General features: G+C 33.1%; 2 protein-coding genes across 3 annotated transcripts; both read left to right on the top strand.

Moving 5' to 3' along the window:
- Nucleotides 1–60,210: 60,210 nt before the first annotated feature.
- Nucleotides 60,211–98,554, top strand: LOC118261849 (elongation of very long chain fatty acids protein AAEL008004). 2 transcript variants are annotated; one of them, XM_035572847.2, is made up of 7 exons: nt 60,211–60,531; nt 86,122–86,181; nt 94,897–95,087; nt 95,371–95,451; nt 95,697–95,859; nt 96,087–96,223; nt 97,010–98,554. In XM_035572847.2, exons 1-7 carry the CDS (start codon nt 60,525–60,527, stop codon nt 97,211–97,213), a joined length of 843 nt encoding a protein of 280 aa, XP_035428740.1. In that variant the 5' UTR covers nt 60,211–60,524; the 3' UTR covers nt 97,214–98,554. The 2 variants fall into 2 exon arrangements, with proteins under 2 accessions (XP_035428740.1, XP_050557416.1); XM_050701459.1 differs by lacking the exon at nt 60,211–60,531 and adding an exon at nt 85,476–85,600.
- A 2,711-nt stretch (nt 98,555–101,265) lies between these two features.
- LOC118262067 (uncharacterized) lies at nt 101,266–118,448 on the top strand. The gene is made up of 12 exons (XM_035573175.2): nt 101,266–101,455; nt 102,749–102,933; nt 103,363–103,443; nt 103,923–104,085; nt 104,380–104,516; nt 105,109–105,317; nt 111,475–111,548; nt 112,039–112,229; nt 115,585–115,665; nt 116,660–116,822; nt 117,214–117,350; nt 117,920–118,448. The coding sequence occupies exons 1-12, from the start codon at nt 101,398–101,400 to the stop codon at nt 118,172–118,174; spliced, it is 1,734 nt and encodes a 577-aa protein (XP_035429068.2). The 5' UTR covers nt 101,266–101,397; the 3' UTR covers nt 118,175–118,448.
- Nucleotides 118,449–118,825: the final 377 nt, after the last annotated feature.

Here is a 118,825-nt window from a genome sequence, read left to right as displayed (position 1 = left end):
TTTCTTTGACTTGCCGTATTTCGAGTTCTGCGGCCTAAGCTTGTACGTCTGGTTGGTACCATTGTTAAAAACGAAATTCCAACTGAAAATAAAAAGCTCTCATACATTTTCTGCATAACCATGTATACCAAATTGTAGTATTGTGTAGTCACCAAAAGTTACTAAAAATCAATATGAAGATGTGAACTTACCTTGATTAACAAACACTTATTAGCAAATAAAAATCTTCTTAGTCTTTAAAACTCGAAAAAATATTAAGATAATCTCTCAGAAATATTGAAAAATATACATTTAATTTTGCATATATTTTAAAAATCGCGCAATACGAATGTCAATGTCATTCACATCAATAGACTGAAAGACACATATTGAAAGTATCGTTTGTTCGAAAACGTGAATAGAAACTTTAATTAACACAAAATAAATTTCTAAACACACGAATGACTGTTGATAATTTGTCATTATTTCTGAATGCACGCATCAATATTTGAGGAATTTCTATTAATGCTTAATGCACTTTTCAACATTTTCAATAGATTTTAAAAAAATACAGACAATTGTTTATTCAACCTTTTCAAATAGTTTATGCATAAATGTCAATCATTATTTACAGAATTTGAATTTAGAAACAACAAATATTTGACATGTACAAATGTACATTTATTGAAAACATCTAGCTTTTGCCCGCGACTTCGTCCGCGTAGTTGTGTTAGTGGTCAAAATGCTGCCGTATGTCATCTAAAATGTGAATTACTTGAGAATATGTTACTGTTAGCATTTTTAAAGATATGTATTCCATAGAAACCACGACCGCCGATTCATCATTTTATAATCATGATGAAAAGTAGCCAAGGTTAAAAATAAGTATATGTGTATTTAAATAAGAATCGAACGCGAGTGAAGCCACAGGCAATGTATTAACGAAAATGACGAATTTTTAAACAAACATTAATCTCCTCTATCGAGCATTCTACGCCTTCTACCCTTTTTATTAAAAAATAGCCTATATTCTTTCGCTCCTCATTAAGTGTCTAAATACAAAATTTCACTGTTACAGCTTTTAAAATGACGAATTTACATATGAACAGTCATCCCCTCTTTTTACCCATTTTCTCCAATTAGTATTAGTGCTGGGTACTTCGGTGCCCAGCTCATACTGAGGTGGCAACCCTTTTGGATTGGGCACGTTGCCACCTTGTTTTTTGTTTTAGTTGTTTTTAGTTTTACTTTTATGTTATTTTTTTTCTTTTTTTCTTATTTTCTCATATTGTGTAGTACTTTTCTTTTTTTTCCTGTGTTTTTTTTTAGATTAGAATAATTTGTGAATGTTTTTATTACTTTTATATTTGTTTAAATTTCGCTTTGGTTTTTTTTTTTGGTGCATCGTGCCCGGTGCAAAATATTTTTTTTTTCTTTCTTTTCTTTTTCTATTTTTTTTTTTTGCTATAAAAAGTAGCCCATGTTCTTTCGTTCCTCATTAAGTATCTAAATACAAAGTTTTACTGTTACAGCTTTTAAAATGACTAATTTCCATATGACCATTTATCCCCTATTTTTACCCATTCTCCGCAATTTTTTGCAATAAAAAGTATCAAGTAAGGTCTAATCTATCTCAGTACCAAATTTCATCAAAATCGGTTCACTGGTTTAGGCGTGAAAGCGTAATTACAGACAGACAGAGTTACTTTCGCATTTATAATATTAGTAGGGATTTTGTGCTCCAAGTCTCCAACGCACACTTATCCAATAGCATTTGTTTTTTAGTATCCAATAGCATTTATCCAATATGAACTTTATCCAATAGCAATAAAGCTCAAATTGACTCTACGTATTAGTTAGAAAACGTTTGTATGGGATAAAGAAAAGGGCTGTTTTTAGGGCTTTCCCCTCAATTATTTGATATTTTCTCGCCGTAAAAACCATCCTTGAACTTCGACGAATATTACAAAAAAAGAATTGGCCAAATTGGTCCAGGCGTTCTCGAGTTATGCGCTTACCAACACTTTTAGCGATTCATTTTTATATATAAGAAGATTATCAATGCATCATCATCATCATCAATATCAGCTGTAAGACTGCTGAACAAAAGCCTCCCGCGAAATTTACCTTACAATTATTAGGAAATATAATGTGTATTATGTGGTATAAAGGTAAGAGCTGTTCCGTGACTATCAATTGAAAACTTTAACTAAATAACTCCAATAACGTGAACTAACTGACTCAACACTCTCCGCATGTCTAAATGTCTAAACATTTTCTTATCCCACATCTGTCCTACGTTAGGTGCCATAAATTGTCCCACAAATACTTGAATGCAGGCTCCCAATAATATTCCTTCCAATATTGAACTATTGTTTCTGCAAATATCCAAGAATTTGCTATGAGAAATGTACTAGACTTCATTGTATGTCCAAGTTCTGGGAATCGATTACGAACCACAATTGTACCTGTATTCGATTGTTAGGGCATCTAATGGATTCCAGGTTCAGCTTGAAGATAATTCAATTTCTCATTTGATTGGAATCCCAATCTAAATTAATTTTGATTGGTTTTTGAAGGGATTTGTATCGAATCAAAAGTTTTAGCAATAGTTTTTAAACCCGACTTTTGGCCCAGTTATTTTCAGCAGCCTGGAACATCATTGACTATTTTCCAATAGCAAAAACGTGGCTACCATCCTTCTTTGAACAAGATTATAACTTTGGTTCATGTTTTAAAAATGATATTTTTTAATGCATCTACATTCTTCATCGCCAAGAAACTATAATGTTTGATGTGTGTAAATGTATAATCATAATTATAGCATTCTTGCATCGTATTCATTGATAACACTGTAGATAGCACATAGATAAAGTTGATTCAGAGAGAATCTGAACACACAACTGTTTGACTCGCCTATAATCGGGTAAAGACCTTGATTACACTACGAACAGAGAAAGACAAACTAGCTAAAGACAACCAATCTCTGTAATACACGCTTTTGAACAAAGCCAAACACTATCTAGTAAACAATTCTAAAAGATAATTAACTGCTGAACAAGACAACAGAGCGCCAATAAGAGTAGCGAATTTGCATTCCTAGTCTGTTGTATGCACGATGATAAGAAACTCCCCTACTATTTACGATGCTTGTGTATTTAGTTTGTATGTACGCAGAGAATACGAGGTGGCTTTGTAATTTAAAGTTTATTATTACCTTAATGGTATTAAGTATGAAGTTAAAGGATTTTTGCACTTGTTAAATGGTTTTATTCAGCTTGACCTGTTTGTTTGTTTGGGTCAAATTTAGTAATTGGCTTTTAACCCCCTTTCTGACGTGTCTGTGAAAAATGATGACTATAAATAAAACATATATTTCTGTACAGACCTATTACTTGCAGTTCTTGAAATTTTCAGTTATAGCGACTATAGTGTTTTTAGTCTTAATTTCTTTATAGAAAGCTGGACAATGCAATGGGATGGTTAAGACAATTAATGATAGATAATATGATTGCTGCTACTGCTGCTTTAAAAATAATCCATATCTTGACTTAAAATGGCTGTCTCTTAAAAACTTCCACTATAATAGACGTTTTTCCAATTTCAAGCTTACCTATAACAATATCACCTTAACTAATTATATCCAAACCCAACTCAAGAACATCAGCAAGCAATCACAAAATTCACCAGCATCAATTCAACAGCATAGTTCGTTGCAGTTTGACAACAGTTCCCAAGTAGACAACCCTCTGGAACTATTGAACAATAATTCAACTGCAACCAAGTATGCCAATATCCTGATCGAATAACTAGGACGGAACACTGAACTTACTGCACCCCTGCTTACCAAGCCATGAAGTTTAAATAAATACTGGTAAATAGCTGGAAGTTCTATTGCCAATTTCTGGTTTAAATTTATTTTGGAATATTGAGGAGTTGTAGAATTGTGTTTTGGGGTTCTTTTTAATTGAGAAAAGAGTGTTATGTTAGCCAAGTTAAGGTCTCTGACTCGATTCCTGAGTCGGGAAAGTTATTGAATAAGTCCAATCTGCTAATATTTGAAAACCACAAGCCTATACACATCAATAGACAGATATTTTTACTGCTAATATATTCATCATTTCGAACCATGATTAAATTCATCAAGTCGTCTTGCACAGTTATTCAGTAACGATATGTTGTTTAACCTAAGCGCAAGGTTTTTATTTACAGTGGACATTTTCCAGTTTATAATAACACTTTTTTTTAATGGCCAAATTATCCAATGACTTATCCCGTCTTAGGCGAGGCGAGAGGAAGTGTCACACTCTTACTGACTAAAAACCACCCTGTTCCTACTGTTCGGACTGGAGCCCCAATAAATCAGCTAGGCAGTCTGAAGCTTATAATAACACTTGCAAAACCTATCTGATATAACGCCATAAACACATCCAGCACTTAACACATAATATAACTAATCAAATAGTTCCCAGCATATCACTGGTGACTTCACTTCGAGTTTGTCCTGAACTAAAGCAGTAGTTATCGCGAACACTCTCTGTTATGCAGATTCTATTAGACAGCTCTACAGACATGTTCCAGAACAGGGTGTTTACACGCTGTATGGGAAATTGTGGCGTTACGTCATTGTTTTAGACTTGAATTTACAATGGACGGTTTTGGAAAATTTGTGGGAATGAAATTTGTTGATGTGGAAAATTTAATGCAAAGAATTTAATTATTGATTGACGGTTAAGTAGAATTAATGTTGTTCTTCTAAGTTAAGAGAACTACTTAGATACTAACTACTAAGGCTGGTTAGCTACTGGCTACTAAGACAATGCCTACTGGTTACAAGGACGCCAACACAATGGGTTGATGAAAATATCGGTTAGTCGGGAGATCTGGCGGAACATTGTGAGATAGACTAGAGTAACTGATTCGGACTCATCATTCGGATTCAAATATTGAGACTTGCAATAGTTATATAGGCCTAAAGGCCCTTTTAATATATTTATATCGCAATGATGGTAGATATAAAATATTACTTTGTAAATGTCAAAAAGTCAATTTCTGCTGAAACTTTATGTTTAAGTTTATGTTAAACTAAAACATAATGGTATGTAAGATAAATTAAATATTTCTGTCTAAAATATTGTATTACAAAACTGTTTATTAGTGCTTAAAGTTAAACCACTTTGTTTTTATTAAGAGTGTGAGAGTTCGCTAGAGATAATATACTTTATTTACTCCACCGGTAATTAAAAACTATATTTTAGTATTATGATATTATAAACTTCTTAACTGCTCTTTAGATAATGATAACTTTGGTATAATTTTCGGTTAATTTGCAATCATAAATATCTGTAATAATAAAGACAACACAGTAAAACATACGTCACGTTTTTATGCAAGGGTAGGCAGAGGTGCACGTTACGGCATATAATGCTGCTATACAATGTACACCCACTTTTCACCATTTGTGTTAAAGTCCCATCTAGTAGTTCACAAGCCTATTGCCATAATACTGTGCACAATTTCAGTCTCCGTGCTATCACTGAGAAATTTTCGAAAAACCGTAAAAAGTCCAGTAATATTTTACCCGACCCAGAAATCGAACCCTGAACCACTGGTTCGGCAGTCGCACTTCCGACCACTCGACCAACGAGGCAGTAATAATAGTAAAGAATAATTAAAAAAAAAAACTTACAAGAAAGAGACTTTTTAATAATACTCAAAGAAATTAAAGAACAAAAATCTTTAATGCTAATAAAGTAATAAATAAAGAAAACTTTACAATTCTTTTACAAAACTTTGAAAGTTAGCCTTTACAAAATGCACTTAGCGACGTAAAATATTCTACTTTAGTGAATATGAAAATTTTGTAGACAACCATATTTTAACGGGCGGGCCACAAAACTAAAGATTTAATTGTTACTTTTTAGTTCAGTTTCTTGAAAACTCCTGATAAGTTGCAGTAAAATATTCCCAAAAAAAAAATCTATCAGTGTGTGATTTCTAAATGTTGGTGAAACTGCTAGATAAAAACCAATCAATGAAGAAATTCTCGATTGATTCTGAACACTTTAACTTTATACTATATTTGCAGTCGATGTTATCAATCGTAGAAGGGTTCAATCGCAAAACCCTCAAAAAGTCTGTAAGAGAATGGTTAAATCTAACAAACCATTTAAACACTTACTTTCCCAAAAAAACTTCCAAACAAATTGCACACAACAAAAAACACGGCTTCATCCGAACTTTTTTTCGAAAACACGAAACTCAATAATTGAATACACGAAGTAAATCCCCATGCGAAAATCAATCTTATGGACGTCTATTCCCATACGTTTAGAGTGACGCTTTTCGTTTGAAAGTTCCTTGTTTTATGGCCCAAAATCACAAGTAAGAGACAAAATGTAGGGCAAACGAGCCTAAGTTAGTAGTGGGGAAAGTTTCTGAGTCCCGAGTGTTACTGCAACGGATACTGCCGCCTGCTCTGTATCGTGTACTGTGACTCAAACATGGAGTTTTCAGTCAAAGTGTGTTCTATCATATAGTTTTCTCATATTCCTGTTTGGATACGATATCTATTAAGTATGTAAATAGTACTACATGATAAGTAACTGATAGCCACGAATACATTTGTTTAATATTATGTTCTTGACATAACGTAGGTACCTGTATTTTCATTTTTTTATGTATAACAAGTTATGTTACTTATTAGGTTCGCCAGATCCGGAGCTGCGGACTATCTAGTGGGTTCACCAAGGATCCGGATCGAAAAGCAGGAGTATCGGAGATCGGGGTGTTTTTAGTCAGTATGACACTGACACTTTCCCTCGCTTCGTCCAAGGCCGGAGAAGTCATTAAATGATTAACCCGCCTCAAAAAGAAAAAAAGTTCCGGTTACCAGATATAGTAGTATTTTACAATGAAATTGTCGAAATGTGGTATGCAGTTCTGGCAAACTAGGAAAAAGTTTACAAAAAGTTTCACAATCACAGAATTTAATCACCAACCGAAAAGAGAATTTCATTCATTCAAAAATACATTAAAATGGTCGAGTTTCGTAAAACCGCGACATTAATTCTGCGTTCTGCTCCTACATTCTCCGGATCATTACTATCACCGATATCGTACCGCAACACTAAAACGTTTTATGCGAACATTTTTCGGTTAATAACCTTTATACCTATGAATATTTTATATCGCCTTGTTTTCTTTGTAAAATATATGTACGTTGACGATCATAAATCGCTTTTGGTGATAAAATCTCATGCTTACGCTTCGTGATATTGGTATTGATGGTATTTTTTTTAATGTGTAACTCATCTCTGGTGGAAAAACACTCTTAAAGGGATGACAATGCGGTTCGATTAAGAAAAAATGTAATAAGCCGCAATAGATTTATCATAAATATCAATTTACTTGAAAATAAATGCTTTTTTTTTCAACCCACATAAGACATAAAGTCTGACAAAAAAGATCTGACTAGACAGCTCACACATAGTTATTAAAGAGGGATATTAAAAACACTAATTAAAACACTAGATTTTAAAATCAAAAAATGCAATAACTCAGACCCTTAAGTTCACTCTGGTCACAAGCGATGCATTCATAAAAATTCAAATTTTTAGAATAAAATCAATCCAAAAGCGTTCTTTGAGATAGTAAGGAAAAATTGGATTTAATTTCCATGTCTTAATGAAACTCAACGGGTTCCATATTCCGTAGAACAGAGAGCACTGAGCATCTAAATCATAATCTACCGTTTTTTCTCTAAAGGTGGACGCGAAAAATCCAATAAAGTTCTTTGTGAGCCCATCGGACGTATAGAAGTAAATTAAACGGCGCTCTGGGTGGCCAGATGAAGGAGTTCCGATTTCAATGCTTAAAATTGCTGATTTTTCACGAATGTTCTGTTCCCTTTGGAAGATTTTTAGTAAAGCGTTATTCGATTATCAAGAAATTAAAATAATTTATGACGGGACAAAATTTTAATGTGGTTTGTGAATTGATTGAGATAATATGTAATTTATTTTCTTCAATCGTAGGCATCAATTACAAAGTTTTTTCAGACTGTAATTAAAACGTCGTTGAATAATTCAATTGAATAGTGACCGACGCGACTATTGAAGTAAATTAAAAAAACAATTGAGGTTTGAAAAGGTTTTCTTCTGTAGAACAATTTTTTCCTTTATGGTAGGGAATTTGGGTGTAAAATTAAATTATGAACCAATTAGGAATTAGAAGAAATATCCGTAATATCGTAAACAAGGTAAGAGTTCATGTAATTCAAGAAACATAACTTCTAAACTTGTCATACCAGTTCCGACTTTTGAGAGGCCATACTGACTATCACAGACATCACAATTATCTCATTATCCATCCCAGACAAATAGCCAATCAAGCCAATTTTATATGCTCTAATATCCACAACTAAAATTCCCTAGTGGTTTACTTCAAAAATAACTCCGGACAAAATTGGTAAATAAAAATGTAGGTACTATTCTACTGACTTCATTTCCCTCAATCCCTCTGGGGCAAGAGATCGAACCGATCTAAACGAAGTTTAAAATATTTAAGAAGTTTTCAAAGGAAAGTGTCGAGTCAGATATCAATTCTGAGAAAGATTCTCTTTCATCCGACTCTGGCTTCTTGCTTTCAACTTAAATCAAGCGATCGGTGGGAAACGTTTTATTTAATTCATGTATTTATCTTATTGGGTAACAATATTATCACATCAGCCGTTATTTCTGGATGTTAATTCTATTTTATTTTATTGAACTTTCAATACACTACTACATAATATTTAGAACTAAACTAGAAAAACATAAAAAGTAAAAAAAAAACTAAACAGTATTTACTATTTACAAACCATCAAAAAATTCGTCCGCATCGACGTCAATGGGAAAAGTGCCCAGAAGACTGACAGCATTTCTACGTTGTATGGCCTTATCTTCTGATCGAGGAACAGACCGTTGTTACTTGAAGTATAATTAATATTAAAGCGTATTTACCAGGCCTATGTTTGAAAATAGTAATAAATGTTTTTGATAAAAGAAAAGACGATCTCAGTACCCATACACGTATCTACTATAGACCTTCCAGACCAAATAAGGCTTTAGTAAAGTATTCCGACTTTATCTCACCGTTTAATCTACCTTTTAACATAAAGAAACGTCTAAACATTCACACAAGATCACTAGAAAAAATCCCAACGTAGTCACAAGATTCACTTTAACAAAAGTCGACTAGCTTTGGCTGAATTCTGGTCTAAATTTACACGACCACGTATCTAAGTAATCTTGTTTGTTCATTTAGTAAACGTAGTCTGTTGTAAACGTCGGTTTGTGCAAATAAAAGCAGCTTAGTTACCGGTTCGGCCTAAGCTTAGCCTGTTTGAGTTGGCCGATGACTTGGCAGCTAGCTGCTGCAGATTCCCCCATATTTATAGCTGTGTAATGTTGTGAATGTATCGTGTTACTTGTACGAGTATCTTGTGTTCTAGAATAAAATATATTAGTAAGCAGGGTTTTGGGTTAAGTGGTAGTTTTAGATCTTTTGCTTTATGTTATGCTCATTTATGTTTTCTTACAATTAGGGAACTTTGTTATTTAGATTGGCTATGCCCAAAAACTACAATTAGTCTAAGAGGCACATGCTTATCTAATAATTTTGGAGATTTAACTGTAATCCTGAAGAATAAACAAAAAGTCATTATTGATATATCGGTTATTTAAATAGAATCAAAAAGAGATTCAGAAAACTATTGAGAAAAATGTATTTCATTCCTTCCCGAAAAAAAAGGTTTATGTACAATTAATTTAAATAATGCAACAAAATGTCTGAACTGATCTTCAACAACAAAGAAAAATAACAAAAGGTACAAAGTTTTCTTTAAAATCATTGAAACAAAAGTATAACAGATAACATCTTTTTAAAAATGTTCATCTTTTTGCTAAGTTTTATTCAATTTAGCGCCGGCCAACGTTACTAAACCGATGTTTAAGTTAGGTGCAAGTTGCTGCTGTGAAACTAATTACCAAGTTCCTTGCTTCGTTTTTCTTGCTCGTTTCATAGTTTTCACTAGTAAGTGTTAGGTGATGATTAAAATTTATTAAAAGATTATAACTCAAAACTTTGGGTTTTATAGAGAAAAATAAATTATAATATGTGATAATCGTATGAAGAAATATATCTTTAGGTTGAAAATGTTTAAATTCGAGAGTTCAGAGAACAATGGTCTGTGCGTTTTTAGAATACGAAGAAATTTAGAGTGGTCGCAAGTACGACTGCGGGCCAAGCCGCGTTTGCGGACTCGGGTTCGTATATGGCAATAGGCCCCAGATATTACATGGGATTTACATATAACACAGATGTTAAAAAGTGGGTGTACATTGTACAGTAGCATTACGTGCCGTGATGTGCTCCTCTGCCATACCCTTCGGGGATAATAGGCGTGGTGTCACACGTTGCATCACATACTTACAGGGTCTTAATAAACAAAGTAAATACTAAGTAACTTTACTATCACTATGAAAGATATTAAATAATAGTTCAGATACCTTAAATCAGACTCTAAAATATAATAAAACGATTTTAGTACTTGAAAGTGAGGCTCCTGTTTTATTGACATCGAATAAAGTGAACTATAACATAAAAATCACATTAAATCAAAGTCAGGCGACGGTAATTTGATGTGATTTTAACAATCGTATTCGTAAACTCCTAGATTTGTCTGATGGTGTTATTAAAATTTTCTACCATTACTATGTTTCTGGGCAGTGGTCGGAGGTTCTTTTTTCTTCACGGAGAACAAAGTCGCCGACAAAGCGGAGCAGATTAGCAAGATGCAGTAGCATTGAGCAACATATGGCGTAGAGAACCGATGGCCGCTGGGGCAGAAAGGTTCTCGAGTGTAGGCTACTAAATTTATTTTTGCATAATAATATTTCATATAAATTATTTTACACAATTACCCTATTTATATTTCATGAGTCTCTTATCTCATATTTCATCTATCCATAAGCATCCTATATTGGCTCCGGCCTTCAAGACATCCAGATTTTCCTTTAGAAAACAGATTCTCGCAAAGAATTCCACTCTTTAGTAGTATGTAATTAGTTAGTTTTTACTAACGAGAAGCTAGTCTACATACAACCCTAATCTGAAAAAAAGGTATTCGATCAAACTAACATAAATGCAACGTCACGCCTTTTATCCCCGAAGGGATAGGCAGAGGTGCACAATACAGTAAACTAACATAAACTAATTTCTCATAATGTCATTCATGTCGGCTTTAAATTCAGACAATCATAAATCGTCAAGAAATTAAATATTTGACATGTGTAAGTTTGGTTTCGGAGTTCGCTGCAAAAAAAAAATGCATGAAAAACAAACGGAACATGTGGTTACGGGTAAGATGTTACTTTTGAGTAGGGTGACCATAAATAGTTTAGACATTTTGTTCATGGAACTACTATATACGTACGTAAAGAAGGAAGTTCGGCTAATTAAGTATAAAATGTTTAACTTATTATAAAGACTAATGACAGTTGATGGAGCAAAAGGGGTTTATTAGATTTGTAGCAATTGGCGTTCCATCGTCTCTGCCTACCCGCACACACCCCTACACAGGCGTAAGGTTATCTATGTGTGTGTGTATAAAATGTTTGCTTTTATGTGTAAAGATTAACCCGTTGTATGCCGGAACACAGATCTACGCGAGACACAATGTGTTTTCTATTGTTGTCATATATACGGCATACGAGGGGTTAATTAGTAACTACGAATTTTAAAGATAGCCTGACCAACGATTAGTATAATGACGACAGGAACAACTGTTCCTAATTTCAATAATGGAACAAATAATATAAGATTATAATATATCCAAGTTGCATTACTACTACATTATGTGTTTGCAGATAAACCTTTAACATTTATGTATTTATTTAGCACACAAAAATTAAAAAAAAAAACATTGTGTCCTTATATAAAATTATAGTCACCCTACGTCTAAATGAAGCTGGATTTAATATATTTTGAAACTAAACGTATCGTTAGTGTGAACGGCTAAATATTTGGATTTCAATCAACTCTTTTTCGTTTACTGTTTATTCAACCTCTGGAACAAAATCAAATAAATGTGGTGTTTTATGAAGTGCTACCATTGAAGATTAATATTAGAACTTATAGTAGAAATAAGGGCGCTGAATGTGAGATACTTAATGAGACCATGGTATTCACAAAATTCATAAATGTGGAAAATTTTGAACGTCGAAATGTCATTGAAAACATTAATGATTATGTAGATATACCAAATAACAAAATAACTTAAGAAAATCTTCCATATTGGCAAACACAGGGCCAAAGCTAAGGCTGATTACATTTAAAATGTGGAATTCATAAATAAAAAAAAAACACGCTTCTAAATTAACATAAACGTTACTGAATGGAGAATAGCTCTACTAGTTTCGAGTCACAGAGGGACTCTTCATCATTACCAGCGTGCGCAGACGCGACGACTTCACGTAGCCTACCCTTACCGTGATTTTTAGTTAATTTAGTATGTCTCACGATAGAACGTATCTAAGCACTAAAATAAGCAAAGTGAAGCAAAACACACACTGCGTTAATTTTTCTCCTCTCCAGAACAGTATTGGAGTCATACAATAATATCTGCACCTTGTATCCGGGTCATAAAGTTGCTAATGTATTCGTTTGTGGACGCACCATTTACTGTTATGAACGCGGTTTCCTTGCCTTACGCCGTATTTATACCGAATGGCATTGTACATACGGGAGCACCAAGTTACGATGCCGTCTTTGAAATATCGGTTTGTATTGAAGATTCTTTTGTTGAAGATTTAGAAAAGGAATAGCACAACTGAATTTTAGGAAGATTTTTGTCTTTTCTTTGTGGAAGTAATAAGATTGGCAAAACATATTATAGACCAATAATTATCGTACCTAGATCTAATTAGTCATATGTCTATTAGATGCAAAGAGCCAGCAAATTATGAGTATTTTAATGACCAACATTACACTCTTCTTTCTTCTTGGCTTTGCTTAATCAGTTGACTGAACGTTAATTATTCGGTAATGAAGAACTGTTTACAAATAGTTCATTCCAAACCTTGACTTCTCAAAGCCAAAACCCTTTCAAAATTCTGTTTATTGGATTGGTAGATCGTGATCCTCGCTTGACCGTCCTGGCAGTAAACGGGTTGGTGGCCACACGCAGACTTATCAATGCTTAAAAAAATTGTGGCATCTGCTAAAAGCTACTCGTGGCATAAACTACACACATTTTCTCAACCGCAAACGTAACGTTGTGATTCAGCTAAGAAATCACAGCGCAAGTTGAAATGCCCCGCGGAATGGTATCGCGTATTTTTGGCACAAAAACAAATGATTGCAGTAAAATTTTAAATGCGTTGTAAATTTTTGGTAAATGCACTTCCCACTTTTGCTATTGGTATCATCTTTATTGCATTTCTGAAGGGTTGTTATTTTAAGTTATTGATGGGCGTGTGTATATTTATTTGAACGCTTTTGGTCTGCAAAAAGAGTGTGCTCAATTTCGTTCGGGGCTCTGGTTCATTTTTGTTGGTTTTAAAACTGGCATTGCCACCGATACTGACTCTTTCTTTTTTATTTCACGTCTACGCTACTGTTGACAAAAGCCTGGAGCACTTGCACAAACAAACTGTAATATGAATAGATTGACGGTTGACGATTTTAAAAAGTGAAAAACGTTTCTGGACCATCGTACGAACGACGATTTAAACTAAAAGTTAACACTATATAGATCTAGATTTTTTTCTTAATTTCGGGCTTAAAGTCTAAACATAAGTTTGGTCGATAAAAAATCGCATCTAAAATCTTACACTTCACAATCAATGAATCACATAATTAACCAAACCAAAGCATCATTCTCTCTAAATTCCCTCTCAATTCAACCTCACACTCAACTCATACCATAAGCAAATATCGCATCCAACAACACTATATGCGAAGAATATTATTAATACTCATGCCTGTGATATAGTTCCCTTAATATTAAGGGTTCCACCCATAAAGGACAATTGCTATGTTCGGATCGTGCAAATTGTTACAAGCAAGGGACGGGTTGTGGGTATCATGTTCGATGGCCCTCGTTTATGGACTGTCCTGGTGTTTAATGCTATTGTCATGTGAATCAGGTGGGATATGATTCCTGCGTCATCACTTTTTAGACTGATCCCATTAGAGATATTATTCAGGAGCACGTTTCGGTCTATGTTTGAGTACTTTGCTGTGCAAATATTTGTGCGAAGTGCAGTTGTTTTGAGTCTAGTATAATGATGTGATTAGTTGTAAAAAAGTTAGTGTAATGTTTTAGAGGATGCGTGTTGTTTATAAGACGACTGATAATGTTCTGTGTGGATTATTGGTAAGCGCTACTTATACAATATTGTACAAATATACAACATCACAACAAACAATAGGTACATGCAAAGATTTACCAACTGAAACAACTTGGTGATGTCGGTACTTTTCAATAATTATGCCAAGATTCGAGACGCGGCTTATATAAATAGTGTCCGACTGGTCGACTGACCATCTACATTTTGGGGGCGCTCTTCCAGCGGTATGTATACTATGTCTGCGGACTGCCTAGCGGGTTACCGGGGCTCCGGCTCGAAAAGCAGGTGTAGGAACGGGGTGGTTTTTAGTCAGTAAGAGTCTGATACTCCCTCTTGCCTCGCCCAAGGCGAGAGAAGTCATTGAATGATTTTCTCCCCTCACAAAAAAGCTGTATGTATGTGATAGACTGCTATAATGCTATGAATCTTTAAATTCAATTTGCGCAGTAAAATTCCCAAAATTTACGATAAATCCACGTCCTCAATAACTGTTGAGTTTGAAAAGTTTACAACTCCGTTTAGCTGAGTCTGTAGTTTTACAATGTTGTCGCAAATTCATACAATGTAACATGTTACATGGAATGATTCCAACTGTTCAGTTATTGCCTTGTGAATTGTTTTCGTTTATAAAAGCTAAAGGTTTATGCTAAAACGTGAATAAATGGGAGTTTACTAACTTGAATAGCTTGGCTCAGCTTTGTTTTTTTTTTTTTTAATGAAAATGTTTAGTGATATTTCTTTGGTGGAATAATGCAAATATCTATAGATTAGTATTGTTTTAGAATTTTATTGTTGGCAAATATAATCCTACTGATATTATAAATGCGAAAGTCTATATGCATTTTTGTTCTTCACGTCAAAATGGCTGTAGAAATCGAGACGAAATTTAGAACAGGGGTAGATTATGTTCTTGAACAACACATACTTTTTATCCAAAAGAAAGGCGGAAGAAGCCGCTGGTAGAGGTTAGTATTATATAAAAGGTACTCATAGCATGCAGTAGCTGTATAAAATATGTTTACTATGCTGTAACATGCTAATACAAAGATAAGACAGGAACATAAGAATACATTTTTGTAACAACACTTATTTCATTTGAATATTTTGTAGACAATACTTAGCTCAGTCATCGATTTAGTATTCATATAAAGTTTATTTAGAAGCAGTACAACCCAGACGTGGCTTTGAACTTTAGAGCCTCAATAAATCTTATACGATTTCTAATATGAAGGTTCAATTCCAACTCCTAAATTCAAAAGGTACCCTTTTATCTTTGTGTACTTAATCGGAATACATTGAATTATCTGGATTTGAAACCAATCAATTGTTAAAGGGCATTTTATTGTAGAAACGTATATTAAGTTCATAAATCTCGACTCCTTACATCTGAAGCAAATTAAAGAACATTCAGAATTTAACAATCGTAAAAACATTACGATTTATTCGCACTTTATTTCATGGTTTGACTGATAGTGTTGGGTACATTGTGCAAATCCAGTCTTCTTATTTGCGTATCCAACAACATCTTGATATCCAAATCTCAGCCTTATGTGTTTGTGATAACAGTTTTAACGCCTCGGATTTGCAGTTTTGAGACCGCAAAACAAGGATTGCGTTGCAATAGTTGGTATTCAAACCACGTACGGTTGGCATAGCCCCTGAATAGATATCTACTAAAATGATACGGCCCTCTCGATGCCAATAAAGTCTGATTTATATAAAATACTTGCAAATCCAAGTGGATTTTTGAAAATTCTGTCTTTTATCTCTTATGACTTGTTTGTCATCATGTTGGTGACGAGTGAACTTGAAGGGGGTCAGAGCCCCTTAAGTTCAGATGTTCTGACATCTGAGGTCAGTCAACAAGTCTACCTAATATTGGTAGGGAGACCCCGAGGAGAACCAGGAGTTAGAACAGAAACGAAGTCAACGTGATATTTCAAATGTGCCTAATTAAGGATTAATTTTAATAAATGCTTTTACTTAGACTTTGACTTTTGCAGTCTGGCACTCTACCTCATTCTCGGCTGGAGGAGTCATTTGATGATTCCCACAACAACAACAACAACAACGTCACTCCTTTTATCCCCGAAGGGGCAGGCAGAGGTGCACATTAAGGTACGTAATGCCGCTATACAATGACCACCCACTTTTCACCATTTGTGTTATAAGTCCCATGTAAAAGGAGGTGAGCCTATTGCCACACACTGGGCACAATTTCACACTCCGTGCTACTACTGAGAAATATTCGAAAAGGCGAAAAAAAGCCTAGTAATACTTTTTGATTATTTCCACAAAAACAACAGAATATCCGTACGCTTCGTAGTTACATTTCAATAAAGATATTATTTCTGTTTAATTTCTATAAAATACATAGAAACACGCTAGACATCGGAGTTCATCACACCACGTTCCAGGAAAATGTTAATATGCTATGTCAATTTTATGGTAATTTCTGTGAACATGTGGGAATAATATTTCCATTAAGTGACGCGTGGCTTTTGACTTGATATAGCAACAGCACTTCATCCTATATTTCAAAGTTCTCCGTACTACTTATTATTATATGTACATTGTACATACATACGTTTGATGATGGAAATTGAAATTTTAGGTGGTAGTAATGGTTTGATTACGTCAATTTTCAGAATTATATAATGTTACTACAATATTAACAGTTCACTCTTTAAAATAATCACTGTGCGTATAATAAATTATTTAATCTTATTTTACACATTTTTCGAGAACTGATATAAAATGTACCTCCGGGATGATTTTCCAACAGAGATGTGCTACGTTGTTTGGGATGCGTTTGGCTTCCACCATTTCTATTGATTGGTACACATACCCTAGCACTGGTGGATACAGACTCAGCTAAGCTACTTATGTTTTTTTTTATATGGAAGGTTGCGTGCTATCGATGGCATCCCTACTATCGATACATCGCATACTCGAGCTGTGCATCTTCCTCACAGATACTTGCGGCGGCGCATCTTCATAGCATAGATACATAGCTCAGTATCGGTGGAAATGGTCACATAGTATCACAGCTTAGCTATTACATCTTCGTAGCATAGCAACATAGCACATCTCTAATGAAAAAGCACCCTCAGACTCGAATATGGACTCGGACTCATTTGTTGTGTAATGTTTTGTGAATTCTCATGTTTATAAACGCGTTTAAATACTTACATCAACAGATTTTCTTTCATGTATTCATGATAATTTTATTTTCATGTATTCATGAAACAAAATCTCTTCATGTATGGGGTAGTAACACATATTATCTGTCTGTTACTTCTTCAGTATTTAATTTTTAACATAAACATTTTTCTGTCTTTTAACACAATCATAACATGTTTTAAACTAGCTTCTGCTTTAATCGTACACGTTCTTGTGGGATAATAGGTATCCTATCACCCAACTCAGTGCATACCCTGTCTGTATACCAAATGCCATCAAAATCAGTCATTCACTAGTTTCAGCTTGATTAATCTAAGTCTAGATAGTCTAAATAAACAAAGTCTCACATTTATAATATTATAGTATGAAGTGTGATACTGAATAACTGTATGACCTACCTATTCAAGTGCTTCACTACATTTTACATGACCTACAAAAAGTATTGTCGTCTGCTCACTTTAAAGATTCTCGATCTCAATGCGTTATTGGTAGCATGGCGAGCGGCGCGACGTGCTTTATCTACTGTGAGTGAGACGTGCAGTTTTGATACTTGTGTACATTTCTGAAACAACATAAAGGACTAAATAAATGTATTAGGTACTATATAATTAAATGTATGTATTACTCAAACCAGTACTATAATTAATTATGTTTCTTTGAGAAAAATCGTACAATTTATGGTTGCAACATTTGTTTAACGCAGTGAGTATTTAAATATAATCATTAGCAATTAAAACACCGAAAAAAACTGTTTTATGACCAACACAAAGAGACGAGATGAGATGGACAGACTAAAAAATCCCGACGTCACTGTCCTGTCCTTGTGTCCAGAAAGACTTGCTGTGTAACAAAACGTGTCAAACTCTATCTTATTGTTGGTTTCAACAACTTTGTCAAGAGTGAAACAATGTAGGAGAACAATTAAAACTAGAAAGTATGTACTTACCATTATCTCTGAAAGTCTACAACACCATTGGTGCTGACTGACGAGTTGATAACCGACTGCATACCTGGAAAATAATTTTGTGTATAGTGCGAAAGTATCAAGATTGCATGATGCACATCCCTACAACGAACTCCTATTGTTAACCGCAAGGAAAAGACCAACTGAATATTGCAGATGTGCCATCCAATTACGTCAAAATAATTATTAAAACACACAACTTAAGCTGTGTATTAGAAACTTCAATAAACAAAAATTAAAAACAAATGGTTACAACCGTTTATTATTGTACCCTAATCGATAATTCATATTTTAGAGTTGTCAAACCCTAAAAGAAATTATCTAGAATATCTTAGAATATAAATTCAACGAAATCAATCTTTAAATTTATCAACAATTTATATTTTATTTAGGCTCCTGTTGTGGCTTGAAATGAGTCGAGTAGTCCCGACAAGCAGTTACGAAACTTAACCTTATTACAAAATGGTAAAAATTACCTAAAGAACAACATTATTTTCTACTGTACAATTTGCTATACCATTTATAACTAGTGACCTCGCACAAAATTCACCAGGTCACCAAGTTTTGAATAAATCACGTTATGCAATGCAGTGTCACATCTGCGCTGCAACTCTATGCGCCGGCTACATCCCTTTTCGATACAACGTTTATATTAAAACTCGATGCGTCCAGGAAATTGCTATCATACTTGATCTCAAACTGTCACTGCTATGTTGGTGCACTGTGTGCATAGGGGAGCGGATTTAATATATGGATTTATTTTGATATAAAAATGATTGTGGGGTGATAATTTAGGGAGGACATTAATCAGATTAGGTGATTGCTTATGACAATCAATGCGTCTATTGATGGATAGGAATTTAAAAGATGATCATGTAGTTGTTTGTCGTGTTATACATATTTTCTTCAAAATTATTTTGGAAAACACTACATTTTTTATGGTATAAGCCGGTTAACGAGCACATACAGACACACCTGATGGTAAGCAATCGCTGCCACCCATGGACACCTGAAACACTAGAGGCGTTACAAGTGCGTTGCCGGCGTTTTGGGGATTAGGAATTTAAGGGTTGTTGGGAGAATCGAAGATTGGGAAGATTAAGAAGGGGGTGGGAATTGGCCCATCAGTAACCTCACTTACACAACGAAACACAATGCAAGCATTATTTTACGTATTACTTCGGTCGACTCGCTCCATTCGTGCCGAAGCATGACTCTCCCACACTTGTTATTTGGTATAATGAATGTTTGAATAGAACTAATACATATTAGCAGGAGTGAGTATTATATGATGTGAAGTACAAAGCCAGAAACCTAAACGAGAAAACGTCACACCTTGTCAGAACAAATCTAGGTCGAAGTGAAATTTTTGAAATTTCATTTTTCAAAAATTTTAACTGTTTTATGTCAAACTGTTATTGGCTAATTTATGGGTAGTAAACTGAGTTTTATGCTGCAATGCCGTTGAATTGAAATAAACCGTATGGCTTTATATTTTTACGGTGCAATTTAACTCTTTGCGTTTACCCTATTGCTGTTATGAGTTTTCTATATTATTATCGTTCCTGCATTAGATAGATACAAAAATATGGCATTATTCTTGGTTACTACTTTAAACATAATAATTTTTACCTAACTTAAATACATCTTGCTTCTTACGAATATTATAAATGCGATAGTTTGTGTGTTTGCTAAGCCATCATGTAAAAACGGCTGATAGGATCGAGATGAAATCTGGAATAGTACATAGGTCATTATATACCTCATGGGAACGAGGGCAGAAGCTAGAAGTACCTTTATAAACAGGGATATGCAAAAGTGTGACAAAATGTATACATTTAGAGTTTTTAGCGTAAAATCAATCCATAATCCGCTACCGCTCAACAACAACGCTACACCCGAAAAGCTTTGTAACGCATTTCAAACTACACACAACACGATTCAATTGCAACCCTACAAGTCAACACAGAAGATTGCTTTTCGCAAAACGTATAAATATCAATGGGGGAGGTTCATAAAATAGAAACCGTAAGCCGTTGGACAGATCAGAAAGTGTTAAGCTTTGTATTGCACTGGAGTGAGGGTATCTGAGGTACCATGACTATAGCAACTGGTTGCTATTGGATCGCCATACATTTTGACAACTTAGAAAGTTTTGTATCAGATAGTTATGGTTGAGTTGGCAACTTGAACTTTATTTATATACATATGTATAGGTATAGACGACTCTATAGGTAAGTTTTAACTTTATTTATATACGTATAGAGTAGATAGACAATCTATCCGACTGTTAGGAATTCTATTGAATAGTTTAGAAGTTGTATTCAAAAGAAGAACAAAGTCATCTGAACTTAAAGAAATTTAAAACTTAGTTATAGTCGGGACATAATGCAGGTAATATGCAACTTCGGTCAAGTAGCTGTTAGCATACGATCACAGGATCACTCTCCAATACGTGCCGTGCCCACTCTATACATTATCAAAATTAATGCCTTTTACACTCTAACGTTGTCTTAGGTTGAACAGAGACAGCACTAGTGTCCTGTATTTGACCATAAAATACTCGTCACATTACAATGGGACAACATCAAGATTATGTAACTCACTAGCTTCTGCCAGAGGCTTCGCCCGCGTCCCGTGGGATAAAAATTCAATCAAAAGTATCCTATCACCCAAGTCAGCTCATACCCTGTCTGTATACCAAATTTCATGAAAATCCGTTCAGTAGTCTCAGCGTGATTGACGGATAAACATTAAACATCCAAATAAACAAACTTTCACATTTATAGCATATAGGATGTATGTTAAAATCCTTCATCTGCAAACATAAAAGGAAAGCCTATACTATCAATTTACATAGACACATGTATTAACGCGTGAAACTTTATTAATATTCGCGTGAAACTCTTTCAACTAAGTTTTAACACTTCGTATTCATTGTATAAGTTCCTCTGTTTGACTTCAAGATATTTTATATGCACGGGTAACTCTGCTTGTATTACTCAACTGTTTGATGTTATCGTTTTCGTTTATCCTGATATCTGCCTTAAAATCTGATCTAATAATTATAAGAAATGATTTTTCTAGTTTCCTTTATTTGGGTAAGTCGAGAGACTTTTTTATATATATAAGCTGGTAAACGAGCAGACTGATAAACTGATCAATCGCCGCCGCACATAAACAGCTGACACACCAGAGCCGTTAGAAGTGCGTTGCCAGCCTTTTGGGGGTTAGGAATTGAAGGGTTGTTGGGAAGCGGGTAATTGGGCCTGTCAGACTCTTACTGACTAAAAACCACATCGTTTCTACTTCTACTTTAAATCGGGGCCCCGGTAACCCGTTACTTACCGGATCATAATAAGGATAAGGTGTCTGCTCAACGTCTGACAATAGTGCAAAAACTAAATACATAGCTATGAGAAATTATGCTTCACATACACATAGGTCAATTACAATACCTGATTATAATTATGTATTTGCAAATTAATGAAGCTATTTACCAGCATCTGTAATGTAATGGCTAGATAGATACAATACTATAATATGATACATCTGAATCATCTCATGTGTTGTGCACGTAATAGCTTGGGGCATTAAATCTTACTGAATATCAATGGCATAAACGTGAGAGATATACAAACTACAAGATAGTGAATATTGGTAACAGACCCTTAAAGTCTGACTTCATTTTAGTACTAGGGGGTTGTCAAGGGCACCAAGGTGGTGGTGCTTTTCCACCAGAGATGTTCTATGCTACGTTGCTGTGGATGCATTTGGCTTCCACCAATCATATTCATTGGTATACAGAGTATATCATCTGCACAGAGAGGAGTGGAAGGAGGGTAGCGAGGCCTTGGCCCTGCAGTGGAACGACTACGGCTAAAAATAAAAAATAAAATAAACACGTAGCATAGCACTGGTGGAAACGGACTCGGCTATCGGACCTACATGACTGTTCATCTGTCGAATCTTTTAACATACATATATACCTTTTTTTGAGGGGGATACTCATCAAATGTCATTTCACGCCCTGGGCGAGGCGAGAGGGAGTGTCAGACTCTTACTGACTAAAAACCACCCCGTTCCTACTCCTGCTTTTCGAACTGGAGCCCCGGTAAAGGGAGCCTAGGTAGTCCGCAGCTCCATACATACATAACTATAAATGTACTCGTAACAACTAAGTAAATACCTGATGAGCCAAGGTATATAAAGTTAGGACATAGTTTTACAAAACTCTTAGTAATAATAATCTTCACGTATTTATCCCGGCCTTTTACACTTGTATTTCTATTAAACAACTAAATAACTAAATTGAGGGCAGGTTTTCAAATCCGTAAACAAAATTACGGGTCCAGTAACTCAGTTTAGAATTAGCGTCCAAGTTTTAAATTCAATATATTATTTCGTACGGACGGATTTTCAAAGTTTTTTTATTTAACCTCGTTATGTACTTCCCTTTATTAGGTGCTTGTGTAAATACTAAATAGGTTTTCGGACGCGGATTTTGTTATTTTTGGGAAGCAACCTTTTGATAAGGAAATAATTTATGCACAAGCCAATTTGGAAAAAGTATTGGGACATGCAAAAGAAATTAGATAGTTTCCGTCTATAGAAAGGTAAGGGGTATTGGGTTCGCTTGCCAGGTCGGGTTAAGTAATACTGGGCTGTTTTCGGTTTGTAGAAAATTTCTCGGTATATAGCAATAGGCTCACTCACCAAATGGTAAAAGTGGGTGTACATTGTACAGTGGCATTAGTGCCATTACGTGTAGGTGCCCCTCTGCCTAGCTCTTTGGGTTAATAGGTGTGATATTGCGTATATATTTTGGCCTTATTGCACTTTTCCGGTCTCTTAGCAACGACATAGGGAACACAGTCAGAGGATTTTTAACTTACATTTTCGATAACATCAACAATTATTATAAGAAAGAATAGACTAAACTTTCCACAATAAATGACACCCATGACGAAGCAAATTAGACTCACTTCACCTCCACCCCTGCTTACCCTACACGAGTAGTGAGTACCTATAGAAAGACATGCTAAACACAGTACACATACGTACAGGTGACTATAAATTATTCATTAAACATGTTTTACAAGTCAAATAGCAATAATTTATTCACGATTATTGCAAACACACTTAGTTCTGTGGGATGTTCCCGCTGTTTTGTATTTAATATTCGACTGGCTTTTGCTTCAGGCTCACCCATCTCTGTGAAAATCCCAATTACTGTTATATTTGGGGTTATCTTTAGTATTTTTGTATATGAAAGAAAGAAACAAAGAAAGAAAAACAGTTTATTAGCACCGATTAAAAAATAATAAACATAAATAATTTTATTAATATGAAAAAAGTATACGCTGCGCAAAAAGGCCAGTACTCAGCTGATATCTTTTTTTAGGAGAAAAATCATCCAATGACTTCTCCCGTCATGGGCAAGGCTAGTGAGAGTCTCAAACACTCACTGACTAAAATCCACCCCGTTCCTACTCCTATTTCGATCTGGAGTCCCAGTAGCCGGTAGCGTAAGTTATCCACGGCTTCAACTATGAAGAAATTGGCCGTGAAAAAGAAGAAATTGGCCTAGTGTCGCTGGCTTACGGTTTATTAGGTCCATGGTTTATTTAATGTATTTGTAAGTAAATAATGTTTACTTTATCCATTGATCTAGTATGATGATCTTTTCCAATTGAATGAATCGAAGTACATTCTTTTAATCCACCTTCCTGCACCTCAATAAAACATAATGGAACTCGACAAACTTGTCTAATAACGCGAAACAGTCTGGAATGAAATAAAAACTATAGTTAAACTGACATCAGCAGCATCTGTTCCTACAAGTCAGATGACATAATTTTTACAATCTTCCCCCTTTAAAGTTTTATGAGAAAATTTATAAAGAAAAATAATATATTACTGTATCTTTATTGCTTTTAAATCGACGTTTTTATTATTGTGTTAATTCCCGATGAGCTAGGTGCACATAACGCTATTTTTCGCCAGTTATATTGCGAATACCATTAATGTATCTCACCTTTGATTGTGCACCTAGCTTCATTGATATACGTGACAGACTATTATATAGTTCATTATTTGTTGTCATTTCAAAATGGTAACTGGCTTCTATCGGCTACTTCGTACGCATAAATTAGTGATATGCTTTCTCATGTGCATTTAATGAAATCCTCTCTTAGTGCTTCCCTATACTTCTTAAGGAACGTACATGCTAAGTTTTAGCTTCCTAGAACCAGAAACGAAAGAGTTTTATATACAGAATATAATTATATAGAATTCTTTGACTGTAACTTTGATTTGACTATAATAGAAAAAGCGTAAAATCAGTGAAACTGTAAGACATTGCAAGTTTATCTATCAACATAAGAAAATAACATATACACCCTAAGGTCACACACCTTAATGAAAGCTGCCAGCTTGACCCTTGTCACAGTATGACAAGTCATTGGCGACAGTGATCACTGATCACCTTTCATTACCTGCAAAAATATGATATGGGGGTTCAAAATGGTAAAGCAATATTTTTCTTTTTTTTTTACATAAAAAGTAAATTTGAGTTTATTAATCCAAAAAGGGCGAGATAGTTACTAACATTTTGGATTTCTCTTTGTAACTTACTTATAGCAGAATTATTGTGATGAACGCACAAAAAAAAACTAGGACCCTTTTTTGAACGAGCAAACGGATCACCTGATGGTAAGCAATCGCCGCCGCCCATTGACACTAGAAACATCAGTGGCGTTACAAGTGCGTTGCCGTACTTTGGGGGTTAGGTATTTAAGGGTTGATGAGGAATCGGGGCTTGGGAAGATTGGGAAGGGGGGTAATTGGGCCTCCAGTAACCTCACTCACACAACGCAAGCGTTGTTTCACGTTAGTTTTCTGTGAGGTCGTGGTATCACTCCGGTCGAGTCGGCCCATTCGTGCCGAAGCATAACTTTCCCACACTTTTGTTTAGTGAGGTTAATGTTGCAGGACATCTTATGATCTCCTACACTTTTGGTTAGTGAAATCAATGTTCTGCAGGACATCATATGACTGAAACGATGATGATGATAAATTAAATAGTACCAACCACATCTTTGTTTACAAGTGAAAATTTTACTGTAACTATAACATTTGAGATAAGTTACATTAATTTCAAAAGACGATTAATTAAAATTAACGATTACGCGTCAAGATAATGAATGATAGTGTGTTAAGAATTAATGTGATTTAAGTCAGTGATAAATTAAAATGATCCTTTAGTTAGTAGAGATTAATGAAACTTTGTAACTACTTGAATTTGGTGAAAAAAAATGTTTTATTGAACTTCAGTTTTACCGAACTAAGATCGATTGGTTCTTGAAAAGGTCGATTTAAAGTCACTGCGATTATAGTATTCCTTTGGGGTACATGTAATTAATGCTTCCAATTTCAAATATTACATTAATGTTTTGAGTTCCATTGTTACGTACCTATGCTTCGACTAATGCTATGCTATAAAATTATAATATAATAATTAAAAATTATATCCGGCTGAAGAGTTTGTTTGTTTGAACGCGCTAATCTCCGAGCCTACTCGTCTGATTTAAATAATATTTGTGTTGGACAGTCCATTTGTTAAAGAAGGTTATATATAGGCTATAAAACACCATGGATAGTCCATTTGTTGTGAAGCGTTATCTTTATATATATAATTCTTCTGTAAGTGTGTATGTCACTGAACTTCTCTTAAACGAGTGGACCGATTCTGATGAACTTTTTTGTGTGTGTTCAAGGGGATCTGAGAATGGTTTACATTCACAATTTTGTCCGCTGGACAATGTTTTTTTAATTAGTTTTTAATTTATTAGTAGTTGTTGATTTTGGAATGTTTTACATTGGATCCGACAGACGGCGCTACCATCGCAGTGTCAAATATTAATGACGTTAGATATTGTCATAACATTTGAATAACAATTTTCATCAAATAATAATTTTCATCATAATATAGTAGATTGGCTTTGTGAGCCAATCTTTACCTGAAAGTACCACAGAAGGAACATTACCATCTACACAGTCTTAATATACCCACCCAAGCACTTCAGCACCATTAATGCAGCCTTACTCACGCTGAGCTGGAAACTACTCAACCCTGGCTTTGTGCTACTACAGAGTATTGCACTAATTTACTTCTATGTGACTTGTTGTGGTGCCATAGAACTTGGTCCATCAAAGCTGGAACTAAGTAGTGTTATTAAACAAAGCCTGCTCGTAAGTTAGGAATTCGTGGTAGTGGAAATAGTATTGCACCTTGGCGAGATACTTAGGGGTATTAAGTGTTTAATATGCTTAGGGATATCAAGTTCTTGTCAGTTTTGTTTCACCTCTTTCTCTTAGAGTTATAATAATAGGGCGTTTGGATTTTGGAGCTGTTCAATTTGTAATCTGAAAGTCATCCAGTGACTTTTCCCGTCTTGGGCGAGGCGAGAGGAAGTGTATAAAACTCCTACTGACTAAAAACCACCACGTTCCTAATTCTGCTTTTTGAACCGGAGCCACGCTACGCAGTCCACAGTGCCGGGTCGAGGTGTTCAAAGTGTAGTGATCGAAAATGATTGAAGTTATGAAAATCAGTCTGGTCTTTATGTATGATTTGATGAATTTTCAAAGTGCTTTTGTATAAAACTAAACCTTTCAAACGGGAACTACATTTAAGTTAGTTCAGCAGTAGTCTTTTTACGAAATCTAGACTCCTTAAATACTGATAATTGAACTGTTACGTAAGTACGAGCGGTAAACATTTTCAGCTCTTTAAATAAAGTGTTTTTATCAAAGTACAAAGTACGCAAACAACCAAAAACTCGAATACGACACCAGAAATCACACAGAACAGCGAAACTTCGTCAATTTAAAAACTTTGCTGAACATTACTTGTTTTTTTCTTATCATAAGTTTGCATCAGGGAACACTTCCCGTAATGTAGTGGGCATTAAAGTTGTTTACTTACATTGTATGCTCGTTACAAACCGTTTATATGTGCAACTGCGTGAAGAAAAAACATTTTCAGTCTATGTTATAATGCCATTATGTGCCTTTGGTGTGAATTCTTTGGCCTCTGTTTTGTTTGAAATGGGGACAAACGACATGTATTTTTTTTTATTTGAAACCTTAATGTGGTAATTAAATAGTTTTATGAATCTTTTCTCTAGTTTTTGTCTGATTGAGATTTGCGCTATCTCAATCAGACAAGAAACTTGCATATAAGGAAAATAAATAAATAAAAAGAACGTAACAATTTTAGGGCGAGCTGCAGACTACCTAACGGGTTTACCTGGGCTCTGGCTCGAAAAGCAGGAGTAGGAACACGGTAGTTTTTAGTCAGTAAGAGTCTGATACTCCCTTTCGCCTCGCCTATGACGGCAAAAGTCATTGGATGACATTCCACGCATATTCCAAAATAAAACACACTTTTAGGGCCTACTAGGCACTAGTTTGGGCAAACAATAAAGAAAAGTACAATTTCATTTTTCCTGTTTAAAAATAACAATTACTCTGACAAACCTAAGTTATTACCTACATCATTACTTTTTTACCGAATCAAACAACCCAAATTGAATTGCCATAAAAAGAAACTGTAGATTTTTTATCTCCTGGCTAACAAACTGTCGGGTGCTTCTATAACTGATTAATAAAGCCGCTTGGACCTCTGCCCTAGCGGCCCATTTGTTAGTTTCTTGTTCAGAACACCATTTATTAGAGGATTCCATTATTCACTAAGTAATTTCGTATTTCTGTTCCTGGTTTATATGGTGTCGAATTTGTTTGGAATTCGCTTTGCAATTGGATTTTGGTTTTGAAAAATAATATTTATAGAAAAATCAACTTCCATTAACTAAAAATCAAAAAATAACTATTATTCATTGTACTGCCTGTGTCTACTCACTGCTAGTTTAGAAGTCGATGCCACAAGTACTAAACAATATTATACTAAAAACCTAAATAGGTAGAAAACTACAACCAATGTAGGTGTTGGTAGGATCGGTAAGCTATATCCTCCCTTTTGGGAAGTCGGTTAAAATGAATAAAATAACTACTTTAAAAAATACAAATTACATTTTGCATAAATGCTGATATTTAATACCATATATAAAATTAAAACAATGGAATTAAATTTCATAAGAGGCTTACATAAAAAGCCATAAAAATTACATATAAAGCCATAACAAAAAACGCATTAAACTGTTAACAATATCAGTTTTTGGTAAAGAACATTACCCAGTACCTACTGAACATGAAAATAAAAACCGTGAAATTTATTTTCATAAAATTGTTACAAAACCGTCGACAACAAAAACATTTTTGCGCCTGATAAAAATTTAACAATACCGCGTTTGCAACTAATTGCTCATCGTTTTATCAAAGGCACAATTCATATTTACGTTACTAAGCGACTTATAGCCTGGGGCCAGCAATATTGCGTTGTAAATTGCAAATATATTAAAAGTAATTGCCTGAATTAATATTTGCAGCATTATTTTAGTGAAATAAATAATCCAGAGTTTTGATACAGCGTTTGTTTATGAAAAGTTTTGTGTCAGCGACTTTATTTTGAGAAATGTTTTCAGTTTTCGGTCCAAGAAGGGTTGAAAACATACTGGAGATAAGGATGGTAGAAATGTTATCTTTTTTCATTACTTGTTTGACCAGACCCCTTAGTATGAGTTTGCTAAGGGTACGTTATGTTAGCAAACTCATACTAAGGGGCTACGTTTAAAGTAGGTAATCTAAACGAGAGCACGTTCGGCGCTGTGATTGGTTGGTTCAGAATCATCTTGCACGGTTCTCTCACATCTTTATTTGATTTGTCTGGACTTTAAAAGAGACTATGACCTCTGAGTTTGTTTCAGCATTTCTTCTTAGAGTAGTCCGATAGGAAATGCCGGCCTCATCTAGTTATTGTAACCTATTTGCAAAAATAAATATCATTTATCTTTTACGTAAAAATTTTTCAGCATTTGTCTGGACTGAAAAAGAGACCTCGGAGTTTGTTTCACCATTTCTTCTTAGAGTAGTCCGATAGGAAATGCCGGCCTCATCTAGTTATTGTAACCTATTTGTAAAAATAAATATCAGTTATATTACGTAGAATTTTTCAGCAAAAATTTTAACACATTTGTAACAATTGAATTCTCAGTAACCCTATCCGCCCCTGTGTTTTCTCGCTAAGTTAATTTCGTTCTAATGGGCTTCGGGTGTTACTCTGAATAAAAACTTTTCCCACAAAGTTAGCACTTAACGCTTTCCTGGTTAGTAATTTACAAATTAGCTGTATCTGTTATTTCAAAGAATTCTCGGAAGCTATTTTGTAATAATAAGTCCGTGGTTTTTGACGGTAAATTTACTTAATATCTTATTTGATTGAATTCCTAGAAAATTGTTGGGTAATTAGCTGGAATAACTTCGAGTAAACTGAAGCTAGAATATTAATTGAAATGTTTGTATTTTGTTTTCTATTTTTATATCGTTACCCATTGGAGAAGATTGCTTAGGTATCTACCAGCGATGTTCTATGTACCTATACTACAAACATGTAATAACTGATACTCAGCTATGTAGCTGTGCGAGGAAGATGCCCAGCTCGAGTATGTGATATTTTATTGATCGTAGGGAGGCCATACACACCATACATCCGTAACACGCATCCATAGCAAACACGTTTCCATATAAAAAACATAGCTTACCGGAGTCCGTATTCCACCAGAGCTAAGTTATATGTGTGCCAATGAGTAGGTATGATTGGTGGAAGCCACACGCATCCAAAGCAACGTAGCATAGCACTCCTCTGGTGGAAAAGCACCCTCAGTATCCTGGGTACCGAACTGCGGACTAACCTCTGTTTAGGTACTCATCATTGATTTCGTAAAATATTTTATCTACGCTTACATACCAAAAATATTACGGAACTTTACTGGGAAAGTTTGATTGAAGAAATTTGATTTTACTGCCATCTGTACAATATTATTGACACTAAGTAGTTTCAATGTGCAGTGTACCTCTGAACTTAACGATTTTCTCATTTTTTGTAGATGGCGCTGTTTTCTGATTCACGAAACGCAGCATACAGCGCCACAAGTTTGCTTTGAATTGTTATGTGAGTTTATCATAGATGGCACTAATGTTGTTTTTGTTAAAGTGGTACAACATACAACATAATTACTTGAAAATTTTAAATTTTATTATTATTTTAGTGATGATTTTCATATCCAATGCCAGTTAGAAGCGGTTTTTATCCAGTGGCATCATACGACATTTACCTATAAAGTCGTCTATCCGACTTGTCGGTGGATATCCTACGCTGCAGTAGCTGGTGCATACTTAGGTTTACTACAAAACATTGTATCTGCCCGCTTTCCTAACCACGAACTCAATGAAAGTATCTCACGCTGTCATTCAAGATTAATTAAATAAAACAGTACCCACAGAAGTTATTAATCAAATTGAACAATTGCAAATCTAATTTGACATCTATGATATTTCTTATGAGACATTGCTGTTATACGATACTAGACGGTTTTGTGTCGACTAGAATTTGATCAAACAAACGGTACTTTACTAAAAAACCTAGAACAAGTAACTGTTATAACGGCTAGAACATTAACGCTAATAGTATGGTATGTGGTCTATCCATCAATTAGACAACTTAGTCTTTAAGCTGACCACATAGCTGTATTCAAATGCTGTGGACTGCCTAGCGGGTTACCGGGGCTCCGGCTCAAAAAGCAGGAGTAGGAACGGGGTGGTTTTTAGTCAGTAAGAGTTTGACAGTGATAGCAGAAGCGGCAGTATCGGAATGACGTGGCGCGAAGTGAAACGGGAAGTTCAAGACCGATCGAAATGGGGGACCCCTGTGAACACCCTCTGCCCTATCTAGGAGACATAGAACTTTAAGTCAAGAGTTTGACACTCCTTCTCGCCTTACCCAAGGCGGGAGAGGAAATTGGATGACTTCATCGTATAAAAAAAAAAATTCTGATATTTCTACACGAGCATCTTCAAAACAGAGTAATCTACAAAACCGCTAAGTACTGAGATCATGTCAGAAAACGTAATGAATAGCTGTCAGCCATTGTTTAAGACTTGTAGCAACATCATTTAGTGTGTCAAGTATGAATGACCGCCTCGTTAATTGCTCTTCAACCACAGCTTTTAACTGCTTAAGATTGTGTTCGCACTTGGGAACTGTATAAATATTTACGAGAAGATATTTTCTGTTTTCAGAGTAGACTTAAGTATGGAACTATAGAAGAGCCATGCTTCGCCAGGAATGGGCCGGCTCAACCGGAGTGATGTGAACCCAATCTTTCCAATCCTCGATTTCTCAACAACCCTTAAATTCTTAACCCCAGAAAAGGCCGCCAACGCAGTTGTAACGCCTCTGGGATTTCGAGTGTCCATGAGCGGTGGAGAATGGAGATAGCTTACAATCAGGTGATCCGTCTGCTTGTTTACCGGCTTATACCATTAAAAAGGCATTTATTTCATATGGGCTATATGACTGAAGAAGACTGTTATATGTACTTTTACAAATCCAGCTCAATATCCCTTTTTGAAAGTGTGTATGTAGCAGTGTGCGTCCAGATCAATCGTGATCCAGTCCTCTGCAGCAAGGATTTTAACAACAGGGTTCTTAATGTGATTTCATTCGCAAGGTCGCAGTATGTCTGGTGATTTAAAGAGCTGTTTGTCAAGCACGAGAGATTAGATTGAAGTCAGGTAAGTATCAATGAGACGTTTTAAAAGGTATTTAAATTTTTAAGCTTCTTTAGATATCACTCATATATTAGACTATTAAGGAAGACATTGTGGGGAATCCTGAATCCACTTATATCATTATTTATGACTGCTCACAGTGGCAGTTGGTGTATTTTTATACGAATTACTCATACTTTTATTATCGAACACGATTAACATACAAAATATCGACAGGTTTATGTTATTCTAAAACCGATAAATACCTACAAGGAAAATCGAAGGAAGTGATTAAATCTAAAAACATAAAAATGTCCTACAGACGACAATTCAAAGGTGTAAAGGACAGACGTGTGAATCAATCGTAAAGGATTTTATTTTTGAAAAGAATAACTTCTTTAAATTCACTGCAGTCGTGCAGTCGTTCAACCTTTTTTCACACTTTTTAAGTGTGGGAGAGCCATGCTTCGGCACGAATGGGCCGGCTCGACCGGAGTGATACCACGGCGTCATAGAAAACCGACGTGAAACAACGCTTGCGTTCTGTTGCGTCGTGTGAATGAAGTTACTGGAGGCATAATAATTATCCCCCTTCCCAATCTCTGATTTCCCAACAACCTTTGAATTCCTAATCCTCAAAAGGCCACAAACTTTGGTGTGCTATGGACGGCGGCGATTACTTACCACCAAGCGATCTGTCTGCTCGTTTACCGGCTTGTACCATAAAAAATACATAAACACAAACTCACAAAGATTTTGAGATAACATTATTAAAATCTGCGCCTAACCTTATAGTTACTTTGTCAAGTGAAAGGCCTGTCCTTGTTATGTTTACAACCACCATTTTTACACCATAAATCTTGGCATCACCGGTAATACACGCTTTGTCTTTTAGTACAAACACCTGCAGGTCGACCTACTCCTATCCGTAATTTTTATTCATCAGATTTTGAACTTTATATCAAAATAATAAAGTGGATAATTGAATAAGAGTAAAGGGTAACTTGATCTGCTGCTCTGTTGTTTTGTCACTGCTTAAGCAAGAAAGTCATAGTAATTTGTTACTGGCAGCTAATTGAATGAATGACATTGTTTTTTACTGTTAGGAATATAATCGTGATATTTCAAAGAAAGAATTCTATTATTTAATTTGTTTGCCAGTTCTTTTATTCAAATTGTTTTCAAAACATGAACATTATGTTTTTTTTTATTTGACATACTTCTTTGTTCCGAAATTAAGCACAGTTATTTTGATTATGGAGCTATTTTTAACCGGGTTAAAACTTCAAGAGGCTTCAAATTAAAATCAAAATAACCATTTATTGGGTTTTTAATAGCTCCATTTTGTTGTTCGTAAATAAAAATAACCATGTTTGTTTTTCGTCCTTTGAAGAACTTTGTGGAAGGTGTATCGTATTACCTATTTTGAAAAATTTTTTGGTATACTTTTTATTCACAGCAGTTATTTTTAGTAGCGAACTCAGGCTGCGTATAAATACACTTTTTATGTACAGAAGTAAATTGCACTTTTGCAATTATAGTTGGCATAAAAAATATGACAAATTGTATGCACTTAATACTGTTTTCGACACTGGTAACTAATGTCTGTATACCCAAAAATAAAATGCCATGGTACGTCACGCCTTTTATCTCCGAAGATGTGGGCAGAAGTGTACATTACGAAAATAAAGTTAACATATAAAATTATTTTTAGCCCTGGTCGTCCCAATGCAGGGCAAAGCCCTCCCTACCCTCCTTCCACTCCTCTCTATAGGCACAAAAACATATTCAAAACGATTCATCGCGTTTGACTTCTTTTTATTTAGCGTCCTCTTACAAACAAATATTTATTTAAGTACAATTTTAATAACATAAATGAAATGTTTAATTGAATTTTAGACCATTTAGATATATTATAAGTAATATAACTTTGGGTATAAATTCATAAAAAATAGGAAATTAACATAATTATTTGAAGATAATTATTATTTAAAGCAACTTGCGTCATTACTGCACATATCTAATTATATTTGAATGATCATATAATTATAAAACCTTAAAAAAATTAAAACTTCGTTAAATCCATTATATCGCAAAAAGTGTTATTTTTAAACTTAGGTACTTTTTGCGCAGCTCTCCATTTAGATTCTAATTATATTATGTGCATTAATTTTCTAAAATGAATGAAAACAAAAAGTGCAATCATTGGAACATTTTCCTTAAACCAAGTTTTTTATTCATCTTTATTTATATAATCTTTCTCACCAGTACCTTTAACTAATAACCACGTGGAAAAGTCCACACCCATTCATGCATTATTCAACCTTATATTATAAAGCAGAACATTCAAAATCCAAACAAACAAATCACGCAGTTCATTAATGTTCAGGTATGCACTTACGAAATTTGACCATGAATCTGGATCGATCATTCTTTTTGCGCATAAATATTACAATGAGGCTGTATCATTTGGAAGTCTAACGTGTTTTGCAACATTTCATGGCAAACAGCTTATAGTAATCACATCTACTAGAATTAATGTAAAAGTTACGAAAAATTCAATTTGAACGAGGATGGTTTGTTTTGACGATCACGATCCTTGAGCTTGCATCTGCTTACTTGGGTGAAGGATTAAAAAGTATTGGTTATGTCGTGCATGTTTGTGTCTATCAATATTTTGATCAAACAACTGACCTGTCTGAAGTCTAGTATAATAGCCTCGACCTGAAATTCTCGTCTGTTATTCCCCGAGGGGATAATAAATTATAGTTTTAGGTACCTGGTTGGTAAGATATAATGTGTATAGAGATTATAGTAAAGCCTTCTAAGTAAAGGAGATCCGTAGTCCAAATTTTAGAAGTGGATGGACACAGACGGTTTGTAATGATAATAATATATTCTCTCACATTATCCTTTATTTGACTGTCTGGACTTTAAAAGAGCCTATGACCTCTGAGTTTGTTTCGGCATTTCTTCTCAGAGTAGTCGGATAGGAAATGCCGGCTTCATCTAGTTATTTCAAAGATTGACGTGTAAAAGTGTTATCTTGTAACAAACTTGCAGAAATAAATATCATTTATCATTTATTTTATTTAATAGTCTGAACTTTAATAGTATACTATTAAACTTCAGATGCAATTATACCAATCACGAATGGTAAAATTAATTATAATGTTGTGTAAAGGGGAATCCTCCTGCGAGCGTGTTCTCATCGTTGCAGTCAGATCATCTTATACAATGTGATAGGGGTGAGACTTCTAACCCGTTAAGGCTGAGTAATACATCTAATTTTATGGACAAAAGTCGGGGGTCGAAGGGGTCGAATACCCTCCCTCTAAAAATATGGCTATTTTAATATTTTTTTTTACTTTTTTTTGATATCAAAGGTTGTATGCGTCATAGAAACAAAAAAAAAACGACAAACGGTAGCTAATAACCTTGGCTAACTAATTCATTACTTTTTTCATATGTTTGATAATGTTTTGGTGAGAAAAAAAATCATTTGTGAATTATTTTTACCGAAAAAATCACTATATTTCAATATTTTCAATTAGGGGTTCAAACCCCCATATTATTTTTTTAACGATAAAATTAGATATAGTACTCAGCCTTAACCGGTTAGAAGTCCCGCCCCTATCACATTGTATATCAACTATAAGATACTCGACGCTGGTTTTGTGATTGCTTATCATCTGGTGATCCGTCTGCTTGTTTACCGGCTTATACTATAAAAAATAGGTTAGCTACCTGACCAATGGTTTAAATCTTGCAGCTTATAACCACACTTGTAACCATTCCACTAACGAGTCAGTGTAACCTCAAGGATAAAGTCTAAAGTACTGGGTGCAGACGTATAGGCGGGCAGTTAGGTTTGGTGGTCAACTGGTTATAACAGGTTTTATAGTTTACCAACAAAACGCGAAGGCGGTTGACGGTCAATGTTGTGTTGGACTTTGGTCTAGTCATCGCGAATGTAACGTGATATTAAAGCTAGGTTCAGTTATCAGAACATTTGCAGTTTTGAGCACTTAAGTAAATATAGGTACCAGAATTGTTTGCAGTGTAATAAAGTAAATGAATTTGGAGGAACGAATTAGTTACTGGCACTGACTTAACAAGTTAATGCTCGCAAGAGTTATGTTCGGTACCAATAAGGCAAAAGCTTGCAATATTTTTCATTTTTCAATCACGGTATTTCACGTAAATTCGTGGAGAAAAGCTCTACTACTTTCGAGTCACAGTGGGACTCTTCATCATGAGTCCCTCTGCGTGGGCAGACGTGGCGATGCGTAGCGTAACCTACTACTATACTAAGCTTGCTTCATAATTTTGATCCTTATATTAACATAACAAGGTTCTGCCAGTCCACGTTCCCATTGGACAAAGATGGCCTATGTGTTATTCCAGAACATAATCTAACCCCTATTTCAAATTTCATCTCAGCCCTTTCAGCCGTTTTGACATAAAGGAGTTAACAAACAAACATACATACAAACTTTGACATTTATGTTATCAATTATTAAATCTTAATGAGAAATAATGATAACAATATGATATAATAATACCTTAATATAATATTACGTGGTTTTTTTTATAAAAAATACACATAAGAACAGTATTATGCATACTTCAATGAATTGATTGATAGGTGGGCAGTTGAGTCCTTGGGTTTTGCCTGTTCCTCCATGGATGGACAGGCTAGATATTATTATGTATGTATGTTATCTAAACGCTAAGTCAACGAACTCACTTTTTTTAACTATGAGAAACAATCTTTTTTTGCAGTCTTCAGTACAAATCAAGTACAGGCCAATTACTTGCGCACACTTTTTGCGGATTACATAGAGTTGATGTATTATTTTATAAACGATTGAATTAATGTGTGTCCGTCTTCTCATACAAAGAAGTTGATGTAACTTTTATTTCGTATTGCGCTTTAAATATGTTTTGATTGTAGGTAGGTACGTATATCACGGTAAAGTCCTAATTATTCTCCCATTAAAACTACATTTGTTTATTTGCATCATGGGTTTTTTATGTTTTTTTTTTTTCGATATAATTGTTACCCATCGTAAAAGAAAATGTGCTAGATTTTTCTTGCGGTTTTGTTAGGTTTCATAACAGACATACACATAGTATATCGTCAATCTGGTCGATATATACCATAAGTTTCATAACATGTTATTATAATGTTACAGTGTTACTTCTAACATGAAGTAACATTATAATCGTTTAAATTATAAACGCTTGTCAATAAAGAATTGAAGCTGAAGAATACCTAATATTTCAAGAAGAGCTATTTTTAACGCCCTATAGAATAAATTTTCTAGACAACTAACCATAATTAAGCAATTGCGAAGCTTAAATGAACCTGACCTAGTACACCATTAGCGCTATCTACTGTGCGTAAAAACTATAGGTACTATACGTTTTTTTTTTCTATTTTCCTAAACATGTCACTATATTCCGTAGAACTTAAGCTCATGACTCTGAAGTATAGCAGTAAGTAACAATATTTATATTTAAAAAACATTAATTTATTCTAAAAACCCCAAACTGACCGAATCCGAAACCAAAAATATAGGTAAAGTACATACCCAACACGCTTTACAATAACGCGTATTATGGTAGTAAAGTTTAATCAAAACAAATACAAATACAAGTAGCACTTGGCTACCATCCGCTCATTGTATTGGTTGTGCAACGCTGCAGATGATGCGTGGGCGCACGTCGCACCCAAACGAAGGTCAGGGTCAATTATGGCCACGTAACAATAATTAAAATGTTAGATAAACATTCAATATTTATAGCAAGTCTTATTAATAGTAACGATAATTGCTGTTATCAAGGACGAACGTTTGTCGTAAAAGTGTTCTGGGTTTGATTTTTGGGGTCCAGTATGTGACCTAATGTCGATTGTATAGCACGGGTGTAAAAATAAGATGTAATACCAATTTCTTATTAAATACCTATGTTATTTTTGTGGTAAGATTTTAGCCTCCGGATAAAATATTGATTAATTTATTTACTCATTTCAAACAGGAAAGCTTTTCCTTCTATGGTACTTGTATGAATTCAAAATACCTAATGGAACAATTATGGCAATATAATATTGCTCCTTATTTCACGGGACTAACATATAACAACGTAAGAGTCAACGTCAACGTTACGCCTTCTACCTCTTAAGGGGTAGGCAGAGGTACCTGGCCTAGAAATCAAACCTGAGACCCCTTATCCGACAGTCGCACTTGCGACCACTAGACCAACGAGCCGGGGAGTAAGAGTGACTTACTATATGTTATTTCGGGAGTGTAAGGCATGTATCCTTATTTGTTACATGTTTATAGGCCCATTATATGAGTGTTATATAAGGCTAGAGGTCAATAGAACTATCAGCTGCACAACTATTTTGCGGGTAAAACAATCTGTCGTACAACCTTGTTGGTCTTTGTTTGCGAAAGTCACTGCTGATGGGTTTAATTGGTGCGTCGAGCAAAAATTGTAATTGAACATTAACTGACAGTGCTTCGAGCAAAATGTTTTGAACGACATTATAATAGGATGGATTATGAATAGGGAATGCAAGTGTTGTGAGATTGTGGCTCAAGTAAGATCTCACAAGACGATATAATTCAATCTCTCGAAATCTTAGCGAGATTTCGCGAGATTCTACGGGCTTTCCATTTTTGTGTTCCATGTTTAATTGCAAATGATCATACTATTTGAATAAATCAGGAAAACGTAATAATATTACAAGATAAACATTAATTCTCACGAACTTTTCCTCGAAAATTGGAACAAAAGAATTTCGGCTAAAGTTACGCGGATGAAATTGGACGCAGAATCTCGATCTCGCGAGATCGAGATTGCAATCTCTAACTATGAATCATTATCAGATACCACTGGGTAGAAAAAGTAAATCCTACATCGCAATAGTTATGTTATTGTTTATCATTTTATATTCAGCACTATATTGTGTAACGTAGAACAAATAATAGTAACTAGTGGTCGCCTAGTGGTCGAAATTCGACCATATACGATTTAATTTACAATACCACTTTCCATACGTTCAAGGATAATTTTTATTTAACAAATTGCAATTAGTTTTATGAAATTCAAATTAATATATTCCGGCGCATCATGAATAACCAAACCTCCTTCAATGAGAAACCTCTTTTCATATGAGACGTGAGAATATCATCGCAATGTCTGTCAATTTTGACATTTTGTCAAATACGTTGCTATGCATGGTAGTGTGTGTAATGTTTTATTTATTGATTTAATGTACTTTATAAGCATTATTTTTGAAAAATATTAGCATTTTTCACTTCTCCTACACATAAACTATAAGTGTACCAAATTTTATGCTCCTACGTCCGCGCAATTTTTGTAAAAAGGTTCCGAAAGTTTTTGCATCACGTATTAATATATAGATAATGTAACCAAGTAAATAATATTTTTTGTTTATTTTTTACCGTATACCAATAACAAAGTATTCCATGAGCAATAATGAATTAATGACCACTTTATGGGTTTTACGTGTCCATTCATGAAAAATGATGACTGTATCACCATTACCTTAACGGAATATATCAAATTACGTAGTGGTGGGAAAAAACTGAGATATAATACGATTTTTTACACACATGAGTCAATGTAATACAAGAATTTCCCGTGTTTTTTCTTGTTGATGTTGATAAAAACTTATATCCGATCTAAAGAATGTTGAACGCAGTTAAATTAAGTGCTTTAACCTCGCAGAACTTTGAACCCTGTCTTAAAGTTTAAAAGGTTTTTTAACTACGTAACGTAAATCTACTTTTTTACGATATTTTTGTTATAGATTTTGCTTCGTCATAATTTTTTTCTTTGTCCTCATTAGATCATGATTATACGTAATACAATTACTATTATTGATGTAATGTACTCATTAGGTACACATCAAATACGCCGCAACCACATTCAGGATTTCGATTATTCTTGTTCTAAGCTATTTCGAATTTGTTGCCGTCAAAGACAGCAAGTCGGGAAATTACTTCTGCATTGTTCTTATCGCTTTGCTGCAATTACTAGGAACTTATTTTTTGGTGAGATCTCTGAAGAGAGAAAATTGTGATTTCAATTTGATAATTTCTAGTCACCGTCGTTTCTTATGACATCGTATCATCCTTATTATTTTATATTGCAGTCGACAACCGTGTATTTTTCGAATAACGAGAGAGCGTTCGGCGCTCTGATTGGCCAGAGGGAATGAACTAACCAATCAAATCGCTGAACGCGCTCTCGCTAAACGTAAAACAAACTCGTATTAAGGCCTCTATTTCGTAGGTACTTTCTATCAAATGTCACAATAAGTATTTTTGAACCAATATGACCTTTAAAGCTTCAATTAAAATGCTAGCAATAGCACGTACTTCGTATGAAATGTCTTTGCGGAATTTTAAGACCAATATGTAACTCCTCTATTGAAAAATATTGTCTTTATTTTTTATTTTCATAATAACATATCTATACATATAATAAAATCGTAGAAAAGTGCTGTCTGTACATTGAAAATAAAAATAAAAAAAATAGCAGGGGTTATTGTTATGTCGATGTCGAACCCAAAAATGTAATTAACTTTTTTTTAGTCTGTTTGTCTGTTTGTCTGTTTGTCTGTTCGTCTGTGCGCGCTAATCTCAGAAACGGCTGATCCGAGTTGGATGCGGTTTTCACGAATATATTGTGGGATGCTTAAATTTACATTTATGTTTTTTCATGTCAATCGGTTCATAAATAAAAAAGTTATGTCAAATTAAAGAATCACGTCGAACATTCTATGCTCATACCATTAATCTCCGCAACTATTTGACGGATTTGGTTGAAATTTGGTACAGATATAGTTTAGAACCTTAGAAAGGACATAGATATATTTTTATTTCAAAAATCAAAAAATAAAATAAAAATAAAATAAAAATAAAATAAATATAAAATAAATATAAAATAAAAATAAAAATAAAATAAAAATAAAATAAAAATAAAATAAAAATAAAATAAAAAAAATAAAATAAAATAAAAATAAAATAAAAATAAAATAAAAATAAAATAAAAATAAAATAAAAATAAAAAAAATAAAATAAAAAAAAATAAATAAAAATAAAATAAATAAAAATAAAATAAAAATAAAATAAAATAAAATAAAAATAAAAATAAAAATAAAAATAAAAATAAAAATAGAAATAGAAATAAAAATAAAAATAAAAATAAAAATAAAAATAAAAATAAAAATAAAAATAAAAATAAAAATAAAAATAAAAATAAAAATAAAAATAAAAATAAAAATAAAAATAAAAATAAAAATAAAAATAAAAATAAAAATAAAAATAAAATTCCTATACTCCGTAGATAGATGGCGTTGATCGCGCAATGGTGTAATTACAATTGTTCAGTTCATGTTATTGTTTTAATTCATTGGAAATTTGTTTTTACAAAATAGTAAAAAGCAATGAAAAATATAACATAATACAACTTTTAGTACAAAGAAAACGCTCGAACGGAGTATAGATAATTCTATGTCGATCGTTACACGACTTCGGTTCATGTTATTGTTTTAATTCATCGAAAAAAAGTTAACAAATAGTAAAAAGGTATGAAAAAAATTATATCAATATAATTAAACTTTTAGTACAAAGAAAATGCCCGAACGGAGAATAAATAAATAATCCAAGTTGTCTTTATCCTCGATAGATGGCGTTGGGATCGAAATAGATTGCGCTATGGTTTTGTTACAATTATTTGGTTGGGTATCGGCCGAGCGCTTCGGTACTATTGTAGAAAATGTGTATTATCAGTCGTATGATTATTTGTCTGTAGTGGTCCTGCTGTTTCGTATATTCTAAATTGGTTTCGTTGTATTTGTCAATTAATAAGTTTATTTGTTGGGTTTTCCTGGTTTTCTGGTTAAACTTTTTAACGTAGGTTTAGTTTGATATCGATTATTAGTAGTTACTGTAGTTAGTTTTTTTAATAAAATTGTAAGTCTAATTTATAAATTAATTAGATTAGATTTAAGTCGTTTCTTTTAAATTATTTAGTTTAAGCTTGGTTATTATAGCATAAAGGATAGGTTCTAATATAATTTCTTTTTTAATTGTTATAAATTCGTAATTCGTAGCTTTCTTTAGTTTTAAGTTAGTTTTCATCTTAAGTTCGGAAAGATTATAATATTTCTTTAGTTAAAGTCCGTTTTTAAACTATTTTTTCAATGCCCTAAGTGAGTATACATCTATTAAAATCAAACGCAGAGCTGATTATGTTGACTTTTGAAGAGTTCCCTGGAATATCTTCCTCATCTCATTTTTGAAAAGATCCCGCGAGATCGGGAACTCATCATCATCATCATCAGCCTATAGCTATGGGAACTATGTGGTTAAAACCAAAAATTTGCCGGAAGTCACTATTCCACGCGAACGAAGTCGCGGGCAAAAGCTAGTTTAATAAATAAAATCCCAGTACAACTTCTTTTATTATGCATTTAATTATTAATATATGTATGTATAAGTATGTTCCTACTCATGATTAGAATATTAATAGGTAGTACTTATAATATAGGTACTCTATATTTTTATTTATTTTATGATCTAGGAAAATATAGTGAGAAATATAGCACATATTGTGTAATAGATTACTTGTTAAGATTTATAGATAATATCGTGTCAGATTGAACATGACATATATTATTGTAGTCAGTTGCTTGTGCCAAGATTTCTATATTCTATTTAATGTATGAATAAGGAAATAATGCATATTATATAGTTCATCTTAATGTAGCACCGATGAAAACTATATTTAAAACATTAGATTAATAAACTCTCCTATGAGAATAAAAGATTAAAGAATCCAATAAAGGATTCTAGGTTTCGTTAGCAGCGGAGCTGCGGACTACCTAGCGGGATAACCGGGGCTCCGGCTCGAAAAGCAGGAGCATGAACTGAGTGGTTTTTTGAAAGAAGTCAATGGCTTCTCCCGCCTTTGGCGAGGGTGTGAGGAAGTCAGACTCTTACTAACTATAAACCACCCCGTTGCTACTCCTGCTTGGCAGTCTACAGCTCCGAGTCAATGAGGTAGATATGTACATATCATTCATTTTCATCATCCCATCACCAAGGTGATTATTTCTGAACATAATAACCAGATCGATTTACTTACATTAAACACGTGACGTTAATCTCTAGCATAGTTGACCAAAAATTTGTTTCAAACTTGTTTACAAAAGTGTCAACAACACAGGATATTATTATGAGTTTTTGCTTGACCAGTTTTTTTGCTTTATCAATTTATACGGAAGTATAAATGTATGTAGATTAGGAGGAAACACTATTGGCAACTATATTTTGAATATGTTTATGGCGATCTTTGCTAATAATAGATACGGTAGTGACGATTACCGAGTTATTACCGTACCGTGCCGTTTTAGTATAATATTATTTTTACGCGTAATAAATCTCGATGATTGTTGAGTGGGATTCTGGACAATTATAGAGGTGTTGTGTTGTAGTGTGATTAGGCGGGCAAACGATAATTCTGTTCAAGATTGAATTTTGAAGTTTAGTTTATAAATCTTGATAAAATGAATTTTGAACGATCTTACAGTTAAAATTATTAAATTATCTTAATGTAAGGATCGATTATTGATATAATTTGTTACATAAAAAGTTTACCTTTTATATATTATTATTTATTGAAACACATAACTAATATATAAAAATGAATCACTCAATGTGTTGATAAACGCCTATCTCGAGAACAACTGAATGATTGCATTTTTTTGTAGGTTAATTATTATTAGGGAAAAGTTCTTACGTGAGATAAATAAACGAAAGAGGGAAGAAAATTGTAGTTACAAGACCCATCGTGGCCTTGGCTAGTACACACTTAATAACAAAAATAGCAATAACTGTTCAACCTAATTTAGTTCAAGCACTAAGTACCTAACAACCCTAAGTTGTAGAATACACATTTCTACTTGAAAGCCTAAGCGTGCCAAGGTATTTAGAAATGAATTCAGCCAAGTCACAGTGACTAAACAAAAAGTTTGATCTTTTGGTCTAGAAGTTCATGGTTAAAACTACAACTTATACCGATAAGTATTCTTCATCTTCGTGGCAAAAAAATACGTTAATTTGCCCCCAGGGCGTTATTCATTTCCTTATGATGAACTTAAGACATTTTGTAACGTTTAACCATGGGGTCCTGTAGAATAATGAAGAGATTAGTCTCGAGAGAGGAGAGATATAAAGTTGATTAGGAGCTTTAAAAGTATCTGTCACGACTTCAATGGGAGGTAGTGCGGTGTTTAGATATATAAATTATTGATTACAAACAAAACATATTTTAATCATACTTATAAACATTTGATGGCAATTGCTTTTATTGATGAAATGACAATATCAATTTATCTAACTTGTTCCCAAATTGAAGTTACTAGACCGGAGTACGAAATTTCACTATTGTAATCTTCAAACACAACACTACCTCCCATTAAAGCCATCATAACATTCCAAGTTTCTTGGAGAGCAAGTCATATTTGTTGGCACCCGTCCTTGTCAGTGTGCAAACATTTGTGAATTGTGATACTCGATTGTCTACATTAAATCTAAAAAAAAAATACAATATGTCTACTAATATTGTGTTCAATAAAAAAAACTGTTATTTACCATGGTAATATTGCTTTTTTATGGAACTCGAGCAGACGTATCACCTGATGGTAAACAATCGCCGCCGCCCATGGACACTTTAAACACCAGAGGCGTTACAAGTGCGTTGCCGGCCTTTTAGGGGTTAGCAATTTAAGGGTTGTTGGGGAATCGGGGATTAGGAAGATTGGGAAGGGGAGAATTGGGCCTCTGATAACCTCACTCACACAACGAAACACAACGCAAGCGCGTCGTTGTTTCACGTGCCGAAGCATGGCTCTCCCACACTTACATGGCTCTCTCACACTTGCATGGCTCTCCCACACTTACATTTCTATTAGATTTTAAATGTAAAAGTACATTGAACCACCAATTGGACGCGGCATTCTAATCTTTTTAAAACCTTTGTTGTACAATCTAGATAGTAATCTTATCGATAGCCTAGCTTAAAGATTAGACTTTGGACCTCATGTAATGACATCACGACTTAAACTAACGCCTAAACTGACCTTAACCCATTCGATTTTCAAACTGCGACACCCATATTACGATAATTGATGAAATCAAGGATGACTTGACGGTTTTTTTACCTTCTCATTTCTTTGAAGTTTATTGCAAAAATAATATCCTTATTAGTTACCCAGATGTGTCATTAATCCCGCCTAATTACATGAAAAAATCAATTCTTTGTTCAATAAGAATGTTTACGCACATCCATTGAATATTTTTTATTGACGTAAGTAAGTTATTTTTGTTTTTTTTTTTGCAATTATTAATCCTTTCATTGACTTGAATGAGGATGTTGAACAGTTTCTTTTTTGGTGTTTACAATTTATATAAATCCTTAAGCTTTTATGAAACGTTGTAATGCGTTTTTTCTTCTAAAATCACGGCTATTCAGTGGTTGAACTAATCATTTCTCGATTTCTCAAAACTTCTGGGAAAATTACACGGTAGTAATAATATGGCATTGCGACTCTTTGTTTAGAAATTAGCATCGTATTTAATTTGCGGTATCGGAAGATAAAAAACCTTGGAATAAATGTTTAGCGACTTTCGAAATATGGGTTTTGGTCTGAAGGTTGTTCTTAGCTTAATCATTCAATTTATATCGTACGTATGAACTATGTATGTACACAAAGCATGATGTTGGGATTCCCACTAAAGTGTTGGAGATATAACTTGACAAAGGGTTACCGTTTGAAAAGAATATAGTACAAAATTTTAATATCGTAAATATTATCAAGTAGATCACCACCAAGCGTGGTAATTAATTCTCAAATGACGTGGTAGCTCGGAGGTATAAGACAACCGTTTGTCAGGCATGAGGGTACAGAGTACGAACCTATCAACGGCAAGTACCAATGTGACATTTTCCAAGTTTATTTAGACACCACTGACAGACGGTGAACGGTGAAAGCAGAGCTTACCTATACCTAATCTCTAATTATAAGTTTGAAATTGCCAACCCGCATACAACAAGCGTGGTAATTAATGCTCAAATCTTCTTCGTGCTAATGGGGCCTTTGGTCAGCAGTAGCCTCTTAAAAACTGTTGATGTGATGGGGAGTGAAATATGATCTAAAGCCCGTTTCAGTCCACTGCTGGACTCTCCAATAGCATGCCACAGAGCTCGATCTTCCGCTTTTCTCACCGATCACGCCAACTATATTGTGGATATCATCAACATCAATAATGCAATATCCAAATCGAAAACCGATCTCAAACAAATTAGCCAAATTTTTAAGAACTTTATTTTTTCGCATCTCATCCTTCTTTGGGCTATTATGACTTTCGTTCCAAAATATTCTCACGCGAACATTTTCAAAGAAGATGACATTGTTAGCGTTAAGATGAAAGATAATCACTTCATTATTAACACTTTGGCTTCAGTTCACATGGTGGTAGGGATGGTAATGAGGTACAAATTGCCTTGTTAACATGCCGTCAATTTAGTACAAATTTGCGTTAATTTGGTTTTTAGGGTTATGTGTTTGAAAAATAGGGACGGTGATTTGGATAAAATGTATGTAATATTTTGTCTCAAAAGTAAGATATTACGAATACGAATTTTGGTTTAAAAAAAAAGTTTTTCATGGTATAAGCCGGTAAACGAGAAAACGAATCATCTGATGGTAAGCAATCACCGTCGTCAACGGAACCTGAAACACCAGAGGCGTTCAAAGTGTGAATGGGGGATTGGGAAGATTGAAAAGGGGGTAACCTCAATCACACAATAAAACGAAACACTACTCAAGCGTTTTTTCACGTCGGTTTTCTGTGAGGCAGTGGTCGAACCGGCCTATTCGTGCCGAAGCATGGTTCTCCCACACTTTTGACGATAAGCTAGCTAAGGTAATGAGGAAACAATTTACACAATACACTCATTTAGGAAGTGTTAATTTTTAGTATACTTAGTAACTGAGTTATTCTAAACTGTTATTTGATGTAAAAATTTTGATGACATACACATTATCTAAATATATGGGAAATAAATTATAGGTGCTAAAAATCGCACTTGTGACAGCAAGACTATAACATAATAATTTTACACCACAAGTATTATTAACCGAGAATATCATGATGTATATGATATATTGTAGATATATCTAATAAATATTATCCATACATGGACCTGGCATGGGTTATACTTCCAAACAACCGCAGGTAAAACCACTAACAAAATGACGTAAGGAACCATTTCCATATACCAAGTTTGAACACTCATCAATTCTGATGTTACGGAAGTCCAATTAGGAAATTCTTGTACAATGACTTTGTTTACCATCAATTGGTTCTTCTTAAAGATTTTTTTTAAGTAAATTAAAGTTTAAAGTGCTTGTTTATTGATTGTTACTTTGTCGGTATGATTAAGGGTGTTTTTCCACCATAAATGTGCTATGTAGCTATGCTACGAAGATGTAATAGCTAAGCTATGAAACTTTGTGATCTTTTTCACTGACACTAAGCTACCTGTGTAGCTGTGCTATGAAGATGCGCCGCCGAAAACTAGCTGTGCGAGTAAGATACCCATCTTATATACCTACTTAGAATTACTCATCCATTGCGTTTATTTTATATTATTAATGGAATAGAGAATGAAGGTATTAGATACCTGAGTATCTTTACACATTACTCCACATAATCCACATACCATTAGTATTACGATTTATTAGGTATAAGTCATTTACAATTATTATTATAATTCCACTGTACAATGTACACCCACTTTTCCAAGTTTATTGCCATTACCATATTGGTTACATTTCCAGACTTGGCGCTACTACTGAGAAATTTTCGAAAAACTGAAAAAAGCCCAGCAATACTTTGCCCGATCATCTTATGTTATTTAAGTATATCTAAGGAACTGCTGAACAGATTTTTGTGAGATTTAGTTGGACAGAATATTTTATTATCGCCATCCCAATGAACTGCATCACTGTAAAATATTAAAAATCTAAATATTGTAATTTTTCCCTAGAAATTGAATGGATTAATGCATTATGTATATGTGTACAAAGTAAAAAAAATAAAAAATAAATATAAATTTTGCAAGTCACTTCATTTAATAATGTTAATTAAATTGCAAACTAGCTATTACTTAAAGTTAAATAATTAAAATATTTTCAATGCTAACAATAGTATATAAAGTTTATTTTTGCATACCTATTTGAACATTTTTCTATTGTATTCATGAATACATTATTCAATTACAATTTGTGTAACTTATATTAACTTTATATTGTGTTACTCGCTCGATTTAAGGTGCTTTTCCACCAGAGATGTGCTTAGCTACGTTGCTGTGGATACGTTTGGCTTCCACCAATCATATTCATTGGTATACATAGCTAAGCATTGGTGGAAACGGACTCAGCTAAGCTATATTTTTATATGGAAAGATACATACTCTGGTCACGTGCTATGGATGCTTGCTACGGACGTGTGCAGGCTATGGAAGGCTTTCCTACTATCGATACATCGCACACTCGAGCTATAAATCTTTCTCGCACAGCTATTTTGCAATATTTAAGCGCATCTCATCATAGATTCACACCTTAGTTATTACATTTTCGTAGCATATCTAGCTGATGGCTATGCTACGAAAATATGCTATGCTACGAAGAAACTGGTGGAAAAACACCCTTAATTACGGACTTTAGGTGTTAAGTATAAAAAGTATAATTAGTCACTAATTAAAGTCCCTAGGTAGTGCATTATATGTATATTTGATTTAGGAGAATTACCTAATTTACGTAAATTCACTTTGAATCTACATTTCAAGAATAATGTGATTAGTTTAATTATTACACATAATTTATTTATATAAGTATATTAGTTTTTTGGTACTGTTACTTTTTTGTCCAATACATAAATGTAAAATTACTACACTGGCAGATTTATAGCACAATCGTGGTTATGGGTCACGATCAGTTCTTAGTAAAAATGTTAATCAAACTATAGTACCTATTATTTCCTTTTTAAAGTTGCCTAAGAAAAGGAGGATCTGCCGACCATGCAATGTGAACATGCCTTGCGGGCTTTCTGCCCAACTGTTGTGTACGTTGGGATTTTCAATCCATGTGCTATTCGCCAGTCAGTCGCTCGCAGGCCTCTCCTATGGAGGTCGCAGATCAGCTCACAAAAACATCATTAGCATAAACGAACAACCCTTATCAATATTTGAATTACTTAAAAAAATAATTGACATGTATACATATGCAACTACATATATTATTCAACATTTTTCATTTAATAATTTAAACATGATTTTCATTATTCATATTACAACTTGTAGGTACATTAATAATTCAATTATTTCAATAATTTTCATTTAATTTACATTTATTAATATAAAAGTACAATTTACAAAATCAGTATTTAATTTTAATTATACTACAAAAGGAAAATCAACAATAGTATGCAAATATGTTTGTTGGTATGTACTTTTACTTTAATATAACCACGAGTAGTTGAATATTAAAAATAAAAAACAAATAAGTACTCATTAAAGGTTCACTCATGATGCGGAAGAAAGAATATTTTTTCATAAAAAGCATGACATAACATTGCACTTAGTTTTTTTTATAGCAAAAGGAGGCAAAAAGGCACACGGGTCACCTGATAAGCAAGTACAGCCTATGAATACCCTTCGACCTTTTGAAAAAACATACCCTCTTTTGCGGGCTATATTGTAAAAATGATACAGTTTGTTCTTGCCTATAATATTAGACAGTCACTTCTTTCAGTCCCCGGAAAGGTTTTTGCCAGAGTATTGCTTAACCGCCTAAGAAAATTGTCTGAAAAGATCTTGCCAGAAACGCAGTTTGGCTTCCGTCCGGATAGAGGTACGTGCGAGGTAATTTTTGCGGTACGACATTTAGCTCCAGGAGAAGAGTAGAGAGCAAGGTAGACACTTGTACCTCTGCTTTGTCGACCTGGAGAAGGCGTTTGATAGCGTTCCTCGTGAGGCCCTTTGGATGGTTGTGCGGAAACAAGGATGTACGGATAAGTTTATACAGGCTTGTGCGTCTCCTGCATGACAACATGACGTATTGCGTACGGTGGAAAATGAGCAGTCGGAGTTTTTCTCTGTTACCTGTGGTGTAAAGCAGGGCTGTGTCTTGGCCCCCACGCTGTTTGCTCTTTATTTTGCAGTGGTCGTTCGCGAGGTCCTTGCTGTATCTTCGGAGGGTGTCAGGAGTTGCGTTTTCGAACAGATGGCGGTCTTTTCAATTTGTCGCGACTAAAAGCAAGCACTAAAGTGTCTTTGCACATATTGAAGAAATTATGTACGCAGATGACCTATGTTTTGTGGCAGAATCCCCGGAACGCCTTCAGCAGCTTGCCGCAAGTCTTCACGAGCAGTGTTCTAAATTCGGCCTGAAGATCAGCGTCAAAAAGACGGAAGTTATGTCTCCTTGATGTTCATGGTCGTGAGATGCTGAACATTAAGCTTTGAGGACGTGCTAAAGCAGGTTGATAAGTTTCGATATCTGGGGAGCACGTTAACATCGAAGTATGACTTTGACGCCGAAACTCAACAGCAGAATTAGTGCTGCTGCTGCAGCTTTCGGTATTAAATCCAGGGTCTTCTGCTCACCTACGACTTAAAGCTTGCCACAAAAATATCCGTGTATATGGTTTTCGTACTACCTAATATTTTCACTCTGCCGAGACATTGGACACCATACCGAAAAGCCACATACGACAATTAGATCGATTTCATACTTAAATGCCTTCGTACCATCTTAAACATTCATTGGTCTGATCGGGTGCGCAATACTGAAGTATTGAGACGAGCCAATGTGGGAGGCATTGAGTCGTACCTCATGAGAAGGCAATTCGATGGTGCGGCCATGTGGCGCGTATGTCAGAGCAGAAGTTTCAAAGCGCATCCTTTATTCAGAACTTCAAGAGGGCAAGCGAAAGCATGGCGGACAACTCTTAAGATTTAAGGATGTGCTTAAGCGAACATGAAGGCGTGTGACGTAGACCCATCTCAGTGGGAAGAGCTTGCATCGAAAAACGGAGAGTGGAGGTCACTGGTGCGGCAGAAGATATCTGATTTTGAAAAAAATTGGCACATTGCAAAGCTTAGAATGCTATAGAAAAGTGAGGCAAAAAAGCACACGTTGACCAGCGGTACATCAATTGACAATGATGGTAAGCGAATGGTACAGTCTATGAACACCTGCCGACCTATCAAAAAGGAATATCCTCTTTTCTTGAAGGGTTTTTAAATGTGTAGGTTGATGTGTACATAATCAGAGGGTTGACAGCTTTTGTCAGCCAAACTACGGCATGGAAGGAGGATTTTATTTAAAGTATTTTTTAAATAAAAGTTGAAGGCGAACCAATAATCATACAATTAGTTTCTGGTACAATTAGTAATTATCTTGTCTAGTATATCGACAGATTTAAAATACTTACAGTTATAAGTAAACCAATAATCTTTACTCACACGTTACAGATACTTTTTGCTACCATTTTAAGTATTAATAGATTGGGTAAGTTTCAGTTAGCCACGTATCTAAACCTCTAGTGCGATGCCAGAAAAAAGGTTCATCATTTTACACACTTTAAAAACCAGGAAACGAGGAAAAGGCTCATTATTTTCTATCCACAAAGAAAACCATTGTTTTTGCATACATAATTACCTCGTGTTCCATGTAAATAAGAACTTCCAATGTACGTAATTTTAAATAAATAGTCAACACATGACATTATTGTGTACTTAGGATTGTGTATATAGGTATTTACTCTACAGTGAGCTAAAACAAGTTAATGAATAATGTGTGCACACGGATCTAAAATTAATAAGTTCATGTTAAATTAATTATAAGCTATTACTAAAGAAATGTGAATAAGTCCATATTACTTTTACTGGTCATAAGTTTTTTGTCAATTTACCCAATCTACTACGAGATAAGTTATATTACGGTATATACATAATTATATATTTTTGGTGACCTAACTGAAATCCGCCTGTCATGTGTCTCTCTCTCTCAAGAAATAATCTTTGGTCAATAGTTTCATTACGTAACTGACGGACTATATACATTTTTAATTTTCATACTCCGTCATCATCCCTCTACAATGATTCTTTCAAAAACATCTACTTTTCTTACATACTTACATAGTAGCCTAAAAATTGTTTTAGATATTAAGAAAATAAAGTTAGAAAGGTTGATTAAAAATCTTTGTTACGCTCTAAAGTCTTGTTGACGTAATTTTTTTATTAAATATAAATTACAAGTGAGTAGTTCCCAGGTTAATTACTGGCATTTTGCAGTAAGACCTCAACCTAGTTGAGAAAGGCTAGGAGAAAGATCCGCCTGCTTACATTTGCTAACAATCAAAGCGTTAAAGGTTAATTTTTGTATGTGTCACGCTGATTATCTTTGACTGAGTAAGATTTGTATGACTGTATGCGGACTGCCTAGCGGGTTACCGGGGTTCCGGCTCGAAAAGCAAGAGTAGGAACGGGGTGGTTTTTAGTTGGGAGAAGTCATTGGATGATTTTCCCCTTTGAAAAAGAAAAAAAGAAAGGTAGAAATTCTTGTTGGTATGTATAGCCATCTGAGAGACGACTGTAGACTATGACAAGTATAGTTTTTTTTAAGGGGGTAAAATCATCCAATGACTTCTCCTGCCTTGACCGAGGCGAAAGGGACTGTCAGACTCTTACTGGCTAAAAACCAACCCGTTCCTACTTCTGCTCTTCGAGCCGTAGTCCCGGTGTACCCGCTATGTACCTATTCCTCAGTTCCGGAACACCTTACCTCACAGTTTATTTTAAGTCGTTATAACAGAGATTGTTACAGAAGATTATTTACAATGATACTTTTTTCCAACTTCGATTGACTGTCGATTTTGCTTCGTAATTTTGTGGCCATTTGTAACTGCGGTGAGACATAAACAAAACATACATTCATTTATATCGTTTTATCTGTATGGGATTTCCGTCCCATTAGCTTATGAACGATTAGTTATACCAGTTTTGGACTTAGGTTGGTATATCCTGCACAATTATTTAGTCTAGACGAAACTAGTAGCCATAATCAAACCAATCTACGCATCTACCAATATTTGTTCTTAGTTGCAGCAGTCTCCAAAAATTGTTCATATTTCTAGATGACTTTGCGCAATGTATTGATCATAGTATGAGACCAAACGTCGATCACAGCCTTGGCCACCCATATTTGAATCACCAACGGACTTTGATCGATGATAATTTATATAACAAACAAAATAACTAAGATTTTGGTAACCTTAAGTGGGAATAGGAATGTAAGAGATGTTTAGTATCAATATAAAACTTAATGATTCAGGAAGCAATGGAATAAATTGAAATTCAATGAAATTAGAGTCTTAAGTTTGATGGTTCAAGGTGTAGAATGAAATGAGTGATATTTATATGACTTCATGCTTAGGGATTTGATTTGATAGACCTTTAAGTGTCAGTCTATTCAATCATCACATCATCAATGCGATGTTATAAACTATTCTTAACATTTTAACACATTTGCGATTTTGCACAGTCGCTTTTATCTTTTTTACGTACAGTTTTTAAGAGCTTCCAAATCCAAAACATTTTTGATGTTAATTTTTATGATTTAACTAGCAAACCCGGCGAACTCCGTTTCGCCACTAATAATATGCCCGGTGTTCTTTCTTTTCTCTTGAAATTTTTCCTGATATTTTGCTATAAACCTCACGGAGCCCGAGACCTTTCCAACGAATGTAAAACCGTGGAAATCGGTTCGTGTGTTCTGGAGTTATAGCGTCAGGAAGGAAAACCCGACTTATTTTTATATTATAGATTATTTCTGTTGTTTGTGATCAAAATCAGTTATTTAAACAGAAACGCCACAATAGTCGTCTTCGTATTTGTTATGTCAGGATTCATCATCATTATTATCAGCCTGTTTTCGTTCATTACTGAGCATAAATGCCTCTCTATATGCACGTCGCTAATCCGGATCTTCAGTTCTCAGGATTAAATATTCATACCTAATATCTTTAGGTATGAAAATAATTAACATATTGTAGGAAAACATTGACTGATGAGACTAAGCTAGTTTTTAAGGAGATGTAGACAAATGACTGCGCGGTTAGCGTGGTGACTAGACAACTGGCTGCAGTGTAACGTGTAGTCGGGATTCCCGCACGAAACAACATTTTGTGTTTTTCACAAATTGTTATTTTGGGTCTGAGTGTGATATATATGTATATCTAATTGTATTTTTTTTATGACACGTAATCGAGCAGACGTGTTACCTGATGGTAAGCAATCGCCGCCGCCCATGGACACTTGAAACACCAGAGGCGTTGCAAGTGCGTTGCCGGCTTTTTGGGAGTTAGGAATTTAAGGGTAGTTGTTCGGGAATCGGGGATGGGGAAGATTGGGAAGGGGGGAATTGGGCCTCCGGTAACCTCACTCACACAACGAAACACAACGCAAGCGTTGTTTCACGTCGGTTTTCTGTGAGGCCGCGGTATTACTCCGGTCAAGCCGGCCCATTCGTGCCGAAGCATGGCTCTCCCACACGTATGTGTGTAAACGCATCCAGGTCACAGAAGAATATTCTAGTATAGGCCGACGTTATTTTAAAAAAAAGAGCGAATCCAAGTGTTTACATTGTAAGCAGGTAGTCTTTGTTAGTCACTCTCATTGGTTGACCAAATCACCTTCATTTTTGACTCATAGGATAGACTGCAAAGAGTATCCGCTTTAATAGGCAGTCTAAAAATATCCCAACTATTAACATTTTAAATAAATTATACGAATATTTATTGCAAGTATTTTATTGGTATCTGCCTACCGATGATATCATTATGAACTTTAGGCAAGTTTTTAAATTGTTTGATCTTTTCTAGAACATTATTATACCTAGTCTATAATTTTGAATTTGCTTCGGTATAAAACGGCGTAATTTATCAGACTGCTGTGTTGAAGATTACAAAACCGGATCATCAAACAAAAATTGTGGCCTAGTTTACTGATCGGCATTTGAGATTCTATTCAAAACGTTTATTAAAATCATCTAATGCCTTCTCTCGCCTTGGACGAGGCGAGAGGTAGTGAGACTCTTACTGACTAAAAACCACCCCGCTCCTAATCCTGCTTTTCGAACCGAAGCCCTGGTAAACCCTATAAGTAGTCCGCAGCTCCGGAGCAGGCATCAGCTTCCTGGTATCTCTGATGGTCTGATGGCTCTTTGAGGCGCGCACGGACGGCGACGCGCCTTACGCATGGGGCTTTACGCAATACTAAGTCAATAATTCCGTGTTGCATATTGAAAAATGGTAAAAGATTAACTTTTTAACTAAAAATGTGAAGGCTGACGATAAACCATTAATCTACACATAGACTGTATTGAATTTAACAATACTGTTGCAAATCACACTAATATTATATTTGATGTTTGGATGTTTTTCCGTCAATCACGCTGAAACTACTGGACGGATTTTGATAAAAATTTCGTAAACAGACAAGGTATGAGCTGAATTCGGCGATAGGGTACTTTTTAGCCCATGGGGACGCGGGCAAAGCCACTGGCAAAAACTACATTGAAAATATTTAGACATCAAATAAAATTTAACAGTGCACTTTAAAACTGCAAAGTTGCAACAAACGGCTGAAATATAGATTTCTTTATGATATTACGGTCATAAAATAATCTTTAGTTTCTAAACTTGCAGTTGCACTGTGCTAGATCTAAAATGTCAAATTGTAAAATAATTACATTTTTAATTGAAACTGCAAATAGATTGACTCGTGAGAAATTATTTCAAAATAATTTTGTAAAGACTATTAAATTAATTGTAATAGCATATGTAAATGCTAAATTTTCAATTGCAAAATAGGTTTGAAGTTCAGATTATTTACTTATTATTAGTTTCTCTTCTCTTAATAAAAAGATTAATTGTAATTCCCATTGTTATACGGCTACAAGAATCCATACAGTGTTACATACACACCTACTAGGTAAAATAATTGAATCTTTTTTATCATTAAATCTTTTTCTCAAGCATGTCGTAATCAGCTATTAATCTGAACTAAATACTGGATTATTTAATATTCTTCTAACAAAGAGTTTGACATTTAACCGTGGTACTTTAATTAGAGGTATTCAGAACATAAATAGTATCAGTTTTGGATCAATTCACACAGTTTCAACTAGACTAAGCATGGTGATGAAGGATTCTTTACCTTCTGTGTATTCACACCACATCAAACTCTACGAAACCAGTTTATCATGATCTCCCTTTGTATGATCTTGCGTTCATTCAAGGGTCAGTTTATAATGGTTCTGCATAGCTTGATGTGAACTCAGTACAATGCGTAATTAGATGAATATCATGCTTGTTCATGACAGGTGTAAAGGCTATGGGCAGTTGAATAATTTTGATGGGATTTTTGCCGAAGAAATCAAAACGCCTGTTTTATTCTCTTAGAAATAATGCAGGTACATCGAAGCATTCTTTACAATTTACTGTTTATCACTATAAGAATCGATATAAAACCTCTTTTCAAGTTTTACGACCAGAATAAACACGTTTACTGACATGACCTGTCCTATCACTTTTGTATTCGATGGGTTATCACTCAATTCTCATGGTGTTTACTTCGGTTTATCACTATATTTTATTTTTACTTTGATTTACCTGGTGAGAACTGGAGGACAGTAAACACGGTAGTCCACAGCCATCTTTTAAGCTTAGAAAATTACCATTCAATGAACAAATCAATTAGAAAAAAAAACAAAAGTATAGTATAATGATTGAATAGAAACAAAATACTCAGAAGTCATAGGTAGCAACCGCTAATTCAAAGAAATAAAATAAATTTTCAACTTTATACAATTTCACTCACGTATGCAAATTCTTAATTAACATTTCCGTCATTCATGTTAATAAAATCCAAAGAAAAGTTTTACATCCTGATAAGGTTCAGTGAGGTCAACATTCCTGAATTTTCACAAAAATAAGTGCATACTTAAATACGGTTAAGTAGTATAGTTTACTGTATTAAGTAAAGGAGGATGCCAGATGCCAGAGTCTTTATGAAATCTGGTCCCACTTCCAATAACTATGTGAGTTACATCATTGGATAGGTAATTTTGAGCTAAATAAAACACCGTTACTATAGCGCCAAGTTCCACATCTTAGTCCGTTCAAAGTTATTCTTCATAAAACCTGCTAGTTATATTAGTACCCAAGTAATGCTATTTTTGCGTCATACTTGCATTTGTGCTTTATACACGTAATGTCGATTCTAGGAAACTTAGGAATCGAAAAACACTTCAACTCTTTACTTTTCACACACTTCAGTTTCACCCGTTCAGTTCGGCTCTCTTAGACCGTAGCGTGATGTTTTGTAGCCTATATAAATGGAATATCCAACACTAAAAGCATTTTTCAAAACAGAACAGTAGTTCTTGGGATTTCCGCGTTCAAACAAACAAACTCTTTATCTTAATATAATCTTATTTTTTACTAATACTTATTATAAATGCTATGCTAATATTTATGAGTGTACGTATTTGTGTGTATGTTTGTGTAATTTAATCTTATTAAAATAGCTTAAGGGAACGGGGGTATATTATGCATATTTTATCCCACGGGACCGCGGGCGAAGTCGCTGGCAGAAACTAGTACCTAGTATATAAAGATACAAGATTAACATATCAATATTTGTAGCCAGGCAATGTTACTTTTCAGTTTGTCGAGATTTCTCAGATTTACGAAAGGAATATGGTACGAAAAGTGGTGTAATGTGGGTGTACATTTATACCGCACTAGCAAACCTGGCGAACTCCGTTTCGCCACCGATGGTTTCCCCGTTTTCTTGCTTTTCTCTTGAGTTTTCCCAAATTTCTTTAGTGTACACTTGATAGTGGCCCCTGCTGATAAAAGGCACTGTTGATGACAACGAACTTCACGTAGTTTGGAATTTTATTGTGCTTGGTATTTTGGCAATAAGTTTACCTGTACATGGCACTTATTACATAGCTGTGTTAATATTTATTATAGAACTCAGCTTACTATGTATTGTATCAAAAATCTTATAATTAATCGACTTAGGTGAGGATTTTAAGACGCAGTACATTTAATTCTTAACCGCTTGTCAAACGAGAATGTATTACGTATTTATATTTAAAATGCAATCTTCAATCTTCATGAACAATAGCTATAATACGGAATCACAATACAAGATATATTTGGTCAAGTAGGAAGTCATAAATACTATATTTTTTTACTATTTTAGAATACTAAGTGGACATAAATAAAATGAAGTATTGTTTATTAATCGACTTTAAAAAATAAAGGTTCTTAGTTTGACCAGCTAAAAATATTAATAAAACTGTAATGCATCCAAAATGTCGGTATGCACAAAAAATATGCCATTAATTTGAGTCAAAATGCATACGTATAATAATACTAATTTCTTTCTTTTTCCTGGTTTATTGATATACTAGCGGACCCGACAGACGTTGTCCTGTCTACACGTTAATTTGAAAATTTTAAACTTTTTTAATAAGCTAAAACATTCTGGACCTTTTTGATGAAAATTATTATTCAAATGTTATGACAATATCTAACGTCATTAATATTTGACACTGCGATGGTAGCGCCGTCCGTCGGATCCGATGTAAAACATTCCAAAATCAACAACTACTAATAAATTAAAATTTAATTAAAAAAACATTGTCCAGCGGTCAAAATTGTGAATCTAAACCATTCTCAGATCCCCTTGAACACACAAAAAATTTCATCAAAATCAGTCCAGTCGTTTAAGAGAAGTTCAGTGACATACACACTTCCAGAAGAATTATATATATAAAGATTGAATTTAAAAATTATACAACTGTTTTTTTTTGGTAATTAATGTGTTTATAATGTGCTTTATAATAAGGTAATAAATAACGCAAGCCATTTTTCATTTACTTATTGTTCTTATATTTGCTAAATATCAAAGTCTACCTAATCTATATTACATAAACTACATTATATAATAAAATAAATAAAAAAACGAAATAAGTAGGTGGCTATGACATTTTGTAAATTCGTCCTTCCATGTCCTTCTAGCCCCTTCCTTATGATTTCGATTTTGAATTAATTTGATCCTAACTTGGTTTTACCACATGTATTTTTTACATCTAAAATATGTACTGTAATTTTACCTACTATTTCTAGAATTAATGAAAATACGCTCTTATGATCAAGTATGTAAGACTTCAATTGAATTTATATACGTATGAGTAGTTATTGGTTTGTTCTTATTTGCATTAATATCAAAGTCTACCTAATCTATATTACATAAACTACATTATATAATAAAATAAATCAAAAAACTAAATCAGTAGGTGTATATGACATTTTATAAATTCGTCCTTCCATGTCTTTCTAGCCCCTTCCTTATAATTTCGATTTTGAATTAATTTGATCCTAACTTAGTTTTTACCACATGTAGTTTTTTTTACATCTAAAATATGTAGGTACCGTAATTTTACCTACTATTTTAAGAATTAATGAAAATACGCTCTAATGATCAAGTATGTAAGACTTCAATTGAATGTATATAGGTAGTTAATGGTAGTGGTCAAGTAATAAATACTGAATAAATATATGCTATTGTTATATTGTTTTATATAAGTGATGAATAGAGGCAATGATATAAAGTCGCTTTTGTAAATCTATACGTGTGTAATTACTATCACTTAAACAGATAACGCGTATCGTCACGTACGGTTTGATCTACCTACAAAACCTTTATCGGCGTGCGCGCACCGAATGTTTATTATACAGACGCCTGCGCAGCTCCCTTGCATTTTGTTCCGATCTAACGACACGCGCGCTTGCCCGCACGCAGCCTCCGGTGTAGCCGCATTTTCGAAAAATTAAATTACAATCCAAAAGGATTGTACTAAATAATTATTTTGAGAAAAATAATTATTTTAAGCAAACTTTTAATGTGTATTTTAAAAGTGTAGTGTATTTGACTGTAGTAATACAGAGTTATTCACTCGATCTAGTGCAATTAAGTTGGTGGTTTTGGACGCTTTTTTTTAGTTGGTGAAGGAATAAGCGAAAATGAACGGTAAGTTAATTATTTTAAAGTTGGAAATTTCTTCGTAAAAAAGACTATTATTTAAAATTGTACAACTTATTCTCATTATGGCAAACATATTCCAGTTTTTTCCACGATGTCCACATACCCTTTGTTTGAGACGGTAATTAATAACCGTATCGATACAATTTCTTCGTAAACTTTTTTTTAAAATTATACGAACCTTGCTACACTATTATTATCTCCTGTATTTTGAAATCGATAATCTCAAAACTATAAATGGGTTATTATAATCCATATTTGAATTGTAAATTATGTTTTGATAAAAATAAAGCTTTATTTTAAAATAGAATGGAAGTACCCGCTACATATAGTTTATCGATATTAAAATTAAGTTTTTTATATCACAATACTAGTTTTTTTGGTTTAATTTTAGTTTTGTTTTTTTGCGTGTTGAATGAATAATTTTCTGTTATTATCGGAAGTAAAATCAAGTTTTCCTTCTTTGGTCGTTATAGTTTCTAGAATATTTCCTTTTTTATTATTTAAACAATACGTATACTTAATATAGTTAACATAAAAAATATGTATTAATGTTTGTACTGTTTTTGTTTCTCTTTACCGATATATTTTGTTATAAAAAACATTTTTCTTTCTTTCTTAACAAAATATTTTTTTCAAAGTTATGTTTCTTTTCGGACGTCGTTTTGACATTTACTGAGGTTCTATAATGCTATGCATGGTTTTGAAATATGCGCAGATTTGCATCGATCGTGAGTTTCACACGTTACATTGTGTTCAAATAACAATTTGCATGGGCGTTAAGAATAGTTTTATATGACAGTGAAAGACAAGTTTATCTGTCATTCCGTAATAATGAATTCATTCCGTAATAATCACAAAAATCTGTGATTCCGTAATAGTAGGAGAATCAATTTAATTTAACGGAAAATAAACGTTTTGTTCGATAAGGTGAGAATAATAAATTCAGAAATACTTATATTCTACGTCTAAAATTAACAATGAAGCGTTTAAGGTATTATTCTGTTGTCTTTGTACCTAGAGTTTGTAAAATTTTTGAAGCTGGGGTTGGCTATGGCTTTATTTTTTCCCATACAACTAGAAGATAATATTTCGCAATCCATTCAAGTCATTTATACTGTACTATAGTGAACTATTGTTATATCAAGAAATCGTTAGAACTAGTCGTTATTACCTTCATTGTTCAGAAATAAAAATTGTCTACAGAATTTTCCATTGATGTTAAAGTTGAAACTACGATTCAAGAGTCTAGCTGTTGAATTTTTCTGTTTCTCATTTGTTGTTTTGTTGAAGTTTCTGAGATTCTGTAATATATTGTTTGTATACAATTTTCCATTAACCTTGAAAGTTGCAATTACGATTCCACAGCTAGATTAGAATGAGATCTTAGAGAATACGTTTGTGAGTGGAATAAAAAAAAATAGTTATTGAGAGCAGGAAAACAGTAATGAATATTTAAAAAAATAGTATTTAAACACTTATTTATAAAAACGGTGACATTAAATAACTTCACATGAAATAAAAATAACTTCATATACATATATACACATATAAAACCAAACGTCGGCCCATTAAACATAAAAAAAAACTTTGACTAAAATATTTACAAATTAAAAATACCAATCTTTAAAATTAAATACAAGACAAAATTGAAAACTGCGTCAAAAGCATTATATGGCGATTTAAGAGAGTCATACCCATACTTAATGGCTAATCTATCTTCCGTAAACTATTTTGACTATTTAAACTCATTTAATATATTAGGATGAATAAGCATAAGGTTAAACAATAATAGTTCGGTATGAAATGTGAATGACGATGACGATGACGTAATGTTTTTGATCTATCTAGATATATCATTTACCTAATGATGGTTTTGATTTTAGCGTGTCTGGAAAAAAATGTATGACTCTTATGGGTTTTCCCGCTTAGAAAATTACTAGTTTTTTCATCACGCTTGTAGGTACTTAGAATTGTATTGTTGTAGTTATAGTACTTTTAAAACTGCATCCTGTGAGTTTGTAGATTCGGTATGAGTCCGTGGAGAACAAATGTAAATAAACTTATAAAAAAGAAAAAAAATCGGTATAAAAAAAACGATTCAAATCCAAATCTATTATTGCATTCAACAATGTTTCACTTAGGTAATAACAAAGGTTAGTCTGACAATCACTTTTGTCCACCCCAGACGATAGGACTCCACGAGGATTTCCCATCTAGGGATAAAAAAGGTGGTAACATAGATTAATACAGATCATTGTGTACCCTGTCAAGCACAGCAAGTTATCAACATTAGGTATTATCAAAATCGTGCCTCTTGATTTACCACCTTTTCCTCTTACAATAAAGACTATTTAAAAATATTGCCCATTATTATAGGGTTACTACTCCACAATAGTACTGATTACTATACCAGATGATTACAAGACTCCAAGGCAATCACAATTAAAACTATCAATGAAATACACGTAATCATAACCCATAGCTTGGCCATGAAATTTGAATCAAAGTTATGATTTTTCTTGCCCTTGTTCTCATCATAAATAAGATTTATTGAATTAATCTTTTGAGATAATATTCATCTTTTTATTTGGGGATTTTTTTTTGAAGGTCTGTTTTTGTTTTTTATGCTTAGGTCATGGTTAGTTTGATGGTAAATTATGGGATCAGGTCCATTCCATTTCATGCAGAATAATAAGTCTTTGTTAAATGTTAGCAGCATACTTTGAGATACATTTTTTTGAGGGGCGAAATCATCCATTGGCTTCTCCCGCTTTGGGAAAGGCGAGAAGGAGTGTCAGACTCTTACTGCCTAAAACAACCCCATTCCTACTCCTGCTTTTCGAGCCGAAGCCCCGGTAAATCCGCTAGGTAGTCCACAGCTCCAGAATACTTTGATAGACTTGGAATTTTGAATCAAATCTTATTGCTGCATATAATCAAGGAGTTTACACTGAGTTTCACAAAATAATATTAAAAGAAAAGTGTTTGCCAAGTACCCTCAACCTACATTTTAACTTACTTGACAGGTAGCTGATATTTATTAGGCTAAAATAAATGTATTTGTCACAAAGTTCGTATATCCATGCGATAGCGAAGCCGCGAGGCTAATAAGTTTTATAAATATGGATAGACTAGAATATAAATTTTATTTAAATCGTTTTGAAAAAAAATCTGTTTATTTCCACTATGTATGATCAAGTACAACTACACTACTTTAACTAAAGTTCAATGTATGCTAAATTAATTCAATTATTCAGTATTTGTTTATTATTATTCAGACGTAAGTATTTTTTTTTGTTATTACTTAAAATTCATCAAAATGATTTAAATTATTAGATACCTAATAATGTACGTATAATAGGTATCGAATTTCGCATACCTGAACAGGAATTATCAATTTTTTCTTTTCGTGAAACAATGGAAGAAGAAATTTAACAATGATAATTATTTTATGACGAGTATATTGATATTGAAAGTAAATATACCTAAGGATATGTTGTTTTTTAAATATTTGTTTTTGCATTCGCTCGTGCATAATAAATTAAGCACGCTTTAACTAAAATGACAAGGACGGGTAATAGTTTTAATAATTCATAGGTAAATGTCAAGTTTTATTAATTTTTAGAGCCTAATTTTACAAAAAGTTATTGATATTAAAAATTGCACCCTAAAACAATTATGTGTAAGGTTTTTTATCCGATGTCATCACATCTAATCCTTGTCTTCATTTTTAAAGACTGTTAAACAAATATAGGCTTTATTTACAATCAGCCTAGGTGCAATTTAATTTACAAGGACGTTATTAAAAGTGCAGCTAATATTGTTCGTAATATACAGAGTAAAGAAAAACGCTTAAATCAAAGGCAAGTAATGTTTATTCATGGATTTCTCACAGCGATTTCTCACGAGGTCAGAAATGCGAGGACATTTTGTTAGTTTAAGTTGCATAATCCACATACATACATAATATACCGAATGGTAAACAAACGCACATTTATATTATATACTGCATAATTTTGTTTAAAAAATAATACAAATTATAAGGTAAACAAATTCAATATTAACTGTGCAGTTATTGGACTGATTTCTGTGTAACATGTGGTAGGTTCGAATTCCACAAGAAACTATATAAAAAATGTAAAAAATAACATACATACTAACTTGCCTGTCTCCCATGCCGGTAGACAAAGACTTAATAAAAAATAGGTTTTAATTAATTGTTTTATGTTTCCTATAGATAAAAATATATTATGTTTAAGAAAAAAACAAAGAGAAATAAAACTTCAAGTATATAGTGATAATAATATTATTTTATTGTACATTTTTATACTATACATTTATTTGTATTTTTTATTTTAGTTTAAACGCTAATTACTTTTTCAAAATATTACTTTGTTATTTTGTGCAAATGTGCATAAAGTGCGAAAAAATAAGCAATTATTACATTTTCATGGTCAATTTCTGTTAATTATAATATCAAGGAAGATATAATTGTTTTTAATAAAACTATCTTAGCGTAAAATAGTTTAAGACTGTACTTGAACAATTATATACCAACGTATAATATTATATGCAATTTAATACGGTACTTAAAACTCAAAAACATAATTATTATTTAATAACGTTAAAAAAATTATGTATTTAAATTTATTTATGATAATCAAAATATAATTTAAATAATTATAAAACTTAAAATCAAAATAAGTTTCATCACATTTGAACTTCGCCTCATTTGAGTTCAGACGCACTTGTTGAACCGAATGGTGATGACTGTCAGGGTCAAATCAGGTGATTACGATGCGTGAAATATTCGCAGTCGTGTTTCAATGAGGGTCAAACAATCTAGGCGTTTTTTGGACTTTTCCACTAGAGATGCGCTATGTAGCTACAAAGATATAATAGCTAAGCTGTGAAACTATGTAACGGTTTTCATCGATACTAAGCTATGTAGCCGTGCGAGGGAGATGCGCAGTTCGAGTATGCGATGTATCGATAGTAAGGCAGCCATACATAACACACATCCATACCACGCACCTTTCCACATTTACATTTCTGATGGAAAAGCATCTTTAATCCCTTAATTAAGTAGGATAGTATGATACTAGAAACTTCAGTTTATTTTTCCAAGAAAAATAATGGAAAATAACTTGTCTAATGAAGTAATTTATATAAAATTATACATTTTAATAGTACACATTTATACATAATTAAATTAAATGAAAATAAATGTTTTCATATTTTATGCATAAAATAAATAAATATGAATTTTGTTGTGCGATTGATTCAATAGAATTTTTAAACGATTACTTTTGTTATACATATTTAAAAATATATATAATGAAGCAAAAGAAGTATATAAGATTCGTAACAATTAACGTTCCATTGTCTCTGCCTACGTACATGGGAGACAGGCGTGAGGGTATGTATGTATATATTATGTTTGTGCGCGATTATCTCGCGATTAAACAGAGAACCTCTTTATTTTTGAAGTCGGTTAAAAATGACCTCTCACGCCATCACTAATCAAGTTTTATGGCATTTTAAGCCTATAATATCAAATATACGAGGCGATAAAAAAAAGAAATATAAATTAACACTTTTAAAGGTTTGTAACACCTGTATAAATAAATAGAGAAAAAAAAAACTGAGTAAGTAATCAAGAATGTAATTATCATACTGTAGTTAATGAATTAATTACACGACGACATACTTAAATACCATTTATAGAAATCCATGTGTAAAATTCCATTCGTTTACCTACGATATTTTAAAAATGCCAGAAAACTTGAAGTGATAGACGTCATTTTTACCCGACTTCAAATAAGATCTCTGTTTATGGTTAGATAAATAAAAATATATACATACATACCCTCACGGTGACTCCCATGCATGGGCAGAGACAATGGAACGCCAATTGCTAATTTATTATTTTTCATTAATAGTCATCAGTGAATGCTTTGATTATAATCCTTAATGATAAATATAAATATGTATAACAAAAATAAATAAACAATATTGTAAATCAATCGATATTTATTAATTTTATGCGTAAAATGTGATAACATATATTTTCATAATTTAATTGCGTATTTGTGTATTATTAAGCATAATTTCATATAAATTACTTCATTAGACAAGTTATTTTCCATTGTGGGATCAAGTTTCTAGTATGTGACACTATAAAAATAACTTATTTTGAAAAACCAGTAACTAGCATTCGTTTTTAACCTGAGTGACGCCCTATAAATGAGACAATTGCTATTTTATGCGCAAAAAGGTAACTGCGGATTACGCTGATTTTCCACCAGTAATGTGCTAGAGCCTTTTTTAGGCTCATCCAATGACTCTTTCCGCCTAGGGCAATGCAACAGCGAGTGTCAGATTCTTACTGACTATATATCGCATACTCGAGCTGCGCATCTTCCTCGCACAGCTACATAGTTTTTCGATGAAAACCGTTAACCGCCCCAGTAACTCGCAAGGAATCCACAGCTCTGGAATAATGAAACAGTTAATTTATTTTTGTAAACTGGCTCCAAAAGAGCACATTTACATGTCAAAATTATTATAAAAAAATCTAGAATATGTATTGCTGTGACGACTTTTAGATCGTGTATTAAGTTTTTTTCTAGTAATTCTATCTAGTCAAAATATATACATATACAAAATGATTCTCAATAAATTCTCATTACATTACAATATAAACATAAAAATTATCTGTCAAAACATCTAAAAATTTTTGTTCCGATGTATAAATCAGAATTATTTTATTTCAATTCCATTAAAATGTAGCAAAATTATTTTACACCAAATTGCTTCAATCATTGAATAGGAATAATATCTGTAAATCGTTACTATTATATACAAATTATTTTAAGATGAACTTACATGGGATCGTGACTTTGAATCGGTATGTAATCTTGCAACATCACTATTTTATCGATTTGAGAAAATGTTATCTATCAATGCGTTTTAGATACGTATCTAAATAACTCAGTTGTTCGTGTAGTTTTGTATCTTTACAATCTTACTACTCGTATTATTATATATTCGAAAGTCAAACTCATAGTTTGTGTGTTTGTTTGTTACTCAATCACGTCAAAACGGCTGAAGGAATCAGGATGGAAATTAGAACAGGGGTAGATTGTGATCTGGAATATAAAAGTAATTGAATTTATTAGAAGTAATTGAATAAACTAGTGACACTGAATTCTTATTATTATCGCTTTTATACGAAGCTTGGATTTATACATGCATATTAGATACAAATTAGCCTCATTTTAAGGTACATTCTACTACGGTTCAAAATTAAGAAACTGACCTTTATTTTCGCCGATGTCGCTTGAGACTTCATTAATCTAAGTAGGTATCTACTGAAATAAAACAAAAACATAAATAAATAACAAAAGTGTTTGAATAATAAATAACAAGCTAACAAGACAAGAGTATGTCGGTTGCGTCAAATGTTAATGACATTGCTGTGTTTATGTAATACATAGGACTGGTATTAAGGCGCGTTTACATCGAGCTGATTGTATTATTATGGTATTATATTTTGTGTTATAATTTATTTATTATTATTTATGTTGTTCTCATATTGATAATTGTTAATAATAAATTAAAAGTAAACATTTAATTTACCAGAATTATAGTTTATTATATTATACATTCAATTCTCAGACAGACTAATGGTTGATTTGCAAATTCTTATCTAAAATTAACTTTCAAACTCAATGTTACTTACTTTGGCAAGTTTCGCTGGAAAATTTATAATTTCGTGTATTTAATAAAAAATATCCAACACAAAAAATATGAATTATTCAATTCGGACCAGTAGATCTAGAGATAAACGTATCCAAAAAACAAACTTTTCAGCTTTATAATAACATAGTAATAGTAAGATTTATTTTGTAAAATGTTGCTAATGTCTGCTGCCTACTTCCAATCTAATAGAAAGATTCTTATACATAAATGATTTATCTAATTACATAATAAGATTAATATATTACTGTAAACATGACAATGGACTGTATATTCTCACAGTAATTAAACGTAACATGATAGATAGGATAATTGATGATTGAGATATCTAGAGCGTTCTTACATTATATGCAACTTTGTTAAATCGCGATCATTCTAGATTTTGTTAGAAAATCCTTTTTATTGCCGAAGATTGTTTTTTTATGGCATAAGCCGGTAATCGAGCAGATGGATCACCTGATGGTAAACAATCGCCACCACCCATAGACACTTGAAACACCCGAGGCGCACTTGAGACGCCAGGCGTTTAAGGGTTGTTGGGGAATCAGGGATTGGGAAGATTGATTAACCTCACTTACACATCGAAACACAAGGCAAGCATTGTTTCACGTCGGTTTTCTGGGAGGCCGTGGTATCACTTTGGAGGAGCCGGCCCATTCGTGCGAAGCATGGCTCTCCCACACTTATATTGTACCTGTATCTGTATTTTTTTTTGTAAAGAAATAATATTAGCAACTTGTAATAATAACTGCTAGTTAAAATTAAATACATGTATATAGACTTACATTCAAATCTACAATCGAAAACTGTCGTGTATGACCATAATGACAGTTTTAATTGATTACCACCTCTATACCGATCCAAATTAAGATAACAAATTAAATTGACTGGTATATTTTTAAAGACGTTGCCCACACTAGGATTATCTCCTGTGTCGTGGGTGTGTTTATAACAAAAAAGAAACATAAATATAACACTCAGACCCGGAACAACAATCTGTAGATTACACAAAGAGTTGTTTCGTACGGGTATCGAAACTGCGACACGTTGCCCAGCCCAGTTGCCAGTGCAGTCATTATAAATATTTTTTTATAAATAAATCACAGCACATTTTATAAATCTTTATGAATTTCCATTTTAAGACCTCTTTAATCCTTTATATTTTTTTAAGTTCTTAATAACTAACCTATTTCAGAATTAGAACCCCATTTCATTGCTCACTCTAAAAAATAGGTACGTCACACTTCGTAAATAAAAGATTCCACTTAGAAAAATCTCAATGGAAAATCCACTATCATATACATTTAATTATACTAAATCATCTCTAAACGACCCTTGTTTATACCATAAACAATAATAGGTGTGCGCGATAAAAACATAATATTGTCATAAAACCGTTATGCAATTCATTAAGAAAATTGCACACTTGCGTCATAGCATTTAATTGTATTTGTTTTTATGATACTTAGGCACGAGTGCCGTTGAGTTTTCAAAGAGCTTGAGTATCACACAGGGACGTTTAGCTACTTCAAGATACTTAAGACTGAATGACCATTAAAGGGCTTTAAAATCTTTTAAATACATAGTGGATGCTATAAAATTGTTGCTTCATATCTCCTACATAGTATTATTTAAATAAATAATTAAGTCGTATTTTGTAAATTCTAGACAGGGTAATTTTAATAAATTTTAATCAGCAATATAACAAATACGTATTTACAGCTTAGCTAATCTCAATACGAGACTGAGTTGATTTCGAATTTAGTTAAAAAACTCTATAAAAAAAATAAACACAATAATACTATATAGTGTGTTTTTTTTAAATAAAAAGTATGTATTGATCATAAACTTTACTGCACTTACATTGTTAATTGGTATTTTTCAATTACAAAAAAAGAAAAAGTATTACTGGGATTTTTGAACGGTTTTTCGAAAATGTCTCAGTAGTAGCACGGAGTCTGGAATTGTGCCTAGTATATGGTAATAGGCTCACCTCCTATTACATGGGACTTATACCACAAATGGTGAAAAGTGGGTGTTCATTGCATAGCGGCATTACGTGCCGCAATGTGCACCTCTGCCTACCCATTCGGGGATAAAAGACGTGACGTTGCAAAAAATCTTTACGACAAATCGTAAGCGTGCGCCCTACCTAACATCTTCTACTAACCTGCGCAATAGACTATGACGTGCTGAACACAAGGGAAGTTTCCGTGTGGCCGGTACATTAAGCTATCATAATTATTACCCCCCCTACCGCTCGCTACGATAGCAAATTGAATGGAGCTCGTTAAGAGTAATTAATATGCACTTATTTGTATAATTTTCCATAACTCGTTTGTTGTATAAATAAATTTTACTGTCACTATTGAAAAATAACTGTACATCTTCTGATATTATGTCAATATTAACAGTATTTTATAATTTTTTAAGCCTCCCATTTTTTATTAAATTTTTGGTTCGTATGAAAATACCTAGCTAAAATCTCCTGTGGGAATTTTTAACTAAACTTAAAATCAATTTAAAGAGATTTACATTAATTAAAACGGCACAATCTAAGAGGTCAACTCTGACGTTTGTCAGTCTATGTACCGCTATAATTTGTTATGAACGTCCCTAGAACGTCAATATAAAAATGAAAAATACGGTAATTCATAATTAATCACTTCATTACTGTTACACTTTCATAAATGATATCATTTAGAAGCATCAAATTAATATTTATACTCGAGAAATGCATTGCATTTAAATAGACGAATGGTTATTCAAAGAATAATATGTACTTGCCTACATTATAACACTTATCTATATTATTACACTACTCAGCACCTTTCTTAGAACCAAAGTGTGACATTATAGATATTTATCTATAATAATTGTATATATGTAATGTAATGTAATAGTATCTATAAACAATTGGTTAACAAAGTTAAATAAAACAACTTCAACGTAGTCAACTTTACTATTTTCTTTTCTTGTATGCTTGTGAATTAACGTCATTAGGTGCGATTTTAGATTTACATGTATATGGGTATGTTGCGTAAAAGCATTTAAAATGGGCAGAGATTGCTATTTCAAGGAAAACAAGGAGTTGGTTGTAAGTTACGTGTTAATTAAAAAATGACACTGTTACGTTGACTCAGAGTAGTTTTTTGTTTATAAATTCATCCTGTTCGATAAGGCCTTGATTGTTTCCTATGTCTTAAAAAGATTTTGGCAAATTTTGTGGATGAAATATATACACGTGTTTTTTTTAAATATTCCTGTATTGCAATCGTTAGTTTATATTTTTGATCTCATAGTTAAAATTAGATTTGCCTTTTCAGATATGTAGTTGACAACCAGTATTAATTCATCATTTTTTATAAATGCAACGGTATAAATTGACTATCAATATATTATTTCCTTAACAACAAAACTAGGATTATGTTACACCTATACTTTATAGCCATTAATGAATCATTGACACATAGGCCGACCAAACCACGAACTGTAGTTTAAAAAAAATGACCAAACGGAACTAATAATATATTAACTGACCTAGACAAACCCACTATCTAGTGGTTAACCTTACCCATAGCTGCTGCCAGAATTTCCTTCGTCATACTTTACGATTTTAAATCCAAACCGGATTATAGATATAATGGTGACCAATGTTTGATCCAAGGTTTGGTGTCTTTGTACGATGTTTGGTCAAATGTGTGAGTTCATTATGTTCTCATCTTTTCAAATCAAATCAAATAGTGGGTGTTTGTTCATTCGTGATTCACAGGTTACATACATAAAGGTCTTAGGTAAAATGTGCTCTTAGGTAAAATCTTTTGATATCTAATATTGGGCCGTGGGGTCCAAGTGCTCCCAACATATCCTTTCAAAGATTTTGTAAAGAGGATGCTTGACACTTCAGGTGACCAAAAGCCTGGATACTAGATTGGCCATTGCCAATGAATGTGGCAATGCTGCCAGTCTTTTGGGTTATCCTACCTCACGACTCCGATGACGTTTATTTTTTCAACGCTTTAAGTTACTTTTTATTTCTTTTTATGTACTTATATTAAGTTGTAAATATTTTAGTCATATAATAATATTTTTTTATAATGATAATATACTAATAAAATTAATTGTTGGTTATAGAATTCTAAGGTCAGTACAAAATTTATTGATAGTTAATCATTTGTTATTACTCATCCTTAGTTTCCGGACAATACTGCCTCCGGCTTTATTTCTGCAGTACGTTTAATAAATAATTACTGTTATTAGTAGTGTTTAGTATTAGGTATTAGATAGTGAAGATGTATTATTGTTTGTTTTAATAATGTGACGTAATAATTGAATAGTAAATATTAATAAATCAGTTCCTCAAGCTAAAGTTAAATATTATGATTATTTTTATTTGTTAAATAATTTTAATCATAATATAGATGACTAGGTTTTATTTTAATGCCCGTCTTGTAGATTATTTTAAAATATTAGACACTTATTTTTTATTTTCTTACGGAAACAAATACTTTCATAGATATATTGATTTTAAGTATCATGTGACGTCACTTCTAGGTACGATTTATACGTATGACGTATTTGCTCCCAGTCCTAAACTTTGATTCGTTTTATTGAAGTATTGTTATCTTTACGACAAAATAAAAAAAAATACGTGTCTAATATTTTTCATGATCTAACTGACTGACTAATTCGATTTTAATTTACGTACAACGTCATCATCCCTAATAACAAAATTATTTGTTTACATTATACAAAAATAACTCATAAGTTTCTGTCAACAATAACCTGATTTAAAAAAAAACCGGAACAAACTAATCTACAGTTTTAAAACCGGCTCATTCTAAAATATTCCACATATACCTACGTATGTAGGAAAAAAAAACAAACAAATTACTCTAAACTAGTTAAAACAGCTGTTCTGCAAAAATATTATATAACTTATAGTAACTATGGGACATATTGATACATTTTTTGCCGTTGTTACTCTAAAATAACCGTTAAAATGGTATAAATACGGTCGTAATTATTCATAAGGTCAATGTCTCTTTCGTAACTTAAAGTTTTGTAAGCATAGCTAATAAAATGCTGATGGAACATTTAAAGTTTTAAATAAGTAACACATGTTAGTTGTATCGAATTAAATGTCAGTTCTTTGTTATTACCTATGGGATATTTTACGCATTAAACTATTTAAAATGTTATACGCAAAACTTAGGTAATAAGATTATTTTTAGTGTGCCTAATTTACAATGGAAATACCGTGGATTTAATGCACAGCTGCTTTGAAAATGTCAAAATAAAATTTTCCATCCGTGAAGCTAAGTTTAGCTCGTCCCAAAACGTATTTGTATGGAAAATCACGAGCAGAAATTCCGTCGTTATTACGAGTATTTTTATGTTGTTTATATCAGATATATTAAAACGGTGTTTTTATACAAAATGCCAAAAACAAATGCAGGTATTAATTTGCTGCATCGTCACGTCTTTTATTCCCTAAGGGGTATGCAGAGGTGCTGATTACGGCGCGAAATGTCATTATACAATGTTATACATTGTACCCACTTATTGCCATATTTGTTATTAATCCTATGTATTAGGGCGTGAGCTTATTGCCATATACTAGGGCACAATTCTGGGCTCCAACCTATTAAGAAATTTTCGAAAAGTCTAATAATACTATGTCTGACCCGGATATCGAAGCCGAAACCCCGGCAGTCGCACTTGCAACCACTCGACCAACAAGGCAGCTAAGTTGCTACCCATAATAACACCAATTATTAATATTTTCGGGGCTAGTAAAACGCTATAGAATGGAATGTCGTGGCCCAATTATATGCCTTAATTCACCGCCCATCTCACGGACTCGCAAACCAAGGCCTTAACAAATTAAAGTCATTAAATAAATCTATTTATATTTGTTACAAAACAGAAATTTATAATATGATTTATTATAATAATCTCTATGTTTCAACATATATTATAAGATTTATAAATTGTAATATATCTTTTGTCCAAAAAATAAATCTTTTCAAAGGTTTATTAATCACAAGAAATACAAATTTAAATAAGTAATAAATAATTTAAAAAAATAGTTTTGAGTCTAGACTTACTCAAATAATTCTAATTATAATACCTAATTCTAATGTAAATTTTTCATGTTTAAATTATCAAGAAATGCCTATCAGTATATAATTTACGAATTTTTATATAAAAAAAAGTTGAGTGACATGGTCAGGTCTTTATCCTATAAGACTGGATTTTTTAAGCTAGATCTATCCGGTTTTTTATCAAGTTCATGGGTTTTACAAAAGCGCCGAGTGTAATCTTATGTTAAAACAAGATTTTTCCGCGGACGAAGTCGCGGGCAGAAGCTAGTGGTTTTATATTAAAATAGACAATAGAATAAATGAACCTATATTCAAACTATGGTAAAAACAGCGATCAATCGATCTCAAAAAACAGTGATTTAGGTTTTTAATAAAGAAATATACAAACCCTATCATTTAAAACAATTTGTATTTCAATAAAAAAGTCACTGCGGAAAACATAGACTATGTTTTGATCAGTGTTTCATAGATTTTTTAGGCCCCTTTAGTGATTAAATTATAGTATACAGTTAGTAATTATATAGAGGTGGTGTTATTGAAATAGATGAAGGTTATTATTGCAGATATTAGGCAATCATGTTATTAATGTAAGTGATATTTTGTTACATTTGCAAGCCAAGCGTGTCCATCAAATATAGTCATAAGTACAGGGTTACGTGAGAAAAATGAAATATATGTCTTTATGGAATGCATTATTATTCGGTTTTTACAATATTCTCTGTAATCACTATATTTTATTTTTTTATTATATAAATTAGAAAGGAAAATACCTAAGCCAGAGAAATTGGTTTTTTTTTATTATTTATTCCTTTTCCATATAGATTACATTATAATATACTAAGCCCCACAAAACCGTTGTAATGGTTAAATGATTCTTTATCATAATTATTTATCACCAATGATAATTAAACATGTAATACTATATACCAAACTCTCCTCTAAACCCGAAAAATTGGTTAAATTATCCTATCATATTTATTTATTACAAAAGGTTTCGTATTCTATCATTAATTTACAAAATAATCTAATTTAAATTCCGTCTACTGTTACATTACAGCTACTGAACCCATACTTATGAGTATTACATCAGCTACGCACTTCATTAATTTACTTTTTATTACTCAACCAAATAAAAATGGTATTGTGTATATTTGTAATAATACACATATAATAGTATACGCAAAATAACACTTGAACTTAATTATGGCAATCGCCTGCACAATTCACATAGATATTTATTGCTGTAATGATTTCAATTTATGGTCTTTTCAGAGTTTGAGTAGCAATAATTGCATTATTGCTTTGAGCAATAAGTATTAATGTTAATATTAATTGCTTTTACTCTTTGTGAAACAAAATTTCGACGAAACTACGACATTACGTGAGCACGTAAACTTTGAATTTGTTGCAATGAACTTTACGTGACGGTGAAATACTGACTGCCACACTCAGAGACATTTAATGATTACTAAAAAATATTCCTTTTTAAGGATTTTTTATCAAAAACAAGTGCTAAGGAGATTAAATGACTCTCGAATAAAGCGGTTAAATATGTCTCATATTGTTTAAAACGTAATATAATATAGTTACTTTTCATAATAATAAAGTGTTTTTTTTTTTTTTTATAGTAATATTAATACTAGTTTAGGTGTATAGAGGAATATTTTTATTATTTATTATTTCCTCTATGTTATACCAAATGATCAATACTACGTTAGATCTTGAATACTTATACAGCTATTTATTATACTCAAACATTCTTAGGTCTTTCAAAACATGTTTAAATAGTTTTATATGTATAGATGTATGCGAATATAAGTATCACTCTACGTGAAGCATAAAATAACTAATTAATTGGCTTTTTTTTAAATTCACGTATGTACTAATATATTATTTAGTATTCGCATATAAATGTAGAATATAATACCTTATTATAATTTTTTTTTTTGTTTGTTTTTATGACCCCCTTATAAATCAGTATCTAAATTAGGTACTTTCAAAAATGTCGTCTTTGCTAATGTGCAAACTCGTTTTTGATGGTAAAATTATAAAGCTAGATTTAAGGATTGATAAAAAAGTAGTAAGTAGGAATGATAAAAAAGTAGTTCTTATATGGAATAAAATTACAACAGATTGTAGTGTTATCAATCACACTAATTTATTCCTTAATAAAATCGAATAGATTATATTTTTGTTTGTTAATTATTTAATCCAATATTTATTAGTTATAGCGGAAAAATCAACAAACAAAACATTAATTTGTTTTTAATATCATGTTTTCCGTACAAAATGATAAATAAATAATTAAAATTCCATTCATTATAATATCTATTTTTGATTGATTTTCCAACTAGTTTATTGTAATAGTAATGACGTCTTATCTACTGACGTCATTTGGAAAATTACGTATTTATTTGAATATGATAATAATAAATTAGAACAAGTCTCCTAATAGATGTGCAGAATAATCGAGAAGCAGTTTATTATTTTTAACGGTTCAATAATTGTTCTTTATCAAGCCAGTTATTAAAATTAATAAGTTTTAAATACATAGTATAATACCCAACAACCCAAAACATTCATAAACTTCTCCTAAATTTTAAGAAGCGCCCATGTTACACTTAACTTTATTTTAATTTTCACCAACCTGTAAATGACACCTAAAGACACAAGAAAGGCGTTAGTTTAAATGTCACGCTTAATTATTATTTTTTTATTTAAAGATATGATTTAGGTAATTAAAACTATGTTTAAAAAACAGACTTCCAAAACTTTAAACTTTAGAAAACAAAAAATAACTATTATTGTACTGCCTGTGTCTACCCACTGCTAGTTTAGAAGTCGGTGGCACCAAAATAACTAAAAAAAAATTAGACAAGGAAAAAAATACTTTTCGTTTATAACAGTTTACAATGAGTACTGTAAAAATAATTACTTAAACAACAATGAAGTATAAAGCAAGTTTTAAGTACTAGTCTTCAGTTTATCAAGGTACTAGTTAGACCAAAGTAAGGGTAATTTTCTCGGGAAGTACTTAAGGAACATTAGTCATTGTTTGAGTTCGTACTCTTTAATTTTTATTAAGAAATTTTCCTTTGTGTTCCACAAGCTTAGTATTAAGTTGTTAGTCGAGAATTATGAGCCTTAATTCTAGAGCATTAAGTAGCAATTTCATGTCTAGCGTAATTGAAAATTGAATGAAAATATAGTAAACATGTGTCTGATAAGCATGAAATCTCGGGATGGGAAAATAATTATTATGTTTCTATCGTCAATGCTAACTTCTGCCAACGGTTTCATCAATGTTTCTTATAAAAAATCCTACCTGTCACCCAAGTCAGCTCACCAAAGTCTATTGTCTGTATACCAAATCTCATAAAAATTCGTTTAGTAGTTTTAGCGTGATTGACGGACAAATATGCAAAAAAACTAATTTTCACATTTATAATATTATGATGTGAGCAACATATAATTTTATTTGGAATGTAACTTATTTATTTATGTATGTGCAACATATACTGCATATAACTTTTTTTTTTCGAAATAATCTATCATTCACAGTATATTCTAATTGTAAGTCTTTTCGAACATAGGTTCTCCTCCTCCGTTCTTTAAAAAATCGTACCAGAAATTGACGATAACTGCGCAGAAGCCAGTACTAACTTTAGTCTAAACAAAATATGAAAATACTGTAAGTTTTCACATAATATTCAGCACTAAGCCGTTTGCTAATTCACATACTAGCTCTAATGCAATATGTAGCCTATTGTATTTGTTAGCTCAACATAAATATATACTTGGTAATTCCAATTTACTTGATGTCAATGTGTGAACAACAATTTATTTCTAGGTTTAAAATTTTATACGCATTTACGGAATATGAAAATTTAAACCTAGTTGAATTAGTTTATTGTACAGTTCATACCAAATTTCTTTAATTTCTTTGATTTCTATAATAATTATAAGATTTTTGGTGATTTTTTCTATAGGAATTATTAGGTAGTTAGGTACTTCCACACTATAAATAGTCATTTCAATCAAGTCTGTTCCCCCTCTCCCCGCTCCCTAAAGCTGCGTAACTGCCTAGCAGGTTACCAGGGCTCCGACTCGAAAAACAGGAGTAAGAACGGGGTGGTTTTTATTCAGTAAGAGTTTGACACTCCCTCTCGCAGCGCCCAAGGCATATTTTGTTTTCGACTTTATCCGACTTTGTTTGATTTGAGTAAGAAATGAAATTCTCTGCATTAGTTAATAATACAAATATCTAGATTAGCAACATCCTGGCCACCTTTTTCTTAAGCTAGGCCCCTGACGCATAATTTTGTGAAACAAGAAACCGTTGCCTTAGTAATATATTATAATTATATATTTTTTATAATCTTTCTTCATAGTCCTTTTGTCTTGATGCATCGCAGTGTCATATGATTATAACGGAACTCAGCTGTCAAGCCAAGGTCGACCCTATTGCAGTACCATTATGTTCCGTTTTAGTGATCTTTAATTATTTGAATGTCACTGACACGCACCGGCCGCAACGTGTTATTGATGTGTTGCAATGTATAATTAGATTTCTATAATTTATACATGAAGGTTAATAGAAAATGTGTGTGTGAAGTTGTTTGGTAGTAAAAATGTCTTTTTTAATTAATCTGGTTGGAGATATAAAGATAAAATAATTATTTATTTATTTAAAAAGCTGTATGCAGATCAATAGGTATATAGGTGGACATAATGCCGTTGGCATTTTCTGCCCGTCTGACCTTTAAGTGGTGCAAAGAAAATAACCAGCGGGTGCAAGGAGCATGCCAAGTTGTATTCAAGTAATCATTTACAAAATTGAAATAATAAGAAACGTATACTTTTATTGTAACTTTCGTGAGACATACTAAATTAATTATTATGTTATCGGCTTACTCACGTAATGTTTTGACGACACACAACGCGGCGATTGTCGTGTCGTGCGTCATGTGTCGCGGAATGCTGCTCATGAATATGAGCCTGGTGAAAAGTGGGTGTACATTGTATAGCGGCATTACGCGCCGTAATGTGCACCTCTGCCTACCCCTTCGGGGATAAAAGGCGTGACGTTAAGTGTTAAGAATATGAGCCTCTAGCATGGCTTGAAACTAGTCGAGTTCCTCGTCAAAACATTACGTGAGTAAGCCGATAACATAATAATTAAAATACGTATAATAATATATGAAGGTTCTAGAAATTGAAAGGTCTGTTTGTTTGCCTCGTTGATCGAGTGATCACTACTGACTACTGATAAAGTCAAGAAGCGATTTGCGAATGGTGCAAGACCTTTGCGATTTTTCGAAAATTCTTACCATATAGGTATTTCGAAAAATATATGGCCTGTATGTATATATTCGTAACACAACTTATGATAAATGTGGGATACATATAATGTACTCATCCGTTTCACTAATTTCCACCAAGGATTTCAAAATAAACATTTAGGTAAAACATTTATACATACAATCGGAGCAACTTCATCAATCACGATAAAATAAAAATTAATGGACAACATTATATAATAAAATTTAAATATCATTTTTACTACACAAATAGTACACAAAAAGTTGAATCAGGAATTTCCAAAACAATCGCTTTAAAAATAATAAAAATCGCGCCTGGCCATGAACTTGTGATAATTCAAAATGTAAATCTTATATACCTTTTAAAAAATATAAATAAACTTTAGGTACCTACATTATGTTATTTGTATAAAGTCTATAAATAAGAATTGTATAATATGATTTATAATTATACCTATATCAAGATATTTTTAGCAGTGGTTCACACACATTAATTTTCAATTCTTTTTTTTGTCTCATGTATAATAAAATTGAGTATAATGTCATAGAATGAACGATCTTTATGAGTTCTAGGTATATAAGAAAAATGTGTAGATACATATGTTTATATAACACAGTCCGCGTCACCCCGTTTTAAAGGACCCGAGACGGTGGTGCGATTTAAGACCATGTGTGCTTCCAAGACGTAGCACAGAGGAGATCAACACATCACTCCTCTGTGCACATTGAGGTGAGACCTGACAAAACAGGCCGGCACAATTTTGGGGAATTTTGTTTCTTGCTCTCTCGTTCCCACGTATGAGACGGGACACCAGGGTCGTTAGTCAGTAAGAGTCTGGCAGACCGTTCCCAGGTAAAATCCTGCCTAAAATTAGAATAAGAAAAAGCAATAATTTATTTGTTTTCATTTTGATAAGCACACCAGTGCGTAGGTTCTAAATTGGGATACTAAAAACAATCATTTTAGGTCATTTAACTCAACGGGGAATCTGAATGACGTACTTGGCTATTTATTTGCGTAATATGCTAAATATTAACGTAATAGTAGGTAATCTTAAAACACTAAGATGTCCGGTTATTGAAAATAAAATGTATTTATTTGTAGCAAATTTAACGATCATCATAGGCAGGTATATAATTTAAGCATAAATCTCAAATTAAATATTCACCTTTTAAAAATAATAAATAAGACTGCATCTTTGTTACAAACAAACGTACTATACACGTCATGTTTAGATAATTTATAGTCTTTATCCTATTGTAAATAAAGTTCAAAATAAATAAACGGCTTATAATAGATCTATCATTGTTGTTCCTAATTACAAAAGGATGTTGACTGACCTTAACATTTCAACCATAAAACTGTAATTTCAATGTATTGACAGTTTGATATTCAACAATTTATTGTAACTTATCATTATTTATGCTTCAGGCATCCTTAGTAAATTTGTTTGAAGGTAATTATTAAGTCTCAATACAATAATAATATGTATTATAATGATAAGTATCATTTTTATTTTATTAACAAACAATTTGCAACCTTAAACTTTATGCTGAAGTTTTAATTTTGCACCACATACATAAATTTCAATTCACTAAATACATGTTATGATAGATAGACCGATTTATTTTGCTGAAATTTTATTATTTCTAAAGATTTAGCAAAATTCTACCTTCAGAGGATTTGATAACTTAAAACTAACATATTTAAGGTTCAAAATCAAACAAAGTCACAACTTGATGACCTTAACATTGACCAATATTGCATAATAAGTAAAAAAATGTCGAGTCAACATTCGGCCGTTGCACTCTTGGGTTAAGTAAACATAAAAATATTTGATTTGTCAACACGGTAATGAGGAAACCTTGTTTTAGTTCCGAGTGTCAAGATTTTTGTTTAGTATTTATGTTAATAGAAGAAAAACTTACACATAAAAGAATATACATAATAAAGAATAGTTTTGAAGCATATTTTAGAGTGTCCGTCGGCGGTATTACCGGATCTTCAAAACTTCAAAAAAAGAGCATAATCCTACGCCCGGCAATGCTCCAGTGACTCGTCTGGTGCTGCTTGTTTGCCTCTTATCCCATAAAAAGCATATTACACGTATGAGAAATCTACATTATACGTACATCTATTATTACGCTTATCTCAATTTTTCTCGAAAGAAATGTCATGTGTGTTTATTCTTTGAAGACAAAATTAAATGATCAGTTATAAGTTATTATTCTCAGGCTAAATATGTCACCAACCCGCATTGAGTAGGCGTAATGAAAACTTTTCCGTGCGAGAAGAAGTCTTTGGTCAGCAGTGGCCACTTATATGCTGTTGATGTGATGTGAAATATAATACAACCGAGTATTCTGAACATTTTACAAGGTTATAAGCTACTTATATAGGCACTTAAAATGTATCTAACCATATGACATTACTTATTAATGTATCATTTCAAAACTTGATATCATTATAAAAAACACATTTTGAAGTTTATTTCCTTTATGAAAGGAAATACTTATAATTATGTTACACTTTAATAAGTCAGTACTAGTCTAGATTCTCACGACAGCAACCTTGGGTGTATAACGAAAAGTCCTATCTCACGTGTCAACCACCATGAGTTACAACCTTATTTCAACACCATTTAAGTCTAATTTCAAACACAAAATTGAAACGGTGCGTTGTTGAAAGAATCACTGGAAATGCATTGTCGTTGTTTTTTTAAATTGAACAATTAAGATGGTGTAACTCAGTTTTTGTGGTTAAAAATTAATTTGTGGGATCAATTTTATTGGTTGGCTGATAATGTTTTTGTAAACTAATAGTTCTAGTGAAGGTTGAAGTCATTATAGCTGTGGTTAGTGTTTTATAGATGAAATATCTTAACCTCTTTAAAGATTAAATGTTAAGTACAATGGGAGTCACATGCGCCTGACCACCACTAAACAAATGTTCGCTTGTATTTCATGAAATTGCTTCTTCAAGCTGCAACCTTACCGCTTTTCTATTTGATGAGACAATTATGGGGCTTAATAGTATGTTTTTCCTAGGTTAAAGTAATATTTTTTTTTAATGATAAGCAGATCTGTCCTCACTATACTTGTCTTAACGTAAGGTGCATTTTTTTATTTGAATTGTAATTGACTAAATAATATTTTTTCTTTTTAATTTAATAAAGGACTTTGTCTCTCAGAGAGAACATCGTCCAGTGCCGTTATAATCATAGAAACTTAACATAAAAACGAAAAAAAACTTAATAGCTACTAAATGTCTAAACACTATAGCCTACAAACTTGTATAACTAGTCTACCAATAAATTTATATAACATTTTTCCTTATCACAAAAAAAAGCAAGAATGCTGTTCACATCGAAATAATGTTCTAATTTACACACTCCTTTAAATACGAAAAAGATTTACGTTTTTTTCACAACTTTTTACGCAGAATGATTGCATTAAAGAACTCCATGAAACGTTGCAATATTTCTTCAATTCATAAACTTGAACGTGATACTGTTGCATAATTAGCAATACGCAGACTACAATTTGCAATTCTGTGGCCATGTCCAAAAGTATTAATTATTTTTATTAGTCCTTCAGATAATTGTGGTAGTTAAACACTGATTAGAAAACTTAATCTATGGGATTTTATTTGAAGCCTACTTTTTTTAAATCTTTATTAAATAAATTGGAGGGTTTAATCACACAGTGATTATGTCACCCTCATAGGACCCTTAACAAAATATACACATCAACATAAAAGAACTTAATATCTATTAACAAAAGAATTTTTAATTAGTAAATACAATTTTCTAGCTTTATCCGATTTTTTTTTTATAAAAATGTTGCCCCACACTTAGGTTTTCTCCTGTGTCGTGGGTGCGTTTACAAACAAACAAGTTTACATGCACATGACACCCAGACCCGAAACAACAATTTGTGGATCACACAAAGAGTTGCTCCGTGTGGGAATCGAACCCGCTACCCGTTGCGCGGCAGCCAGTTGCCCAGCCACCGCACCAACCGTGCAGTCAACTTGGATTGGATGCCTACTTATAACTTTTGACATAAATACCATAGTACTATAAATTAGTTTTTTCTAATCACTCGACTAGTATTCAAATATTACATGTTTAACGCAATTTAAGCACTTATAAGTATTTTTCTCGAAACATTTCAAAACCTGATTTCGTGCTGCGTTTTTTATATAAACATCTATTTACTACTATATCCTGGCAGATAAATTAAAAATGTATATTGGCAAAATTTCGAAGGCGACGCAGGCCATTAATATCAGTAAAAAAAAATCTAAATATCAAGTGTGCAGCTAAAGAATTTTAAATACACCGTCTAAAAATATCCGTTAACAAAATAATTTACATGCCTACCTGAATAAATCATTATGTTCTAGAAATTCTTCCTACATATTTGGTATGTTTAATAGTAAACAACTTGATATTTCCTTGTTCACTGAAGAAATAAAATATAAAACAAAATAAATAAAAAGTGATGCTAGGTATTTTACCTAAGAGGTAGGTAAAGGTATAAAATAGGTACATCATCATTATCAACAGCCTATAAGTGGCTACTGCTGACCAAAGGCTTCTACTCACACGGAGAAGGTTTGAGCATTAATCACCACGCTTGCTTAATACGGGTTAGCAATGTCAAACTTATTATCAGAAATTATAAGTTCAGGTTTTCTTACGATATGCTAGCTAAGGAGGAGGCGGGGCGCGTGAGAGAAAGAACCTCTTCACGCCCCAGCCGTCGCGAGAGACACTCCGGGCGTCGGGGATCGCGCGACGATATCCGGCCACCGTAAGTGCGGGTCTGCGGACGACGAGCAAGGGTAGCTCGCCGCCCGACCAGAACCAGACCCGTGCGTGCGGCGCGTCGCGTTCTGCGCGCGCCTCAAAGAGCCATCAGACCACCACAGATGGGGCCCAGTAGGGCTGATGCCTAATCCGGAGCTGCGGACAACCTAGCGGGTTTACCGGGGCTCCGGCTCGACGGGCAGGATTAGGAACGGGGTGATTTTTAGTCAGTAAGAGTCTGACACTCCCTCTCGCCTCGCCCAAGGCGGGAGAAGTCATTGGATGATTTTCCACCCTAAAAAAAAAAAAAGGTTTTCTTACGATGTTTTCGTTCACATTTCGTCAGTGGTGTGTAAAACAATCTTAGAAGTTTCTAATGTAGTTACATATAACTCGGAAAAAGTCGCATTAGTAGTTGCCGGTGATAGGTTTAAACCTGCACCCTTATGCTCGAGAAGCGAGTTTACCTTCTGGGCCTTGATTTAAATAAAATAAAATAAGAAAAGTTAAGTATGCTAAGCAGTTATAACCACCTTTTTGTAGGGGAAAAATTATCCAATGCTTTCTCCCGCCTTGAGTGAGGCGAGAGGGAGTGTCAGACTCTTACTGACTGAAAACCACCCCGTTTGCTTACTCCGTACTCTTGCTTTTCGAGCCGGAGCCCCGGCAACCCGTTAAGTTTTTCGCGGCTCCGTAGTTTTAACCAACTTCGAATACTATTTAGTATATTTTTCTTACATAATATTTGTTTATATCCATATTTTAATACTTAGACGCAAATATACGCACTATTTGTATAATTCGTGAAAATTTAAATGATCTTAAGTAGTCAAACAAGTGTGCCAGTGTCATCTCAAGGATTATTGTTATTATATTTTCGCAATACTCTAATTTACTTTTAATGCGATATTTCGTACGAATATCAGTTTCCCATCACGCTCTGACTGAGCAGTGCGTTTGTCACGTGTTTTAATTTTAGTATTATTTATTTAGGTTAGGCTTTGTTTTAAATTGTGTGTTGTGTTTTTTATTTTTGTTTTTAAATTGTAAGGTGCGTTTTTAATTGTGATTTGCGTAAACAAATACGTATTTTTTATTTTATCAATTATACATTACTTATAAAGAAAAGTAGTAAAACATTCGATGTTTTCTTTTTAAATCCTAGCAGGGATTTTAACACATATAGATATCAATATATATCTATATGTAGTGCTGATGCCTAATCCGGAGCTGCGGACAACCTAGCGGGTTTACCGGGGCTCCGGCTCGACGGGCAGGAGTAGGAACGGGGTGGTTTTTAGTCAGTAAGAGTCTGACACTCCCTCTCGCCTCGCCCAAGGCGGGAGAAGTCATTGGATGATTTTCCACCCTAGAAAAAAAAAGGTTTTCTTACGATGTTTTCGTTCACATTTCGTCAGTGGTGTGTAAAACAATCTTAGAAACTACATATAACTCGGAAAAAGAAGTGGCAAAACTTTCGATGTTTTATTTTTCAATCAGCAAGGATATTAACACATATAGATATATATTGGTTTAGACTTTAATTCTAATATTATTTATCTTTATTTCCAGGTCCAAATACAAGCATGTCGTTCGTCGACTCATATAGAAAATTCATGGAGCGCAATAGCGGTGAGTACTTAATTATATCATAGTAATAATATTTCAATGAAACAAATACGTAATAATCAAAACTGGGAAGTAGGAAGGGAGTACGGCGAAGCAAACACTGCACAAACACACAAAGAGACAATCAAACGTCAATTGTTACGTTTCTTACATATTTCTTTCGCTTCATCAACAGTCATCATTCATCAATCTTTTTATGCATGTTCGTCGGTTAAGGGCACTATTGGCCCTTCTTTAATCGCCAATCTGGTTGGTATAGGGACGTTTTAAATAGGTACCGTAAATCGTATCCCGGTACCAATGATATCCGCTCTGTATACTCCTTTCATACAATTGTTTAAAATTAAAACACCTTCTTTACGATAGTCACCACTTTAGCCATATTAATGATATTGGTAACATTGAAGAAAATTTCCGAAATTAAAATTTTATGAAAAACATAAAAATTCCATAGTAATAGAAATTATGCTTATACGTAGGTATATTCAAGGTTTTTAGGTCAATGTCAAAAAATATTATTTATGATATTCATTTATAAATGTATAATAATCTAAAATGCTTACTATTAACGCTTACAACGTAACTGTGAATGAATTAATTGTATATTTAAATGTTATTGGTATTATGAGGTCAAAGATGAGACGCTAATATGTAATAGTATGAAGAAATCGTAAATTAAAATATTGAAAAGGTGAATCGAAAAGGGATTATATTTTGTTTACGAGGTTTTTACGAGAACTTAAACTATTGGTAGTGAATTTGGAAGAGGGTTTGTGGTAATTGAGAGGTATTATAGAGTTCACCCTTTGGGGAACAGTGAGTAAAGTTCCCTGAGAAACGGGCTTTCTACCTAACTGTTGTTTGATGGGATTTTCTATCCATGTTTATTCGCACGTCAACTTGAACGCTACTATGTAGTGCGATGTTATGATTTATGACGTCATCCGTCTATGTGCCACTTCTCTCATCTGTTGTGTCTGTTGTTACACACCCCCAACAATATCATTACCACTAACACTCTCTTATACCACGACACTGAGACCGATCTTCAGCTCTTCACATTCAAGCCGGCCGCAGACTATGAGCTAAGCTGAGTTAGTTTATTTTACTTCGCACAGCCGATGCATTTTCCTTACCTGTCGCATACCTACTTAGTTTGAGATCTGCACACAAGTATGAAAAACTGCATCGACTATGCAAACTAATAGTAGGTAAGCCCACGATGCTAAATTATTTATTTTTTAAATACACTTCCTTTAGCATGCTGTCGACCTCTCTTCTCATAATCTGACGAAACTGACTAGATTTAGTTAGATTTGGACCAACATTGCAGTCTTAAATATAAAATGTAGGATTAAAAGTATAGTTTAAATAAAATTATATTTTTATACAACTAATAAATGCAGAGATAACCTAATTAAGTGCTTTGTTTATTTTATACGTAAAAAATAGTGCATATTTAAATATTGCACGTGAGTTCTTAAATGGTCTAGTAATCGAGCTTAAATAGTTTCACGGTCAGCTAATAATGAGTAATTATAATAAAAATATAATGTAAAAATAATTGCTTTACTCAAGATGGGGATTTTTGAAAATTATAATTTGAATCATGCAAACTGTTTGTAAACTTGACATTCATATGGTTTGGAATGTTACAAAATCATTGCATATAATGATGAGATGGTTAAGGAAAATGGAACCAGATAATTATTGTATTAGGTATAAGAAAAAATACATACCTACATTGGGTTTTTATAACAAGTGGAAGTATAATTAGAGGCAACGAAGTACTACTGAAATTACTTAAAATATATTTAAAATAAAAATTTAAACAAAGACATTGTTACAAAATATAAATTTTCTACCATATAGGTCCCACATATCCTTCTGAACTGTCTAACATAATATACACACTTATGGTAATAATAATTACGTAACCGGACGTTATTTTAAATAATTTTCAGTAAACAACGTTATTAAAGACTAACATCAACCTCCTCTTTTTGAAGTAGATTAATGTAAAAAGTTAAAATCTGCTCTTAAGTGTAACAAACACTTTTCTGAAAACCGCATCAAAATCGTTTCTGCCAATTGTGAGATAACCGCGCAAAAATATACATACATAGGTAAATTAGCTACATTTCTGAAGTCGATCAAAAAAAATCATCATATACAAAACTACTAAGCTACTGGATAACAAAAACTTGTGAAAAATGTTAAACTTAACTTAAAAATCATTTTTGGCACATTGTAAACGAATTGTCATTTTTCTTGTATATTCTTCGCACATTCTGTATCTACGCGGATCTTTATGGAATCTATTATTGTGATCAACATTTGCTTACTGTGGACTCTAATGTTTGAACATTACCCATTGTTGGTTCAGTTTACTACAGAAATATTTGTTTGAGTTCGAATTTGAAGTAAACTGTAGGACGTAGGTATAATCGGTGACAGAAATCGTACTTTTTTTGTTTAGTTTAAGTTAGGCACGTGTAAGGTTAGTAATTGAATATAACGAAGGGATATTAAAAATAACAGTCTACTAAAATAAGAAAATTTGATTTCTTTTTCACCAAAGATGTGCTATGATAAGATATTCAGGTACACATATCTTAACACTGGTGGAAACGATTTCAATTAACGATGTGTATAAATGTGTATAATCGGGCCTCCCGTAACCTCACTCACACAACAAAACACAACGCATGCGTTGTTTCACGTCTATTTTTCTCTGAAGCTTTGGTATCACTCCGGGCGAGCCGGTCCATTCGTGCTGAAACATGGTTCTCACACACTTAATTTATGAAATCGTTAACCAAATAGATATAAGTGACAAGATAAATAAAGCAAATAAAGGTAGTATATAAAAGTCCATCATGGCTTACAAAATTGAAATAGAGTAATAACAGGTACCATTGCAAAAATACATATAATGTTCATACATTTTGTCAACGCAATACAACATTTCGTGCTCGATTTCTAAACTTTAACAAAAAAAAATTATACACAAAACTTAGGTTTGTACGCAACTGTACGTGCGTGACAAAGTCATTATTATTTCTTCACGTAACCAAGTGTGTATATAGTTATTTACCTTTATATTCTACAAACATACAGTATGTATTACTAAAGTAAATATAAATAAATTGTTTGTCATCTCCATCGCAGTACATCTACGTCTTTTCTTAAAGTCAAAGTCAAGGCATTTGTTTCGCACTTTTGAAACTTAAATATTGCTAGTATGGATATGCGTGCTAGTATAGGTTATATGTGCGCATTAACTTTGTTAAGCTAAAATAATCCTTCGCTATAAAAATATATTTCATATTTTTCAAAATCACTAGATTTTTTATTTCTACAATAGAATTTGTATTGTCAAAAGTCCAAGCCCAATTGATTTTGCTAACAGTACTTTAATGAATAAAGATTAGCTAATTTAACTAAAGATCTGACTCTATGATTCCCTTTTTGTTAAATTCCAAATACACTATTAAAATCCATGTTATTCAAATAATTAAGTCAAAAATAATATCCTACTAATATTATAAATGCAAAACTTTGTTTGTTTGCTACTCATTCACGTCAAACCGACTGAAAGGATCGAGATAGAATTTAGAACAGGGGTAGATTGTTAAGAATTTAGAATAACAGACTCCACTCTTTATCTCACAGAAATGCGGACAAAGCTGCTGTCAGAGTTATAAATAATTCAATGATTGGTCCTAGGGAATCTTTTATTTATTACCATATTTAGTTTTAATAGCCAAGGCAGTAACCTAACAATTTGAATGAAAATAATAATTGTTTTGTTTTGTTTTGTTTGTAATAAAAAAGCAATTAATAGAAATACCAGTCTAAAAATAGAAGCATTTTATAGTCGTTTTATTGAATAATGTTTATAGCTGTATAACATCACGCTATGACCTATTGGAATAGAATAATTACCATACAAAATATAGGTCAGGATATTTTACATAACTTCATAATTACGACTTTTTAATTCTTCATGGCAACAGACTAAATTAAATTTGGACATTTAGTATCCACAAATCATTAGTTTTATTGTGAATGTAGCTAAGCTATTCTATTCTGTAACTTTCAATTCCAAAGATTGAAGTGAACTCGATCGCAGTCCACCGTATCATTGGTTGTGACAATAACTTTTTTCGATATTAATTTATATACATATTCGGAATAACCGAATTTTTCTCCATCGAATAATGTATGTAACTAAATAAGTATTGCAAAAAAAAGCAATCAAAAAAATCTCTTAGATCAATTAGCTACTCAACCGTCATTATGTAGCTTCTGACTTATACGGACCTCAATTCCCGTATAAACAGTGGAACAAATCATGTTCGTAATAGACGAAGGACAAATAAAAATGATTCAATTTGTCATTGCGTGAGGATTACACCGGTTGCATAAATAAATAATTAAAGTGCAATCAAGATCAGTACCTTTATAATTATAGAGCAGAAATTTCCATAACGGTATTTAATATTTTATGGCGAAATTCAAACATCAGCGTTTTTCTGAATGGGGATAAAAATTAAGAAAAAATTTAGATTATTATAGATAAAAGAGATTGTCACGCGATGATGTCTGAAATAATGAAAATTAATAAACCCAGAGATTTTTTTATACAAAGTTATACAATTTATTTAATTAAATTAAATAACCAATAAATATATCTGTTAACATTGGCCACCCAGAATCAAGTAAATGACAAAATAATTAATTCATAAACTCGTAAGTATTAATTACTGTTTTGAATAATTGCATCGTTTCAATTCAAATAGCACACTTCTGTACTGTGACTAGAATATTGCAATAAAAATCGGTCACCGGGCCAATAGTAACTGATGGCATAATAACGTCACAGGCATTTTATATATTGTGCTTTGTTTATTTTACAATACATATTTTGAATATCTACAACACAACTTTCCCAATGGATATCATTAGAACCGACTAAACAAATACATTTGACATTGTCCGGGACTCAGTTAAATATAGTTCCTTAGTCGGCTGTTTGCAGCACCGCCCTCTGATATACTTACCCTCTTGAACCTTTTAAACTACCGAGATCTTCAAATATTCTTACCTACAATCAGATAAAGGCAAAAAGATAGCACGTCCTTTGCTGAACATAAGCCTCCTCCCCCAACGACTTCCAGATAGGCCTGTTGGAAGCGATTTGCATCCAGTGGCTCCCTGCGACCTTAATCAGATCGTCTGTCCACCTAGTGGGTGGACATCCTACACTACGCTTGCCGGTACTCGGCCTCCACTCGAAAACCTTTCTGATTAGCCGAAATAAGAATTATTTAACAGCTGGTAGGGTGCTGTTAAGTACATCAATACGAAAAAAATAATAATTCGTGGACTGCAAAATCATGATGTTCTCCAATTATAAAAAGAAAAATAATGGTTAGCAATTATATCTGGATCTTTGGGGTCACGTGTGTAATAAATTTAGTTTTTAAAGTAATTAAAACATTATGTACACTATTCATATATCTATTTAATGAAATAAGTAGACAATGGCCTAGGAATCATACACAATAACATAAATATTTATTTAATTAAATAGGTAATAACCTAGGAATGATAATAATTTGACTTTTGGTAATATTAAGATAATTATACAATGTACTATGTATAATTGCATACATTAATATAAGTTAATTAGGCAGTTTACGCATGTACCATAAAAGGTGAATAGTCTTAAAAGAATTGTTATTATTAATTATTTTTTGTATACATAGAATAATTTTTTGTTCATGTTTACGCTTCTCAATTCATAGTCACGTGACACACGTGTATGTAGTATTTATTATGATAATGATTATTCCTTTTTTTGTAATACCAATTAGTTTACTCACTGCTAGTGTGCACCCATCCAATCGAATAAATAGAAAAAATATCTTAGGAGTCGTGACATAGTGTGTGAGGGAGCCTTGCTTCGACATGATGGAGCCGGCTTAACCAGAGTGACACCACGGCCTGACATAAAACCAACGTGAAACAACACTTGCGTTGTGTGAATGAGGATCTCGGATTTCCCAATAACTCTTAAATTCCTAACCCGGTGTTTAGGTGTTTAGGGGTCCATAGGTGGCGGCGATTGTTTACCATCAGGTGACCTGTCTGCTCGTTTACCGGCTTATACCATATAAATAAACTTTAAAATAGTTTGTCAAATATCCGTATTTATGCCATATGGTCCTTATCACTAATAAATAACAAAGCTGTATATTAGGTACATTAAACTTATAAATGGCGTCTATTTAAAGATATTGTCTAAAATGTTTTTAGATTCAACTCAATACTGATGCGATTTATTCTGATATTTAATAGCGGGTGTTATACACAAGTTTATTGACGATACGTGATCAGTTTTCAAACTGCATTCTTAGTGGTAGGTCTACGCATGTATTTGTTTGCGCATTATCTGCGTTTGATTTGAGTTGAGTTTCGGTACTTTAGTCCTTGGGTTATAAGGATGGCGTCATAGGAATCAGGATATTATGTTAGTTACCATAAAGCCTTGAGTTTGTTGTATAATTTTGGGTTATGTATTGTCTTGAGGCGCCTGGATTGTTTAGGAAGCAAGTTAGTCTTGTTTAGAGCGATTGTATAATTTGTTAGTCCAAGACGTCAAAACGGCTGAAGGGATCTGAATAAAATTTGGATCAAGGATACGGTTATAGGTATAGGATTATGGTCTAGAACGTGGGAGATTAATAATGCAACCACAAAATTCCTTTCAATTATAAATAGAAAATTTCAGTTCAGTATTTCGTTGTTATAATTTTTAAATCAGGCACTCGATGCTTTCATAATAATAAACTTTATTAAAAAAGACAACATAAGTCCACAAATGACAATAAGGAGGAGAATAAAATTATAAAATATATAGGACTTAATTTATTAACATTTTTATGACTGTTATGCTGATCAAGAGAGATCATGGGTTTAATTATTCTTCAATTAATAAAAAAAATATCAAATCATACTCCCTCAGAAGTTCACAACTAAATCTTTTCTTAAATAACAATTAGATAACAATATTTACTTTATTTGTCCTCAAACAATAAATCTTAGGTTACGTTTAAAGGAGGCGGAAACAACACCTGTTCATTATAATAATAATGATATTCCTGTGCGACGCTGCGTCCGCGCATACTTGTCCGTACACTACGGTCATATTGTTACGCGGTTGACACATGATGTTATAATCAAAGGACTTTTGTATGTACGTAGTTTTATTGGTAAATATCGGCTTTGTTTTGTTTTTGATCCATGGTGTTTGTTTAAAAAATTGATAAAATGTTGCTTCCTACTGTTTTTGTAGGTACATAGGATTTTCTGTTCTGATTTCCAATGGAGGAGATTTGTATAAATGTAGCAGGTCTTGATTTAATTATTATTTAAAATAATCTAGTTATATAAAAGCTTTGTGATTTATGGATTCGTTATTATTTTTAATGAGAAAATATTTCTTAAAGCATAAAAAAAATCAGTTAGATATATTGAGACAAAAAATATACGAAAAAGTTATTTACTTATCTAAATAATTTATGGAGATTTTAAGATCTAATAATTGCGTTGGTATTTAATAATTCAGACGCATGGAGCGCAACGCATTTATAATTTGGTCAAAAGATTTTTTAATAATATTTGTTAATGATTTTTTGTGATGATTTGCGTCATAATATAATTAAAATATAATTTATTTTATTGCATACATTTTAATCAGATTATAATTAATTATAAGTAGGAATGCCTACTTAACTTGTTAAACAAATTAATTGTTTGATTAGAAATGACACAAAGGCAATGATAGAGTCATTGTATGACTTTTAAAGTGTCCTTAAGACTCCAATAATATCAAATATTGATTTTTACAATTAGTCAATCACACAATAAAATATCAATAAATAATGATTGTCATTTGAAAATAAATAAAGAACAATCATTTAGTTTCATTTAAAAATTTCAATCATCAAGTACAATATCTGGGTTCAATCACCAAGCCGGGCAGTGTCATTGGGTTATAACATAGAAAGACATCATACATTAGCACATTTAATTAACACCTTTGACGTACAATACTTTTTTATATACCTCTACTTATGTACACATCACATCAAACTACACAAACCAGTATAAACTGACCGTGAAATGTGTGGAAAGGTAATACAAAGCGAGACTATGATAGACTGGATTGTATGTCTTTATATGTACACGAAGTATGTAAATTGATTCTGTCTTATGTAATGTATTGTGTTTAAATTCCCAATTAGTATGCAGGAATGTTCACATTCTTTTATTATTTGTGAATTTAAAAGAAGCTTCGTTAACTATTGTATTTTCCATTTAACGTGGTTTACCAAGCCCTGTGAAATACCGACTTGTACTCTCTCTTATTCTTCAAATTACTATCAGCTACTAAAATATTAAATCAAAAACCATTTTTACGGTTTGATGTGATGCCTTTTAAATAGTTTTAACATAAGAGCCAGAAGAAAATTTTTAATAAATTTAGAGACAAACATTTTAGGTCTTTGATCGATAGTCTTTGGCCTTTGGTTGATTAGGCGAATCATCTAAATAAAAATATTAATACTTTTGCTTCTAAATGTAGAACTAATTTTAATTATCGTTACCACTCTCACCATTATCTAATAACCAAATTTTTCTTTCCAGATCCTCGGACGGAGAATTGGTGGCTGATGTCTGGACCAGGACCTCTGCTCACCATCCTCGCCTCCTACATCTACTTCTGCACCTCTGTCGGCCCTCGCTACATGAGGGATAGGAAACCATATGACCTGAAGAACACCATGATACTGTATAATGTCTCACAAATCTTGATGAGCATATACCTGGTTTATGAGGTGAGTTCCTAAAAGTTATTTGATCTATAAAGCTTTGTTGTAACTTGATCCTTAAATGGCCAGTCAAGAGTCTAGATATGAAGACAAACCCCTCTTTGTAGAGAAGGTCCTGAGTTCAGTTGAACTTTCACGGATCATTCACGATGATTTCTAAAACTCGACCCAATATTAGCTCACAATGTCTTGCTACCTAGAAATAAAAAATATAAGGCATTTGCAATGATACGGATTGTAATAATATATTTAAACCTTTTTATTAAATATTTTTCTATTTTTTTTCCAGGGCATGGCAGCAGGGTGGTGGAACGACTACAGCTTTTCATGCCAGCCTGTGGATTACTCGAACAGTCCCAAGGCAAACAGGGTAAGTATACATTTTTAGCCAAGAGAAAAAATAATAATAATAAAAGATTACATAATTCAAAATAATATTACTTCTGCGTTATCGACGTTTCGAGTAATTCTAGAAATTATTATTTTAACTGATCGATAAAATAAATAACAATGCAAGATAGACCAAAATACACACATTTTAATATGTATGTTTAATACTCCATTTTTGCCTTAAAACAATGTTTCTGATGCAATCGCACATTTTGTTTTTCTCAGATGGCAGCTGCTGTGTGGTGGTACTTTGCTGCTAAGATCATCGAGCTTCTGGACACGATCTTCTTCGTCCTAAGAAAGAAGAACAGGCAAATCACCTTTTTGCATTTGTACCATCATTTCATGATGCCTATCTGCGCGTGGATCGGAACTAAATTCTTGCCTGGTAAGTCTAAAATCAATTCTAAATAGAAGAAATATGGTTCTAAATGAATCTGAAAACAATTGACATAGTCTCCACCTGCAAGTAGAGCATGAGAATTTTATTTATATTTTTTATCTTTGAAATCAAAAAAATACACTGTAATGAATATTGTGTTATATCAATTCATGTGATTTTCTCTAAGTAACAATAAAAAGAATCCACTTAACAGTAGTTTTGTTTCATTCCAGGTGGCCACGGCACTCTTCTTGGAGTGATCAACTCTTTCATCCACATTATTATGTACACTTATTACCTGATCTCCGGTCTTGGACCCCAATACCAGAAGTACCTGTGGTGGAAGAAGCACCTCACCACGATGCAGCTGGTAAGTTGAATGAGAATTCCATTCATTTATTTAAAACTTTGATCACACAAAAGTAGTTCTGACTTAATGACTCGGAAATCAATAACCAGTTTACTTATATTAGAGCGCTGCAGAAAAGACTTTTTAGAGATATGGCGGAGATTAAAGACAATTTTAATTTTGAAAACAATAAAATTATCAACAGATTTTTGATCCCAATTCCCAAAATATCGATCTAGTCTCATAAATATTCTGATTACATTTAATCGCACTTCCTAATTCTTAAAACGGCGCAAATAATTAGTTACGGTGATTGAAACAGAACGAAATCTGTATAAACAAAAGCTTAACCTGTTTTGTTGAAGGTTACGATATTATAAGAATTCGGACATGAATTGAAATTGAATTAACACAAACAAATAGGGCTATATTTGTATTATGTAAATTGGTCTTAAAGTCTACTTACATAAAGAAGTATGAATAAATAATGGTTCGTCTATAGAAACGGTTGATGTCATATTTGGTATACGTTTTAATTAATTCACTCAAATATTTGTATGTTTATGAATAACTATTATTTTAAACTAAAAACCATAGTTTACTTACGTACATTAATGGAGAAAAACGCTACTAGTTTCGAGTCACAGAAGGACTCTTTATCATGACTGCCAACAAAAATCTGTTGAAGCCTTTCATAGCGCCGGTTACTTTTACGTTTATTGAGTCAAACATTATCTGTAGAATACCAGTATATAATACCAATTTTTCTTTCATATCTTCTTAATCAATTATTTTCTCTCCTTCCAGATCCAGTTCTGCATCATCTTCTACCACAACTTCAGCGTTATGTTCTGCGAATGCAACTACCCCAAGGTTATAAACTTCTTGCTTTCGCTCAACGCTGGTCTCTTCCTTTACATGTTTGGTAACTTCTATTACGTAAACTACATCAAAAATAAGACGACAGTCCAAACTCCTCAGGTTACAAGTGAAAAAGCGAAAGAGAGCTAAAACAAAGACTTTATAATTATAATTGTGATCGTTTTAGTTTAGTTAAAATGCAGCTAGATTGTGTCTAGCTCCTTTATGTGATAGATTTGTGTTAAAGATTTTGAAACTGTGTGCCTACTCACTTTTGTTGCTCATTAATGATCCTAAGATTTTTTGATCTTTGCTCAATTTTGATCCTTCTCTTTTTCGTTGTATTTTTGTCAATTTAATGTTACTCATATCTTTACGCTTATACAGAGGGCTTAATACGAGTTTCATTTACATTGAACGAGGTTGAAACGAGACCGCGTTCCTTGCCATGATTGGCCGGCTGCAATAAACCAACCAATCAGAGCGCCGAACGGGCTCTCGTTTCGATTTCATTTGACATAAAGCAAACTCGTACTAAAGCCCTATTTATTATTTAATCCATTATTTTGACTTATATTTTGCTTTACACAGAATTTTTCAAAATCTGTAACACATAATTAAGTACTATGTTAGTAAGCATAATAGACTTTTACTATGTTTTATAGGCTAATGACTGTATATTTGTACAAATAGTTTTAATATTTGGTTAAGGTATTATGTTATTATTGAATCAATGAAATATATTTGATTAATTATTTGCCCTTATTTCACATACAAACCTGTATTTTGATATACAAGTAATTGTTATGACAAATTCTTTTATTATTTTATCATATATGTACGAGTATATATATGACTTATTTATTGAGCAATATACTTAGAGGCTTTTCATTCTGCCGATCTTATTTTTCCTAATTTATTTTATTCTTCAATTTAAATAATATTTTGTTTTCTTTTTATGTTTTGTGAGATTATTCAGTTCGTTTATTTATTTTAATGCTGAATAAATAAGTGATACCTATATAGAGTTACCAATATTTATATAATTTTTGATACGAATTGTTGCAATTGATGAAATAAATCTTTTTAATTCGTGAAATACTACACAAATGTCAAGGTATTTACATCCTTATTTTTGTTACCATTAGATGTAAATTAAGCGAGCAAGATAATAATATAATATCAACAAAAGAGTTTGAGAAAAACAATATACAGTAAAATGAAAGTTCAGTTGAATTTAATTTTACCTTTGTTTTATCTACTATTAGTACAATTCAATAGCAATTTATTAGGTATACTTTTTTATAAGTTTGAAACCAAATACTTAGCAAAAGTATTTTATACTTACCGAAATGTGACATTTTGTATCGAATTTACCAAGTCTGTAAATTTATTTATGTTAAAAAATAATATAATAATTATTTTTTCCCGACATAAACAATGCAATAAGACTTGTTAGTTTATGAGGATTGAAATATATGGGTAAATTGATGTTTTGTTTTATTTTTATGACCCACTAGACACGCCTTTAAACCCCGAAGAGGTAGGCAGAGATGCACATTACGTGATGCTGCTATACAATGTACACCCACTTTCACCTTTTGTGTTATAAGTCGCATGTAATAGGGGGTAAGCCTATTGCCATATACTGAGCACAATTCCAGACTCCCTGGGGGCAGAGAAATTTTCGAAAAACCGGAAAATGGCCAGTAATATTTTACCCGACCCGGGAATCGAACGCGAGACCTTTTGTCTGGCGGTCGCACTTGTGACCACTCGACCAACGTGGCAGTCTAACTATGACCTACTAGTTCGTAGCAATTGATGTTCCATAGTCTCTGCCCTCCATGAGATACTATTTATATTGATGATCCCAAATTTTCTAATAATAAGAAAATGTTTATAATAGCAAAGGATTTCAAACAATGAATGTGAATAATTAGGTATGTTTATTATGAGTATAAGATATTTTTAATGGAATAAGCCAGTAAACAAGCAGACGTGTTACCTGATGGTAGGCAATCGGCGCTACCCGTAAACATCCGAAACACCAGAGATGTTACATATGCGTTTCCGGTCTTTTGGGGGTTAGGAATTTGAGGATTGGGAAGGGGAGATAATTGCGCCTCCGGAAACCTCACTCTCACGACGAAACACAACGTGTTACGTCAGTTTTCTGAGAAGCCGAGTCACTTCGATCGAGCCAGCCCACTTGTGGCGAAGCATCGCTCTGCCACACCTTAAAATAATTAAAATTTAACTTACGAATTAAATCATTATCAGCTTATAAGTAAGTATTATCAGCTCATAAGTAGCCAGTGCTGACCAAAGACCTCTTCTCACATGGAGAAGGTTTGAACATTAATCACCACGCTTGCTCAAAGCGAGTTGTAAATCGCCAACTCGGGTTCGATTCCTGGGTCGGGCAAAAGCATTACTGAGCTCTTTTCGGTTTGTCGAAAATATCTGAGTAGTAACACGGAGTCTGGAATTTTGTCCGGTATATATATATATATATATATATGAGTTTTGGGACGTACCTGCTTCTTATAGGCGGAAAGAAACGTCTGGGTGTCATCACTGCAATATACGCCCGGAGGATACAGTGGAGCATACGGTGGCGGTGTGCCCTGCATAGGCGCCGTGTCCTCAGGGATATGATCGGTGACGGTAACCTCTCGCGTTCACCATTGGTTCAGGCCATGGTACTGGGATGCCGTCTCCACCTACGAAGCAGTCACGCTAGCTAAGGAGAAGTCGGGCGCGTGAAGCAACGAACCTCCTCACGCCTCAGCCGTCGCGGAAGACACTCCCAGCGTCGGGGATCGCGATACGATCTCCAGCCTGCACGGGCTTGCGGAGGGTGAGCAAGGGTAGCTTGCTGTCCAGCCAGAACCAGACCTATGTGTATAGCCCATTGCGTTCCGCGCGCCTCAAAGAGACATCAGACCACCGGCCCGGTAATGCTAAACCCGATACAGAGCCACAGAAGACTGGAGGAGTTGCCGGAGCTCCGGTTCGAAGAAACAAAAATAACTATCCTGAGTTGTTGAATTTTGTGAAATTCGTGAAAAAAAGAAACTGCTATAGCCACGTGGTACCCACATGTAAGTAAACAATGAAAAGGCAAACACATTATGCGACTTTCCAACAATGGTAAGTACAACCTACGTAATATTACGTAGTACGATTTGCAATTTAAACATAACACCAACAAAGGTTTGAAAGGTTGAAAAAACGTCTCTGAATACAAATAAAATTAAAATACTTGAATGATTTTAAATATTTGCGTTAGCACGATGACTTTGTTCGTTTCTATGTAGATAGAATTTTGTCTTGAAAATCAGAATGAATTCGTGTAAATGTTCCATGTCTATGATACATTTTTATGGTATAAACCGGTAAACGAGCAGACGGATCACCTGATGGTAAGCAATCGCCTCTAGCCTATGGACATCAACACCAAGTCGAGTTCCTCGTCAAACCTGATGATTTTAAGAGTTGAGGGGAATCGGGGATTGATTTTTAAAAAGAGTAACGATGGATTTCTTGATCGTTCTTCTCCATTCGAAGCTGACACTTTGGAACGTAGCGCCTAGCTTCACTGACAGACAGACTGACGGACAATTGAATTTGACGTTTCAAGAGTGCCTTATTTAGGATTAATTGAAATAAATGCTTTGACTTTGACTTTGACTTTGAAAAGATTGGGAAGGTGGGTGATTGGGCCTCCGGTAACCTCACTTACAAAACGAAATACAACGCACGCGTCGTTTCTCGTCGGTTTTCTGTGAGACTGTGGTAGTAATGATAATTTTGGCGAAGCCAAAATAGTTCATTAAAATTTTCAATATAGTTCAGAGTACTGAGTACGAATCATTTTTATGTAAACGCAATCGTAACGTTACGTCGTTCCGCCTTCTGATTGGTTGATTAACTTTGAGCAGCCAATCAGAACGCCGAACGTCATAAACATGTCGATTGCGTTAACGTAAAACAAACACACATTGGCACTGTGAATGTTAGTCTTAAAAAAAAACAAAAAAAATTCAACAAATAAATGGACAGACATTTTCTACCCTATTAGATATTATTATGCGAAACAAATAATATAATTGAAACCGTTAATTACTTATGTGCTTTACTATTCATGACGATACTAATTAGTGACAAAGAATTCGTTTAGTAAAATGTTAATGGTGAATAAAATCAATGTGCACCGATGTCTGTGTTTAGTTTAAGTGAGGAAGTGAACTGGTAGCCTCGAAATTTCTCTTAAAAAAAGGGAAAAATAAATATAGTGTGATAATTTTAGTTTAAGAATATAAGTCAAGATGTCGCTTCTAGGCAGAATGAAGGAGACATATAATTATGTTTTTTATGATCTTTGTGGTAAGTGTTGTGATTTTTATTTTATATATTTTTTTAATTTATCTTAGATAGTTTTCTGAGTTTTGAATAAAAAAAAAAACTAAAATAATATTGGAAAAGCTGTGAAAAAAAAACGTTTTTTAAATAAATGAAATTAATAACACGATCACATTATTGTTGAAGTTTAAAATAATGTTTTTTTATGTGGAAAGATGCGAGCTATGGATGTATGCTTGTGGCTATCATACCCTACTATCGATACATCGCATACTCGAGCTGCGCAAGTTCCTTGCACAGCTACATAGTTTAGAAAATTAGCTATTACATCTTCGTAGCATAGCTGCATAACACATTTTTTGTCGGAAAGCACACTTAAGTTAGATATTTTTTTATTCGTAACCATTTAAAATTTAAGACGTAGAAGATGTTAAAAAAATTGTAGGTTGAATTCAGAAGTACCTATTTCGAAACACCATTCATCAGCTAAAACCCGTCAAACTTGCTGAAAGTCTTTCAACTAGTTTAAATTACATTTTAATGGTTTTATAATTACCTGAGGTTGAAGTTTATGATAACTGAAAACAATTACATAAATAGATACTTATTACCTTACTATACTACAGTTTCTTTAATACAAACTGCAAATCGACAAAAAAAAAATGAAAGCGTGTAATCAATTCCATTCAGAAGATCGAGTATTTATAAAATGTGAATATTTCTTGAAAATTAACACTAACTGATGCCTGTAGCTTTACCCGCGTAGTTTAGTAACTTTGCGACTTCATTTTCTAAAATAAAAGTAGCCTAAATTAGTCTTTAGTACATCAGCTACCTAGCAATAAAAGACCCGTAAAATCAGTCCAGCTATTTCACAAATTAGCCAGAACAAACAGACAGACAGACAAAAATAGTATTTTTTTTTTATTTTAATGCATGTATAGTATTTATATAGTATTACTATATATACGCGGGTAAAGCTACAGGCATCAGTTAGTGTTAATTTTCAAGAAATATTCACATTTTATAAATACTCGATCTTCTGAATGGAATTGATTACACGCTTTCATTTTTTTTTTGTCGATTTGCAGTTTGTATTAAAGAAACTGTAGTATAGTAAGGTAATAAGTATCTATTATGTAATTGTTTTCAGTTATCATCATTAGTGTATAGTATTTATATAGTATTACTATATATATACTATACATGCATTAAAATAACTATATATAATATATATATGTAAATATATATATTCATAATTATGACATGTCGTTAAAATCGGTGATTTTAATGTAACATTCCAATTATTTTTTCCAGATCCAAGGACCAAAGACTGGTCTCCGTCTCCTATGGCGTTATTTACAATCATTCCATTATATTTATATTTCTGTAATAAATTGGGCCCACAACTAATGAAGGATCAAAAACCGTTCAAGTTAAAAAGGACCATCATGTATTATAACATATTTCAAATATTTGCTAGCGGCTATATATTTTATTTGGTAAGGATTTTACAAATTTTGTATGTTAATATAATTATTTTATGTAATTGTAGTGAATTTATGATTTGAATTTTAGTATTGTTTAAGATAGTTAGATAAAGCCCACTACACACTGGTTGGCGTAGTGGCTGAGCAACCGGCTGCTGCGCAACGTGTCGCAGGTTCGATTCCCGCACGGAACAACTCTTTGTGTGATCTACAGATTGTTGTTTCGGGTCTGAGTGTCCTGTGTTTATTTATGAAATTATGTGTTTGGAAACGCATCCAAGAATTGTGAATCGTTAGAATTAGCTCAAAAATTTGTGAATTCATGACCAGAAGAATGGAAAAATAAAGACTAAATTATGATATCCGAAATTACATTGATGGTCAAAAGTATAAATTGCTTGTATTAAATAGTTATGATAATCTGCATGTTACATGTTACAGGGCCTGTTCAGTGGTTGGTTCACAACATACAGTTGGGCGTGCCAGCCTGTAGATGAGACTGACAACCCTACATCACGAACGGTGAGTAAATATTTAGTTCTTAAGTTTTGAGTAAAGGTGCGTGAGGGGACGAACCTCCTCACGCCCCAGACGTCGCGGGAGACACTCCGGGCGTCGGGGATCACGCGATGATCTCCGGCCACCGTAAGTACGGGACTGCGGATGGCAAGCAAGGTAGGAAGGGTAGCTTGCCGCCCGACCAGAATCAGTGGGTGCGTACGGGCCCATCGCGTTTCGCACACGCCTCAAAGAGCCATCAGACCACCAAAGAGGGGGCCTAGCAGGGATGATGCCGAGGTTAAAAGTGTTTACGAAATATTTTTATACTTTTACACTTGGCACATTCATCGTTACTAGGTCTATTTTGAACCTTCTTTAAACCCCAAAGTTATCTGTTATCCCCAAAATTAATTACCTATTTTCAGTGAGTTTTTAACATCTTATTTTCTTTTCTATTTTATTGTACCAAAAGACTAAATTGAATAATATATTGCTTTCAGATGCACAAGGCGTTCTGGTTGTACACCATTGTGAAGTTTATTGACATGCTTGACACAGTTTTCTTCGTTCTAAGAAAAAAAGACAGGCAAATATCTTTCCTGCATCTCTTCCATCATTCCATGATGCCTCTTGCGTCTTATATTGGACTTAAATACTACCCTAGTAAGTACTGTTTTACTTTGTTTCATATAAAGTTAAAGTTAACAAGTAAAAATGTTGCATACAAAATTATTAACAACTAAAATAACAAAGTGAATTTGATTGAAGTAAGTGAGTAATGGAATTCATGATGGTATTAAAATAATAAATAAAAAGAGCCTGACAATAATATCGGAGCAGCAATTAGTCAAACTACAAAAATATTCAATTATTAAAAGAAAAGGGGTTACAAATACATTTTGCATAAATGAATTAATACGTATAAGGAGATTAATAAATTAATATTTTATCTTTCAGATGGTCATGCAACTCTGCTTGGACTTATAAATAGTTTTGTCCACGTGGTGATGTACACTTACTACCTGATCGCAGGTCTTGGTCCTAAGTACCAGAAATATATCTGGTGGAAGAAGCATCTCACTACCATGCAGTTGGTAAGTACAAATAGCATAAGAATAAAACAAACTCTATTCTATATAAAACTAACATCCTTGTTATATAGTAACTCTACTATGATGTTTAACCTAATGTACCTACTAAAAATCACTTCAAGACCAGAATAATTAAAAGCCAATTTATCTATTTTATCTTTAGAATCATATTTATATTTATTTATTTATTTATTTATTTAAGGTATCTTTTTATTGTTGTATCTTTAGAATCAAGTATAAAATTTTATGAGTCTCCCTTTTTAACTAACTAAAAACAACGGTTTATTCTGTATATCGAGAATAGCTCTTCTAGTTTCGATGACGTTTCCGGGTTCACACGTTGCCCATGATGGAGAGTCCTTCTGTGCCTCGAAACTAGTAAAGCTCATGTCAATATAATAATGTTTACGTGATTAAACCGTTATTTTCAGTTAATTAATCAATTTATTATGAGACATAATAAATACACTAGTTATTATAATCAAAATCCGGTGCGTAGTTTTAAGGGTTTAAGCATACAAAAGGACGTAGGGATAGAGAAAGCGACTTTGTTTTATACTATGTAGTAATAATCTTCTTTTTCTTTCTTCCTCAGGTCCAGTTCGCAACAATCTTCGTTCACAATTTATCAGCTCTTTACGTAAACTGCGGGTACCCAAGATGGGTGAACACTGTCCTATGTTTCCACAGTCTGCAGTTCCTTTACATGTTCGGCAATTTCTACTACGTCACATACGTTAAAGAAAATAAATCCAATTCAAATAAAACTGTAAAAAATGGCACTAGTAAAGTCAAAGCTAATTAAACTATTAACTTATGTCTAACTAGGAAATAAATTTATTTAATGTGGAGCTAAGTTATAATCAGCTTAAATGATTTTTGAAAATGTAAATAGTGATATTTGACTTGAGTGACTGGGATTGCTATTTTACAAAGTGTAATGATACAATGTCATGACAAATTTAATAAATCTTACTTAATGTAAACATGAAGACCTGCAGACCTCTTTGTCAAAGTATAATAGAATAGAATTTATTTTAAAAACTATTGAGAGAAGGTCTATTATAAGAATACTATTAGGAGAAGTGAGTGATACTAAATTAATTAAATTTAGTATGTCTATTGAATTATCTATTAAAAGAATTTGATCTAAAATGATGTATTGATATATCGATGTTTGTGAAACTTCTCTGAAATCATTTAAAAGGGTAGATGACTAATTTTTATTTTGATGTCCATCTGGTAGATTTATTTTAAAGCATTATACACGTATTTTTTATTTTCTTACGGAAACAAATACTTTCGACGATATATTGATTTGAAATACCGCGGGACGTCATTTCTAGGTACGGTTTAAACGTAGAAATGACGTATTTAGCTATCACTCCTAAACCTTGATTCGTTTTTATCTAAGTATTGTTTTCTTATATGACAAAATAAAATACGTGTCTAATGTGTTTTTACTATCTACTTGACGGACTAATTAGATTTTTAATTTTCATACCCCGTCATCATCCCTTATAAATCTTCCACTATTTAGTTTTTATTTAAACCTGATAATACTCGTTATTTAATTTAAGTTATTTGATGACATATGAGAAATCGATGATATGCATTATCGTGATGAAGTGTATGCGATCGTAGTTTGCATGTTTGTAAGAAATAATGTAATTGAACTTAATGTTAATAATTGTAAAATAAATTTTGTTATTCCTACATTTTTGTATTTTATTTTGGAATTTCTTTATATTATCGGTAAGTTATTATTTTTCTACGATATGCAATACTCAACAATTTTTTTCGTGGTTTATTGTGAAATAAATATGAATCGGAATAAAATATAAAAGATATTCTGAAACAAAATGGATACAACATAATGCCACCGTTGCCGTTGGGCTAAACCTCAATAACTTAACAGGAACAATATTCAATTATTGCGTTATTACTGTTTTAAATTGTATTGCTAACCTTTCTAATTGTTTAGTTTTCTCACTTTTCGAGAAAAGTTTTGATAGGAAGGAATATACACAAACAAAACATAGAGCAAAAATAAAGTTAACCAAGACTCATGAATTTGATTTATATTGAAAAATTGAAAAATTACTCAAAAAGCGCTTTGTAAGATTGACTTAGCTAATTGAATAGTGGTTTAATCGTCTATGTTACGGTATTTTTCGGCAAATCTAACATTTTCCTAGAAAAATGGTTACATTTACGCTTATTCGCTAACTGGGAGTTTAAGGGAGTAAATATTAAAGGAGGCCTATGTTCATTGCACATTTAATGGATTTTGTGACGAGAAAAATCCCCTAATAGCTTCTCCCGCCTTGAGTAAGGCGAGAGGGAGTATCAGACTATTATTGACTAAAAACCAGCCCGTTCCTACAACTGCTCTACGAGCCGGAACTCCGGCAGTGACACCATCAGGGTTTCCATGACTCCGTATCGGGTATCAGCCCTACTGGGCCCCATCTGTTGTGGTCTGATGGCTCATTGAGGTGCGCGCGGAACGCGACGCGGAACGCGACGCGCCGCACGCACGGGTCTGGTTCTGGACGGGTAGGCCCCTATAAGATTTTATGGCATACATGATGATGATCTACTTTCTTTGACTATCATTCTACTTGTAGAATATTCCCTTCACCTTTTCTTTTAATTTCAGTTGTGATTAAGAACACGTGGTCATAAACGAAAACCGGTTTCATCGTCATCACCATTACCAGCCAGTTTTCATTCACTATCAAAGTTCGACAGTCCATGAAAACCTGTTTAGAGACAGTCAATATTTATCTAATGACATCATAAATACTTATTAGATAATTTAATGAGCATTGAGGTAAATTTAATGGCATTTATATTAATTACTTTAAGCATGGTAGTTAGATGTTATTAGATAGGTACACGTGGATTTGTTTCTAGAACCTAACATGGCTTTACCTGGGTGGTTAAAGGTAAGCGTCCACAGACCCGTATCGTACGCATCGCACGCGTTTTGTATGACGTCATCGGCACGCATCGCATGTAGGCATTGCTGATGATGCGGTCCGTACGATGCGGATGTGTGGACGCAGTTGTATGAGTTTCTATACAAGATACACTAAAATCCGTTGCGTGCGATGCGTAAGATGCGGGTCTGGGAACGCTTACCTTAATAATAAGGATATAGGGTTTAGAAATATCGAATATAGAGAAAGGAAACATGAACATATTATTATAATGCGTACATAATTATTACAACATCATTTAGTTTTATGTCTTAAGATAGGCTTACAAAATAAACTAACTGATATGGCCATTAACCATTTTAGGTACCTACTACTATGGAAAAGCAGGATTCAAAAAATTAGCAAATTGCTAAACAAACATCTTTTGTCACAAACATTAGACTGATAATTTGTTCTATACACTTTAAAGTCCATTGCCGTGGAATGTGCGAAAATAGGCACTCGTGTATGAAACATAGGCCATAGGTAAATGCCTGATGATCTATTGAATTAATAAAAGTCAATGTCAAAGATAGACATAGATTAGATAGGGCACTAATTTATCAGATGAAGAAGATAAATCAACGTTAATAACTACTTTTGCTCACAAGGAGCAAGCAATTCTTAACCATAAAATGTTTGCTTTACTATACAATTGTGATTTTAAAACAATTAAAGCGCTATGTTAGAAGAATTACTGGCCTTTTTTCGAAGTCGAGTCTAAAACTGTAGCCAGTATATACAATAAGGATTACATGGGACTTATAACACAAAAGGTGTAAAGTGGTTGATCATGGTACAGTGGCCGTGCCGTAATGTGCTCTACCTACTCCTTCAGGAAGATAGATACCTAAGATAGATAAAACACCTAAACTAAATTCTCATGATTAAAATAAATCAAACCATATGGACCACCTCGACGACTTTTTACTTGAATTCTTCAATACTTTTAAGTAAATTAGTGTCTAAACACCCTGATCTAATGAGGATGAAAAATTCAATTCAGATTTTTCTTATTCTTCTTTTTAATTGTAACTATACATTCAACGCAGAAACAAAACCCGTGACACATTCAGACACAGATCAGTCCGCTGTCATTAAAAATCGATTAACACATTTTAGTCTTTCTTTTGTAATAATATCAACAATTTCTCTGTTCTAGAAAAAACTGTATCACCATTAGTAGGCTATATAAACATTACCGTTTTAGGTCATTACCTTCCATTATAATGTCTCATTTCAGTGCAGTACTCCATTTTGTTCCTCAAGTTCACTCTCTATTGTATACTGTGTCAATTCACGAACTTCCAAATCAGGTTTGACCTTGAATTTTGTCATACATAGGTAGCATGTCATTGTCCTTTATTTATTTTAAAAAAAATATAAGGAAACAGTCAGATCATTGGTCATCATCTCTCTCAATATCTCGTTAAAATTTTCCCATAGATAAAAATAATAATATTTGATTTGATTTGATTTTTTTTAAACTGACATGGTCACTAGAATACTTATCGTAAATTCACAGAAAATAATAGACATGGTAAATATCCCATTAAGTTCTAATGATATATTTGAAACTAGCTTTTGCCCGCGACTTCGTTCGCGTGGAATAGTGACTTCCGGCAAATTTTTGGTTTTAACCACATAGTTCCCATAGCTATAGGCTGATGATGATGATGATGTTCCCGATCTCGCGGGATCTTTTCAAAAATGAGATGTAATATTCCAGGGAACTCTTCAAAAGTCAACATAATCTCTGCGTTTGATTTTAATAGATGTATACTCACTTAGGGCATTGAAAAAATAGTTTAAAAACGGACTTTAACTAAAGAAATATTATAATCTTTCCGAACTTAAGATGAAAACTAACTTAAAACTAAAGAAAGCTACGAATTACGAATTTATAACAATTAAAAAAGAAATTATATTAGAACCTATCCTTTATGCTATAATAACCAAGCTTAAACTAAATAATTTAAAAGAAACGACTTAAATCTAATCTAATTAATTTATAAATTAGACTTACAATTTTATTAAAAAAACTAACTACAGTAACTACTAATAATCGATATCAAACTAAACCTACGTTAAAAAGTTTAACCAGAAAACCAGGAAAACCCAACAAATAAACTTATTAATTGACAATCAACGAAACCTTTTAGAATATACGAAACAGCAGGACCACTACAGACAAATATTCATACGACTGATAATACACATTTTCTACGATAGTACCGAAGCGCTCGGCCGATACCCAACCAAATAATTGTAACAAAACCATAGCGCAATCTATTTCGATCCCAACGCCATCTATCGAGGATAAAGACAACTTGGATTATTTATTTATACTCCGTTCGGGCATTTTCTTTGTACTAAAAGTTTAATTATATTGATATAATTTTTTTCATACCTTTTTACTATTTGTTAACTTTTTTCGATGAATTAAAACAATAACATGAACCGAAGTCGTGTAACGATCGACATAGAATTATCTATACTCCGTTAGAGCGTTTTCTTTGTACTAAAAGTTGTATTATGTTATATTTTTCATTGCTTTTTACTATTTTGTAAAAACAAATTTCCAATGAATTAAAACAATAACATGAACTGAACAATTGTAATTACACCATTGCGCGATCAACGCCATCTATCTACGGAGTATAGGAACAGCCCGACATTGTTCAATTTCGTACTTATAGTACGGAATTGAACAATAGATGGCGCTGTATGTCCGGAATAAATTTATTTTTTATTTAATTTTTTTTTTATTTTTATTTTTTTTTTATTTTTATTTTTATTTTTATTTTTATTTTTATTTTTATTTTTATTTTTATTTTTATTTTTATTTTTATTTTTATTTTTATTTTTATTTTTATTTTTATTTTTATTTTTATTTTTATTTTTATTTTTATTTTTATTTTATTTTATTTTATTTTATTTTATTTTATTTTATTTTATTTTATTTTATTTTATTTTATTTTATTTTATTTTATTTTATTTTATTTTATTTTATTTTATTTTATTTTATTTTATTTTATTTTATTTTATTTTATTTTATTTTATTTTATTTTATTTTATTTTATTTTATTTTATTTTATTTTATTTTATTTTATTTTATTTTATTTTATTTTATTTTATTTTATTTTATTTTATTTTATTTTATTTTATTTTATTTTTATTTTATTTTTTGATTTTTGAAATAAAAATATATCTATGTCCTTTCTAAGGTTCTAAACTATATCTGTACCAAATTTCAACCAAATCCGTCAAATAGTTGCGGAGATTAATGGTATGAGCATAGAATGTTCGACGTGATTCTTTAATTTGACATAACTTTTTTATTTATGAACCGATTGACATGAAACAAACACTAAATGTAAATTTAAGCATCCCACAATATATTCGTGAAAACCGCATCCAACTCGGATCAGCCGTTTCTGAGATTAGCGCGCATTAATTACATTTTTGGGTTCGACATCGACATAACAATAACCCCTGCTATTTTTTTTATTTTTATTTTCAATGTACAGACAGCACTTTTCTACGATTTTATTATATGTATAGATTACCTTAAAGAATTCAAAAGTCCCTCAATGCATTTTCAATAATTTTAATTAAAAACTCAATTTAATTAAAATTAAATAAAAACCAGTAAGTACAACAACATGTTTACGTAATAATTAACAAAAACATGATAATTTTGTAGTCATTACAAGCAACATCTACATCGATTTTAATTTCAGATTGTTTAATGTCAAAATTCGGTGTGACCTCTTTACGTACTTATATTTTGGCAAATCACCTTACAGGTTGGATGGGCATTAGATACAACTTTATACTACAAAGTAACTTTGGGATTACGTAGGAATTGATTGAATATATTTCTTTTTAATGTTGCATGTGTGTGTGAGTCGGCAGTTGCTCGAGAGAAGTCTCACAATTCAAGTGTCTCGCTTATAGATATAACGTTTGAATAGTATAATAGTAAAAATGTCGGGAATACTAAATAGTATTACCGATTATTACAATTATGTGATACACGATTTAGCTGGTGAGTATTATTATTTTAATTTTTGCTTTGAAATATCTAATATGTGTTATTTGTAGTTTTTTTCCTGTACATGACTGTTTAGTTTTGTGTTGAATTTTTGCAAATCATTTGGTGTTTTATGTAGGGCATTTAGATCTTAGTATTTTAATGTATGTTTTTATTTTCTATTACAAAATATGGTTATTATTATTTTATGATATTACAAAGTTATTGAAATTTTTATTCATAAACATATTTGTGCAATATTTTTTTAAGATCAATTCTTCGAAACAATGTTTTAAGTATTTTTACAATGAAAATATTTTCTTATTTTTTCAAATAAAATAATCCGTGGTAATACTTCGACTGTTATTCTTATAAAATGGTAAGCAGGTTACAGTTTGCCTGCTGAATTAACTGAAAATAATAAGACCAAATTGATAAATTAAGAACATTTTTTGTTTAAATCTTGACTTGTTCAATTACAATTTCTTTATTTTACTAATTTTAGATCCAAGAACAAAAGACTGGTGGGGAGTATCCAGTCCGTTCACAGTGATAGCCATTGCATCAGCATACCTCTACTTCTGCCTATCTTTGGGTCCTCGGCTGATGAAGAACAGGCCAGCATACGAACTGAAGATTCCACTTATGCTATACAACATTTTCCAAGTCCTGTTCAGTATATTCATAGCTTATGAGGTAAGATCTAATTTTTTGTTTCTTAAATACCTTAACAGTTTCTGAAGTTTACAATTGCTGACCGATCGAGATGAAGGACTTCTGTGGGTGCCCTCGGCCCCATCTGGAGAATTGAACTCAATCTTTTATGTGTAAACCAAAAGGTGTTGAACTGGTAACCTCTATGGCGTCTAACATGTTAAAAATTATGTCGTCCCACAGCAGGCTGGCATTACATTTTTATTCACACATGCATACATGAGTAGTATTTTTTTTCACACGTATATACATATCTACATACATTACACTTTTTTTGAAGAGAGAAATCATCCAATTTCTTCTCCCGCCTTGGGCGAGAGGGAGTCTCAGACTCTTACTGTCTAAAAACCACCCCGTTCCTACTCCTGTTTTTCGAGCCGGAGCCCAGGTGACCCGCTAGGCAGTCTGCAACTTCGGGTCGGCATACATTATGCTAACACCCGGAAAATAACCTTTGTATTCCACACAAAGTGGTTACTTGCGGAATTAAAGAAACATATTGCGTAGCAGTCAGCTACTTAGTCAGTTAGTCTCATTTCTCATTCCAGAAAACCAAAAATAATATAATATGACTGCATTTAATATTATTTTGGAGGCCGATTTTATTGTTATTCTATCGCTTCAGAATTTGTGTAAAAAGTAATGATGTAACGTATTTATTTACGCAAGTAATTAATATGCCTTAGACGTCGCGCACATATCAATTCACACTTCCATTAAAAGAGAATCAAAGCCTAGCTTTTGTGCGTGACTTTACTTACGACAGTAGATATTTGTTTTGAAAAATAAAACAAGATTACCTATTTCAAACTCAGTACGTACGTAAGTCTCACATTTGCAAAAAATTACAGTTTCACGAATTGCAGGAAAATTCGCTTGTATTTTTTATTAGTTTAACATATACATGTGGTTAAAACCGCCGCGGGTTAACTGAATTGCGACCTGTGCCTCAAGCAATTAAGTATTTTTCTATTTCAATGTTTAAAAATTATATTTTTTATTAGTAGGTAACTAGCGGACCCCGCGAACTTTGTTTCGTCTTGAAAAAATTTCAGCGCATATTTGTACATATTTTCTCACATAACCTTAATCTTTTCCTAAAAATAAGAAACCCAACAAAAAAATACTTAAATAGTCCAGCTAGAAATCAGTCCAGCTGTTCTCCAGATTGATGCTTAGTAACCCATTGACAGATTCATTTTTGTATTACACAAGATCGATTGTAGATTAAACAGTGATTGAGAATAAACACGTTTGTCGTCCACGTGTTTCTTAACACCTCTTTACATCAAGAATGTCATCCATGTCAGTAAGATTTTAACAAAAACACGTACGTACGGACGGACGAAAGAATTCATTACAGTATCTAGTTTAATGTTATCGATAAGGAATTTGATTTTATGATAATGATTTATTTAGATCACACGTTTTATTTCGCAAAGATAATGTGAGAAAATTAATCATCATTTTGTATGCTTAAGGGTTATGCTTTTCCATCAGAGATATGCTATGTTACGTTGCTGTGGATGCGTTTGGCTTCCACCAATCATATTCATTGACAAACATAGCTTGGCACTAGTGGAAACGGACTCAGCTAAGCTTTGTGTTGCTTTTTTTTATAAAGAAGGATGCGTGTTATGGATGTGTGTTATGGATGGCCTCCATACTATCGATACGTGCATACTCGAGCTGTGCAACTTCATTGCACAGCTATATAGCTCAGTACCTATCGGTGGAAACGGTCATCGTTTCACAGCTTAGCTGTTACGTTTGGTTCAAAAGAATGCTTAACCTTTGCAGGTTACGTGTCATTGTACTGCTGAAATAGGGGCCAAATTCCAGATTTATAATATTTTTTTATTAAGTATTTTTAAATTAAATCAATAAAACGTGATTGGCCTGTGAAAATAATTAGAACTTTGTACTTTAAACTCGATTTGACAAACAACTAAAAAATGTTTATTTAACAATATAAGTAAAGTGGTCATTACCTATACAATTGTTAACATTGATTTACATATTCATATTACGTTAAAATATTGTAATGAAAATTTTGCATGAGTGTTAAATAATATTAATAGAACATTAATAATCAGTTGTTATAAAATAGTAATACAGGACTTTTCGTCCGCGATGTTATCCTCATACATTTCAGAATATATCTCTCGTGTATCAAGCCAAATATAGACAAAATGTAACCTTCTTAACTCCCTAAACATTAGTCTAATAAATAATACAACTCCTGTTATAAGCCATTCTCTAAACACATACTCGTCTTTTCCTCTGACGTAATCGCCAAATGTGTTGCTAAGCGCATAACTCTGAAACGGTTGTAGCGTTTGTCACTAATTTTTGTAGACCACTCGGCCAATAGTCAAGCAGTCAGACAGTCAGGCAGTCAGGCTAGCAGTAGAGAAAATAGTTACATAATAATATTATGGTGAATAGTAGGTGACTGACATTGTAGCGCTTGTACACTGCCTTGGGATGGACACAAGAGGTCTCGGGTTCGATTCCTGATTCGGGCAAAGTATTATTGGGATTATTTTCGAAAATTTCTCAGCAGTAGCACGGAGTTTGGAATTGTATCCGGTTTATGGCAATAGGCTCACCCCCTGTTGCATGGGACTTATAACACAAATGGTGAAAAGTGGGTGTACATTGCATAGCGGCATTACGTGCTGCAATGTGCACCTCTGCCTACCTACCTATGAGATAAAAGGCGCGACGTTGCGTGCGTGTGTGCGTGTTTATAAATATGATATTGTCTTGTTATTGTCATAACATCGAGACTTTTGTCTTGGAGATTTTTGGTTTTTGACCGTCTAATTGAGGCCAATAAGAGACGATACATTATAATTAAGAATGGTCATGGTCAACACAGAACAAGTGATGTTAGTTAGTAAATATTATTTGCACTATCGTAGACGATGACGTTACAAAGTGGGCCTCTTTCATAATGTCTGGATAGATATTTGTATGAAAATTATTAATATTTGTACGCCTAGACGGCATAACATGCCATGTAGCCCATGTACCTATCCTAACAACACTGTTGTATGTACTTATTCTTATGTGTAATATCACTCAAGTTAATCACTTAAAAAAAATCTTTATCTTTTTGTACTACTTATCTGTTACATAAGTTTATTAGGGACCTATTTAGAGGTTGTGATACAGACCCACAGGGCCTGTATGTAATTTTTATTCAATATATCACATGCACTTAATTGCACTACATTATTACTACTATGCAACAAATTATTTTGAAGATAGCCCTTATTTATTTTAATTTTAACATGAATAATAAAATAAATATTTAAATTGTCTTTTACAGGGTGGTGTCTACGTTTTATCGAGAGAATTCAATTTAGCCTGTGATCCAGTTGACTTCTCAGATAACCCTCGAGCACTCAGGGTAAGTTTAAATATTCATTTATGCAGAATCAAAATAATTGTAAAAAGGACTAAAATTAAGGGTGCCTTTTTGAAAAAAAAATGCATGCTAATTGAACAAGAAAAATGGTTTGTCTGAACGTCCTAATTTCCTGGTTCAATTTGAAAAACAAAAATGTTGGATAGTCACTACATTAAGGAAGGCTATAGAACATCATGCTGCAACCAATAGGAACCGAGCAGTGCGGGTGAAACCGCGCGGGAGTTAGTGATAGCTAGTGATACGAAAATAACAAATAAATCACATTTATAATATTAGTAAAACCTTCTAAATCCCACCACAAAAAACACGATAAATTATAAACACGAGGAACTAAAAGAACTGTTATATAATACTATTCTTCAGAAACCAATATAACACGTAAATTGACATTTTACCTAAAAATAAGTAATAATGAAAACTATTCACACAATAATTTAAATATATTACGTAAAACAATAGTTAGTTATTTTGATACAAAATTTCACGTAATGCAGGAACATTATTAAATAAAGGGACTGAAATATCCACTAATAAATACCAATCGGTAACCTGAAATATAACTTATCAAAACTGAAACTGTAAATAGATTCATGGTCATGGTCTTTAGTCTCTAGCCTTGATAACATTTTCTTTCATGTAGTACAGTTTCAGTATATTACATGGTATTATTCTATAATATAGAAACAGTCGTTTGAATAAGCAATCCAAAGGTAAATAATATAATGCATGAATTTAAAATCTTGTGGGGGAAAATCATTCAGTGATTTCTCCCGCTTTATGCGAAGCGAGAGGCAGTGTTCGACTCGTAATGACAAAAACCCACCCCGTTTCTACTCCTGCTTTTTGAGCTTAAATGGTAAATACCCAGTATTTACCTAACGCTAGTACGTAAGTCCGAATCACGCATCAGGTCTACTGGGCCCAAGAATTTACAATTGGATAACTTTCTAAACTATGGTCTTTTAATTTCCAGGTAGCTGCAGCAACATGGTTCTATTTCTTCGCAAAGTTCACGGAGCTCCTAGACACAGTATTTTTCATCTTACGGAAGAAGTACGACCAAGTCACCTTCCTCCACGTCTACCATCACACGTTAATGTCCTTGGTCGTCTGGATTGCGGTTAAATATTATCCAGGTACGTCTTTTTACACATATTTTTTTCTTTTGAAGAACGTGACCGCTCTCTTGAGTTTTCTCATTCAATTTCTCATAAACCAGGAGATGTCTCACCTTTGTAAACAATGTTGTACGGTGAGAGAGCAAGCTGCGCTGCGGAGCAGATATTAAGTGTCCACTCGCTCGTATCACTGCTGCCCACAGCTCATTTCTATTCTACACAAAGCTCGCAGCAACTCGTATCCGCTTCACTATATGTCTCCACTCTGCTTTAGTGGAGAACCTGCCGCTAACTTTACAGCCCAGCTACTCTCGTCTAAGAAGGGAGACATTTATACTTCGGTGGAATATGATACTCTACTTACAAGTTCTTTTAAAATGTTAATTTATTTCTTTTTCTTGTTTTCCAGGTGGCCACACAACGATGATGGGTTTCCTGAACTCCATGGTCCACGTAGTAATGTACACTTACTATCTGATCGCCGGTCTAGGGCCGCAGTACCAGAAGTACGTGTGGTGGAAGAAGCACGTCACGAAGATGCAACTGGTGAGTTAAATCAGATTCATCATCATTAGCCGAGAGATGTCGACTGCTGAACAAAGGCCTCCCCCCTTGGTCCTCCACGTAGACTGACAAGCCGCCACATGCATCCACTGCAAATCAGATAGTTTGAAAGAATATGTTTTATAGTCACTACACATCTAATGATTTTAAAGCAAAGATTTATTTGAGATTTGTAAAGTAAACAGTTGAAGTTGTGTTGGCTGTATGAACCTACGATTTTTTTATGGTATAAGCCGGTAAACGAGCAAACGTATCACTTGATGGTAAGCAGTCGCCACCACCCATAGACACCCGAAACACCAGAGGCGTTATAAGTGCGTTGCTAGCCTTTTGGGGGTTAGGAACACAAAAGAAATAAAAAAAGTATGCGGAATTTAAGGGTTGTCCGGGAATCGAGGTTTGGGAAGATTGGGAAGGAGCGTAATTCATTGTGCCTCCGATAACCTCACTCATAGAACGAAACACAAAGCGTTGTTTCACGTCGGTTTTCTGTGAGCCCATAAATAATGATTCAACTTGTAGTAACGTTGTTTTTTTCTTTTCCTTTTCAGCTACAATTTTCAATAGTCTTCGTCCACAACGTCTCAGTATTCTTCTACGAGTGTAACTTCCCAAAATTCTTGAACCTGATGTGCATCGGCAACTCTTTAGCCTTCCTATACATGTTCGGAAAGTTCTACGTCGACAGATACAGAAGGAATCTTAGGAACAAATCATTACTAGAGACCAAAAAGGTTAAAACACCGGTAAAGAGTGAACTAAACACCTTTGGCATACAAAGAAAAGTTGCTGAGAAGACACGGTAATATAAAACTATTTGCGTAGAATGTAAAATCTTTATTATGAATTAATTGTATATTGTATTTTGTAAAGACAGTACGTGTAAGGTATTATATTTATCTATTAATATTAGGAATGTATTTATGTAATTATAAGATTTATTTAAAAACGAAGATATTGTATATTGATTTTGTACTTTAAAAATGTACAAAATTGTTTTGAGATGTAATTTTCTACATAGATATGAAACGGCAGGTACTTAGAAACCAAAGAAGAAATAAAATAATATCGAATTTTAAATGTTTTTCATTGAGGATGAAGTACATTATCATCTTATTGCCACCAATAAACACCAAAATAATATGAAAACATACCTATTGGTCCGTGACTACTGCTTAACTATGGGCATTACATAGATAACATGTGTTTTTTATGGAATACAATAAGCCGGTAAACGAGCAGGTGGATCCCCTAATGGTAAGCAATCGCCGCCGCTCATGAATACTTGAAACACCAGAGGCGTTACAAGTGCGTTGCCGGCCTCTTGGGGGTTAGGAATTTAAGGGTCGTTGGTGAATCGGAGATCGGTTTTCGGTGAGGCCATGGTATCACTCCGGTCCATCCATGTTGAAGCATGGCTCTCCCACACAAAATGCCATAAGCTCCTCTGTTAGCAG

Source organism: Spodoptera frugiperda, chromosome 20 (assembly GCF_023101765.2).
Source record: "Spodoptera frugiperda isolate SF20-4 chromosome 20, AGI-APGP_CSIRO_Sfru_2.0, whole genome shotgun sequence".
Classification (NCBI taxonomy): domain Eukaryota; kingdom Metazoa; phylum Arthropoda; class Insecta; order Lepidoptera; family Noctuidae; genus Spodoptera; species Spodoptera frugiperda.
Note: the sequence above shows the minus strand (reverse complement) of the source record. Positions and strands in the feature narration are given on the sequence as shown.

Excerpts from the sequence above, each read along its gene's own strand:
- LOC118262067 (XM_035573175.2), top strand. The coding sequence starts at position 101,398 with ATGTCGCTTCTAGGCAGAATGAAGGAGACATATAATTATGTTTTTTAT. Across the intron at positions 104,086-104,379 it reads TGGACTTAAATACTACCCTA|ATGGTCATGCAACTCTGCTT; the intron begins GTAAGTACTGTT and ends TTTATCTTTCAG. Across the intron at positions 111,549-112,038 it reads TGTGATACACGATTTAGCTG|ATCCAAGAACAAAAGACTGG; the intron begins GTGAGTATTATT and ends TACTAATTTTAG.
- LOC118261849 (XM_035572847.2), top strand. Across the intron at positions 95,452-95,696 it reads ACAGTCCCAAGGCAAACAGG|ATGGCAGCTGCTGTGTGGTG; the intron begins GTAAGTATACAT and ends TGTTTTTCTCAG. Across the intron at positions 96,224-97,009 it reads ACCTCACCACGATGCAGCTG|ATCCAGTTCTGCATCATCTT; the intron begins GTAAGTTGAATG and ends CTCTCCTTCCAG.